Here is a 119,426-nt window from a genome sequence, read left to right on the forward strand (position 1 = left end):
TATGGGTTGTACCAATGTCAGCTTTCTGGACTGGACACTAGTATATGCAAGATGTCACCATTGGGAGAAACCCGTGAAGAGTACATAGGAACTCCCTGCACATTTTTAGTTTCTTGTGTACCTATGATTATTCAAAATGAAAATTTAAAACAAAAATGGGGGCGAATGAATTTTATACCTGAAAGAGACAGTGCATTGTAATATACATTACTTATGAATGAGTCCAGGAATGAGTAATTTAACTTCATATTAAATAAAGCCAAAATAGTCTCATGAAAAAACAATGATTTTAGGTACTGGTTCAATTCTTAGGAATTTAGTATTCTTCAATTCATTTAAGGAATTGAGCCTAATGGTTTTTACATAAAATATGAAAGAGTCAAAAGTAAACCTTTTTCCCTTTCAGAGCAATTACATTTTCCAAAATATTGTCCAGAGATTATATTACAACAAAGTGGTTATTGAAATACTGCTTCTTCTTTGTAGAGGATGACACCAACTTCCCAAATGTTGCAAAATCATCATTATGAAATATGCTGAGATTATGCGAATCTCAACAGAGGAGCTATCCTTGACTTTTTCAAATGCTGACTTTTCAGTGGACAATCATGGCATATAGGTATAAGGAAAATAAAACAGTGGATGGTTGATTCCTTCATCTAGAAAGTTAACAAAGTCTTTTTGCTATAAAAGATCTTAGAATTAAGGCATGTACAAGATAACACAACAGAGAAGTAATTTTTAAAGAATAAAACTGGAGTTGCCATCATGGCGCAGCAGAAATGAATCCACTAAGAACCATGAGGTTGCGGGTTCGATCCCTGGCCTCGCTCAGTGGGTTAAGGATCTCGCATTGCCGTGAGCTGTGGTATAGCTTGCAGACGCAGCTCAGATCTGGTGTTGCTGTGGCTGAGGCCGGCAGCTGTAGCTCTGACTGGACCCCTAGCCTGGGAACCTCCATATGCTGCGGGTGCAGTACTAAAAAGCGAAAAATAAATAAAATAAATAATGTATAAAACAAACCATTGTAAACTCTTAAATGCCAAATCGATACAAATTTAAAAACAAACGTGCTGGCAATTACCTACTTCACTATCCCTTAGATAAACAGCAAAGGAGAAGTTTGTTTAGACTGAGAACAGGGAAAGGCTAGAAAACATTATGCAGGTAGCCTATCCTCTCCTTTAATAATATATTTCCTTTTCGGCCCCAAAGGGAAGATCAGAAATGTAATACTTTTTTTTATCTCCACAGCCTCTAATACAAGATACACTCATCACAATATATCCCAGGCAAGGTTTAATATCTTTAGAATTAAAAAAAAAAAAAAAAAGAGCATTACTATATCCAGTACTTTGGAGACTATAAAAGCAAAGAATCTGCCTTTAAAGAGTTGACAGTTTAACTGGGGAGGAAGACAAGTCAGTATTCAGGAATTAGCAGCTACCCATTTTTCCAGGTCAGCGTTGTCATTTGTCATTCCAAGAAGTTTTGCCACATCCTTCAAACTTAGGTTATCTTCCTCTCAACACACTGCCCTATATTTCCCTTTTAAATAACTACTCACACTGTATCAGGATTAACTTACACAAACTCTCTATTAGACTCTAATTTCTGAAGGCAAAGACCAGTCTTTCTACCAACCTGCACCCAGCCACAAAGCCTAGAACACAGTATTTGTTGATGCAAAGATGAGGCACACTGCTGGCTATTATTAAGTGAAAAGTGAAGTTTCAAATCAACATGAACAATCCTCTTAAGTAAAAACAAAGAAATAGATAAAAGTCTTGAAGGCTAAGGCTTATACACCATTATCTACAGACTGCAGAACCTGGAGGATTTTCAGAACTATAAACTCTTAAGTTTTGTGTTACCTGAATTTTGTAATGAGAAATATTTTGGTATAAGTTAGTAAATAGTAAGGCTTATTCACTCGGGGAAAAAAACAACAGAGTTGATAAAAGATTTTCATCTGTTTTTCTCATATACGGTCTTTGTCCTTCCCAATCATTTGCTCTTTCTTCTAAACCACATCTTTTCTTTTTTTTTTTTTTTGGTCTTTTTGCCATTTCTTGGGCCGCTCCTGCGGCATATGGAGGTTCCCAGGCTAGGGGTCTAATCGGAGCTGTAGCCACCGACCTACACCAGAGCCACAGCAACGCGGGATCCGAGCCGCGTCTGCAACCTACACCACAGCTCATGGCAACGCCGGATCCTTAACCCACCGAGCAAGGCCAGGGACCAAACCCGCAACCTCATGGTTCCTAGTCGGATTCTTTAACCACTGCACCACGACGGGAACTCCTATTTTCTTGGAACTGTTTCACTAATTCTTTTTGTTTGCCAGCTAATATGCAACAATGTGGAAGTAAGCAGAAAAGCAATGCATTAGAAATAATTAGCATTATTTCCTCCAATTTAAGTTTAGATGAAGAAAGGAGTACTTTTAACCCCAGATGCAAATAATTTCTATTATAAGAAAATCTACATTGTAAAATCAACTATAACAGAAAAAATAAAAATCTTAAAAAAGAAAATCCATAATTGGAGAAAACTGAAGCTTCCTTATGAAGAGAATGAACTACCTGTTGACTGAAATATTTAATTAGTTTTCAATTATTACTACTACTAGACCACAGCAAATGCTTGTAATTTTCCAAACCTAAATTCATATTTCTCAACACCAAAAACACAAGTAAAATTTAAGAAATTTCAAAAAAGAAGTCACTTTCAGTAACAACCTGAAATATTTTAAATCAGCTTTCCAGAGTTTGCCAAGAAAACCACCTGTCATTTTACTCACCACTCTGAATACCTTATAATTTTTTTTTTTGGGGGGGGGCAATGGGCAACACCTGCGGCATATGGAGGTTCCCAGTCTAGGAGTCAAATCGGAGCTGCAGCTGCCAGCCTACGCCAGAGCCACAGCAACACCAGATCTGAGCCCCATCTGAGACCTATGCCACAGCTTGCGGCAACACCAGATCCTTAACCCACTGAGTAAGGCCAAGGATCAAACCTGCACCATTACGGATACTAGTCAGGTTCTTAACCTGCTGAGCCACAACAGGTACTCCACCTTATAAATATTTTAAGAGTTGTTAATTTTTCTTCCCAGGACAGAATTTTTTCCTTATTCTTTTTAAAACATAGCTATTTGCACATTTGTTTTTGGCAATATTCCTTCTTTAAAAATATTTTTGCATTTGATTTTTATTAAAGCTGTTCTTTGTCCAAAACCATTCAAAAGTTTGGACTTTTGAATTTCCAATATAAACTATCCATCTGGAAAACTCCAGGAAGTATTCTCTTGAAAACAAGTAGAAGTGCTTTTTGCTTCAGCATTTTAAATAAAACACCGAAATGGTTTCCCACTATACAGGTATTATCTGCTTCAAAAAAACAAATACTGGAGTTCCCATCATGGCTCAGCAGTTAACGAATCTGACTAGCATCCATGACGACGCAGGTTCGATCCCTGGCCTCACTCAAAGGGTTATAGATCCAGTGCTGTGGTGAGCTGTGGTGTAGGCTGCAGACGCAGCTTGGATTCTGTGTTGCTGTGGCTGTGGTGTAGGCCTGCAGCTACAGCTCCATTTTGACTCCTAGCCTGGGAAACTATATGCTGCAGGTGCAGCTCTAAAAAGTAAAACAAAACAAAACAAAAACTTCTTTTGTTCAGCTAACCTTAAATCTGCTCTGTTATCTTTAGTCTTTGATAGTAGATAATATACTCACATTATTAAAATTTTTCTACACACCTGCCACAGTGTCACTATGAAGAAACGTGTTATAGGTCTTTGCTTAAAGAATGGTGATGAATGAGGGTTTAATAAAGAGCAGAAGTTTCTGGGAAATGCCTGACAGAAGCAACAGCTATTAAAAACTAATCTTAGGAGTTCCCATCGTGGCTCAGTGCTAACAAACCCAACTAGTATCCACGAGGACCTGGGTTCAATCCCTGGCCCCACCCCGTGGGTTAAGAATCCAGCATTGCCGTAAGCTATAGCTCGGATTTGGCGTTGCTGTGGCTGTGGTATAGGCCAACCATTGTAGCTCCAATTTGACCCTTAGCCTGGGAACCTCCATATGCCATGGGTGTGGTCCTTAGAAAAAAAAAAGGCAAAAAAAAAAACAAAACCCCAACTAATCTTGTTCTATAATCCAATCCTGCTCTAATTCGTCACTCCATCACTTTCAAGCATCAACCTTTTCTTCCAGACAAGCCTATTTTCCTTCCTTACTGCTCTCTGAATAGGCCTGCTCCCATCTAATGACATCATTTGCCTCCCAGGTCCCCAGTCAAATACTGTCAGCCTATCTCCCTAACCGCTTTCCTAAGTATTCCCAACATCCCTACTGCTTCTACTACCTCAAATTTACCTAGACTTAGATTAGCCCTGGCTGGCTTGGTACCTCCTATCATTTCTAATTCACCCTATACACCAGTGCCAAATTAATCGTCTAACACACCTTAGCGTAGCAGGCTCATCAGAATCCAGATCACTTCCGGCCTAAACTATGCCACACATTGAGAACTGGACCATCCTTTTCTGTGTGGGGCTTAATCCCTTTGCCCACTCTTTCTGCCCTGTGAAAGCCCTGTTCCCTTCTCTACATATCCCTATTATGCATGTTCCAGTTTAAATTCCTTTAAGAAGCATTCCCGAATAGTCAATCTCTTTTTCCCAAATGTGCTCCACAACTAGGCCCCATGGAAAAGTAATCTCTCCCTTTCCTTAAATCCTCTCACTGTTCTTGATACTTTAAATAGCTACACATATACATTCTAAGCTCCCCAGCAAAGAGGAGGAGGTAAGTGTATTTACTTCACATTTTCCTCCTGGCAGTGTCTTGCAAAACAACAGGTCCTCCAATGTTGAATGAGATGTTCATTCTCAACTCCAGGCCTATTCTTCCTCCGCTCCCTCGTTTGAACTGAGCTTCTCTCTCCCTTAGCTTCTATTCAACCTAACCTACTCTTCAAGGTACAACCTAACGAATATCACAGTCCCATTTAATCTCATTTATCCAGTTAATACAGCACATATTTGGACACCTGCAGTCATACACGCTTTTCAAATGTTGCTTAATTCTCATGTTTATGTTCTAAACTCAAGACTACCATTCTCTAAAGTATACCCACTGAACCCCCCTGACCAAAATTCCATCTCTTTGAATTTGTTATTTATCATACACTATTTTTACCCATCAAAAATCCTATCAATCCTCCAAAGCCAAATTCAAATGAGATTCCCTTCAAGTCCTTCCCTAATGCCTCGTAGATTTACTCTAAGTTTCTAAGGAACCCTGAACCAGTATTCTAGTACTTAGCATATTTCAATTCAAATTTACTTCTGTTACATATCTGTGTCTTCCATAATTTAAGAATTCAAGCTGGGCTCCTGGTATTTCATTTTTTCTCTTATAAGCAACTCACAGGCATTCAAAATATAATTGATGCATTTAAATAATCCGTAGCACAAAATAGTTTGAAAAAGCATTTTCAGGAACTGAGGCATACAAAAAAAAAAAAAAATCCTGTAATACTGAAATGGGTTGAACTGTGTCCACCCAAAGATACTAAGTTCTAACTTCAAGTACCTGTGAGTGTGACTATTTAGAAATAGGGCCTTTGTAGATGTAATTAAGGATCTTGAATTTGGAGTGAGCCCTTAATCCAATGACTGCTGTCTCCATAAGAAATAGGAGAAGATTTGACATAAAGGGTAAGGATAATAAACTGAAGGCAGAAAGAGTTCCTATCGTGGCTCAGCGGTTAACAAATCTGACTAGCACTGGTGAGGACGTAGATCCGATCCCTGGCCTCGCTCAGTGGGTTAAGGATCCGGCGTTGCCATGAGCTGTGGTGTTAGGTTGCAGATGTGGCTCAGAGCCTGTGTTGCTGTAGCTGTGGCGTAGGCCAGTGGCTACAGCTCCAATTGGACCCCTAGTCTGGGAACCTCCACATGCCGAGAGTACAGCCCTAAAAAGAAAAAAACAAACAAACAAAAAAACCTGAAGGCAGAAAATGGAATGAATAGTAGTCTACAGCCAAGGAATGCCAAGGATTGCTTCCTGCTACCAGAAGCTAAGAGAAAGGCATGGACTAGATTCTCCACCAGTGGTTCCAAAAGGAGCCAACCTTGTCACCACCTAGATCTCAGACTTCTAGCCTCTAGAACAATGAGAAATACGAATTAGTGCTAATTTGCTACGGCAACCCTAGGAAACCAATACAAGTACCTCAACAGTATAGCTTCCTAAATACCTATTACAGTGAACTTTTTATCTCAAAAAATAAGAGGAATAATGAAGTTCTTAACAGATAAACAAAATTCTTTGAGTTTTATTTAACTAAAATCATATTTTACCTAAACTTATGATGAGGTAGCTCTTGCTCATAAATTACCAATGGCTTATCTTTTTTTTTTTTTTCCTTAATTTTATGGCCACAAAAAAAAAAAAAACCCACAAAGTTCTCGGGCCAAGGAATGAATCCTATGCCACAGCTGTAGCAACGCTGGACCCTTTAACCCACTGCCCTGGGCTGCGGATTGAACCTGAACCTCTGTAGCGACCTGAACCGCATCAGATTCTTTTTTTCTTTTTTATGGCCATAGCTGTGGCATATGAAGTTCCTGGGGTAGGGGTCAAAATGGAGCTGCAGCTGCAGGCCTACACCACAGCCACAGCAACACCAGATCTGAGCTGCACCTGCGACTTATACCACAGCTCATAGCAACGCAGGATCCTTAACCCCCTGAGCAAGGCAGGGATCAAACCCACTGGTTCTTAGCCCACTGAGCCACAAGGGGAAATCCTGCAATCAGATTCTTAACCCACTGCACCAAAGAGGGAACTCCAGAAGTGGCTTATTTTAAGCTGAGTTCAGGGTAACTTCTCAATATAAAATGTACTGTGTTAGAAATATACAATGATAGGGAGTTCCCATCATGGTTCAGTGGCAACAAACCCAACTAGGCTCCATGAGGAGGTGGGTTTGATTCCAGACCTCACTCAGTGGGTTAAGGATTCAGTGTTGCTGTGGTGTAGGTTGCAGAAAGGACTCAGACCCTGTGCTGTTGTGGCTGTAGCATAGGATGTCAGCTATAGCTCTAATATGACCCCTAGCCTGGGAACTTCCACATGCCACAAGTGCAGCCCTAAAAAAGCAAAAAAATAAAATTATATAATTCTAAAATATGTAAAACTGAAGTTATACCCATATATACTATAATAAAAAAATTCATGCTACTCCTAAGGACCATATTATTTTATGAAGGTGTTTTCGCTACTATATAAATCTTAATTTTTTTCTTAATGATAAAGGTTCATATTTTCAATGTAACTTGATACTAGGTATGGGTTAATATTTTGTTTTTTATTTTATTTTTTGCTTTTTAGGGCCGCAGGTGCAGCATATGCAAGTTCCCAGGCTAGAAGTCTATTTGGAGCTACAGCTGCCAACCTCCACCACAGCCACAGCAACTTGGGATCCAAGCCATGTCTGTGACCTACACTACAGCTTTTGGCAATGCCAAATCCATAACCCACTGAGTGAGGCCAGGGATCAAACCCACATCCTCATGGATACTAGTCAGATTCGTTTCCACTGGGCAACGAGGGAAATTCCTGTTTATTCTCTATTAAAAAAATTCCCATTGTGGCTCAGTGGGTTAAGAACCGACCAGTATCCATGAGGATGCAGGTTCAATCTCTGGTCTTGCTCAGTGGGCTAGGGATCTACAAGCTGTGGTGTAGGTCACAGATGAGGCTTGGACCTGGAGTTGCTGTGGCTGTGTTGTAGTCTGGCAGCTGCAGCTCAAATTTGAACCCTAGGTTCAGGAACTTCCATATGCTGCAAATGCTACTCCAAAAAGAACAACAACAAAAAAATTTTTAATGCACTACCCACTAACCCTTATGTCATATTTCTAAGTCATCCAACTTCAGCTTTAAGAGTGTGCTAAAGTAAAGTTCGGAGTTCCCGTCGTGGCGCAGTGGTTAACGAATCCGACTAAGAACCAAGAGGTTGTGGGTTCAATACCTGGCCTTGCACAGTGGGTTAAGGATTCGGCGTTGCCATGAGCTGTGCTGTAGGTCGCAGATGCAGCTCAGATGCTGCGTTGCTGTGGCTCTGGCTTAGGCCGGCGGCGGCTACAGCTCCGATTCGATCCCTAGCCTGGGAACCTCCACATGCCGCAGAAGCAGCCCTAGAAAAGGCAAAAAAAAAAAAAGACAAAAAAAAAGTGTGCTAAAGTAACACAAAAATAATTTAAATGATTCTAAAACATTAACAAAGCCCTGAAATTCCAAATATAATATAAATGTGTATTTGTCTTGCTTATCTGACACTTATATTTTCAGTTAGTAGATAAAATTTGATTATTACACGTACAACACATTTTCTCTAGAAAGTGCCCCAAAATAAATATAAATTATATTGTAAAACACGAGTCTTTATATTAAGTACTACTTTATAAGTACAAACTTAGTTTTAAAATATTTTCAGGAGTTCCTGTCATGGCTCAGCAGAAACTAATCTGACGAGCACCATGAGGACACAGGTTCGATCCCTGGCCTTGTTCAGAGGGCTAAAGGATCCGGCATTGCCATGAGCTGTGGTGTAGGTCAAAGATGCGGCTCAGGTCTAGCATTACTGTGGCTGTGGTGTAGGCCAGTGGCTACAGCTCTGATTAGACCCGTCGCTTGGGAACTTCCATATGCCATGGGTGCAGCACTAAAAAGACAAAAAATAAAAATAAAAAATAAAATATTTTCAAATTTTTGGAAATTATTTCAAAAAAATTAAGAGTTTGACCCTGCAGGGATATTTTAAATTCTACTTTCCACATAAAGGTAATAAACAGCATAGCTAACTTAATTTTATGCATTTCCCTGACTTACTTAGCCAATATTATAAAATAAACCAAATTTAGCTAATGTGCAAACATTATATGAAACTGATAAAACAACTGTTTTCATAGAAATTATGAGCTTCTGAAGCTTGACTTTTTTCTTCCTTTCTTTTTTTTTTTTTTTTTTTTTGCTTTTTAGGGCCACACCTGTGCCATTCATTTGAAAGTTCCCTGGCTAGGGGTTGAATTGGAGCTACAGCTACAGGCCTATGCCACAGCCACAGCAACGCCAGATTGGAGCCAAGTCTATGACCTACACCACAGCTCAGGGCAACACCAGATATTTAACCCACTGAGCGGGATGAGCAATCACACCCACATCCTCACAGATCAGATACTAGTCAGGCTCCTTACCGTTGAGCCACAACAGGAACTTCAGCAGCTTGACAATTTAAAGTTCAACTGCAATTGCACAATCCCAACACTTAAAGTACTAAAAAGTTAAATTACCACTTATCAATTCTTATAGTAACTTAACCTTTATCATGAGAATTAGTATCAAATTATCATTCTAGTTGAAACACCATCTCCTCTCTTTCCCTTAGACTACTCTCATGACAATTAAATACGTGCATGGTGGAGTCCCCTTGCCATGCAGCAGGCTAAATATCTGAAGCTGTCACTGAAGTTGCCTTGGTTGCTGCAGTGGCTCAGGTTCGCCTGCCTGGGAACTTTCATATGCCGTGAGCGCAGCCAAACAAAAAAAGTGCCCGCAAAAAAACAATGTCAAGTTGTTATTCTCTAAAATGGTACTACTCTTGTATGACAAGTCCAAACTAGACAGAAACTGATTTTCTCTTTCTCACAATGCGCAGATGGCATTATCCAGCTCTCCTTATTGGAAAGGAAAAGCCTACTGGCTCATCTAATACTGATGGAGGAACAGTTTTGATTCCTGCAGCCCTTTATCACCAAATCTCCTCCAGATTCCAAGAGCATATGTATAACAAGTCCATTGATTTTTTTTTTTTTTGGTATGCAGTTTTTGTCTTAAAATAATCTAAAGATCAACTGACCACAAAACAATCAACTTACTTGAGCCTACACTGCCCTCTTATTTCACTTATCCAGCTGAAAAGAATTCAAAAAAATTTCAACCATTTATATTATAAAATACGAAGAAAAATAAAAACTTGTTCATTACACAAAAGAAGGATGTTGACTGAAAAAAAGCACACAGTCTAGAAGTTAAGAATTGTTTTATTTGGTAGACTTCATAGGGACTTAAGCCCAAGATATCGGCTCTCAGGTATCTCCAAAGGACTGTTTGTTGTGCAGTCAGAGGAGCAAGACACAGAAATGGAACAGGACTAAAGTGCCAGATGAAGACAACAACTCAAGAACAATGACGCTTCCTTGACTTAAAAAGAAAAAAACTTGACAAAGTTTTCTCGCCACAGATCAAAGTTATTTTCATTACTGCCTTGGCATTTCCTCTATGTCCTAAAACTGTTTGTACTTTCAGGAGACACATGCAAAATGTCAGACTGAAATGTTCACAGATCAGTGACATTTTTGCACCAGAGAAATGGATCCAATCTGTATCAATGGCCGAACTTACTTCAATAAATGTGTTTTCTGCAGTGAAAAGCCAGAAAATAGTGGAAATTTTGAACTTAGTCACTATGATAGTTGCTGACTCCACCTCAGCTACACATTCCTGACTTTTATTGCAATTCTATTTTGCTATGGACTACAACCAATAGGAATCTTATCAATCGGGGCTTTAAATTCCTAGATACCCAAAGACTTCTACGTCACACAAAATGGAATACAAAATGTTGAAGAATTTTCCCAACTCTTATGCACCTGAAATTAAAATTTTTCTTTTCTCCACCCCTCCCGCCCCCGCTTTTTTTTTGGCCACCCTGAGGTATATGGAGTTCCCTGGCCAGGGATCAAACCTGCGTCTAAGCTCCCAATACACCACCAATTCTATTGCACCACAGTGGGAATTCCAAAGATTTTTATTTTCTATGCTCGATTATTTAATGACAGTTGAAAACTTTCTTAATTGTGTGTTTGATAAATAGAAAACCTAATTATGATCAAATATTCAATCAATAAAATGTTAAATAGTAATTGAAAAAATCTTGGAGTTCCCACTGTGGTGCAGTGAGCTAAGAATCCAACTGCAGCAGCTAAGGTCACTGTGGAGGCAAGGGTTCAACCCTCAGCAGTGTTGGCGTTGCCACAATGTGGCGTAAGTCACAGCTGCAGCTCAGATTCAATCCCCAGCTTGGGAATTTCCATACATCAAATGTGCAGCTATTAAAAAATGTTGTTTTGAGTAATGAATAATATAAAAAAACCATTTACAGAATTCCTGCTACAGCACAAAAGAATCCACCATGTCTTGGGAACCTTGGAATGCAGTTTCAATCCCCAACCGGGGATAGTGGGTTAAGGATCTGGCATTACCATAGCTGGCCCGGGAATTCCATATGCTGCAAGGCAGCCAAAAGTGGGGAGGAGTGGGGGGAGAGGAAGCCATTTACTTTTTCTCAAAGTAAATCACTCTTGAACCATTACTCAAGAATCTAAGAAAAATTGGGAGTTCCCATTGTGGCGCAGCAGAAAACGGATCCAATTAGGAACTATGAGGTTGTCAGCTTGATCCCCGGCCTTGCTGTGAGCTGTGGTGTAGGTTGCAGATGAGGCTCAGATCTGGTGTTGCTGTGACTGTGGCATAGGCTGGCAGGTATACCTCCGATTAGACCCCTACCCTGGGAACCTCCATATGCTGCAGGTGTGGCCCTAAAATGACAAAAGACAAAAATAAATAAATAAAAAATTAAAAAATAAGAATCTTAAAAAAAAAAAATCAACTGTCGATAGAAAAATTTTTTTAACTTTAAAATTTTATTTAAATGGTTACCTATTTGTTCTAGAAAAGCTCACTTGAATTCTTCCCAGTCTATGATAAATTAATAATGTTTTGTAAGCTACAAGGAAGAAAAGGAAAGGGAGAAAGCTCTTCAATACATTGTAAATAAATACGGACTCAACACATTGTAGATAAATATGGACTATTAACGTAAGTACTTCTACAGAAGAAATGCGAAAAGTAGACAAATATAAAAGCACTACCCAGCCTAAGTCATTACGAGTAAGGAGTAGAGGAGTTCCTGCTGTGGCGCAGCGGGATTGGCGGCATCTCTGCAGAGCCAGTACACGGTTCGATCCTCAGCCCCGCACAGAAGGTTAAAGGATCCAGCATTGCCACAGTGCCACAGCTGCAGTGTAAGGTGCAACTGTGGCTTGGGTCTGATCAGTGGCCAGGGAACTACAAATGCCTCAGCGTGGCAAAAAAAAAAAAAAAAAAAGACTAGATTCCCCTACCACATCTAGATCCCCAAGAGTACCACCAAATCACAGCAACACACAATCAATCAATGTCCACAACCTCTCAGCAACTACGTAAAGATTAACAGGCACTTTTAAAAACAAAGTACTTAACAACTAGGAAAATCTTCAATAAGTGTCATTTTAAATGTTTGAGGTTTTTTTTTAACCTTTAATGGTTTAAACGTTGTTTAGGAGTTCCCTCTGTGGTGCATGGGCTAAGAATCTGACTGCAATGGCTCAGTCGCTAAGGAGGTTTGATCCTGACATGGTGGGTTAAAGGGTTAAAGGGTCGGGCGTTGCCACAACTGTTACTCAGATTCAATCCCTGGCCCAGAAACTTCCTCATGGTGTGGATGTGGCCATAAAAATAACAACAACAACAATAGTTGCTTAAAGAGCTAACTATGGTCCATAAAGAGGTATGGAGAATGGGTTTCCTAGCACTTGAGAACTGAAAAAGAACGGGTTTCTAATGACATTTCTTCACTGGAAAATTTATATTCAGAGGTTTAAAAAATACATAAAGTCTAAGATGTAAGGTTATGCAAAATTCCAAAGGGGGAAAAAAAAAATCAATGGAACTGTTTGTTATAGATATGCTCTTGGGTTCTGGAATAGACTGAGTGATACAGGGTTACAGAGACAAACACTGTGGCTCTATCTTAGATGAATCAGTATGCTTTCCCTGCCAAAACCCTCCAAAAAGCTTCATTTCCTTAAACTTCCATGTCTTCTTGAAGAGGTTTAACTTCAGGGAGATCTAAGAAACCTTTACATTATTTTCAAAGGAAACCCAAATTCTCATAACATCTTGTTTTTGTCTCAAACTCTGTACAGGACAAACTTTCTTACCTTCTACTAATTCTGTATAAGAAAACCTAATCCTTCACTAAGCATGTATTATTAGTACTGGATGCTATTATTATAACTTCATTTTCAATAACTTCCAATGTCATTCATTTACTTATATAAATTGATTCTAAAGTTACATGTGCAAATTATCAATTTTATAAACAAATATAACAATAGCAATTAATTAAATATTTTAAAATCGTTCAAAAGTGGTATTTCTCTAGCAAAAGTAAAACATTTAAAAAACTTAATCTTATAAAAAAAAATTATTTTTAGGGATTCCCTGGTGGCCTAGAGGTTAAGGACCCAGTATTGTCACTGTTGTGGCTTGGGTTACCCCTGTGGCTCAGGTTCGATCCCTGGCCCAGGAACTTCAGTATGCTGCAGGCGCAGCCAAAAAAAACCTGTTTTCAGTGAGCTTACTTTGAACTTCTGCTTAGCATGAAAAAATTACTTCTAACTAGCTGCTAGATATTCATTCAGATACTGTCAACATTTTTAAATGATGGGTTAAACAACCCTGAGAACTAAATAACAAAACATAAGCTAGTTTTAATTAATTCTCCAAGCCCAGGTCACACACAAAAGCACTTAGGATCAACATCAACAACATCCACACACGGGTCAGTGTGAGCGAACAGGCATGTGCAGACCTACCTCTCACAATGTAAGTTTAAGACTGAACAATCAAAAGGACTCCAGAATATAGCTATACATTTTCCACAGTTTCAGAGCACTGATCTTCAATTCTGTGTATGTTCCATGAACTGAATGCCAGTCCTGCTCCTGTAATATTTAAGAAAACTCAAGGAAAGTAATTAAATACTAAGGAGGAAGGTTTTTGTTAGGTAGAGTTGAGCTCTGGAAGACCAAAACCATTATCTAAGATTTTTTGCATACACAACCCCCACCTCCTGCCATGAGAACAAGTGTGTACCCATTTAGGGATTATATTCCCCCCAATGGGAAAGCACGTTATAGAGCAGGGGGAGAAAAGGGATATATATACCTTTTGGTATATACAAGGAACAGAAATTAGACTAATTATTTTAAACAGGAGATATTTCTCCTTTATGCAATAGGTACATTCTACCATCAGGAAGGTTTTATTCATTTGTTTGCTGGCTTAAATCCAGTGGAAAATTTTCTTGAATGAGAAATCACATTCCTTAAAGATTGCTAAAGTGAGGACTTATTACTAGTCCTTCACTAATTATCTCCAACAAAGAGAAAATAAAAGGGTAACAAGCTGAGAGGGATTTTGTTGGATAGAAGTGAGGGAGAGGAGAAAAAAAAAAGAGCTGGTTAGCCTGCAGTCTTATTCTGATTTGTAATATAAGGATAGCGTAATATTTTGATACAAGGATAGCATAATATTTAATATAAGGATAGCATAACAGTCATTGATATCAGGACTTAAAAGTTACAAATACTATGCTTGTTCTCACCTACTTGGTATTGAGAGAATCAGTTTGCTTTCACAGTGTCTCCCACCTCCAAATTTACATCAGATAGATAGCTAGTTTCTCAACTGCTACTAATTAGAAAAGAATCCCATAAGATAAAATTTTCAATTTACATTTAACTGCCAAGATTTTATTTTCCTGAGAAAAGAACTCAACTGTTCAACGGCCACTGAAGAAACCAAAGGACACTTTTAGGAAAGTATTCAGAGAGGTACTCAAATATAATTCAAGAGGAAAACTTCCCCACACAGAGAAGGCATTTTTGGACTATTTCCCAACATTGCAGCCATCTTCCCTTGCATTATATCCTCATTCAAACTCTAGAACCAGATTATAAAAGTCTGCTAGAACTATGCAAGTCAGATCATGTTCCAGTCAAAACTTAACAGCACCTGACAGAAATTCAAAAAAACAGTGCAAAGCACAGAAGCAGGGTAGTGTTGTTCTACCCCAACGCTAATAGACAACTTCTTAATATATTAACAATACAAACCAAACATGCATTGTTGGACATACCTTGCAAAATAAAAGGAAAGAAATACCCTCAACTCACACATCAGTGAACATCCACCTCTGTTAAACATTTAGTAACAAAAAATACCCAGCAAAATCTGCCTTTCTAATTCCTATATGAGAATTTATAGATTAACTCCGATAGTTCATTTCACCCAAGGGCCTAAGAATTCATATTTATCAGTGATTATCAGGATATTTATATATTTATATTCTGTTTTGAGTAAAAACAGAATTAAAATAAAGTATTATTATTTTTACATCTTTTCTTTCAGTAGTTGAGGGGCAAAGCTTTTTAGGGGGAAAAAGGAAATCCTTTTATGTGAAGCCTGACATCTTCTGAAAAGAAATCATAGTTGAAAAGTAAGAACTTTTTTTTTGAAGTTTGGGGTCAGGGGAGATATACTATCTTTCAAGTAAAAGTGTACAAGCTAGCTAAACATGGTTTATGTCTTTAAAAGATCATTTAAGATGAACATGCAATTATGATTACTATTTAGGGGACATAAGAAAATAAAAGTTTTATAAAGATTAATTTAAGTGACCATATTTACAAGGGAACTGGAAACTCCATAGCTCCCTGGCTAAATAAAAGCAGTCATCTACTGCACCAGTGTGTATTTTCAGGCAAATACAGAAGCAAAACTCATTAGCTCTTTAAAAAATACACACATTTAATGTTGGTCTGTTTTAATTCTAAGTAAAGCAATTCCAAAAATACAAACTGAACATCAGAGCCATGTGAACCACCAAGATAAAATAAAACAGACATTCACAATAATTACGTCTAAAGACAGTTCAGCTTAATAAATCATCTTCCAGGTATGCTAAAGAAAGAATGACTAAAAATACTGCTGGTGTTCAGTTAGAATTAAAGGACTTTGGGGCAAATGAAATAATATGATACAGGTGGAGTGAATAAGGTTACACGGGATTTACATTTTCCATTACCCCTAGATATAAACAAACATTCAAAATCAACACAAACTCTGTGTGTTATTCAAAATATTGCAGCTGCAGGAAAGGCAACTTTAAATTAATAGCTAGGGGAAAATCAAGTTTTGGTGGAGGTAAACAGAAGTGACAGTTCTTAATTTGCACTTTTGTAAAGCTCATTTATACCTGGCCAACCAGGAACCAAATGCAGGACTACGAAGTTCTCTGCTTCTTTTGGCTATAATGTGACAAGAAAAGGTCATCTTTTGAAGATGTTTAAAGAAATAAAGCAACTTTCTTTATAAACAGTCAAATAAGCAATCAATGGAATAAATAAGTACTAACCCACATTTTTACTGCTCTGTAATCACTATACATATTTTTCATTTTGGCGGCAAATTCTCCAATTTTTAGGCTAAAATCCACCAATCGTTTTTAAGAGTAAAATGAACAGCCACCAAAATAAGAATATTCTTCTGTTTACTCTTTGGCTAAAAAAGAAAACAAACAAACAAAACAAAACAAAAAGAAACAGAAGACAACTCTAACACTGGTGATAAAAGAAACTTTTTTTTTTTAACATGTAAAATAAAGTTATCAATTTAAATCTTGGTACACTTTATAAAAACAAGAGGTAATGTTGTAATAAAACAGTAGTTGCCTCCGCAGGCAACACACTGTTTGTTAACCCTGTGCAATAAAATACTTTGTTCATACTACACTTAATTCAACATGACTAACAGTTACTACAGACATGTCAGGAATCTTCAGGGGACTCCTATAGACTTACTGTTAAAACTGAGAAACATTTACAATCATAATGTGCCATGAAAACTTGAAAATGTTACTTCTAGTAGGAGATAATGTTCATACTATTTGAATTTGTTTTAGGTATTGAACAGCTGAGTTACAAGGACTGAAAGTGAAAAGCATTCTAAAAGCCCATGAACACTGTTGTTCACACCCTTCTTCAGAACACACTAAACTCGTCTGACACATTTCTCTTCATACATAGCAAGCAACAGCACCCAATAAAAGCCTGAGAAGAAATGCTGCTGTGTAAATACTGCAACTATTCCTGAAAAAAGAATTATGGGATATATACTCCAAAGCTGCCCATTCCCATAATTTGTATTGCATAGGTCACATAATCAATCACACACATATATATACACATGTGTGTATATATATGCACATGCAAAGAATATATTAAGACGACAATGAAGTCTAGTCACAGAGCAATTTACAGGCTCAATATATTTTTTACACTTTGCTTGAAAGAAAATTTCAATATTTTACAGTCTTTTAGTAGGCATTATATACACTGCACTTTATGAAATCTAAAAGGTACTGAAATAAATTTTTTTCCAACATTTTGGTAACAAAACAGACAATGTTTTTCCAAATACTTGTGCTATCTATCTACATGATCTGTTTGCTCTGATAACCACTAACCACAAAAACTGACTCAATGGAATAATTAGAAAAATTATCTAACACCATGCATGGGTTTGAATCATTTTTAATACCCTATCCTAGAAACATTCTACAAATCTTAAGATTTAAAAAATTAAGTCTCTGTTCTGATTTTTAAAAGATATCTTTTTATGACAATATCCATAACATTGACAGGTACATGTTAAGGCTAATATCATCTCCTTAAGTGATTTTTTTTGACTTTTTTTTTTTTTTTTTTTTTTAAGAAAGATAGTAAAAGCCAGACTCCTTTAGGGCTTTGAACTGTACCTACAGAAAATGAGAGTGCAGTGAACATAATGTTCAGTCCTACAGTCAGGATGCAGTTGCTCCTTCCCATTCCACAAGATACTGCACCTTTCCATCAAGTGTCACCCGACGAGCCAATACTCGGTATTTTTCACCACATGCTATTCTACCTGCAGCACCAAAATAACTGGTAATGGAGTTTTTTAGATGATTGAGTTGTAACTCCTGATCTGCTAAGTTATTCAAAATCTCCGTGTTGAGGTCATCAATCTGGTAATCCTCTTTGCCTTCATCATCTTTTACAATTTCTGAGTTCTGAGTCTGGAGTGCTCTTCTTGGAAGACGACCCCTTCTCCTCCGTAAATGTGGAATTGCAGCAGGCCAAGATCTTCCTGTACGAGTTCTTTTTCTGGAGTCAGATAATCTGCAGAGCAAATCAGGCCCCAATTATCTACCCTTGCCAATACAAAAAATCAGCCAAATCAAAACAACAAATGCTACATAAATTGGATTACCACTGCCTTCATTAAATTAAATTCAATCACCTTCTTGGGTCTGACCCTTGAAGAACTTTTCTTCCTTAACTATGTACTACTAAGCTTAAAAGACTCAGAGGAAATTTTTGATTTATGAGGCCAATGATAAATTCTTACCAGGGGGCCCTATTCATAAGTTAAGTCTTGTCAATGTTTTCATCATTAAAAAGAAGACAGTTCATCATTCCTTCCCTCAATGCAATGAATACTTAATAAGCACCTATGACATACCAGACACCTTTCCGCGTGCTTAAACGGATGGCAGAGCTAGTGTAAAGTGTCCCTTGGTTACCAATGCTAGACCTACTGTTAAGTAATGTGATGAACTAGAATAAGCATAAACTAGATGCCAGGATTCCCATGGTCTAGCTCAATGTGATACTGGTCAAATTTAAATCTCTTGTCTTCTGTGCTCTCTTAAGCAAAGATATTGACTGAAGGGGCTGAACTAGATAATCTGAGTTCAGAAATTCAGTAATTTTATGATCTTAGAAAACACAGGCAAAATATAGCTTAACAGCTAAATTCAAAGACTATAATCATACTGCCCAAATTAACATCCCTGGCTCTGTACACTTGCTAATAAACATGCCATCTTGGACTTGTTACTAACACGCTCCAAAACTTAGTTTGTAAAATAGGAATAACTCCAAAAATTGCTTTTTTTAACATATATATAATGATGTTTATTTTTTTCCATTATAGTTGGTTTACAATGTTCAATTTTCTAACATACAGCATGGTAACCCAGTTACACATACATGTATACATTCTTTTTTCTCACATTATCATGCTCCATCATAACTGACCAGACGTAGTTCCCAGTGCTACACAGCAGGATCTCACTGCTAATCCATTCCAAAGGCAATAGTCTGCATCTATGAACCCCAAGCACCCCATTCATCCCACTCCCTCTCCCTCCCCCTTGGCAACCACAAGTCTATTCTCCAAGTCCCTGATTTTCTTTCCTGTGGAAAGGTTCATTTATGCCATATATTAGAGTCCAGATATAAGTGCTATCATATGGTATTTGTCTTTCTCTTTCAGACTTACTTCACTCAATATGAGAGTCTCTAGTTCCATCCATGTTGCTGCATATGACATTATTTTGTTCTTTTTTACGGCTGAGTAAAACACTGTTTTATGAATTCAGTAAGACAGTGTATGTAACCTTAACACGATGCTTGGTTAAGAGGCCAAAAAATAGCTCACATTATTATTACACATTATTATTATTCACAACTCATTTGAAAATGAGTTACATTTTAAGCCTTTAAATATTTATAATTTTATATGATTTACAAGAGCAGTTTTTGAATTGTGAACAAAAATTAAACAAGGAAAAGTATAAAACTTGCAAGCTCATAGCTCTGACCCTAAGTAAATTAAACTCTTCTTACCTGACCTATCAGACTTTAAGAAAAAATTGTCTTTCTGAAGAGTAAGGTTAAATAAAATATTAGAGGGGGAGTTTGCTAGTGATAAAAATCCTGAGTTTAAAATCCTTTTACTGTTCCCCTTGTGGCTCAGTGGGTTAAGAACCTGACATAGTGTCCCTGACAACGAGGGTTCAATCCCTGGTCTCACGCAGTGAGTAAGGATCCAGCAATGCTGCAAGCTGAGGTACAGGTCCCAGATGCAGCTCGGTTCTGGGGTCTCCTATGGATACATAGCAAAATTCCTGACAAATTTGAAAATTTTAATGTTTGTGCTCCAAAAAGCAAAAAAATTCAGATGAATATTAACAACCTAAGGAATCTTCTTATAGACTGCTTCTTAAAAGCTGAAAGACAAACTTAATGTCAACTTTGAATTGCTACAAATTATTAGTCATCACTTAATAATGAAAAGGTCTAGATGAAAATCAGTTAAGAGTAAGAACATAAAATATCTACCCATAATGCCTGGAAATGCTAGACGAGGTAGTTTCTTTTGCGCTGGAAGCACCCGTGAAATCCACATCTGAGGTATTAGATGAATGTGCAGTTCCCTCAGTTCTCCTGAGACAAGAGAATTTAAATGGTATAACGACTATATTACACAACAATAGAAATACTAATCCCCTCCCCAAAAGAAAATTCCTAGGTTAGAAGAAAATAACTTTCTATTTACCCTATAGAACAAGGTAAATCCAAAGTAGGATTCTCTGAAATTGACTCCTTATCCTAAAAAATAAAAAAACATACTGAAAGCATGGTTTGAAAGTAAGCTGAAAAGATTAGTTTCTCAGTAATTTCAAGCAGACTTTCCTCTGTGAACATATACCAATATATCCTCTTACCAAAGGTGGCTCAGCAGTTTTCTGAATCATTTTTCTTGTGTATGGGCCAGGTGGACGACCTACAGACTTTTTCTTTCCTTTTTTTTCTATGCCATTGCTTACTTCTCTGAAACAGAAAAACATTGTGTATTAATCTCTGCAAAAAGACAACAATAGACAATATATAGTTACAGCTCTACTTATGTAATAATTAGATTATACTTATAATTTTTATATTAACAATACCATAAAAACAATAAAATTAAGATGAATCTACAAGTTTAGTCAATTTCATAGATACATTCTCATTTAAATATTTAAGATATTTATTTATGAAAGGTCTAAAAAAAGTTCTCATACAATTCTGAAAAATATGTACCACCTAAAATTTTAAAAATAAAAGCAGAAACAAACAAAAACATCTACTATACTGGATGGAAGATTTCAAAACTCCTAATAGTTCAATTATTTCATTTAGGTTATTACCATACAGGTGCTAGGGGGTATTCCAAAAATTTACTACTAAAAGAAATTATGAATTTAGTAGTTAACCTCATGGAGCCAGGAAGTACCTATTTTAAAATACAGCAGCTAAAAAGAGAGGCAGCCTATGGGTTCCTGAATGACACACATCAGAAAGAGAATGATGCCCAGCGAGGGAAAACATAAAAGAGTAAGGAATCCTTTATATATTGGGCAGGGAAGTAATTCAAGGGGCAAAATTAGAAAGATCTAGAAAACCATTTTGAGACATAAGAACAAGTATCAAGCAATAGGGAGGGAAAAAAGGCAACAGGTTAAGGACATGTCTAATTTAGAAATGAAGAATGGCAAATATCAATACACAAAACATGTTTTCATCTATTCAACAAACATCTCCATATAAATGGGATACTAACAATAGAAATACAAAGATATTCCCTGGGCTAAGGGGTTTGCAGTACAGTTATAAGATGAATGTATATATAAGCAGGATAATAAAATAGGTTAAGTGTTGTTACAAAAACATTATCCAGGAAAATTCAATTAAAAAACGAGGTAAAGGAAAAATATTATAATAATAGGCTAGAGAGAACTAGAGAAAACTAGGAAAAGACTATTCCTTCACACACCAAACTAAGGTTGGGGAAAATAAGGTGGAAGTACAAGGAAGGAGCAAGTAGAGAAACTAGAGAAACGAAGAATAACAAGCACTGTAATCAAAAGTCTTAAGGATAAGATGTATGAGGTATATATACATATATTTTTGAAAGATGATCAACATAACAGTTATTGATAAAGGACCCCTGGACTAAGGAAAGTACTCTCAGATTAAAAGGACCAATTCACACATAGGGCCCAGAAGGAACTGTGAATGCCTTTTAAAAACACTGAACCATTACCTGCTGGCATCAAATGGACCTAATAACTACCACAGGTGGAGTGTCCTATCAAAATCATGATAGGAATGATTCATAATTCATAATATGGGCACTTTCTAGAAAAAGATTAATGATTAAATTTAAAAGTGACATGCATAAGTATTCTTTCCTGCAGAAAAAAAAACCAAACTCTTAAAGCAATATCTACTTTATTACCACCTCAGATGGATATAACGGTCAACCCTCTGCAGTTATTTTCTTAACTCTCTAAGATAATTATCTCGTACTTGCTCCTTAAATGTCCCTCTCAGCTATCTTTGCCACATCATCTGCTTGACAAAACAGAAGCTACCAGGCAATGACTTCAGTCACCTTCCAAATACTAAATCTAGAAGAATCAGTATCTGCACCCATATTCTCCTTTTTCACTCCATTTCAACAGAAGAGTTGTTAAGTCCTCTTACCAAAGGCCACTCCCACATTCAGGCTTTAAATCCTGTCCCTTTTGGCTTCTCAAAGACTTTACAGTATCTTCAATTACCTCCCCTCTCTACTATACCAATCTCACCTTCTCCACTGGATCATTCCAACTCACACAGAATAACAGGTCACAATTATCTTCTATCTATTGAAAAACCATCACTTGATCCAGCTTCCATTCCATTTGTCTACTTCCCTTTACAGTACAGCAAAACTACTTCTGAGATGATGACACATACCCTATTTTCTTCTTTCAGAATTCTTAAAGATTATTTGCTTTCTCCGTTTTTCCTTTAGCATCGCCATCATCATTTTGAATGTGTCCACATCCCTTAGTGTAGAAAAAGCCCAGTTGTGATATATAAATTGGGCAGTACTGAATTCATCACACTCTGACCTAGACCAATCTTTACCTCTCAAGGAGAATTGTTTTTGTCACTGTACAGAATGTTATCTTATCCAATACATCTTTCTCTCATCTTAACCCACCTCTCAGCAGCATTCAGTACTATTTAATATATCCATCTTGCTCGAAACATTCTCCTCTTGGTTTTCATAATATTGAACTTTGCTGGTTTCCCTTATTTCACTGATCATTCATTCTATTGTTCCCTCCCTTCATTTCACTTCTTGCAAATCTCTAAATGATATTAGGACATTATTCTGGGCCATATTCTCTTCTCTTCTCCCTCTCTACATCTAGAAAGATGAAGTCATCTTTCATCCATTCTCATAGCTTTATAAATCAGCTTCCAAGTTTACATCACGTGTCCTGATCTCTCCTGAGCTCCAGAATCATACACTAAGTTGCCTGTATCTAACGTCATCATCACCTAGATATTCCTCATAAGAATCTCAAACGCAATGAGTATGTAATAGAAGAATGCTTATTCACCTTGCCAAAATCTGGTAACAGACACCACTACCCACCAGTGGCTCAAGTCAGAAATTTCGGCATTGTATAACTTCATTTCTCCCTTTCATAAATGTAGTTCAAAGCCAACAAATTCCGCCTCCAATGGAGATTGTGAATCTATCTTCTATTTGACTGCTACCACCTCCACTTGCATAAGCAACCATTACCTACCTCTCAACATCTGAAAAGTCTTAAATTCTCTTGCTTCTACTCTTACCTCAACATATATCTGTTTTCCAAAGAGCGCCCCAAAAAAGTATTTTTAAAGGATAATCCAATCTGCTTACATCTTTAAATAGCTCCAAACTCCTTATGAGACCTATGAAACTCTACATGACCAAGCCCTACCCAACTTTTCCAACACCCAATGCTACTCTAGCCCTCACTAGCCTCTCATTTATACCTCAACTAGCTTCCCATGATTTCCTAGGACATATACACCTCAGAGCGTTCACACTTGTTAATTCTCCTACCTGGATGTTCTTCACGTTGTTAGGTCATTCTTATTTTTTAAATTTCAGCTTAAATACCATTAAGCCTCCTTAGAGTAGACCACTTCATCTCTATCCATCCCAGTACAGTTCCAGTACAGTCTAAATCTGTTTGCCATTTCCTAAATAGCATCAGCATGACCTGTAACTATTTTACTTGTCACCTTTCCTCCCCGCTATAATGGAAACGCCATCAGGGCAGAAAGTCTCATTTGTTATTGTTTCTCCAGCACTTAGATAGTAAGGTGCTTAATAAATGGAATGAATGAAAAACGAATGAGAAATGAACAAACAAATGAACAGGCCAGTACTTAAGCTATTTGCTAACGAAATCAATAGGGCCTATTCCTAAGAAGCCTCAGATCTAAAGTAAGTGAATAAACATCTAGCATTAACTCCTTGTACCTTGTCCAAAGAAAAAATTATAAACAAAGCAACAAATCAGGGTAACTGCCACTGGTATTTTCAAATATACTAATGAAACTAAATAACACATTTTTAGTTACAAATAAGCTAAAGAGAAAAACTAAGCCACAGATCAACTTTTACCTTGAATCAGATATAGGTTTGGATGCCTTTCTGCCTTTAATTTTAAATTCATGGGATGTTCCTTCAGGTTCTTTCTCTGCTTTGAAAGCCACATTTGGTGGCACAGGAGGAACACGAATTCGCAACCCAAACAAATGCTTCTTCTTCTTTATTTCTTTCCCAGACATAAACCTAAATTTTTGAAAAAATTAACTAAAAATTTAAAAACTGAACACATATACATGGCAGACCCTAAGTCTTAACTTTCAGATATAAAGCCTTTACACATGAAAGTCCACCCAAGACTAGAAACATTGACTCTTGCCCTCTTGCTTTTTTTTGATTCTTATCTGCCCCAGAGCCAGTCCACAGTAGAATATGATGGGGGAGCAGGGAGAAAGGAATAGTATCAGAAGGGAAAATAATACAGGTCCACTTTTCTTTTCTTTTCTTATGCCACCCTCGGTGGCACATAGAAGTTTCCAAGCCAGGGACTGAATCTGAGCTGCAGCTGCAACCTACACCACAGCTACAGCAACACCAGACCCTTAACCCACTGCACTGGGCTAGGGAATGAACCCATGCCTCAGCAGCGACCCTAGCCGCTACAGAGACAATGTTGGATCCTTAACCAGATGTGCCACAGCAGGAATTCCTCCAGGTCTATTTTTCTCTTTAAAACATAGCATCTAACTTTTTGAAGGAAGGAAGTAGAGAGCAGTGTCTTTTTAGTCCGAATATGTTTTTCCATATTTTTAGTGTCATTTGTTAAAAAAAAAATCTCAAAAATGTTTAGGAAAAGAAAAATTGTTTCAGAGTAGATCTGTGAGGAGAAAAACCCTGGTCAGAAAGTAGTAAGTGATAGCATTAGAAAAGGAAGTAGGAGACCAATTCTAGAGGCCCAGAAAATAAAATGAGTGTCTAGTATGTCAGATCTGGAACTGGAAATAACCTGGAGCAGAGAAGTGCTATTTTGGTCTGGGCTTACGTCGCTGAAAAACATGCTTCTTAACCCTTCCCCAAAGTCCTTTAGGGTTCTTATTCCAAAACACCACCCTTAGCTCTACTAGAGCCTGACTGGCCACAAGAACCACTACCAAACTTTTGGATCATTCTTTTACTTTTATAAATATTTGAGAAAGAGAAGCCCTTATTTCCACCATATCAGAAACAGATACATTTCTGGCACACTAAGTTGCATTACAGAATTCACTGCCCCTTAAAGTATTTTTATCAGCAGCATGGTAACTGCTCAGATAGTTTATGGCTTTTTAAACTGGCCTAAAGACCCAGGCACTTGTAATTTTTTTTTTCCCTTTTTCTCTGGCCACCCTCACCCCATAAGGAAGTTTCCAGGCCGGTGATTGAATCTGAGCCGGCACTGGGACCTGCGCCACAGATGCAGCAATGTTGGATCCTCCACCAACTGCATCAGGCCAGGGATCAAACTGGCGCCCCCACAGACAAGACGGATCATTAACCCACTGCACCACAGCAGGAACTTCACCACTTGTAATTACATTTCTTTTCTTTTTGACCGCACCTGTGGCATTAAAAAACTCCTAGGCCAGGGATCAAATTCACATCACAGCAGCAACCTGAGCCAAAGCAGTGACAATGCCAGATCCTTAACTGGCTGAGCCACCAGGGAACTCCATAACATTTATTAATGAAGAAATGTTGCGAAGTTCAAAAAAAGCAACTTGTTACAAACAAAAATGCTGTAATTCAATGGCTGGTTGGAACTAACGTATACATTTAAAATATTATTTCTATTGTATTTTGCAATTTTTTTAAAAAATGTAGATATGCTGGTTTTTAAAAAAAAGGAAAAGATGTCTATAAGAATAAATCAAACATTATCACTTAATTATCAAAAACTTACATCACCGATAACAATAATCTTAAAACTATAGCAGACCTCAATCATTTTAAACCCATATTCTCTACAATATATACCTTTTTAATCTATTCCTACTAGCTACCAAGATTTTATTTTACTTTCAGTGGATTAAATTATAAAAACAAGTCATTACTGAGAATGCTTTTTCAACTCAGCAGACCAAATTCCCCTGAGATACTGCTATGCCTCCCATCCACCATTCCTGGAGGACTGTTCTTCCTTCTCCAACCCCTGAGAATCACCGCTTTACTCTGACTGAAAAAGAGGACATTAAAAAGTTTTAAATGGTATGTACTAGCTCTACACAGGAATCCCACAATTCTTAAACAATGCCATTATTCCTTATACCTACTAATGTCTCCCTCATAGGGGTACATAAAATAAATCAACTTACATGGTCTTGTAATCATTTAATGCCTCCAGAACATGCTCATATCTTTCAGATTTTGGTGTGTCTGCCAGCTGTGAAGTATCAAGAAACAATTTAACGCACTACAATTTCATCAATTAATTAATACACAAGCGCTAGACAGAGGCAATGCAATGCAGAAATGTCCTGACTAGCAGTCAGAAAATCTAAATTCTAATTCCAGGTCCTCACTGACTAGCTCTGTGACCTAAATCCATTTAACATCTCAAGGCTTGTTTTCTCACCTATAGAAAAGGGAGTATAAATCCTACACTAATTACTTTACCAGTACTTGTATGGATCAAATGATATGCCTGAAAGAATTTAACTGTAAAATACAATAAAAATTGGATTTTATTATTAGTTATCATCAAATACAGTTTAATTCTATAACCTGGGAAATAATTACTTCAAAATCAAGCATAAAAGCTTTTAATAGATATTAAAAGGAAAGAGTATAAAAAAGTAATGAGAAACATGGCATTTTATCTCCCAATACTTCTACTATTAACACAAACCAATAATCTCTATGATTTTAACAAGTAAATGAAATTTGGGGATTTTACTTTCATAAAAAATACACACTTCTGTTACCTCTAAAACCCAAAATGACTCAGTAATTTTTTATCACACACCATTTTAAAACCTAAACAATTCAATTTTAGAAGACTTTCTATTTTGTTCCAAAAAGGTTTCTTTCAGAGTCATTTGTGCCTTTTCTTCAAAGTTTAAAGAAAGGGTCCCAATAGAAAAAAAAAAAATTTAAAAAAAATCTGCAATCAAAGCTACAAAAACTAAAACAAACAAAACTTCCAAAATATCACCGACTTTCAAAATTACTGCCAGTACTTTTCTTTACCAGTTGAAACTCCCAAACCTCAGAAATGTTTCAAGTAAAAAGAACAAACAAATCTGTCAAATAGAATACTGACGGTAGAAGAGACTTATAAAGGCATTTACTCCAAATCTTTTATTTTACAGATTAAACAGATATGAAGGTCACACTGCTCAAATTTTCATGGTTGGTTAGTGAGAGCTGGAAACTAAACCCAAGTGACAAGTACATTCATTCAACATTCACTGAAAGCACATTCTGTGCCTCTGTTGGCTACTTTAAAAAGGGGGGTGAGGGGAGAAAGAGCGAGACAGAAAAGGCAAGACAGCACAGGCAGTTTTGTGCTCATTCCACTCTACCACACCACACCTTCCTACTCTAATTTCTCAACTGTCCAACAATAGAGAATGTCTATTTAAGGAAGAGTAACAGGCTCAAACTTTAAAAAGTGACCCAAGATGTAATTCCAGTTTTCACTAATACTGCAATCCCTTTTACAGTTCTGACAGTCATGCAACCTTGGTTTAAGTAGTACCACTGATGAAAGTTAATGAGGCAGTCAATGAAGGAGTCCATTCCAGGGTGAACAAAACCTTCCTTCCTAAACTCTTCCATCCCCTCTTTTATAAGATGGTCCTTCAAATATGTGACAGACACTAGCTATCGTGTTTATGTTTAAGATTGGGTTAAAGTTTTTAGCAGCCTCATCACATGATTATTTCATATTAAGCTTATTCGCCAAATAATTCCACCCTTTTCCTCATCCCCACTCCCACCTAACTCTAAAATCTTAGCAGATGAACTGCTCTCAAGCCAAGAATCTATTATATACTGCTTCTTTCATATTATTGTTTGTATATTTAAACCTAAAAACAAAATTTTATAACTGCTGTTAATTTGATTTTTCTTTCTGCTCAGTGTTCGAAATGATCTTTTCTTTTGATCCTGTCATCTTTCCTGAAGTAAAGACAAAAAACCCTGGCTTTCCCTTAGTATCTCCCTGAAAGAATATTTCCAAGCCATTAACTGTTTTTGTTACTATTATTTAATTAGTTACAAATCCATTCAATTTTTATGGGGACCAGCTCACATTTCAGTATCTCATACGAAACTGAGTTGTACCAGGTCTATACCATGCGCGTTACCACTTGACATCAGTGTTGTTAATCATACCAAAACCAAACAAACAAACACAGGGTATTTAACATGACTTATTCTAATTAATTAGTGGTGTTTTTTATTGCTTTTAAAATCTTTATATGAAAACTCTGGTCTACAATTTTGCTGACATTCAACCACAAAAGTTTCTAATTTCTCATATCCACACCTTTTTCCTTTTGAAAATCACAATGAACTCTCATTTCTTTTGGTACTTATTCTCTATGGTTTCCCAGAAATTTTATCTGTAAGTACCTTCAGCACTCCAGGACTATTCAGCACAGGACTGTTTATTTCAACTCGGATAATGCAGTCCAGGGCTCCCTTTCTGTATTTTGAAAACTAAGAGTGCAAGTGTCATAATGTAAACCAAATAATCTGTATTAGAAGAACATTGTATTCTAGTTCTTCCATCTGAATATGTTTATAAAACATGTATTCTTTGAAAATAGTAATTTTTGTTCCTCCCCCTATAGACACTAATATCACACTATGTTTTCACTTTCAGGGTTGCATATTTCTGTACAAGATATACATACTATTATGTAGTTAAAACTCTTCCCTTCCATAAAAGACACCCTTCAATTACCAATACTGAATTCCATGCCACCTAGGCTTAAGTATGCCAAAGAGCTTAAGTAATTTGTCTGCCAACATATATATATACGTATGCTAATACATAACACGCAAGGGCCACAAGCATATGCTTTTAACCATATTCCTTGTAATCTGCACTTAAAAGTATTATATCACCTGTACTATACTATATTTATCTCTGGCCAAAACACTGTTTCTGGCATAGTATTTCATTTGGGTTTTATCTATGCTTTTCTCCCTGCATCCTTCAAGCGAGGTGGCACACAACACACTGCTCTTCTATCCACCTTTGGGTGCTTAAAATTTAAGACCACAGTTAACAGAAAAGTGGATGGTCCACACAGAACTAAAATTTCAAATCAAATTAGGAATCAAAGAAAATGATAATAGATAGATTTCAAAACCTACTAATATCTCATCGTAATGTCCAAGAGCAATCTAGTACAAACTCATTCTAAATACTTCTTCTATATAAAAACCTTAACTTTTATTTGGGGTGTCAAGTGTTAGATGTTTTTACTATCTCAAAAATGATTTAAAACATGGTAGTTTCTCAAATAGCTATACTTCAGTCTATATGATAATCTTTAAGGCACCAAATCTCAAAGATGTTTAAAAAGAAACAGTATGTTTAAGATGTTTAAGAAACAGTATAGGAGTTCCCGTCGTGGTGCAGTGGTTAATGAATCCGACTAGGAACCATGAGGTTTCGGGTTCAATCTCTGCCCTTGCTCAATGGGTTAAGGATCCGGCATTGCTGTGAGCTGTGGTATAGGTTGCAGATGCGGCTCGGATCCTGCGCTGTGGCTCTGGCATAGGCTGGCGGCTACAGCTCCGATTAGACCCCTAGCCTGGGAACCTCCATATGCCGCGGGAGCAACCCAAAGAAATAGCAAAAAAAAAAGACAAAAAAAAGAAAGAAAAAAAGAAACGGTATAAAGTTAGCACTATGTTCTAATATGTTCTACAAGTTTCAGCTTCTCTTCACAGCAATCCTGAAAATAATCAATTAAAAACAAAACATATGGTACATTAATGTTTCATCTTTTTGGAATGAAAGGATATATAGTTGACCCCTGAACAACAAGGGTTTGAATTACGTGAGTCCACTCATGCACAGCTCTTTTTTTCACTAAACACCTACACTACAGTAGTACACTGTGGCTGGTTGAATCTGGGGTGAAGAACTGCAGAAGGGCAGGTCAGCTCTAGTCACATAACCATTTTCAACTGCAGAGGGTTTGTGCCCCAACCCCATGTTCTTCAAGAGTCAACTGGACTCTCTCAAACACAGACTCTAAAATGTCTGTCATATAATCTATAGCATGAATTACAAGAATCAATGTTCAAATGAACTTGAGTATTCCAACTCAATCAATACAGGCATACCTCCCTTCATCGAACCTCACTTGATTGCATGTCACAGATACTGTGTTTTTTACAAACTAAAGGTTCATGGCAACCCTGCCTCAAGCGAGTCTATCAGCACCATTTTTGCAACAGCATTATATTCAAATTAAGGTATGTATATTGCTTTTTTTTTTTTGACATGATGCTATTGCACACTTAACAGACTACAGTGTAGTGCAATTGTAACTTTCATATACACCAGGAAATCAAACAATCCGTGATTCACTTTACTGTGATTTGCCTTTTTGTAGTAGCCTGGAACTAAAACCTGTTATCTCTGAGGTACGCCTATAATGTACATACAGTAACACACATGTTTTGAAAATACAGTTGGCCTTCAGTATCCATGGGTTCCAATGGTGAAAAATCAATCAGATATGAAGGGCCAACTATACCACATCATTTTATGTGAGTGACTAGAGTATTCTCAGATTTTGGTACCCAAAGGGGGTCTAGAATCGCTCTCCCATGGATATCATGGGACAACTGTAATTAATGCTACTTTTTAAGAAGATTTTGAATACAAGTATAAACAAAAAGAAATTTTTATTAACCTGATTTTGAGTTAGTGACAAAATTCAACTTGCAACTCAATTTCAATTAACCAAGATTTACTACTTTAATAATTTGGAATAATACATTTTTTGTATTATTTTTGTTTCTATTACTATAAACATTTAAAAGTAAAGTAAATAAAAATCAATGAAATATTACTAACACAAACTTTAAGTCTCTTTATCTTTAAAATCTCACTCAAAAGCCAATTACAACTACAATATTAAGATGTAAAATATTCACATAGAGAATTAAAACCTGGACTTCCATCTGTAAATAACTCTTCTGAAGATGAGATAACTAAGCTAAGAATTCTGATTTTTTTTTTAATGCAAAGAAAGCGATGAAAAGTTATTGGAAAGTCACTTGTTCTGATAATAAATTTGATGCCCACCCTCAAAATGGAAATAATCTTCAGAAAACTTTTCTGTTGTAAAGTTAGATTAATCACGTTTTTCTTAATTTTTAAATAAAAAGAGGTACACTTTTCTATTTTGACAAAGAATAAGAAACTGAAATCTCTTACTTCTAAGACATTCTCTCATTGGTTACAGAGGATAAAAATGTATCTATTGCTGAAATAAAACTTTTTCTGATATATATCAGAAGCTCAGGAGAACTGAGATACATGAAATTCATAAACTGAACTCACTTCTTTAAAAGACTAATTATGACTATTATTTTTATTTTCAGCCTCTTTAATAAACTCTAAATATTTAAGATAGCATTTTAAGCATAAAACAACTTTAGTTTTTATATATGCATGTTCCCTGACAATGTGAAGTAATCAGTGCAGAATTAAATCATGTAAAATATAAAGTATACTAACAAGAACAGAGATGATCTGCATATGAAGTGCTGAAAGAACCGTAACTAGAAAGAAAGAATTTCAAATAAATGTATGAGAACATTGAATACTAAGATGACTATATGGAGTTCCTGCCGTGGCATAGCAGAAATGAATTCAAATAGGAACCATGAGGTTGCGGGTTCTATCCCTGGCCTCACTCAGTGGGTTGAGGATCCAGCATTGCTGTGAGCTGTGACACAGTTGACTGCAGACGCGGCTCAGATCTGGTGTTGCTGTGGCTCCCGGCATAGGCTGGCAGCTACAGCTCCGATTCGACCCCTAGCCTGGGAACCGCCATATGCCGTGGGTGTGGCCCTAATAAGACAAAAAATAAAAATAAAATAAAATTAAAAAGGCTATAAAGAACACAATAGTCAGGTGCATACTTCTTTTTTCCATTACTAATCAGTTTATTAAAATTTATCAAGTGTACAAGTCATTCACTTGTTCTCAAATGTCATCTAAAAAAAAGACGCTTTTAGCAGAAAACTTAATAAGAGAATTATATTCTAATTTCTAACAGTCAAAACATCTTAGCTCAACTGATTTTAAAATCTAAATATTCCAAAGGTATTTGTTTTAATTTTATGCAAATAATCTACTACTAACTTTTAAATAAATGGGCATTATGTGCTCCCTGATGCCCCATAAAACCCCAAGACGACAAAAAAATCCTTGGTATTTTATTTGATGTAAACCTCATAAACTGCCTCATGTCTAAGAGCTACAAATTCAAAAATCCTTCCTAAATTTCACATCAGTTTACATAATATTTACCTCGAAAAGTAATACATAACTAAGAGTCACACATCTAATTCCACATATTATAAAACAAATATTTTAGTTAAACTAAGAGTAGTCAATATTTGTATTTTAATAACTCTAAATAAGTGCTAAAAAATAAGGTAAATATTAATGTTATTCTAGTTAGTTTCTTTTTTGTGCTACTCTGTAGATTCAAAACCTTCAATGAACATGCATTAACTTTTATACTCTTTAAAAAAAAAAAAATGACTCTGTAAACCAGCATAAGTGGTTACACTTCCCAAAATGAAAAGCAAAACAAGATGCCAGAATGAGAGTGGTAATCTCCAACTCAACTCAGATAGCTTCAACTCTCCAACTACTTCTTCTTCTTCTTTTTTTGTCCACACCCATACTCCCAAAAATGTGGAAGTTCCCAGGCCAGGGATCACGCCTGCACCAGAGCAGCGACCTAAGCCTCATCCTTAACCAGGATAAAGTGACAAAGCCAGATCCTTAACCAACTGTGCCACAAGGTAACCCCTTTAACTTGTTATTCTAACTCTGCTTCTGGGTCTCACTATTTCTGAAAGTCAAAGATATATATAAGGGAATACCAACAAGAGAAGAAAGAAGACTGCTGGTTACATCTCTAAATTTACAGAAAACTCAGACGAAAAGAAAGAGAAATCATAAGTAAGATACCCTCCCTTCTATTTTTTTTTCTTTTTTTTTTTTGCTTTTTAGGGCCATACCCATGGTATACGGGATCAAATCGGAGCTATAGCCACCGGCACAGCAATGCAGGATCCGAGCCACATCTGCACCCTACACCACGGCAACGCTGGATCCTTAACCCACTGAGCGAGGCAGGGGTCAAACCTGCAACCCTAAGGTTACCAGTCAGATTCATTTCTGCTGCACCACAACAGGAACTTCCCTCCCTTCTATCTTTAACTATAGTGATTTTTCACTTCAGAAAATGGAAAAATCCAGTACATTACTTCCTCCTACATTTTTTTCCCCCTCAAGTCAATAGTCAACAGGAAATGAGGGCTGATCCTGACAGCCTTACCAAAATTATTTCTCCCTAACTAAAAGTAAAACGCTACTTTGGATGTATGGCTTACATAAGTGTCTTAGTAGCTTTTAAGAAACACAAAAAAAAACAAAAAAGACATCAAGTAGCTAATGAAGTTAGCTCTAAAACTACCTACCTCTCCAGGGTGCAATCTATCCCAGTTTTCATTAATGTATGTCATAAGCTCAAGTTCAGAATCAAAGTATTTCTTCTTGTGAATAACACTTAGGTTGTAAAGGCATAGGTGTGCTATATCTACCCTGGAATCCAAAAAAAAAAAAAATCAAAATATACAAAAGCAATGTTTTTTGTTACTGTTTAAAAATTATACAGTATTTTCACAAACCCAGCAATTAAAAAAATCCAAAGTGAAGTATTCAGGCAAACAGAGGGTTAACATAAGTCATATGCACAATAAATCATTACATATGAAAAACATTAACATTTAACTTAACGTGAATACTAACTAAAAATTAAAAGATATCTGATTTCTTAAAATGCACTTAAAGAATATCTGACTTTAAGAAAAAATAACTTATAACCTAAAATTTTGTGTTCTCACTACTATATATAAGCTACAAAGTGGATCATACTTTAACAGACTTTTTTATCTGATTCAGAAGTTAAATCTTATCTTTTCCTAAAATATGTAAAACATTTAACAAAAATGTCTAAGTATGTACCATACACATTTTCAGTAAATCTCCAAAATTTTATTCATTTTACTTTCCATACCCAGCATTACTTAACTGAGGCAGAAAATTTTTTTGCATTATAAGACATTTTCTCTCTTCTACTGTATGCTATTCTGAAGACCCAAAAGGACTAGAAATTTGAGTAAGAATTTTCAAGATCTAAAAAATTTGAAAGTGACATTTTATGCCATTAGAAACTGACTGACCTTATTACTTTAGCAATAAAACTAGATATCCTTGGGGAAGACATTAGGCTTGAGGATAAATACAGGGAAAGAAAGAAAGCCAGGCATAAAAAAGGACAAATCTTTATTTAAGCCATGTAAATGTATACAGAAAGTTTCACAAAATATGGCTCTTTTTGTTCCTAATAGAAATGTCGGTACTTACCACTGTAATGGTAGACGTTTGAGGTATTCTGGTCCCGAACTGCAGACAGAGCAAATAAATGTATAAAACCTAAAGAAAAGAAAAGTACACAATGAATAATCAAGACTACATGTGAATTGGAGTTCCCGTCCTGGCTCAGCGGGAAACAAATCTGCCTAGGATCTATGAGGATGCAGATTTGATCCCTGGCCTTGCTCAGCGGGTTAAGGATCTGGCATTGCTGTGAGCTGTGGTGTAGGTCACAGATGTAGCTCGGATATGGGATTGCTGTGGCTGTGGTGTAGGCCAGCAGCTACAGCTCTGATTTGACCTCTAGCCTGGGAACCTCCATATGCTGCGAGTGCCACCTAAAAAGCAAAAAAAAAAAAAAAAAGAGTACATATAATCATTTAATTAAAATATTCAGCAAATGCGTACCCTACAATTGACATAAGGGCTGACATACAAAGTCAAAATATAATCTCAATCATGAAACTATCATTTAAAGAATTTCTTTCCCAGTAATGACAAATAATTAAATAGTTTGTATCCGGGAGGGGAAGAAGCACTATTTTTTAACCATTAAAGACTTTCAGAGTTCACACAGATTTCTGCACAGGAAGAGTTTGCTAGTGGCATGTGTGGACTAAGAACTGCAATGGCTGTTTCCTCTTTCATTGCTCAAAATAATCTGGTAAAATAAGCCCAGAGGAGAAAAACTGACCTTCCTAAGGTCAGAAAGATAATAAGTGACATAAGCTAAGATTTAAAACCCAGGGTCTGGAGTTCTCATTGTGGCTCAATGGGTTAAGAACCCAACACAGTGTCCATGAGGATGTGAGTTCCATTCCTGGCTTCACACAGTGGGTCAAGGATCCAGTATTGCTGCAAACTGGATGCAACCCAGATTTGATATTGTTGATTTGACCTCTAGCCCAGGAACTTTCATATGCAGGCATAAAAAGACAAAATAATAAAAATAAAACCCAAGGTTTTTGATGTCATATTTAGTGCTCTATCTGATAGGTTTTCTTCCTAGAACTCTATTTCACATTCTTCTAATCCAAAAAACATCAGATCAACCTCTAGAAATACTTTAGATCTAAGGTATAAATTGTGTGCATCAACATTTTGTGGCCTTTTCCAATTTTCTGTCACAGGATTCCTTTAAGATTTTTTAAGAGAAAGTACCAATGAGAATACTTCAGAGTACTGCAGGGCAGTAGGAGCAAGTATAATCACTGATCAAATACTTAAGTTTTCTGTAACAATACCCAAAAACACAAAAATTATGTTTTTTAAAAATTATGTATAATTTAAGTATATTATTCAGTACTTATTTATTTTTTTGTCTGCACTCATAGCAGGTGAAAGTTCCCAGGCCAGGAAGTGAACCCACGCCACAGCAGCAACTCAAGCCACTTGCAGTAACAACACCAGATCCTTAATCCACTGAGCCACACAGGAACTCCATACGTGTATTATTCCATATTTTACTTCTAACATGAACCAATACAAATCACTATTAAAACTTTTAGAAATGTGAAAATGCAAACATACCACAATATTTTTTTTTTGTCTTTTTGCCATTTCTTGGGCCGCTTCCGCGGCATATGGAGGTTCCCAGGCTAGGGGTCGAATTGGAGCTGTAGCTGCCAGCCTATGCCAGAGCCACAGCAACGCGGGATCCGAGCCGCGTCTGCAACCTACACCACAGCTCACAGCAATTTCGGATCCTTAACCCACTGAGCAAGGCCAGGGACCGAACCCACAACCTCACTGTTCCTAGCCGGATTCGTTAACCACTGCACCACGATGGGAACTCCTACCACAATTTTTTAAAAGCTAAAAAAAAAAAAAAAAAAAATCAATAAAGCTCAAATGCTCTTCTCACCTGTCTCCAAATAGCATTGGCTTTTGAAGACATTGCACACAAGCTTCATGAAACCACTGCTTACATTTGCAGCATTGCAGCATCTTTAAATACCAGCTAGAAGGAAAAATTTAAGATTAAAATTACTACCTTTAAGAGGTAAAGTGTTTTTTTTTTAAAAAAAAATTTGACAAAAGTGACATGCAGAATATAGTTATAATTACAGTAACACATTTCTGGTATATTTATTGTCATATTTTTTCTCCCCCAAAAGGTTATTAATATTGACCATTTCATCCCTCCTCTCTTTTATTCATGAGAATTTATAAGCTCTTGAAAGGTACATCTATTATTTCATATAGTCAACAAGTGCCTGGTTCCTACACTAGTAAAAGATCTTTGTCAAGCATGGGATTTTTTTTCACATTGATTGCCTCAGTGGTCTCTGATGTATAGAGCTATTTGTCCCATAAAACAAATGATCACAGGCAACTTTATGCCTTCACTGTGTTTCTATTATTCTTGCTCATTATAATGAAAAGGAGTATAGCAATTTAATAAATTTGGTTAACATAACTATAAATCCAATCTAAGATTCTACCAGGTATAAAGGCTTTGTGACAGACTTTCTCTTTCAGATAGTTCAAGATGCCTAAAACTGAATCTTCAGCTAAGGATATCCTATCTTTTAAGTTAGTACGTGGTTTTAGTATATTAATATCTTATTTGCCACCCCAAAAACACCTTTTATCCAAATAATTCTTTTGCTCAATAAGTGAGCCCCACATTAATTTTAAGCCATATACAGGCAAAGCCAAAACAACTACTACTAAGGTCTTTGATTCATCAAGACAACAAATACTATGTTCCAGGTACTCTGTTAGGTGCTACAGTTAAAGTGCTAGCAATATCAAATAGTTCATGTAGTTATGGTAAAGAACAATGAACAATCTGTTTCATAAAATAATGCCTATAAATTAAAATGCTAAGTATAAGTGAAAAAAGGAAAAAGATCAATATCTAGGTTCACTGTATCTTTTATAAGTGACTTAAAGAAACCAGACAGAATGCTTCTTTAATCTACAGGTGACCAAAAACTGAGAAATGCTATAGAAATGTTAAACCACAAATAAAAATTCCATAAGATCAGAGACAAGGTAGAATGAAGAACTAAAAATTCATTCATTTATATATTCATTTATTCATGTTTTCATCACTGAATACCTTATATGTCCCAGCATTCTCCTAGACAGCCCCCTGTCTTAAGAGAAGCGCGGAGTCTGATAAGGAAGATTCAAGAACCAATAACTACAATTTAAATAGAGTTAAATGTAAAGTTATTCACTAACATTTTAAAAAATGTAGTACAAATACATGATGCACAATTTGACTTAATATCAACTTGTATGAAAAAAAGAACTAAAGATTTTATTTAACCACCTACAAACCCAAAATGAGCCAAAAGAACATGATAGGATGACCAAAGAGAGGTAATACAAACTTTCTTTGCAACAAAAGCATAATATCCAGAACTCTAATAGCTTCATTATACACTGTCAGTCTACTAGAAACACTGCATTTTCTAATCATGACACTATATTTCAAAAGTAAATTTATAGGATAAACAATGAGATCCTGCTGTATAGCAACAGGAACTATGTCTAGTCACTTATGATGGATCATGATAATGCAAGAAAAAGAATGTATATATGCATGTGTGACTGGGTCACCTTGCTATTCAGTAGAAAATTGACAGCACACTGTAAACCAGCTATGATGGAAAAAATAAAAACCATTTAAAAAAAAAAAAAGAAGTTAACAATCAGTTTCTAAGGAGTTCCTGTTGCAGCACAGGAGGTTAAGAATCAGACTGCAGTGGGTTGGGTCACTGTGGAGGCGTGCATTCGATCCCCAGTCTGGCACAGTGAGTTAAAAGATCCAGCGTTGCCACTCAAATTCAATCCCTAACCCAGGAAATTCCAAATGCCATGGGTGCAGTCAAAAAAAATTTTTTTTCAAATTTTTAAAAAAAGTAAATTTCTAAACATTCTTAGAACTCTTATTTAGCAAACATTCAACGATAAAGATGAATAAAACTACAGCTTCTAATCCCTCCCATTCTCTTTATTGATACTTTCATGCATTTACAATTCACTATCACTCACCCACCACAATCAGTAACAAAAATAAAGCAGACAATGTAAGCAATTAAAAACTAATCTAAGGGCATCAAATAAGTGTATTTACTTACTCTCCAGGGCCTCCACAATAGCAGTAACATTGCTGGACATTGGTTTTATGACCTGCATCCCATTCAAGATCTGCCACACTATAGGGTAATGTCTGCTTCATGACTTGCAATGCTTTGGCATTTGGTCCTTTCTTAAGTGCACCACCCCTCTATATTAGAGGGAAAAAGTTATTTAAAAGAGTGAAGGATAAAATTTTAAATACAATTCTACAATCTTAAAACACTTCTGAAACTTATAAAGAATTTTCCACTCTAAATTTCTTACCATATCACAAACTGTTTGACCAATAATAACCTCTATTTTGTTGTCTTTTCTTTCAAACTACTGCCCCAATACCAACATCACTATCATAAAATAAGTGCAAGAATAGCTGCAAGTCACTTAAGCTTCATTAGTCAAACAATAAGCAGCACCTCTTTCTACCCAGCACTGATTGCTCATTTCACTCAAATAAACTTTCAACGTACACAATCATTACGTTGATAGTGCCTTACAAATTCCATTTAGGGCATTAGCCCAAAACACTTAAAAGATACCTTTGTTGTTGTTGCAAAAACACACTGTCGACAGAGCCATTTTTCATCTGAATCAATCACACTGGAATCAATATGAGGTGTGTGACACAACTGATGATATCCTTAATATCAAAAAAAGCATAAAGCAAATTCTATTTTATTAATAAATACTGCAACATAATTTTAAGAAGGCATTTTAATATTCTTTTCCTACATTAACATATTTACAATGATGAACAAACTTATCATGACAGCTTTAAGTTACAATGTAAAGAATTCTTAATCATTCATCTCTAACAGAGGTGTTAAGTATATAACAAAACTTTTCCACAAGATTAAAAGCAATTAACATTTACCTTGGCCACACTTATCACATATAACCATTTCATTGGGAGCTTCTGAATATTCTTCTTGACATATTGTACAGACCATTTCCCCACTTCCAGTGGCTCCTAAAATATTTTAAATATACATTAAAAAGACAGTCAACATACATTAAAAAAACAGAATTGTTCCATATAACAAAACTACTTTTTTGACTCTGTAAGCAGCCAATGCTAGCAAGTCTGTTCACTAGATCATAAGGGTATCTTCTCAAGGCAAAGTACTATATACAAAATACTATCTCTCTGCTCCCGATATGTGTTCTTCCCCCCTTTAACTTAAGATGCCTTACTATCTACGTTCGTGATTGAATCTGTTTTTTGGGAGAGGACATAATTTAAACTGCTCTCAGGCAGGATCCCCTACCACTCACTTCCAATATTCCCACTCTCCTGGGGGGTGAGCAAAGGGGATACTGGTGAACAGAACTACTCTCCAGATCACACGCACATACCCATGTACATGTATTCACTCACCCTACACCGCCTAACATCATGAGACTAAAGAAAAGAGGCAAGGAAGATCTATCAATGACTCCTTTCTCTCTCGATGCAAAACATTTCTTATTTACTAATTTTAAAAAAGGTTGAACATCAATTATTTGAACTCTTGCTTCAGAAACCTGGATATATGATGTCCAGTAACACACCCTAAACCAAATCCCACTGCAACAAAAGTTAGAGGTTCCAGTTATTAATTACATTTTTTACCTGAATAGGTTGTTTCTTCTTTAAATATTTCTATTCTAAAAACAATTTTATTCTGCAAAATTTAGAATATAATTTTATCACTCTAACACAATTATTTCCAATATTCTCTTATCAATTTTAATATTTATAGTTAAAATACTAACACACATGCTTTATTCACATATCAACAGTAAAAATTTAAATTCTGTGCTGTGAACCAAGCATTGTTAGGCTCTTGATACATATTATTTTAACTCTACAACTTATTAGATAAATATCCCGTTTATAGAGAAGAATTAAGGCTCAGAAAAATAAAAGTAACTAACCCAAGGACCCTCAGTCACAGAATATCAAGGTTAAGATTCAAATTCAGATACACCAGTATCCAGTCTCTCCATTGTGAGATGTTTCCTTCCATTAATACTATGCAATATTTCTTCCATCAAGGGAGTAACAAACCCAACTAGGATCCATGAGGATGCAGGTTCCATCCCTGTCCTCATTCAGTGGGTGAAGGATCCAGTGCTGCCATGAGCTGCGGTGTTCGTCACAGACGCGGCTCAGATCCCATGTTCACTGTGGCTGTGGTGTAGGCTAGTGGCTACAGCTCAGATTCGACCCCTAGCCTGGAACTCTCACATGCCTCAGATGTAGTCCTAAAAAGCTAAAAAGAAAGAAAAAAAAAATTTCTTCCATCAAAAGCATTTCAGGGAATTCCCGTCGTGGCGCAGTGGTTAACGAATCCGACTAGGAACCATGAGGTTGCGGGTTCGGTCCCTGCCCTTGCTCAGTGGGTTAACGATCCGGCGTTGCTGTGAGCTGTGGTGTAGGTTGCAGACGTGGCTCGGATCTCACGTTGCTGTGGCTCTGGCGTAGGCCGGTGGCTACAGCTCTGATTCAACCCCTAGCCTGGGAACCTCCATATGCCGCGGGAGCGGCCCAAGAAATAGCAACAACAACAACAACAACAACAACAAAAAGACAAAAAGACAAAAAAAAAAAAAGCATTTCACACTATAGTTTTCAAAAACTATTAACTTCTAATACCTGTATAATAGTCTATCCGGTGGAAAGAACCAAATTTGATTTATTACACCTCTATTCTTAGATATGCAGGCTACCATATTTTTTTTTCTTGTTTTTTGCATTTTTCCTTTTTTGCTTTGTTTCTTGTTCTCTCTTCTCTTCTCTCCCAGGCTTTGTTCACTTGGCTAGTTTCTCAGTTTATGGCTCCAATCAGGAGAGCAACCAGACTGAGCCTAGACCCTCTCAGTCCAAATCTCCAACATCCTAGAAAAAGGCCAATAGCCCCAAGCTGGGGTAAGTGCCTGAAGTGACTCCCACTTAAACGTATGGAATGGTGTGGGGGAAGGCAGTTCCTCAGAAAAGAGGGTGTAGAGTCAACAAACAATATGTATTCACTTCAGGAAACAATCCTGAGGAAGCAGAGAATTGCCTTTACTTATAAATCCAATATGAGTTTTTGACCATCAAGTTTAAAAAAACTTTCTTTGTAGCTTAGCAGCTTTCTATAGTCTCCCTTACTCTAAATCCAAATGACTATAAAGCCATTTCTATCTTAGATATGCCAAATTTTTTGCTGTTAAAATAAACTACAGTAAATTTTTATACATTTTATTTATGATTTATTGGAATAAACTGCTACAAATGAGTCTGCTGTATAATGAAAGCATATAAATTTTTATGCATTTAGTGCAACTGTCAAAGTAATACCTGAAATAAATATTTAAATACACTGCCACCAGCAGTGTATCATTTTCACAGAAACCATAACAGTATTAGGTATTAAGATTAAAATCTTTTTATAAATATATTTAACAGCTTTAACATGATATCTCCCTGCTGCAATGCACACTTTGTCTACTAATATGCCTATAAATTGTTGCCATTCATGTAAACTTTTAAAAAGAATCTTATTAGATGAGTGAAATTAATTAAGTTATTCTGATATGTAACTATTAGCAGGTTCCTCACAGGAAGAAAACTACTAAAACTACACCATGCACTGAAACCTGCCTCAATGCAATGTACTTGTCTGTTGTACACAAACTCCAAGTCACAAGTGTGCTATTTCCTGAGAGTTATAAAGAGTGAAATGGCCAAGGGGCTATTCTACCTAATTCTAAGGACAGTAAAAGGAGCCAGTGAGGCAAGAACAATACAGACCACTGAACTGATATACTGGATAGGACACAAGTTGGACAAGACCCCCTCACTTTCTATCTCTATGTACTACTGGCTTTCTTTTTCCTTTCTGGAAGGGAGGGAGGGAAGAAGACAGAAAAACAGACAAACCTCTATTTAACTACAGAAACCACCAAACAGTTGAAATGCTGAAAGGAACACATAGTTAACAGAAGAGGAAGAGAAGCAGTATAACATGGTTCAGCTCCACCAGAGACACATATTTACAAATTAAGGAAAAGGGATAGATCTGTGTACAGGGGAATAGATCTGTTCAATATCACTACTGCTGGAGACCTCCTATTCCTTTTCTCACAGATCCTTCAATTTGAGATTCAAAACATAAATTTAGTCCTTTAAATTGATCAGCCTCAAGAACTATAAAAACTTTTAAGACATATTACTAGAGTAACAGCTATTGAGTTCTCCACCTAATCCCTGAGTGATATGTATAAAGACGGCAATTAGAACATGCCAATTCCTTTATACCAAAACTTTTTTATTCTCTAAGAAAAATTAAGAGTGAAATCAAGAAATAGAACACAGCTATAACCTACCAAAAAGTCACATTGGGATTCGAATTAAAAACCCAACCGGGAGTTTCCGTCGCGGCTCAGTGGCTAATGAATCCCACTAGGAATCATGAGGTTTCGGGTTCACTCCCTGGCCTTGCTCAGTGGGTTAAGGATCCCGAGTTGCCATGAGCTGTGGTGTAGGTCACAGACGTGGCTCACATCCTGCGTTGCTGTGGCTCTGGCGTAGGCCAGCGGCTATAGCATCGATTCAACCCCTAGCCTGGGAACCTCCATATGCTGTGGGTATGGCCCTAGAAGAGGCAAAAAAACCAAAAATAAAAACCCCAACCGATAGATACTTTAAAGAATTTATCTCTCCTTTCTACAAGAGGAAATATAAAAACACCTTAGTGCAGGCCCATTAACCCATTAAAAGGAATACCAGGAGTTCCCGTCGTGGCGCAGTGGTTAACGAATCCGACTAGGAACCATGAGGTTGCGGGTTCGATCCCTGCCCTTGCTCAGTTGGTTAACGATCCGGCGTTGCCGTGAGCTGTGGTGTAGGTCGCAGACGCGGCTCGGATCTCACGTTGCTGTGGCTCTGGCGTAGGCTGGCAGCTACAGCTCCGATTCAACCCCTAGCCTGGGAACCTCCATATGCCGTGGGATCGGCCCTACAAATGGCAAAAAGACAAAAAAAAAAAAAAAAAGGAATACCCAAAGTGGGGTTTTTAGCATGCTGTTAAAATACTCAGATTGTGAATATTTATTAATATTCATAATTTTTAAATATATAAAGGACTCTCCATGAAAGAGATACCTGGAAAAACACTTTTATTTAGCAGATTCAAAGGGCATTCAGCAATTACAGTTTGCAAAAATAAAAAGCATTACAAGAAACATACCTAAACCAAACCAAAACATACATTCATTTTTACTTGCACCTAAATATAACCTCGTTTTCCCATCTAAACATAAAAGAGTAATTAAGCAATAATTTTAAACCACTATTATTAATGAATATTTCTAGTACTCTAAACCTATTTAATAAGTCCTAATTCCCCAAAACATCTGGCAAATAGTATGTTCTATAAACATTAGCTCCCTATACCACTTTAGACTAATAGAGGAAAGTAACAGTTAAGATGAAGTCCAAAGTGTTACTTGTTTTAGTAGCTAAAAATTTTTTTTCAAAGTTCTTAGAAAGGTCCTAACAAGAATTTATACATGTGCATCAGAATTTATACATCTGCCCTCTAATCTACCAGTAATTCTTGTTCTTATGGTTTATAATACAGATTATAACTCTTTGAAGACTATGAAGAATACTGATTTAGCCTCTCCTCAAAACTGATTCTGAGTTATCCTAATACACTGTACTAAACAGACAACACTAGAAAATGACAAGCTGAAGAAAATAAAATTTTAGTGAAAATCATGTCCAAGAGAAATAGTAGCACCTGCCTGTTTGAATGTCCTTCCAGAGAACCCAGGATTTAGAACTGTCTTCAAATATGATGAAGCAGCTCTGTTTCAATATGTTTATCTGAAAAACAGAGGAAAACTTATGAAGATTTCTTTTAAAAGCAAAAAAACTAAAATTTAAATTCAAGATTATTAAAAGTTAACTGCAAAAAAAAAAAAAAAGATACATTAAGGAACTTGCCTTTTTGATAGTTCCAAGATAAAACAAGCCATCTGACCATCTAGCTAGGACATCCTGACCCTCTTCAAATTTACATGCTGGCTTTTTGACTTTATGTCCATCCTGTAAAGACAGCTTGGTCAAGGATGCTGGGGTCTTTTGGTTTCGGCGTAAAGGAGACCGCTTGTGGACCAGTGAATTACCTGCCCCTGTAGAGTCTCTGTTTAAGAAATAAAAAGCCATATATGAGACTAATTTCCTTATAGAGGTTATTTTATATCAATAATATATTTCATGTATTAATCAAAAATTTTTCTTCATTAAAAATCTTAAATTTAGGGGAAAAAAAACAACAAGTACCTCACATCACAAAAACTCCAGAAACAAAGACGTTTAAAACAAAATGGTAGCAGTTCTCAATATTCATTCATTGTTAGCCCTAAGTGGGGTCAGGATCGAGCAACCACTGCAAGGTAATATATCCAGGGCAGCTACCACCAAAATGATACCTTTAAGTTTTAAGTGGGGAGGCCATGGTCAGGACCAAAGGATGCCTTAAATCTCACAGTTGGGTTTAAACTAAAAGAAGTTGCATGGCATAATTTCATAAGTACTTGATAAAAAATAAAAATGATTACGACAACAGATACACACCGCTATATATAAAATGGATAAACAACAAGGACCTACTGTATTGCGCAGGTAACTATATTCTATCTTGTAACAACCTATAATGGAAAAGAATCTGGAAACAAATATATATACAAATGTGTGTGTATAAAACTGAATCATTCTACTGGACATCTAAAACACAGTAAATGTGTTTTAGATGTCCACACAACTATACTTCAATAATTTTTTTTTTCTCTTTAGGGCCACACCTGCAGCATATGGAAGTTCCCAGGCTAGGGGTCAAATCAGAGCTGCAGCTACGTGCCTACACCACAGCCACAGCAATGCCAGATCCGAGCCACATCTGCAAACTACATCATAGCTCGTGGCAATGCCAGATCCTTAACCCACTGAGCGAGGCTAGGGATTGAACCCAAATTCTCATGGATACTAGTCAGTTTAGTAACCTGCTAAGCCACAGGGGAACTCCCTATACTTCAATAAAAATTTTTTTAAAAAGATTATGCCGGGGAGTTCCCATTGTGGCACAGCAGAAATGAATCCAATGATTCGAGATGCAGCTCGGATCCCGTGTTGCTGTGGCTATGGTATAGGCAGGCAGCTGTAGCTCCAATTTGACCTTTAGCCTGGGAACTCCCATATGCTGTAGTGCAGCTCTAAAGAGGAAAAAAAGAGAAAAGAAGATTGTGGCACAAGTAGTTAAAACACACCAACCAGTGACTATGGGTAACCGGGTATATTCAACTCACTGGAAGTGTTGTCGTGACCTCCTCCAGGAATCACTACTGAATTAATCCTCGTTTATTGATGGGAATATGTCACACTCCCTCAAAAATGCAGACTGGGAGTTTAAAAAAAAAAAGTTGCGAGCCACCAATTTCACAAAATCATACTCAAATGAGAAGCCAATTGTAATATCATTTACATTTTTAAGCAAATACCCCCAAAATTACATACTCCAGAATTAACTGTAACTTTCATGTTAGTTATTGCATACCACTATCAACTTCCTTAAAGGTAATAAAGCAGTATATATTTGGTTTCATTTTCTCAATTTAGATTTGTTTTACTAATTAAACATACAATAATATATAAAACTAGATAGATGAGAGTTCAAAAGCAGCATAAAAGTAAAAACAAAACAAGTGGGGGAAAATAAAAATGTTTCTAATTGGGAATACCAATTTTCAATACCTAGAAATCCACAAATTCTGGGAAATTCTGTCACAAACTACAACATGTATGAACCTGGAAGACATTATGCTAAAGCAAAATAAACCAGACAAAAAGGACAAATATTGTATAATTCCATTTACATGAGGTAATTAAAGTAGTCAAATTGATAGAGACAGAAAGTAGAATGGTGGTTGCCAGAGTCTGGAAAGAGGGAGACGTAGGAAGTTAGTGTTTAAGAGGTATAGCATTTCAGTTTGAAAGATACACTGCATTTTCAAAATATTCCAAGGAGTAATTACTAATACCTTCCCATATTTGCTAAAAGAACATCAATCTATAAATCCAAGAGGCTAAACAAACTCCAAGTAGGATAAATGCAAAGAGATCTACATCCAGATATACCACAGTGAAAAGGCTAAAGCCAAAGAGAAAATCTTGAAAGCAACGAGAAAAGTAACTCATCACATGCAAGGAAATCTCAGTAATATTAACTTCTCATCAGAAACAATGAAGGCCAAAAGGCAGTAAGATGACATATTCAAAGTGCTGAAAGAAAAAAAAAATGTCAAGAATCTTATATCCAGCAAAACGACCTCTCAAAAATGAAGGTGGAACAAAGATATTCCCAGATAAACAATGACTGAGAGAATTTGTTGCTAGCAGAGCTACTTAACAAAATATAAAGGAAGGTTGAAATCAAGTAGAAATTCAAACACACACACAGGTATACACACAATAAAAAAACAAAGAATACTGGAAAAAAGGTAATTAAGTAATTACAAAAGACAATATAAACGCTTACTTCCTCTAAGGAAGTATATGAAACAATATGTTTATGATCATATTGTCAGACCTGTTAATCTATAGGAATGTAATATATTTAACAATAGCAGGTGGTGGGAACAAAACTGTATTTAAATAATGACATCAGACAATAGCTCTAAGCCACCGAAATAAATAAAGAAAAATGGCAATACAAGTGAAGTTAATGTGTCACTTCAAGAAAATATCTACTATATTACTTATCTACCATATCACCACTGATTCAAGTAAAAACAGGGACCCATGGAAAAGCTACTAGTTCAGCATAAATGCCTTATATATACTTCCTATTTCATTACACTTAAAAACCTAAACTCAAGATTTAGTGAAAATAATGTTTCATTAATAATGTTAAGTGAAATAGTTTTCTGTGTGTGCATACATGCATGTGTGTATTTCGTTTTACCATGAGTAGTCAAAAATGAAGAATACTGGAGTTCCTCCATTGGCTCAGCAGTTAATGAACCTGACTAGCATCCACAAGGACGCAGGTTTGATCCCTGGCCTCGCTCAGTGGATTAAGGATCCAGTGTTGCTGTGGCTGTGGCACAGGCCAGCAGCTATGCAGCTCTGATTCGTCTTCCTAGCCTAGGAACCTCCAAATTCCTCGAGTGCAGCCCTAAAAAGACAAAAAAGCAAAAAAATAAAAATAAAAATAAAAACAAATAATACTAGTACAGTTTGATACCTTGTTTCATGCTAAGGCACACAGCAGTGTGACCAAACATTGTTTTTACGCCCTCATACAAATGTTAACACAGTGGAAAAAGCAAATAACACCTTAGTATTACCATGAAAAAGAGTTTTGACCTTGCAGACCCCATGAAAGGACCCTTGGATCACATTATAAAAGCCACACTCTAAATAAACAAATATAAATTGCCATGTATTATTTCCTTTCTGATTACAAAAGTAAACATGCAGGTGGTTAAACAAATAACAAAGAAATGTATATTCAAAAGTGAAAATCCCCCACCTTACATCCTCCCACAAAAGAAAACTGTTAATCTCCTGATTATTCTTATGCATATACTAATATGTAGATATAAATCAATATATATTTTAATAAAGTGGAATATTATATTTAAGGCTCTATAGCTTTCCTCACATAACAATGTATCTTAGACAATGCAATGTCCATCTGTATAAATGTAAAGAAAATCTATCAGCTGTTAAGTTACTTTCCAATTATTAACCAAGTAAGAAACATTTTAGATGTTTCCAATGTTTTACTATTACAAGCAATATAAAAAGTTCATCCTTTTACTTTTTTTTTTTTGTCTGTCTTTTTAGGGCCATTCCCAGGCTAGGGGTTGAATTGGAGCTGCAGCTTCCAGCCTACACCACAGCCACAGCAACGTGGGATCCAAACCGTATCCCTGACCTATGCTGCAGCTCACGACAATGCTGGATCCTTAACCCACTGAGCGAGGCTGTGGATAGAACCCACATTCTCATGGATACTAGCCAGGTTAGTAATCTGCTGAGCCAGACCGGGAACTCCCATCCTTTTACTTTTTTAAAAAAATTATTGCAGATGTGGCTCAGATCCATTTGACCCCTAGTCTGGGAACCTGCATATACCTGTGGCTGTGGCACATGGCATATGCAAGTTCCCAGACTAGGGGTCAAATTGGAGTTACAGTTTCTGGCTGTGCCACAGCTATAGCAACATGGGAGCTGAGCCACATCTGCAACGTACACCACAGCTTGCAGCAATGCCAGACCCTTAACCCACTGAGGCCAAGGTTCAAATCCACATCCTCATCAATCTTAGTTGGGTTCTTAACCTGCTGAGCCACACCAGAACTCTTTTTATGTTTTATTTTTAAATTGCTCCAAACACCATATAGGATAAATTAATGAAGAATAGTTATCTTATCTAATAATATGCACATTTTTCCTTTTTATTGTAGAAAATTACAAATACATACAAAAGTAGACGAAGTATGATCAACCATCAGATATTCACCAACAGTTTCAATTATCATCTCATGAAGAGTACTGTTTCATTTAAATGTTGTTTCCTCCAAACCCATACTATGTATATATTTTAATGTGATATATATTACTGTCAAGTGAACCTCAAAAATGGTAGCAATTAACACTCTGACACTATCAGAGTAGTACTTGACGGCCCACACTTTATCCACAAGGAGCATTATCCTTTTGCTGACAACACACACGCACAAATTTCTACCTATATTTCTATTATTGAGGAGATTTTTTTAATGTTTGTTAACAATTTGTACATATTCTAGAAACTGCAGTTAATGTTCTTTGCCTATTTTTTAAACCGAAATGTTAACCCTTTCCATAATGACTTTCAAGAGCGTCTTATATATTATGGGTAGTAATAGTTTGTTATTATACATGTTGGAAATATTTTCCCCACTTAATATACTGTAAAACTATCTTGATAAACAGATTATTTGACTGGGAGAATAGTACTTCTAGGTACTCAGCTGATTATGGTCAATAGCCACAAAGCTGTATCTCTCATCTTGCATCAAGGCTAGGCTACTCTCATATGTATAAGTCAAACCTGAGAAATTTAAAAGAAAACCAAGATACAATAAAGGAGTTGGCCCACCTGCCCTTTTCTTAAGCTCTGTACCTTTGCTGTTGGGTTATGAATGCTCTTCCCAACACCCATTAACCCTCCAGTCCATAACTTTTCTTTTTATAGGATATTAAGCATGTCTAGAATACTCCTACTTCTCCCAAATGGAGTTGATACAAGCTAAATTTCACAGTACTGGGTAATCTTTATCATATAAGTTCAATGCAATTCCAATTAAAACCCTAGCAGGATTTTTTGAGACCAAACACTTCAGAAAACTAACAGAATAGCTAAGTCAATTTTTGAAACAAAGAAGAGAAGTTCCCGCTGTGGCACAGTGGTTTAGGAATCTGACCACAGCAGCTTGGGTCACTGCAGAGGTGCAGGTTTGATCCTCATCCTGGTGCAGGACGTTAAAAGATGCAGGGTTGCCAAAGCTGCAGCTTGGATTCAATCCCTGGCCCAGGAACTTCCATATGCCGTGGGTATGGCCATAAAAAGAAAAAATAATAACAATAATAGGAAAAACAAACAGGGGAAGACTTGCCCTATCACATACTGTGACATATTCCAGAGAAAATTTTTTTTTTTTTGCTATTTCTTGGGCCGCTCCCGCGGCATATGGAGATTCCCAGGCTAGGGGTCCAATCGGAGCCACAGCCACCGGCCTACACCAGAGCCACAGCAACGAGGGATCCGAGCCGCATCTGCAACCTACACCACAGCTCACGGCAACGCCGGATCGTCAACCCACCGAGCAAGGGCAGGGACCAAACCCGCAACCTCATGGTTCCTAGTTGGATTCATTAACCACTGCGCCACGACGGGAACTCCCAGAGAAAAATTTTTCTGTACTCAACAGTAAGAAATAACAACACCAATGCAATAGAACAGGTATCTCTAAAACAGATCCACTTACAGGAAGTTGATAAATAACATGATATCACAAATCAGTACAGACAGGATGTATTATTTAATAAACACTGTTGGAGAAACTGGCTCACTTAAAGGGAGAAAAGGTTGTATCCTTAATTCACAATACACAAAAAGGTGACTCCAGATGGATCAAAGACATAAAGGAAAATATAAAACTTGAAATCTAACTAGAAAATGTAAAATATAGTTCTGATCCTAAAAGTAGAGCATACACTCAAAAACATGGAAGGATCCTCCAAATGTGTTGATAGAAACAGAAACAAAATTTATAACACAATTGCAAATGAAGTGATACAGAGTTACATGCTGAAAATAATTCTCCCTCAGATGATTGATGGTATTCCTTTTCTACATTCAGCATTCAGCACTGAAGAAAAATCTGATGCCACTCTGATTTTTCCTCCTTGGTAGGTTACTGCTATTTTTCCTTTATCAATGATCTTCTTTTATCATTAATGTCTTCAAAATTCATAAGGATGTGTCTACTCTTTCAATAGTACTTGTTCAGCTTTCAGTAAACCCTTTCTATTATCTACTTACACAGGAATCGTTACTTCTGTTTCTCCTGGGCTCTCCTTTCACGCAGCAGGTTTTCCTCAAGTATTCAGTGATCCTTAGTTGTCTACTTTTACTTAAGATTGAGGTTAGGAGTTCCCTGGTGGCCTAGTGGTTAAGGATTTGGTAGTGTCACTGCTGTGGCTCAGGTTTAATCCCTGGCCCAGGAACTTCTGCATGTGTGGGAGAGGCCAAAATAAGTAAATAAATAAATAAGGATTGAGATTATAAGAACTTGTATGAGAATTCTTCATATTTGACACAGGACTTAGTAATGCTCTTTGCTTTAGGCTTGTTAGTTGGAAAGGCAACACTTAAGCTGGAAACCTCTAAATGCCAAAATATGAAGGTCTTCAGAACTCCCTCCACATTCTTTATCTGAAGGGTCAGACAAGTAGGTGTGAGTGAGTAATGTTCATCTGTTTAAGATACAAACATCAACTGTACGTGTTATCCTCCCATTCCTCACCTGGCCAGGACTGCTAGGATTTGCTACTAGTGGCTCAGAATCAGTAGACACCTTAGTCCTATAGCTGTACAACACTGATAAGAAACATATTCAACGAGAGCACAAGCTTAAATTTTGAAACCATTAAAGTAGATAAAATGTATTAGGAACACTGCAAGTAAGTGACATGACAAATTACAGACAGGCTGACTTGGAATTGTACTTCCCATTTATAATGGATTACAGGCAAAATGCAGCTTTATTATAAACAACTTACTCACACACTTTGATCTCCCAAGCTGCTAATAGCTGAAAATTGGTATCTTAGAATGAATATACTTTTTAATTAACTGGATTATTTGAGCAACCAAAATAGTCTCATCCCCAAACCATTCTGAAGAAGAGGCCAATGAATGTTAAGGAAAACATTTAAATTGTATGGCTGTGGTCATTCAACAAATATTTGTTGAATGCTGCTATGTGCCAGGTAATAGGCTAGGTAGTAAGAGAGAAAAATAAGAACATATGACAAAACACCAAGGAACAGGGACTAAGTGGGGAAACAAATTATATAACGAACAGACTCAAAACACAATTTCTAATTATCCAGCAAGAAGAGAAAAGGTGAGTAAAGACTTCATCAATACTCAGCTATTAACCCGAAAGTAGTAAACTTTCAGATGAACTTAAAGAGGGCTTTGCAGGCCCAGGGAACATGTATAAGCAAAGTCCCAAGACAATACACACTTTTCTAGGAACAAAACTTCAGTATAGTTACAGCTCAAGGAGTTCCCACTGTGGCTCAGCAGAAATGAACCTGACTAGTATCCATGAGGATGTGGGTTCAATCCTTGGCCCTGCTCAGTAGGTTAAAGATCCAGCATTGCCATGAGCCGTGGTGTCAGACTGCAGAAGTGGCTCAGCTCTGGCGTTGCTGTGGCTGTGGCATAGGCTGACAGCTGCAGCTCCAATTCAACCCCTAGCCTAGGAACTTCCATATGCCATAGTTGTGGCCCTAAAAAAAAAAGTTACAGCTCAATTTATAATAAAGGAAGTAGCAAATATCTTTGGACATTGCACAAATAAAAAAGACCCAAGCTATGAAGGCTCAATCAAAGAGCTTGCCTCTCTGTCTAGTTCACTGCTATTTATTCCCCTGTATCTGGCACATAATAGGTTCTCAACATTGGCTAAATGAATAAACATACAAATAAATAAATGCTATCAAAGGAGACAAAAGATGAAAACCCTAATAAACCTGCTACACTCTATGAACAAGAAAAGAGTAACATGAATCAGGGCCGTGAAGAAGTTAGAGTAGGTTAAAAGATAAAAAAAAAAAAAAAAAGCCCCATGTAGTAGGGCTGAGTAACCTAGTTTATATACTTAACATTTTCTAAGATTTTTATTTTAATAAACATAGAATGAGTCATATTAAGAAATAATTCTAAAAGTGGAGTGAACAGGTATCAAGAATTAACTTAATTTAAAAGCAAAGGAGGAATTCAGAATAACTCCTAGGTTTTCAACTTGGGAAACTGGGAGAAGAGTATGAGGGGAAATTAGGAGGAAAACAGTATCATGATTATCTGTGTTTCATCAAAGAAAGCTATTAGACAAAGTATTTTTATGAACAATGATCATATACTGAGCCATAAAACATCTCAACAAGTTTCAAGCAATAAAATCATATCGCTTATGTTCTCTGACTGCAGTGACATAAAACTGAAAATCAGTAAGAAATATAACTTAAAAGTTTAAAAAATCAAGACAAGTACTTCTAAATAACTCAAGGGCCAAAGAAGCAATCATAATGGAAATTACCCAATATTCTGAACTGAACAATTACACCATACATTAAAACTTTTAGGATGCAACTAACACAGTACTTATGTCTTAAAATACCTACATTAGAAAAGAAAATAGACTTATTTTGTGGCCTAATGTATAAACCATCCTGGAGAATGCTCCATGTACACCTGAAACACATTATGGAAGAGAAAAATGTGTATTCCATTCCTTTCAAATCAAATGTTCTGCAGACATCTATGAAGTCCATCTGGATCATTTAAGGCCAGTGTTTCCTACATGATTTTTTGTCTGGATGATCTACTCATTGATGAAACTGAGATATTAAAATCCCTTATTATTACTGTATTGCTTTCTCCCTATAGGTCTGTTAATATTCGCTTTATATACGCAGGTGCTCATATTTGGGTGTTTCACTATTTACAAATACTACATCCTCTTGTGCTGACTCCTTTACCATTATGGAATGCCCCTCTGTGTCCCTTAGGATAGTTTTTTCCCACTGCAATGGTATAAAACTAGAAATCAATTACAAGGAAAAAAACTGGAAAATTTACAAATTATCTGGAGATTAAAAAACATGCTACTGAAAAACAAATAGTTCAAAAAAGAAAAAAACAAGAGATGTCAAAAAATGCCATAAGGAGTTCCCGTCGTGGCGCAGTGGTTAACAAATCCGACTAGGAACCATGAGGTTGCGGGTTCGGTCCCTGCCCTTGCTCCGTGGGTTATGAATCCGGCGTTGCTGTGAGCTGTGGTGTAGGTTGCAGACGCGGCTCGGATTCTGCGTTGCTGTGGCTCTGGCATAGGCTGGGAGCTACAGCTCCGATTCAACCCCTAGCCTGGGAACCTCCATATGCCGCGGAAGAGGCCCAAAGAAATAGCAAAAAGACAAAAAAAAAATACCATAAGACAAACGAAAATGGAAATACAACATACCAAAACTTACGGGATGCAGCAAAAGCAGTTCTAAGAGGAAAGGTCATACCAACACAGGTCTACAAAAACAAGAAAAATCTCTAATTAAACAGCCTAATATTACACTTCAAGAAATCAGAAAAAGAACAAAGGCCAGAGTCAGAAGAAGGAAGAAAATAACACAGATCAGAAAAAAAATAAATGAAATAGAGACTAAAAAGACAATAAATTAGATCGATGAAACTATGAACTGGTTCTTTGAAAAGATAAAATAGACAAACCCTTGGCTAGACTTAATTATAAAAAGACTCAAATAAATAAAATTAGAAATGAAAGAAATGTTACAACTGATACCACAGCAATACAAAGGATTATAAGAGACTACTATGAATAATCATATTCCAACAAGATGGACATCCTAGAAGAAACTGATAAATTTCTAGAAACATACAACCTACCAAGACTGAATCACAAGGAAGTATAAAATCTGAACAGACTGATTTCTAGTACAAAGACTAAGTAATTTTTTAAAAAATTCCTAACAAACAAAAGTCCAGGACCAGATGGCTTCACTGGTAAACTACTGAGCATTCAAAGAATTAATACCAATCCATCTCAAACGCTTCCAAAAAAAGAAGAGCAGGGAACCCTTCCAAACTCATTTGACAAGACCAGCATTTCCTGATACTAAAACCAGTCAAAGCTGTCACAAGAAAAGAAAACTATCCCGGATGGATACAGATGCAAAAACTCCTCAACAAAATATGAGCAAACTGAATGCAATAATATATTTAAAAGATCACATACCATGGTCAAGTATGATTTATTCCAGAGATGCAAGGATGATGTAACACGCACAAATCAGTCAACTTGATACACAGTATTAACAAAGAATAAAAATCATATGATCAGAGTTCCCGTCGTGGCTCAGTGGTTAACGAATCCGACTGGGAACCATGAGGTTGAGGGGTTCGATCCCTGCCCTTGCTCAGTGGGTTAATGATCTGGCGTTGCCGTGAGCTGTGGTATAGGTCGCAGACCCGGCTCGGATCCCGCGTTGCTGTGGCTTTGGCGTGGACTGGCAGCTGCAGCTCTGATTCAACCCCTAGCCTGGGAACCTCCGTATGCCGTGGGTGTGGCCCTAGAAAGACAAAAAGACAAAAAAAAAACCCATATGATCATCTCAATAGATGTAGATAAAGCATTTGACAAAATTCAAAATCCATTTATGATAAAAATTCTCAACAAAGTGGATATAGAGGGAATGCACCTCAACATAATAAAGGCCATATACAACAAGCCCACAGCTAATATCACACTCAATGACATTCCTCTAAGATCAGGAACAAGACAAGGATGCTCACTCTTGCAACTTATATTTAACATAGTATTAGAAGTCCTCGCCAGAGCAATTAGTCAGGAAATAAAAAGTATCCAAATTGGAAAAGAAGAAGTAAAACTCTATTTGCATATGACACGACACTAGAAGAGTAAAACTCTATTTGCATATGACATGAAAACTCTAAACATTCTACTACAAAACTGCTAGAACTAATAAATGAATTCAATAAAGTTATAGGATATAAAATCAACATATAGAAATCAGTTCCAGGAGTTCCCATTGTGGCTCAGTGGTAATGAACCCAACTAGGATCCATGAGGACATGGGTTTGATCCCTGGTCTCACTTAATAGGTTAAGGATCTAGTGTTGCCATGAGCTGTGGTGTAGGTCCACAGACACAGCTTGGATCCCACATTACTGTAACTGTGTCTTAGGCCAGCAGCTGCAGCTAGGATTCAACCCCTAGCCTGGGAACTTCCATATACTGCAAGTGCAGCCCTAAAAAAAAAAGCTAAATAAATAAAAACAAAAACCCGAGTTTCTATATACAAATACAGAACTAATCAGGAAGAGAAGTTTAAAAACAAAATCCCATTTACAATTAATTCAAAAAGAATAAAATACCTAGGAATAAATTTAACTAAGAAAGAGAAAGACCTGTACACTAAAACTCTAAGACACTGATGAAAGACAATGACGACACAAATATTCTTTTTTTTTCTTTAAGTCTTTTTAGGGCCACACCCATGGCATATGGAGGTTCCCAGGCTAGGGGTCGAATTGGAGCTGTAGCCACTGGCCTATGCCACAGCCACAACCACACCAGATCCAAGCAGCATCTGCAACCTACACCACAGCTCACAGCAACACCCAATTCTTAACCCACCAGCAAGGCCAGGGATCAAACCTGCATCCTCAGATTTGTTTACGCAGAGCCATGATGGAATTCCTGAAGACATAAATAAATGGAAAAATATACCATGTTCATGGATTAGAAGAGTTAGTACTGTGAAAATGTCCCTACTACCCAAAGCAATCTACAAATTCAATAAAATCCCTATCAAAATTCCAATGGCATTTTTCACAGAAATATAACAAACAATCCTAAAATGTATAAGGAACCACGAAAGACCCCAAATAGCCAAAGCAATTTTAGGAGGAAAAAACAAAGCTGGAGGAATCACACTTCCTGATTTCAAGCTGTGTTGCAATTATATCACAAAGCTATAATAATCCAAACAGTATGGTACTGGCATAAAAACAAACACATAGATCAATGGAATAAAACAGCCCAGAAATAAACCCATGTACATATGGTCACATAATTTACAACAAAGGAGCCAAGAATATATAATGGGGAAAGGATAGTCTCTTCAAAAAACAGTGTTGAAGAAAATGGACAGCCACATGCAAAAGAATGTAACTGGGCCACTATCTTATACCATACACAAAAACTAACTTAAAACGGATTAAATACCCGTAAGACCAAAAACTATAAAACTCCTAGAAGAAAACAGGGGCTGTAAGCTCCTTGATATCAGCCTTGGCAATGACTTTTTGGATTTCACACTAGGAGCATAGGCAACAAAAGCAAAAATAAACGAGTAGGACAAAAAAGCTTCTGTACAGAGAGTTCCCATTGTGGCTCAGTGGTAACATTTCCGACTAGTATCCATGAGGATGCAGGTTTGATCCCTGGCCTCACTCAGTGGGTTAAGGATCTGGCATTGCCGTGAGCTGTGGTGTAGTTCGCAGACGTGGCTCAGATCCTGTGTTGCTGTGGCCGTGGTAGAGGTTGGCATCTGTAGCTCTAATCTGACCCCTAGCCTGGAAACCTCCATATGAAATCATCAAAAGGAAAAGGCAACCTACAGAATGTGAAAAAATATTTTCAAGTTATATATCTCATAAGAGATTAACATGCAAAACATATAATCAACTCAAACAACTCAACAGAAAAACAACAAACAATCTGATTAAAAACTGACCAGAGGATCTGAATAGACATTTTTCCAAAGAAGACATACAGATGGCCAACAGGTACAAGAAAAGGAGCTCAACATCACTAATCAGCAGATAAATGTAAATCACACAATGAGATATCACCTCACACCTCTTAGAACAGCCATTATTGAAAGGGCAACAAATCATCAGTATTGAACTGCTAATACAAACGTAAATTGGGGCAGCAACTATGGAGAACAAAATGGAGGGTCTTCAAAAATTAAAAACAGAACTACCATATGACCTAGCAATTCCATTTCTGGGCATTTATCTGAAGAAAATGAAAACACTAACTCAAAAAGATGTATGTACCCCCATGTTCACTGCAGCATTATTTATAACAGTCAAGACAAGGAAGCACCCTGAGTGTCCACTGATATATGAATGGATAAAAAAAATGTGGGGGGGGGGTGTAAAATGGAATACTGTTCAGCCATATAAAAGTATAAAATCTTGACATTTGTAACAAGGATGGACCTGGAGAGCATTAGGCTAAATGAAATAAATCAGACAAAGAAAAACAAACACCATATGATCTCAATTAAATGTGGAACCTAAAACAACATCAACAACAAAAATTAAGCTCATGAATATGGAGAACAGATTAGTGGTTGCCAGCTCTGAGGAGTGGGGTTAAGGAAGGTGAGAAAATGAGTGAAGGGGATCAAAATACAAACTTCCAGTTATAAAATAAGTCACAGGAATGCCAAGTACAACACGGTGACTATAATTAATAACACTGTACGCATTTTTTTAAATTGTTGAGAGAAAATCCTAAAAGAAACAAGTGTTTATAACTATGTATGATGACAGATGTTAACTACACTTATTATGGTGATCATTTTGGAATACATATAAATACTGAATAATAATCTTGTACACCTGAAACTTGTGTGTTATATGTCAACTGTATATCAAAAAAATAAAAAAAACCCACAAAACCGAAACCAACCCAGTAGTGGATGCAGGGTCACACCAGGAATTAAAATGAGAAAAGTTCTAGTTGTCATTTTTATTTCACTAGTTGTAAGTTTTCTGCTAGTAAAAGGTGGAGCAGATCAGGGGGTGGTGGGGGGGAGACAAACTTATTAGGCATCCATCTTGTTTTGAAGTGGGCAGGGGAGGACAATAAATGCACAAAAACTAAATGAAAAAAGAACAGAATTTTTTAAAAAATTTTACTGGAGTAGAGTTGACTTACAATGTTGTATTAGTTTCAGGTGTATAGCAAAATGAATCAAGTAAACATATATCCATTTTCCCCCCATATAGGTTATTACAGACTATTGAGTAGATTTTCCTGTGCTAAACTCCCCACACCTCCCTCCCCACAAACCAGCTCCAAAACCTGTTTTAAGTCAGTGGTTCTCAAATGTAATTAAGTCCATAGATCAGTGTCAATCTGTAACAAAGTAAGAAAAGTAAGGACACTGTATTGAGTTTTAGGTTAAAATTAATCACCTTACAGACCATTCTGTTTTTTGTCTTTGTTTTTGTTTTGTTTTTTTTTTTTGGCTTTTTGCCTTTTCTAGGGCCGCTCCCGAGGCATATGGAGGTTCCCAGGCTAGGGGTGTAATCAGAGCTGCCGGCCTATGCCAGAGGCACAGTAACACAGGATCCGAGCAGTGTCTGCAACCAACACCACAGCTCATGGCAACACCAAATCCTTAACCCACTGAGGGAGGCCAGGTATCGAACCTACAGCCTGCAGCCTCATGGTTCCTAGTAGGATTCTTTTCCGCTGCGTCACAATGGGAACTCCCCATTATGTATTTTGAGAGCACATTCTTCTTACACTTCTAGAGTTGAAATCTCTCTTCTTTTATGAAATAATGGTGATACGTGGCAGTTTTTCAAAACATTTTTACTTTCCAAAATAAAAAGCTGGTAACCCTCTATCAGTACACTACCCCTAATCCACCAAGAAAAGCTAAAGGGTTGTGAAAGTCAAATCTGGGAATCCTCAGAAAACTCTTATTCAAATGTGAGCAAAAGAATCCTCCAAGGAAAGGAGTCACCACAGAAATAGAAAGATAGCCCAGAGAGAAATATTATTACTAAAAAAAAAAAAAAAAAAAAAAAAGACAGGAGTTCCCGTCGTGGTGCAGTGGTTGGCGAATCCGACTAGGAGCCATGAGGCTGCGGGTTCGATCCCTGACCTTGCTCAGTGGGTTAAGGATCCGGCATTGCTATGAGCTGTGGTGTATGTTGCAGACACGGCTCGGATCCCACATTGTTGTGGCTCTGGCGTAGGGCGGCGGCAACAGCTCCCATTCGACCCCTAGCCTGGGAACCTCCATATGCCTTGGGAGCGGCTGAAGAAATGGCAAAAAGACCAAAAAAAAAAAGACAACTAAGAAAAAAGAGAAAGGAGTATATCAGATATACCTAACAGGTTAGTTAAAATGAGTGCTAAAAACTGTTTATTGACGATTCCAAATCTAGAGTTTTATTAACAATTCCGAAGTCACCTATGATCACTGAGCTTAAATCCCTAACCACATATGGTTTAGAAGTAAAGACTAACAGGCTGAGTTTTGCTTATTCTTTCTAAAAGCTCAGCTCCTTAAGGAGGTTACAGGGTGGGGGAAATCTGAGCATTAATACAAGGTATTCGTTACAAGAATGGAAATAGTGTTGAAACTAGATTATTTACAGCAAAAATTCAGAGTCTAATAAATCTACTCTCTTACATACACTGATGATTCAGTCTGAATCTCTGGTGTAAAACATATAGTAGAATCAAGCAATTTTCTAGAAATATATGACCTTAAAACTGCAAATACATGGAATCCACATCTCAAATTACAAGTAAAAGAAAGTATTTTGCTCTCTAAAACTTTACAGTGTCTGGCACAAAGTAAGTTCTTAATAATTATCAATTGAGGAGTTCCTGTCGTGGTTCCAACTAGGAACCATGAAGTTGCGAGTTCAATACCTGGCCTTGCTCAGTGGGTTAAGGATCTGGCGTTGCCGTGAGCTGTTTGCTGTGGCTGAGGCGTGGGCCAGCAGCTGCAGCTCCGATTAGACCCCTAGCCTGGGAACCTCCATATCCAAAAAGCCAAAAAATAAAAAATAAAAATAAAAACAAAACAAACAAAAATCCTGTTTAAAAAATAATAATAATCACTTGAATAAATTAATGATAGCCTATACTTACCAATACACATACTAGTAAATAAACCCTCCACCTATCAAGTAAACATCACTATCCTATAAATACACATTCTAGTACACAAAAAGCCAAAAACGTTTTTAAAATTGCATTTAGTTTCACCTCTATTGAAGACTGAAACTAAAAGCAGAGGTAAATTATCCACCCCACCTCAAGTTTGGCCTGAGCCATCTAGAATTAGAGTTTAACCACAAAAAAGAAAAAAATATACAGCTTAACTACCCAAGAAGTAAGGCAATGATGGAGGTGTTTACAAGTTCAATGAGTGTGACTTTGGCTCTCTTCATGAAATTATAGAAAATATATTCAAATACCTTAAAATTTAGGATAAAACGTCAGTTTTATAGAACACTTCTCCAGGTTCAAGGTTTTGCAACAAGTACAAAATATTCTGTGATCACAAAAAGATTTTTATAAACTATTTTAAAAAATCAAAACTTCTTAAAAAAAAAAGAGTAGTGATACTTAAATATAATGTATCAGAAGTTCCCATTGGGGCTCAGCAGGTTAAGAGCCTGATGCTGTCTTTTTGAGGATTTGATTCAATCCCTGGCCTTGATCAGTGGGTTAAGGATCCGGAATTGCCACAAGCTGCAGTACAGGTTGCAGAAGCAGCTCAGATCCTGTGTTGCTGTGGCTGTGGCGTAGGCCTGCAGCCGCAGCTCTGATTCTACCCAAGCCCAGGAATTTCCCCATGCCACAGGTGCAGCATCAGGTCAATCAAGGTAGAATTAAGAATGGTAAATAAGTTTTCAGAATGGTAAGTAAGTATCAAACATTTAGAAATACTTTGAGATTTTAAAACTATATTAGATTTTTTAGAATGACAATTGGTTAAACCTTTTCGTCACAATATCCACAAACATTTAAACTATTTGTGCAAATAGAAGACAGAGTTTCTCCACAATGATACTTTAATATTAGTTTGCAGATCCCTGATGATATATTAGTTGTGAGATGGTTAGTTTCCTTGCATATGCAACAGACAGATTTAAAACAAAGCCAACAATGCTAATAACTTTAAAAAAAAAAAAAAACTGTCATGGCTCAGTGGAAACGAATCTGACTAGCATCCACGAGGACATAGGTTCGATCCCTGGCCTTGTTCAGTGGGTTAAGGATACGGCGTTGCCGTGAGCTGTTGGTGTAGGTCACAGACGCAGCTCGGATCCTGCGTTGCTGTGGCTATGGCGTAGGCCAAGAGCTGTAGCTCCAATCCGACCCCTAACCTGGGAAACTCCATATGCCTCGGGTGTGGCCCTAAAAAGAAAAGAAAAAAAAAATAGATAACTGTGATTTAAGATATAAGTACATTTTCATGTACCAAAGCTGGTATGGTTGATTACAGCATGTAAATGAAACTCCACTAAATACAGGCAAAAATGAACTGAATGGAAAGTTCAGAATTTTCATTGCAATCCTGTAGAATCTGGTCCTAAGACCAAACAGAAAGAACTGAGGTACCCTTGCTGCAAGCCACAGAGTTAAAAGTTCCAATTCCTAAAAGTATGAACTGGATCTTGGGTAGTAGAACAGATTTTAAAGGGCTTGAAAACACCTTCACCTTACTATACTGTTTAAATTTCTCAAGAGCATTCGCGTTTCATTTTCTCCTACTAACAATGCCATAAGAGAGGAAGAGGAGACTACTTATTATTCCCTTTAACAAATAAGAAATCTATAACTCAAAAAGTAAGATCACTTCCTTAAAGGTCTACAGAAAGTCACACTGTCTATGAAACAGACTAAGTTATTTTAGATGTGTCCCTTTGGATCCCGATTATGAACTGGAGTAACAAAATATAGTGGGAAGGCCAAGAACATTTTCAGACATAACAAGTGGTAAAATCAAGCCATTCAATGCACTAACAAGCCTCTTTAACCACAAGGCTTCTAAAAGCCTAACTTACCAGTGATGAAATGTCTTTCTGAAGATGCTTCAAATTGGACGTTAAATTCTCCGAGACAGGTATAGCTGTTCCTGATTTTGACACAAGAAAAAAGCTCAGAGACCACTGTCCCTGGGTTTACTCTCAAATCTCTGAGTGTAACAGTCTCATACAGATAAATAAATACAAAAGGACTTCATAAATAGTTTAAACTCCATCAAAACTGGGACATGAAGATATTTACTAGGCTGAAAATGCTACAAATAAAGTACCATGTTAGTTTTCTCCTCTCATGGGAGTATTACATCGTTGCATCTCAAGATCTAGCCATACAGTCCTCCTTTTAATTCTTTAAAGCTAAGATCTTTCCACCCAAGACATTCACACACATTGTACGTACTCCCCAAACTGCCCACCCCCAATCCCTCCATTGGTTGAATAGCTAATTCCTCTAGGTAATTATATCAGAATAGCTGCACTCTACAATACTCTTTATCGGAGAATTCTTGTTCTTTAAAGCGCTTATATTTCTCTTTTTCTCAATTCTTTATTTTGAAAGTTGCCAAATACAGTCAATATAATCATAGTTCACTTTTCACCTAGATTCACCAATTAATAGCTCACATTTCTCTCCCTCCCCGCTCTAACACACACTCTTTTTTGATGATCCATCTGAAAGTTACAGGCACCATGACACTTCACTAGTAAATATCAGTACATATCCTCTTAGAACAGCGATCTTTTTCTTACATACAAGACCATTGCCATACCTAGCAAATTTATTATCATCACCTGATGTACAGTCAAAATTCTCCCATTTGACACACAAAAAAATGTTTGTTAAAGCTTTTTTCAAAATCTAGGATCTAGTCAAGGTTCACACACTGCGTTTGCCACATCTCTTTTGTCTCCTTTAAGGTCAATTTTATCCTTGTTCTTGTTTTGTTCTGTTTTATATTTTTAACACTTGGACATTTTTTCACATCAGCTCTCTTGGTAGCATGCTACAACATTCTGGATCTATCTTATTGTGTCCTCATGATTAAAGTCAGGTTAAACAGTTTTAGCAAAAACACTACATAGGTGATAATGTGTGTTTACTTGTTTCCTGTGTCTCTGTCTGTGTGTGTCTCCCTCTCCACACCCTCTTCCAAAACACTGCACACTCCACAAAAGCAGTGAAAATGTCTCTGTTGTTCCATAGTGTATCTCTAGCCTCTCAGGCTATTCCACATATAAGGTCCTCAATACTATTTGCTGAATATAAGAAAATGAATTCTCCATAGCATACAGCGCTAAAGTACAGTATTTTCTTCAAGATAAGTACCCAATAGATATTTGTTGATATTAATTCATGATAAAAGGTAATGTCATTAGGATCTAAAACTATGTTATGATAAGAATATTTTTAAATTTAGTACATACGCATTTTTAGTACTCGGTTAAGTGCTCTTAACCAAAACCGCAAAAACCACTCTTCTAATAGAGAATTCATGAACTGCCAACAAAAAATCCTCAAGGAGTTCCCATTGTCGCTCAAAGGATTAAGAACCGAAAACAGCGTCCATGAGGATGTGGGTTCAATCCCTGGCCTCCCTCACTCAGTGGGTTAAGGATCAGGCATTGCCACAAGCTGAGGTGTACACTGCAGATGTGGCTTGGATCCTGTGCTGCTGTGGCTGTGGCACAGGCCTGCAGCTGCAGCTCTGATTTGATCCCTAGCCCAGGAATTTCCATATGTCACAGGTGAGGCTATAAAAAGATAAACAGTAATAATAATAATTAGGATAAGCAATGAGATCCTGCTGTATAGCACAGGGAACTATATCTAGCCACTTGTGATGGAACATTATGGAAGATAATGTGAGAAAAAGAATATATATATATAAACACACATATATACACGAGTCACTTTGCTGTACAGCAAAAATTGACAGAACATTGTAAATCAACTATAATAAAAATTTTTTTAAATAAGTAAAATTTAAAAAATAATAATTATAATCATTTCTGCTATGTACACAACTTCAGAAAGAGGTACTTGTTGGAAGGTCTGCTGGGGCACTCAATTCCTTCACTCACAAGGTAGAGTCTTATTTCAGAACAAACAGACGCTATAAACATTAAATTCTTCAACTTTCTCCCCACCCCTTTTCCCCTAAAGCGACCCACAAAATCAAGTACCTAATATGCTTCTCTAAGAAGAATAAGCCTCTTCTCTCCAGTGTTAGAGAGAGATCTCACATCAAGAAACTCACTTTATCAATATTTTACTTTATTCTATTCTATTCTAGGCCACACCCATGGCATATGGAGGTTCTGGGGCCAGAGATGAAACTGCACCTCAGCAGCAACCCAAGCCACTACAGAGCAACACTGGATCCTTAACTTGCTATGCCACAGCACTAACTCCCCCTTTCCTTTACTTTAAATCTCCAACTCTCTTTGGTGTAAAACTGCCATAACCAAAATCAACTTAAAAACAAACAAAAACAACAAAAGTCTTTACAAGTCGTATCTCCATTTTTCTCATTCTTTTCACCAATAAACTTTTATTTTTACTTTTTTGTCTTTTGTCTTTTTAGGGTCGCACCTGAGGCACATGGAGGTTCCCAGGCTAGGGGTCCAATCAGAGCTATAGCCGAGGGCCTACTCCACAGCCACAGCAACGCCAGATCCAAGCCGCATCTGCGACCTACACCACAGCTCATGGCAACACCGGATCCTTAACCCACTGAGCCAGGCCGGGGATCGAACCTGCAATCTCATGGTTCCTAGTCGGATTCATTTCCGCTTCGCCACAATAGGAACTCCCACTTTTCAACAATGAACTTTAAAAAGCACATTGTCTTATCCATAGCAAACTGACAGTCCCGATTAACAGCTGCAACAGGAGTTCCCGTAGTGGCGAAGTGGTTAACGAATCCGACTAGGAACCATGAGGTTGCGGATTCGATCCCTGCCCTTGCTCAGTGGGTTAACGATCCGGCGTTGCCGTGACCTGTGGTGTAGGTTGCAGACGCGGCTCGGATCCCGCGTTGCTGTGGCTCTGGCGTAGGCCGGTAGCTACAGCTCCGATTCGACCCCTAGCCTGGGAACCTCCATATGCCGTGGGAGCGGCCCAAAGAAACAGCAAAAAGACAAAAAAAAAAGTTGCAACAAAGACCTCTAAATGACCAAATTACAAATAATGCTCTAATTTCAATTCTCACTGTACCCAAATCATTAAAATAACTGATGATCATGACCTACTGCTTGAAATTCATTTCTCTTAGTTTCTAAGATACCCCTCACCCCTAGTATGAGAGGCTTTTCCCACCTATCTGATATTTCATATACTGACCCCTCCTCCTCTGCCAATCCACTGGTGGAGATGCCTAGGGTTTCCTCCTCTCGTTCTACATGTTCTGCTTATCCTTGGTGGTCATGTTCTCCTAATGCTTCACCTAATTTTTGTCTGTTGACAATTTCTATATCTTTTTATCTCTAGCACCATCCTATCTCAAAAGCTTCAGGCCAGGAACTATACTGAATATTTTGTAATAATCTATAAGAGAAAAGAATATGAAAAAATAGATATATATGTAAGCATAACTGAATCACTCTGCTATATACCTGAAACTAACATAACACTGTAAATGAACTATACTTCAATTTAAAAAAAAAGCTTCAGACTTCCAACTGCCCACTAGGCATCTCAATCTGCATTTCCCCAGCACCTTTAACTTAACAAAACTACATGTTCTTCAAATTCTTCCCCATTCCCAGTACTCCTCATCTCAGTCAATACCATTATTTTCTGACCATCTCTCAAGCTAGAAATTTATCCTTGATTCCCTCCCCACCCTAACTCTCCAAATAATCACCAAATCCTGCTGATTCTCTCTTAAAGACCACACTCAAGTATCTCCCATAATGATGGCCTTATTTCAGGTCATTATCAGTTCTCATCTGCACTACTATCACAGACTCCTAACTCATCTTCCCACCAACCTCAGCTTATTTAATGCACTTTCAATCTGCAGTAAGGAAAACCTGTTTTGGAGTTACCTGGTGACTCAGTTGACTAAAGATTCGGCATTGTTACCACACTGGTTCAGGTTCGATCCCTGGCCTGAGAAATTCTGCATGCCATGGACTCAGCCAAAAATAAATAAATACATAAACACACAGACTAGATGATCAATAAATGTTTTTATTTTACTCATTCCTTACTTACAAAGCTCCCATGGGCCATAAACCTAGAGCAGTCATTAACTTAAGGACATATATAATTTTCACATTTTGACTCAATGAAATGCAGATCTGTCTCACCATCTGTGTTACAATTGATAGTAACTTCTAATCACTAACTCACCAAGCAGCAGAAGCAGAGCATGCCTTGTGGCCAATGCATATGCATATACTAAGAGTATCAGCATCAAAGCACAGAAAATGGGTGTCAGGAGGTACTGGGGAGAAAATATTAGAGAAAATACTGAGGCATTTTTTTTATCCCTCCAAAAGCAAATGATTATGGGAGAATATGGGGTACACACAGTAAATGAGACATTTTCAGTTGGTTTCCCAAAGTGAGAATCAAGACCTGCTTTATTTATAAGCCTGCACTAGCGCCCGACACCAATTTTTACATAATTATTTTAATTCTTATGTAGATTAAAGAAACATCATCACCAATATTCACAGTAGCATCAAAATTGATACTATGAGATACAGTTCGTCAAAGTTGCAGAATACAAGATCAACACACAAAAGTCAAAAATCAATTTTGTTTCCATACACTGGCAACAAACAACAGAAAATGAAATTAAGAAAAAATTCTGGGAGTTCCCGTTGTGGCTCAGTAGTTAACGAATCCAACTGGGAACCATGAAGTTGTGGGTTTGACCCCTGGAGGATCCAGCAGGTTGAGAATCCAGCGTTGCCGTGAGCTATGGTGTAGGTCGCAGACACGGCTCAGATCCTGCATTGCTGTGGCTGTGGCACAGGCCGGCGGCTACAGCTCCGATTAGACCCCTGGCCTGGAAACCTCCATGTGCTGCAGGGTGCAGCCCTAGAAAAATACCAAAAAAAAGAAAAAAGAAAAAAAGAAAAAATTCCATTTGCAATAGCACCAAAAAGAACAAAACACTTGGAGGAGTTTCCTAGTGGTCTAATGGTTAGGACTTAGCGCCTTTACCACTGCAAATGGGTTCAGTCCTTGGTGTGGGAACTGAGATTCCCACATCAAGCTACTGCACACAGCAGGCAAAAGAAAAAGACAAAATACTTAGGAATAAACTTAACAAAAAAGTAGAATCCTTGTACAATGAAAACCACACATCAGAGAAAGAAATTAAATAAGACCTACATGATTAGAAAAACACCCCATGTTCACAGATGTTAATATTTCCAAAATGACCTACAGATTCAATGCAATGTCTATCAATATCCCAGGTGTCTTTTTTGCAGAAACTGACAGATCCTAAAATTCACACAAAGCAAGAAACACAGCATACACAACCTTGAAAAGGAACAACAAAACCAACGTAAGCACTTCCCAATTTCAGAACTCAAAGCAACAGTAATCAAAACATTATGATGCAGGCCTAAGGACAGAAATCGATGAAATGAAACTGAGAATCCACAAACAAACTATTACATTTATGGTCAATTGATTCTGAAAAGATTGTCAAAACAATTACATGGAGAAAGAAGAGTTTTTTTAAACAAATGGTTCTGAGAAACTAGTATTCACCTGTAAAAAATAAAGCTGGACTCCTACTTCATTCCATATATAAAAATTAACTCAAAATGGAGCACAGGAGTAAATCTTTCTGACAGTGTGTTAGGCAAGAGTTTCTTCAATATGACATCAAAAGCAACAAAAAGAAGAAAAAGGGATAAATTAAAGTTCATCAAAATTAAAAGCTTTTGTGCCTCAAAGGACACCATCGAATGAAAAGACAACCCACGGAACAGGAGAAAACAATTGTAAATCAGGTATCTGTTAAGGCACTTGTATACAAAATATGCTTACTACTCAACAGTAAAAAGAAGAATAATTCAATTTTTTTTAAACAGCCAAAGACCTGAACAAACAGTTCTTCAAAGAAAGTAAACAACAAGCCAATAGCTACAGGGACAAGATGCTCAACAACTTTAGCCATCAGGGTAATCCGTATTAAAACCATGAGATACCGCTGCACACCCAAGAGAAGGATCATAATCAAAAAGACAGGCAGTTCCCGTCGTGGCTCAGTGGTTAACAAACCTGACTAGTATCCTAAGGACACAGGATCAAGCCTCGGACTTGCTCGGTAGGTTAAGGATCTTGCGTTACTGTGGCTGTGGATTAGGCCGGCAGATACAGCTCCTATTTGACCCCTAGCCTGGGAACCTCCATATGCCTTGGGTGCAGCCATAAAAAAGACAGAGAGGAGTTCCCGTCGTGGCGCAGTGGTTAACGAATCCGACTAGGAACCATGAGGTTGCGGGTTCGGTCCCTGCCCTTGCTCAGTGGGTTAACGATCCGGCGTTGCCGTGAGCTGTGGTGTAGGTCGCAGATGCGGCTTGGATCCTGTGTTGCTGTGGCTCTGGCGTAGGCCGGTGGCTACAGCTCCGATTCAACCCCTAGCCTGGGAACCTCCATATGCCATGGGAGTGGCCCAAAGAAATAGCAAAAAAAAAGACAAAAAAAACAAAAAAGACAGAGAGACAGACAGACAGACACACACACACACACAAAAGACAGAAAACTCGCAGAGGAACTAGAATCCTCACAGTTGCTCATGAGAATATAAAGGATAAGGGATCTTAGGAAAAGGGTTTGGCAGTTCCTCAAAATGTTAAAACACAGAGGTTATCACCTGAACCAACAATTCCATTCCTAGATATGTACCCAAGAGAAATGGAAGCATGTGTCCATACAAACCCTGTACACAAATGTCCATGGTAACATTATTCTCGTCAAAAAGTAGGAAAAAACCCAATGTCTATCAACTGATGAATGAATAAACAAAATGTAGTATATTTCACACAATGAAATATATTTTAGCCATTAAAAAGGACTGATACATGCTACAACATGGATGTCCCTTGAAAACATTATGCCAGGTGAAAGAAGCCTAACACAAAAGGCCACAAAAATGTATGACTTTACTTGTATGAAACATCCAGGATAGGCAAAATATGAACACAGAAAGTCAATTAGTGGTTGCCAAGGGCTGAGGAGGTAGGGGAAATGGAGAACAAGTGGAATGAATGCTAATTGGTATGGGTTTTTGGGGGGATAATAAAATGTCCTAAAATTAAATAGTGGTGATGATTCCACACTCTGTGAATTAAAAAAAAACACTGAATTGTACTCTTTAAAGGGGTGAATTAGAATGGTATATGGAAGTATCTCAATACAACGTAATTTTTTTTAACTGATTCAAAACAAGCAAATTTTTAACAGGAAGAAGTCATAGGAATACCTTAACCGAGTACTTTATACTTTTCTATTTATGTTTACACAAGAATGACAGATAAAAAGCTCACTTTCAATCAGCCTAAAATAAAAATTCTACATGTTAAGTACCATGTTCCACCAGGACCTGCAGCATATGGAGGTTCCCAGGGTAGAGGTCGAATCAGAGCTACAGCTGCCAGCCTATACCACAGACACAGCAACACCAGATCTGAACTGTGTCTGCGACCTACACTGCAACTCACATCAATGCCAGATCCTTAACCCACTAAGCAAGGCCAGGGATCAAACCTGCATCCTCATGGGTACTAGTTGGGCTTGTTACCACTGAGCCACAATGGGACCTCCTGACTTCTTTCTTAGTGATACATCAAATAATGGCTCTAGCAAAATGAGAAAGTATCCCCAAGAAAGGAAAAAAACATGGGATGTAGCAAACAGTGTACCCAACCCAAGAGAGAAACATAGAGAAGTCCCATAATGGCAGCCATAAAAAAAAAAATCGAGACAGCAATCGGTCTGCATTAGAAAAAGAAAAAGGAAAAAAAAAAAGAGGGTTCCAAAGAAAGATATATCTGAGGAAAAAGGAGGTTTTAACAAACCAGACAGTATGAAAAATGTATAGGTAAGACAAAGGCAGAGGAAACATGAAAAGGTGTTAGAAATTTTAAGGTAAAAATTTTTACAAGAAAGGAACTGCAATTATAGTTCTATCTGACACTGCAAACAGTATTAGCCAAAATCATATAAAAGCTGCTTATTAATTTTCAACCTTTAGAATCAACCTATAAACAAAGCAGAGATAATTATGGTTAAGGAGAGAATATTAAATGTTATCAAAATTTAAAACAGAAAAGCAAAGTAAAGAGTTTCTGTCGTGGCTCAGTGGAAACGAATCTGACTAGCATCCATGAGGATGCAGGTTTGATCCCTGGATCGCTCAATGGGTTAAAAACCTGGCGTTGCTCTCAGCTGTGGTCGCAGGTGCAGCTCAGATCCCATGCTGCTGTGGCTGTGGTATAGGCCAACAGCTACAGCTCCAACTCTACCGCTAGCCTGGGAACCTCCATATGCTACATGTGCGGCCCTAAAAAGACAAAAAATAAAAAACAAAAATAAAACAGAAAAGCAAAGTAAAGATGACAAAAATTCAGAGATGGAAGGAAGAAGAGAAACAAAGAGACTTTAATAATACTTCCCTTATAAGATGGAGGAATAAAGTCTAAATTTGATGGAATATGAAAAAGGGTTTAAGTTTAAGGTTAAAGATCTAATCAAGAGAAAACCCAATAATTGAAATGAGGAAAGGAGATGCTCGGTATAAGTTAACTGCATATCATAGCGGGGAAGTCTTTATACAGCAGAATGTCTAAAGTGAATAAATTAAAAAGTATTATTTAGCATTATGGACATATGACCGGAACAAAGGAATATAATATTTAAAAATAAATTAATTCAGAGTTCCTATTGTGGCTCAGTGGGTTAAGAACCTGATAAAGTGTCCATGAGGATATGGGTTCAATCCCTGACCTTGTTCAGTGGGTTAAGGAACAGGCATTGCCACAAGCTGAGGCATAAGTAGCAGAAGCAACTTTGATCCCATGTTGCTGTGGCTGTGGCACAAGCCAGCAGCTGCAGCTTCAATTCAACCCCTAGCCCAGGAACATCCATATGCTGCAGGTATGGCCATAAAAAGAAGAAAATAAAGAAATAAATAAAGTAATCCACTTCCAAAGTAGGACTCAGGAGGCCTGAAGACTACAGCTCTTGACTTTAAATCCTTCTGTTTCTTTACTCTTTGATATTTTTTTTAACGAGATGCATTACCCCACAAAAGGAAATGTTAAAGTGTTTAACATAAATGAAAAAAATGCTTAGAAATAAGACAATAAGCTAGTTCCCATGTGGTGCAGTAGTTTAAGGATCCTGTGCTGTCACTGCAGCGGCTTGGGTTGCTGCTTTGGTGAGGATTTGATCCCTGGCCCAGAACTTCCATGTGCCACAGGCACAGCCAAAAACAAAAGAAAAAACAAGAAATAGAGCAATGAGACTAAATAAAAGCATTCTGGTAGATGTCTGGCTGATACAAAGTTTTTTTAATATTTAAATTTTCTACAATGAGTGTGTGTGTCCGTGTGTGTGTGTGTGTATGTACATCTATATTATATGTTTATTAATAAAACTCTAGGGAGTTCCAATCATGGCTCAGCGGTAACAAACCCGACTAGCATCCATGAGGACGTGGGTTCAATCCCTGGCCTCGCTCAGCGGGTTAAGGATCTGGCATTGCCAAGAACTGTGGTGTAGGCTGCATATGTGCCTTGGATCCCACATTGTGGCTGTGGTGTAGCCCGGCAGCGTCAGCTCCAATGAGACCCCTAGCCTGGGAACTTCCATATGTCACAGGTGTGGCCCCAAAGCCAAAAACAAACAAACAAAAAAAAACCCCACTTTAAATGAGAGCCAAAGTTGAAAATTTTCATAAAGAGCCTGGCTATGTAAAGGAGACAAAGCTACAAACATCTGGAAGAGGAGACAAGGTTAAAGGGCATGGCTTTCTCTGTTTTTTTGGTATGAAAAGTATTGACCATTTTTCTCACACAAAAGGAAGGTATCAAAAGATAATTGAGGGGTTCCTGTTGTGGCGCAGTGGTTAACGAATCCGACTGGGAACCATGAGGTTGCGGGTTTGATCCCTGGCCTAAGTATCCGGCGTTGCCGTGAGCTATGGTGTAGGTTGCAGACGCGGCTCGGATCCCGCGTTGCTGTGGCTCTTGTGTAGGCCGGTGGCTACAGCTCCAATTAGACCCCTAGCCAGGGAATCTCCATATGCTGCAGAAGCGGCCAAAGAAATGGCAGAAAGACAAAAAAATAAAAATAAATTAATTAAAAAAAAAAGTTCCTGAGTTAAAAAAAAAAAAGATAATTGAAAACACACATCAGAGAAATTGAATCTTTAAGGGAAAGACTAGCCTTGAATCAAAGAAGGTACATTTCTTCTCATATGAGGTTGAGTACATTTACTGTTAATTTGATATATGTGAAGAAAGGAAGCTGAAGCAGTTCATGTTTGAGAGCCTCAAATTTTCTTCCATGAAAAGACAAAAATCCGCTTAAGGGGAGGCCAGGAATGCTAAGCACCCTGCAAAGTGCAAAACAAGCCTAACTTTCTAAAGAAACGGTAAACCAGAGTAGTAGGTCTCAAGGTATATAGTTCCTGGGCATCTACAAGGTCATAGCTAGTTTCCAAAAAACATTAAGACATTATCTGCCCTTTTCATTCTCCCACAACCACAGTGGAATTTTTCCAGAGACTAAATGATATGTAATATTTTCACTCCTACGATTAAGACACATATGTATTATCATTTTTAAATTTTTAGTGTAATTTCTAGTCAGTAAATATTAATAGAGATAACCCATGTAAAATTTCTTGGATCGTCAATAATTTACAGTGTAAAGGAGTCCTGAAAGCAAAAAAATTGGGAATCACTGCACTAACGATAATATAAGAATATTCTAAATTTTTAATCTTTGCAAATAACTACTTCTGTTGGGTCCTCTCTAATGAAGAGCAATAAAACTCTTAAAACAAAATGATAACATAATTTCTGCAGCCTGTTTTGAAAAAGAAAAAACTGACAGATGGATTTAGATATAAAGTGAAGACTGAGAACTAGGAAATAATTTAAAAAGGACTTGATTTGGGGAAGGATTCTATACCCCTTAATTTGAGAAAGGAGTCTATACCCCTTGACAATTCTCTTCAACCTAATGGAAAAACAGTGCTCACTGTTTTCATTAAAATCTAGAATCTTGGGAATTCCTGCTGTGCCGAAGCGGAAACGAATCCAACTAGGAAACATGAGGTTGTGGGTTCCATCCCTGGCTTCCCTCAGTGGGTTAAGGATCTGGCGTTGCCATGAGCTGTGGTGTAGGTCATAGACATGGCTTGGATCTGGTGGTGCTGTGGCTCTGGCATAGGCCAGCACCAACCAGCACCAACAGCTCCGATTAGACCCCTAGCCTGGGAACCTCCATATGCCATGGGTGTGGCCCTAAAAAGGCAAAAGACAAAAAAAAAATCTAGAATCTTATTTTAGTTGTAGAAAGTTCCTAGGTCACTTACTTCCTAGCTAATGGGGAAAAAAAAAAAATCCCTCTTTATAATATTCTTGAATAAGATGATCATCTAGCCTCTGTTTGAACACTTCTCTGAAAGAATTCTCTATCTGGCAACACCTAAATGCAATTTTATAAAACATTTAACAGTTCACAAGATTCCCAGACTAAAAAGTTCCATTAACTACTTAATTTATTAATCACCTACTTAAAATATTTTTTGAGATGGAAATAGTACTAAAATATTTTTCTTTTTCAGGTATGAAAAAAGAGTATGCCTATTATTAGTCTTTCCTTTGTATTGTTCTTAGTAATGTTTTAATAAGAACTCCTAAGTTTCTAATCTTGACCCGAGAACAAAAATCTAGTACTTCTTAACCATGGCTGCAAAACAAAATCAAGCGGAAAAATTTTTTAAACATAAAAATATATAAAAGCCCACACCATACCTCTCAAATTAGAATCTCTAGGGTGAGTTCTAAGAAACTGGTCTTGTTTGTTTTAGTTCTCTTTTTAGGTTTTTAGCTCTATGAGTGCTTATCTAATGTCAAAGAGAAACTATCAGTGCTGGTCATCCCAAAACACCAGCGGTCAATTTGCAAACTTTAAGTAACTATGTTTTTTAAAATATTTAACATTTGGTTCAGTAACACTTCTAAATATACTCAACAGGGGACGTGGCAGTTAAATTAACATGTTTGAAGTTTTAATTTTGAATAGGGCAAAATAAATTATTCATCAGTATTAGACTTACTCATCCAGGGAAGGTTGTACAGGGTGTTTTTAGTTCATAGGCTTCATCACAGGTATACATGGTTCTCTTGTTCTATATATAACTCTTCTGGAAAAAGATTTTGGAAAATAACACTATACAATTATACTGCACCTAGAATTTATAAAGTGCTTTCTCCTTTATTTTCCTCCTTGACTCTCCTAGCAATCCTGTGAACATAGGTAAGTAACATCCTGCACCTATGTTATTTTAAAGGTAAAGAAACCATAACTGATGCAGAGCTGACAGATTAAACAAAGACCCAAATCTTCTGAGTATATATTCAATACTCCCCAATAGACAACTATGTCTTTCCACTCCACCCCCTACTACAACCTAAAAAATTGTGGGCGCTTCTTCTCCTATATAAAATTCACTAGTAAGGGTAAAGAAAAACAAAAGCTCATCGTTAGTTTGTTTTTTAGAACCTGAGTGAAAGCAAACAAATTGAACATGTTCTTGCTACGCCTGCTTTGGTCCACTTTGTTCCCCTAATTTTTATTTTTTAATCAACATTTTAGTCTGAGATAACTGTAGATTTATATGCAATTTTAAGAAATAACAGATTCCATATCAATATACCAATATTTCCATCATTACAACAATCCCTCACATTGTCCTGTTCCCCTAATTTTTAAATCTTCATCTTGGGCAACATGTGGAAGTAAATTCACATTGAGTCCCTACTCAATTTCTTCCATTCAAAACAAAAGAACTTATTTCACAAGCCATTATAAAAAAGCTTATGTAGGGTTCTTGGAGTTCCCGTCGTGGCGCAGTGGTTAACGAATCCGACTAGGAACCATGAGGTTGCGGGTTCGATCCCTGCCCTTGCTCGGTGGGTTAACGATCCGGCGTTGCCGTGAGCTGTGGTGTAGGTTGCAGATGCGGCTCGGATCCGGCGTTGCTGTGGCTCTGGCATAGGCCAATGGCTACAGCTCCGATTCGACCCCTAGCCTGGGAACCTCCATATGCCGCGGGAGCGGCCCAAAGAAATAGCAAAAAAAAAAAAAAAGAAAAAAAAAAGCTTATGTAGGGTTCTTGTTGTGGCTCAGCAGGTTAAGAACCCTACATAGTATCCATGAGGATGCAGGCTTGATCCTTGGCCTCTCTCAGCGGGTTAAGGATCTGGTGTTGCTGCAAGGTGTGGCACAGGCTGAAGATGTAGCTCAGATCCGGTGGTGCCATGGCTGTGGTGCAGGCCTGCAGCTGCAGCTCTGATTCCACGCCTAGCTGGGAACTTCCATATCCTGCAGGTACAGCCATAAAAAGAAAAAAATAAAAATAATACATAAAAAAAATAAATTTTAAAAAACTTATATTACATAAAACACTGGCTAGGATAGTGACAGCATAATGTAAGATTCTTAAGCCACTACTACAATATCTGAGGCAGAAAGGGATTTTTTGAGCTAAGACAGCAATGCTAGTTTTATGAAACAAAAATGTTAATAGATATGCATACTGCATGATTCCAGTTATATAAAGTTCTATTCAAAATTAAGGTGAACAGTAGTAGTTAGGGAAAGGAAGGACTGAGAAAGGCTACATGTAAGCTTCCTAGAAACAGTGAAGTATTCTATACCATGATAGGTGTATGAGATACGCAGTTACATCCATTTGTGAAAACTGTTCTAGAATTAGACAATGGGTTCTCAGATATATCAAAAGCAGAAGCAAAAAAGAAAAAGGGATAAGATAAACGTCACAAAATTTAAAAGCTTTTGTGCTTCAAAGGACACATCAAGTGAAAAGACAACCACAGAACAAGAGAAAAAAACTGCAAATCATACATATGATAAGGCACTTGTATCCAAAATAAGTTTTGTGATGCAGGTTGTAGATGTGGCTCAAATCTGGCATTGCAATGGCTGTGGCACAGGCTGGCAGCTGCAGCTCCAATTTGACCCCTAGCCTGGGAGTTTCCACATGCCACAGACGCAGGCTTAAAAAGAAAAGAAGAAAGAAAAAAACCGACACAGTGTTCACCAGGATGCAGGTCTATCCCTGGCCTCACTCAGTGAGTTAAGGATCTAGAGTTGCCGCAAGCTGTGGTATAGGCTGGCAGCTACAGCTCGGTTTCAACCCCCAAGCCCGGGAACTACCATATGCCACAAATGCAACCATAAAAAGAAAAGAAAATGTGTGTGTGTGTAGCTTACTACTCAACAGTAAAAAGAGGAATAATCCAATTTTTTTACATAGGCCAAAGAACTGAATAGACAGTTCTTCAAAGAAAGTAGACAACAGGCCAATAGCTACAGGGACAAGATGCTCAACAACTTTAGCCATCAGGGTAATCCATATTAAAACCATGAGATACCGCTGCACACCCAATAGAATGGTTATAATAAAAAAGACAAAGGTGCAAATAACTGGAACCCTCACAGTTGCTCATGAGAATATACAGGGTCTTTGGAAAAGGGTTTGGCAGTTCCTCAAAATGTTAAAACACAGAGGTTATCACCTGAACCAACAATTCCATTCCTAGATATGTACCCAAGAGAAATGGAAGCATGTGTCCATACAAACCCTGTACACAAATGTCCATGGTAACATTATTCTCGTCAAAAAGTAGGAAAAAACCCAATGTCTATCAACTGATGAATGAATAAACAAAATGTAGTATATTTCACACAATGAAATATATTTTAGCCATTAAAAAGGACTGATACATGCTACAACATGGATGTCCCTTGAAAACATTATGCCAGGTGAAAGAAGCCTAACACAAAAGGCCACAAAAATGTATGACTTTACTTGTATGAAACATCCAGGATAGGCAAAATATGAACACAGAAAGTCGATCAGTGATTGCCAGGGGTAGGAGTAAAGAGTAGGGAAGAATGGAGAGTGACTACTAATGGATACACTTTCACTTTGGGGTGATGAAAATGTCCTGAAATTAGATAACGGTGATATTCACACAACTCTGAATAGACTAAAAATCATTGAATTGTACCTTAAAAGGGTTACATACATGTGAATTATGTGTATATAAATAGAATACTGCACTATATCTCAATAAAACTATTTTATTAAAAATGTAGATTTAAGATTTCTGCATTTCAACATGCCAATTTTACCTCAAAAAAAAAACATAAAAAATAACATAAAAGGAGTAGGAGTAGAGATGAAACAAACATGGATATAAAACAGTTGATTATACTACCATTCACTTTGTACATGTTTAAAATTTCATGTGTAAAAATAACAAAATAATTTTTTAAAATATCAAGGTAAACTAATTCTTCTTAACATCCATTTTTGTTGCCTTCTGACAAAGGAAACAGAATCTTCTATCCTAAAAAGACCAGAGACCTTCGTTATTCTTTCCCAATGGTATGTGGCAAAAATGAAGAATATTTCATCTTAAAAATGTACAAAGAGAATTTGAATCACCTTAGTTCAAAGATCTTAGTTCAAAGATCCTTACCCTTGGGTTCCTGTGGTTTCCATGGTTGATGGGGGTGACAATTCCTAATAAATGGATGCAATAATAATGTACCGTCCAACACAACAAATACAAATGGCCATTTAAATTTTAGTTTTAGGAAAGTAAATTATAAATTCAAATTTTAGTCTCACCAGTTACATTTCCAGTGTTCAACATCCACATGAGCCTATGGCTATCATTCTAGATGGAGCAGACAGATAACTATCATCACTGCAGAAAGTTCTATTTGACAACACTACTCAAAAATATATGTAAAAAAACACCCATGGGGAAACGTCCATATTCCAACTCGGGGTTGTATTTTGCCGCAAGAAACAAATCCTGAACAACAGGGGAAACAAAATATAAAAATACCAATCAAGGAATTTCATGGAAGTTTAGACTAAAGCTGCAGTTAAATTTTACTTTCGGAACCACCAAGATACAGATGTTGGTCATGGCAACTCCTCAGAGGCCAATTTCCCCATCTGTTAAAACAGATTATCACTAGACTACCAGTTTCCTAAAGTCAGATGTAAAGATTATCTGAAATATAAGCAAGTTATCCTTTCAGTCAAAGACCTAATGAAAAGGCATATTTATAATCCACAACATCAGTTTATGACCCATAGCAAAATACGCAGAATAAAATTTCTTTCCTAACTGAGCTTTCAGGTAGTAGGCATAATTAAAAGCGTAATTAAATATTTTGTTCTATCTAGAAAAAAGTTTAACCAGATGATTTCTACACTTCCAGCTCTAAAATTGTGTGTGCATTTCATCCTGATAGGTATAGATTTCCGTTAATGCCCATTAACACGAATACGCAGTATCAGGAAACAGGTGCACTCTTAATTCAAATATTTCAGAATATTTTTAGTACTTACAAAAAAACTGAAGGTGAGCAAATTTAAAATATGAATTCAAATAGATTTTTATATTTAGGAACCTAAAAAAACAAAAACAAAAAGTTTCACTTTGTACTCCCTTTGCAAGCTGTCACTACAAACGCTTGGAGGGTGAACAACATTCCAAATCTCAAGAATAAAAAAAATTTCTCGTCTCTTTCCTTGCCAAAACTCCTGGGCACTTAAAGCTGTTAGTCAAAATGGCTCCACTTAAAGAACTTCAAACCTTTGAAAAGGTTACTCAATAATTTATGTACATTTTACTTTATTCACGTTAAATACTTTTAAGTTCACTGTCTTTGCATTCGACTACCCAAAAAAGGAATTCTCAGGAGAGAAAGAACACATGGAAATTGAAACCAGCCTGCAGGCAAGGTGTACAGAGGCTCACATGGAATCAATCTGAAGGAGAAAGTTACTACTACCGGAGCATCTGGAGTCAAATTAAATCAGGCACTATTTACATATTTCTAGTTCTATACCGACCTCACATGGTGCTTTCTGATGTCATCTACAGGCCTACCTAGGCTTTCATACTCCAATGAGTAAATGGTTCTCGCCTTAACCAAAGTTCCACGTTTTAAAGAACAGAACAGCATTCCATATCCCTTTTTCCATTGTTCGGGAACCCTCACTGTTCCTCACATCACCCCGATAATTCCATCTGTTCCCTCCAGTTGCTTCCAAAGAAAAATTCTCGCAACCAAGGACGCCAGATTGTAAAACACACACAGTTAAGAGTTCTGGCACTACTAAAACATGTTAAGAAATCTTGGCAAATTAGCTAAAAATCCCTTCAACTGTAATTACCTCAGGGATAAAAAAAAAAAAAAAAAAAATGACTACAATACAAAGCTACATCCGAGCAAGCACAGGAGTTAGATTTACTTAAAGAGAAGAATTGCCCCAGATTTTTGGTAGGCTCCTCTCCCGCATCTCTCACTTTCCCTCCCACTTCTTCCCGTGAAGCCTCAGGGCTTGCTCTCAGGCGCTACTTATCCCCATCCTTACTCCCCTTATCCCCACACTCCATCCTGCCCGTCTACTCTACCCCCGTTCTCCAATTCTGTACAATTCCATCACCCTCCGGTTCCAAGCTGCTACTTCCCTTTGCGCCTCCTAAGGTCCCAGGCAACCCCTTCGCTCTGGTCCCCACATCTCCCTCGCTCCCCGTTTCCTAACGGCTCCTCCCCTCAGTTCCCCACCCCCTCATCACCAGGTTCATCCTGCCCCTCCAACCGTCTCCCGCCCCCAGGTTCCTTCCTGCCCCTCCAAACACAGCTTCCCCGTCTCAACGTTTCATCTTGTTCCTCCAACCGACTTCCCCAACGCCCTGCTCGCTCCTTTAGTCCCTATTTTCTCCAACACCCAACTGACTACTCCTTTCCATCCATTCTTTTCAACATGTACATGCAGGCAAGGCACCCCCATACACGTACTGGAACCCCCACCCCCACCTCGAGCCTCCATCTTTCCCTTTTATACTTGCTTCCTTTCTTTCTCCTCCCCACCCCCTCCACCTCCTCCGGAAGAGCCTGGTTCCCAGGCCAAGGTCTCTCACCTCATTCGGTCACTTCAGTGGTGCCAACCGCTTCATACAGGAAAAAAGAACCAATCACGACCCCGTGGGGGCTTCCCCTGCGAGTCCGAGCACTTACTGGGCACCCGCCCCACCGGGCACCCCGCACAAACACACGCACAAACCGAGGTCCTGGGGACGAGGGTTGGGGGCAGAATGAGCGTTCTAAACCGGCCTCAAACACAGCCCACTTCGCTACAACCCTTCGCCATTTTGGTTTCCCGCGGACTGCCGGTGCATTCTGGGAGCGCGGAGCGACTCCCGGCCGAATGGCAGCTCTCCAGGGCCGCGAGGGGGCGGGGACTGCGGCGCGAGCGCGGAGGAACACCGCGCCCTGCGTCCGCGGCCGGGGCTGAACAAAGAAGGACTCTTTAACTTTGCGGTAGGGCTAAGTCCTTCCGCCGCCGGCGCTAACACAATAGTGAGGGCTGCGCTCCCGGCCGTCCGCAGCCCGGCCGCAGCGGCTGCTCCAGGGGAGCTTGTCGGGTCCAACGTGGACCGGGCAGGTTCTGTTCCTGAGAAGTGGGACGGTGCTCCCTGCGTCTTGGCCCGCTCATTTCTTTTCTGTGGAGAAAATCGTAGATTAAGCGCGTTTCTTCTCTCTTCACCCTGAGGCCTGCTGTTGGAATTTCATTCAGCGGGGAAGAGACCCTGGATGTCAGAATTATATTTTGTTCGGCCCCAAATTCCTTCCTGTCAGGAGCTGCTTTCGGACTTTTTTTCCCCTGCGGGTGAAAGGTGTCTCTGCCTGTGTGCTTTGCAGATCCTTACGAATTGTGATGAAATCTGAGAATACTCTCGTGCAAAGTGGTTTATGGTAGGAGGACAGAACTTTTTCGTACCAGGGCAGACCCTGAGCCTGCTGCCGATAGAGGTCCCAAGTGACAGATTGCAAGCGTGTCTCTGTGACTTCTACGTAGATAAAACCCAGCTCCTCTTAGTCGCCGCATGTGGTACCTTTGTTTATAACGTTGTCAGAATATTTAAAAAATCATTTTATATTTTCGTCTCATATAACAGCGCAGGGATAATTAGTACCGTGTCTTTTCTTTCTCTGAAAAAGTACCTCTTGTGGTCTAAACTCACTTTACTCCTCTTTCAAAAGGAGTTCCCCTCAGCCTATGGTCTCAGAATTTGGCAAATTCACATAGTCATTTTATTCACACCGTTTTAGTCATACCCTTCTACTCCTTTGCCTCTCCTGAAATCCTAATCAAAATTTTAGTCTGTTAAAGAAGACAGAGTGAGCTCTGTTACCTTAATTTTATTTATTTATTTATTTTACTTTTTTTTTTTGTCTTTTTGCTATTTCTTGGGCCGCTCCCGCGGCATATGGAGGTTCCCAGGCTACGGGTTGAATCGGAGCTGTAGCCACCGGCCTACGCCAGAGCCATAGCAACGCGGGATCCGAGCCGCGTCTGCAACCTACACCACAGCTCACGGCAACGCCGGATCGTTAACCCACTGAGCAAGGGCAGGGGCCGAACCCGCAACCTCATGGTTCCTAGTCGGATTCGTTAACCACTGGGCCACGACGGGAACTCCTCTGTTACCTTTAAATTTCACTTTGAATGATAACATGATGTCTCATAAATTTGTCTTCAATGCCCTTCACTTTTGGTTGAATAGAGCTTGACTTGACAAGTATAGATGCAGTCCAAAAATGGATAAATGTAGTACAAACAGGTGTACTTGTTCTGCAGCTAAGCCTAATCATGAAACATCAGTTTTAGAGGAGTTCCCGTCGTGGCACAGAGATTAACGAATTTGACGAGGAACCATGAGGTTGCGGGTTCGATCCCTGGCCTTGCTCAATGGGTTAAGGATCCGGTGTTGACATTAGCTGTGGTGTAGATCGCAGACGCGGCTCGGATCCTGTGTTGCTGTGGCTCTGGTGTAGGCTGACAGCTTCAGCTCCGATTAGACCCCTAGCCTGGGAACCTCCATATGCCGCGGGAGCGGTCCTAGAAAAGACAAAAAAAAAAAATCAGTTTTAGAGAATTATTTGGTTTAAATTCTCCTCATTTATCTTGACTGTTATATCAAGTGGTCATCAAGCCTCAATTTCAAAATCTTTGGTGGTTTGACACCTCAGAGGCAGCCAATGCAATTGCACAGATGCTAATTAGAAAATTATTCCTTGTGTAGATATATAGTCTGCCCGCCTATAATTTCCATTTATTGGTCTAACTTTTGACCTCTTTAGCCACATGAAAGTGTTCTAATCTCTTATATTTTAGAGAAGTCAATGATGCCTGCCTTTTGGAAGAGGGAAAAAAGAGGCTTGCTGTTTTCCTATGTAAACATAGAAGTACAAAAGTGTAGTCATCCAAGTTAAGGAAGCCAGGTGCTCAGGGAGTCAAGGGCACTAAGGGAGTTGCAGTAAAATGCAAAGAATGTCTGTAACTGTGTTCTTAGAAATTTCTGTTAACTAAGCAACATGCAATGGATTAGAACCTTGAGAAGAAATGTTCGTCAAGCTCCTGGAAGTGCAAAGCAAAATAACTCCAGAGTAAACTGTACCCTTTATTGTTATGTATTTCTGTTATAGTCATAAGGGTTGTTTACAAAAATTCTCATTCTCCTTTCCTCCAGACACAAAGTGAAAATGCAGTCTTTTGCACCCTTAAAGCTAGGTATGGCCATGTAACTTGCTTTTCTAAAATAGAAGGGAAAGTGAATCACTCTCTAGGAAAATCTTTAAGAGACAAAGGCACCTTCTCCTCCCACCTGCTGTAGTGATCATGGAAGCAAGTGTTGAAGTAGAACATCTATCAGTTTGGGTCCTTAAATGACAACAAGCAGTGACTAAAGAGTGCAACCATCACTGCCATCCAGTTTTAGAACATTTCTACCATCCTAAAAAAATTCATTATGCCCATTTACTCTCAAGCCCTGGTCCGACTCCCAACCCAAGGCAATCTGTTATTTGTCTCTATAGATTTGCCTTTTCCAGCCATTTTATGTAAGTGGATTCTTATAGTCTGATTTCTTTCACTCAATATGATGTTTTTGAGGTTCATCCATGTTATACCATGTGCCTTTAGTTCTTTCTTTTGTATTGCTGAATAGTAACTTCACTGTGTGAATGTACCATATTTCATTTATCCATTCACCAGTTGATGCACATCTAAATTGTTTCCAGTTTGGGACTATTATGAATAATGCTGCTATGAACATTTATGTACAAGTGTTGTGTAGATACTTGTTTTTATTTTTCTTGGATAGATTCCTAGAAGTGGAATTGCCGCATTGTATGGTAGGTTTGTGTTTAATTTTTTAAGATACTGCTGAACTGTTTTCCAAAGTGTGAGCAATGTGGGGGTTCCGATTTCTCCACATGCTCATCAATACTTGTTATTGTCTATTGTTTTTATTTTACCTCATTTTAGTGGGAGTAAGTGAAGTGGTTTCTTATTGTGGTTTCAATTTGTATTCCCCTAATGGTTAATGATGTGGAGTATCTTTGCACGTGCTTATTAGCCATTCTTTTGTCTTCTTTGGTGAAGCAGGTATTCAGATCTTTTACCCACTTTTTAACTAGGCTGTTTGTCTTCTTTTTATCAGGTTATAAGTAGTCTTTATACTTCCCTGATACAAGTTCTTTATCAGATACTTAATTAGCAAATATTTTCTTCCAGTCTATAGCTTATCCTTTCATTTTCTTAATGGTGTCTTTTGGAGCGCAAAAGTTTCTTAATTTTGATAAAGTCCAATTTATCTTTTTTTAACTGCCATATGCTTATGATGTTATATCTAAGAACCCTTTGCCTGACCCAAGATCACAAAGATATTCTATGATGTTTTCTTCTAGAAGTTTTATAAGTTTAGCTTTTACATTTAAGTCTATGATCCATTTTGAGTAAATTTTTGTGTGTACTGTGAGGTATGGACCTTTACTCATCTTTTTGCATATGGATATTTAATTAAAGGAATAAACTCTGGTTGTGTTAAGCCAATGCAATTTGGAGTTAGATATGTTAATGTATAACAGAACTCAATAACAGCATTGAACTCCGTACCATAATCAAAACCAAAAATGAAAAATATAAAAATTTGAGGAGTTCCCATTGTGGCTCAGTGGTTAACGAATCCGACTAGGAACCATGAGGTTGCAGGTTCGATCCCTGGCCTCGCTCAGTGGGTTCATGATCCAGCGTTGCCGTGAGCTATGGTGTAGGTCGCAGGCACAGCTCTGATCTGGCGTTGCTGTGGCTGTGGCGTAGGCTGGCGGCTACAGCTGTGATTAGACCCCTAGCCTAGATAACTTCCATATGCTGTGGGTGCGGCCCTAGAAAAGACAAAAAAAAAAAATATATATATATATATATATATATATATATACATAAATTTGACCAGAATATTCAAAATATTAGGTAATTCTCAAATTTTATCATCAAAAAGTCACAGGGAATGTTATAAAATACCGTTTATAAATCTGTAAGCTCCCAAGTATTAACTAGTATTCTCTGTGAAGAAAATCTGAAAGACCTTTTATGTTGTTCATTGTGCAGAGATAGAAATACAAATAATCAGAGAGATCAAAGAAAGACACTCTGTGTTCTTAGAGAGTTTGCCTTCATTGGTCTGAAAAGGGAAATAGATCTGAAACAACAACAACAAAAGAATGTTTTGGTGATAATAAAATCAAAAGGGTTTGTTTAAATCGCTTTTTTTTTAATCCAAAGCTTAAAAGTCCATATACAACATGATATTGCTTGTTAAGCCCAATAATTTGGTGTAAAAAGTATACATAGCAAATTTACACCCTTGCAAAATAAATCTTAAAAAAAATAATTGTGCCCATTATCAATTTATTCCTTCTCACTTCCAAATTCACCCTCTATTACTTGTTTGGGAATATGAATGTGGACCCTGTAAATATTTTTTTCCTCACCAGCTGGCAGAATGTAAGTTTTTTTAGAGGATAGTTCTAGGGAGACCATGCATTATAAAGCAGCTTTCCTTCCTAGTCTCAAAGTGCACTCCTGCACTGTGCACAGCTTTATCAGAGCTGGGATCCTGTGGCACAGACACCTTCCTCAGCCTTGTCAAATCCCTGTCCTCTACCCTAATCCCAGAAGGATTTACATGTGCTTCCATCAACTGATATTTGTGCTTTCTTGGCAGTCAAAAATTTAAGGTGAGTGAGAAGTGCGTGTGCAGTAGAAACAAACTACTCAATTAAGAGTCCTAAGAACTAAGTTCCAGTTCATGCTTGTGACATACCCTGCTTATGACACAAGCTTTTGAAGATTAAGTCACCAAAATCTGGGGGGAAGAGGATGAGAGAGAGAATGAATCATCCAATGGTAAGAAAAATAAACCATCTTATTTGCTTCACTCCGCTGTTCTGTCCACTTAACATTCAAATATGTGGACAAGCTAAGAGAGGAAGCATGAGGTGAATCACAGAGTAACAGAGGCAGGAACCCAGGAGGACAAAGGACTTCCATTACTGGCCAGCCTCTGTCACTTGCCCTAAGGGATCTTGGGCAAGTTTTCTAACCTCACAGCCTGAGCTTCTTATCAGCTCATTTGGGAGGATAAGAATACCAACATTAAAACTTTAGCATTTGGATTAAATTAAACAATATGTGTAAAAGTGCTTTATTTTTTTTTCTCTTACAGCAATTATTACATGCTTAACCCCCTCGATTCAGCTGTGAGCTCCTAGAGGGTAGGTGGATATTACTCTTCTTTATATCCCTATTCCTAGGAAACACATATGGACCATAGATCTGCCTTTATGTAAATAAAATTTTAGATGGATATTTATTTATTTAACAATAAATAACAGAAGAACCATGCTGTATAGTGTTCAGGACAGGGTACAAGCATTGATAATAAATATATAACCACAAAGTGGGCTGAAGGCTTAGAGTCTGAAGACAGTGACATTAGTAAGTGATTAAGATATAATACAAATGTATAGTGGTATGAAAGGGTGTGATGTATGCTAGGAGTGAGAAAAAAAATCAGTCAAGACTTTTTTTTTTTTTTTTTGGTTTTTGGTTTTTTTAGGGCCACACCCGTGGCATAGGAATTTCCCAGGCTAGGGGTTGAATCAGAGCTACAGCTGCCAACCACAGCCACAGCCACAGCAACGTGGGATCCAAGCTGTGTCTGCAACCTACACAACACCACATATCAGGGCAATGCCAGGTCCCTGGCCCACTGAGCAAGGCCAGGGACCAACCCGCATCCTCATGGATACTAGTCAGATTCGTTCCCACTGTGCCACAACGGGAACTCCAATACTTTTTTTTTATTGCAAGGGTCATGACTACAACAAGAGCAAGCCTTGGAAGGGTGCCTTGGTGTTGCCTGGAAAGAGGAACTAAAAAGATTCTAGGGCCCTTCATCTCTCTCTCTCGGTCTCTCTCTGTGTGTCTCTCCCTCTCTGTCTCTCTCCCCCTCCCTCTCTCTCATTTTTGCTCCACTCTTAATGATGTTTCATTCTCTTCAGCAGCTGGCCTTCTCTGTTTAGTGGGAAACACAGTTTTTAGGGAGGTTACATTTTACTATAGATTAAGGAAAGAGAATTTTCTCCCTCTAACTTCTTCCCCTATTCCTACTCCCACCCTTAGAGTTCCAGCTGAAAAAAATACCTGGGGAGCATTCCAATGGGCTAGGTTTGGGCCGCATGCCCAACTTGAACCAGATGTCGTAGGCAAGAAGATGAGATATTCAACAAAAAAATGGATCAATGCCCACCCTAGCCAAATAAGTGAAGTCTTTTATTAGCTGCCACCACAAGAAGCACATAGTTGGAGTGAGAAAGAAGATGTTTTCCCAAAAATGGGGTTGCTATTCTGGGCTGTCAAAATATTTTGAGGCTACTAACATGCAATGAAGTTTGAACTCCCATTATTATAAAAACAGTAATAATAATAATAATATTAAGACGTGTGAAAAAGTACTTTACGTATGTTATTTGATTTAATATTTGCACCAACCCTGTGAAGAAGATATTATTAATTCCTGTTTTACAGGTAAAGCAACTGAGGTACAGAGAAGATAAGCAAGTTGTCCAGGGTCACACAACAGTAAGTGCAGATTTGAATTCAGTTTTGTTTGACTCTGGAGACTACTTTTTTTTTTTAGTGATTTTTATTTTGTCCATTATAGTTGGTTTACAGTGTTCTGTCAATTTTCTCTATGTAGCAAAGTAACCCAGTCACTCACTCACACACTCACTCACTCACACACACACACATATACACATATACATTCTTTTTCTCACATTATCCTCCATCATGCTCCATCACAAGTGACTAGATATAGTTCCCAGTGCTATACAGCAGGATCTCATTGCTTATCCACTGGAGACTACTCTTTAACCATTAACCTATTTAGAAATAGAGAACTGGGGAGTTCCCGTCGTGGCGTAGTGGTTGACGAATCCGACTAGGAACCATGCCCTTGCTCAGTGGGTTAATGATCCGGCGTTGCCGTGAGCTGTGGTGTAGGTTGCAGACGCGGCTCAGATCCTGCGTTGCTGTGGCTCTGGCGTAGGCCAGTGGCTACAGCTCTGATTCAACCCCTAGCCTGGGAACCTCCATATGCCGCGGGAGCGGCCCAAGAAATAGCAACAACAACAACAACAAAAAGACAAAAAAAAAAAAAGAAAGAAATAGGGAACTGGGGGGTTCCCATCTTGGCTCAGTGGAAACAAATCTGACTAGCATCTGTGAGGACAAATGTTCAATCCCTGGCCTCGCTCAGTGTGTTAAGGAACTGGTATTGCTGTGAGCTGTGGTGTAGGTCACAGACACGGCTTGGATTCCATGTTGTTGTGGCTGTGGTGTAGGCCAGCAGCTGTAGCTCTGGTTCAACCCCTAGCCTGGGAAACTCCATATGCCACAGGTTCAGCCCTAAAAAGACAAAAAAAGAGAGAGAGAGAGAGAGAGAGAGAGAGAGAGAACTATCAGAGAATATAAAATAAATACACGTTTTAGAACTATCTCTCTGGTGGTAGTGTGGAAATTGGATTCAAGACAGGAAATACTGCAAAATAAAGAGGCCACTGCAACTATCCAGGTGAGTAATGGGTGAAGGCCTGAACAGAGAGGGAAAGAGACTTCAAAGACAGAAGGAGATACCAAAAAACTTGGCAATCACTGGAAAAGATAGGTGAAAGAATGAATTGATTTAAGGCTAATCTTTGAGGGTTGTGGCTTGAGTGAGATGAGAGGTGATGACTGTATTTCTTTGTTTCTTATTCCTTCTTTTTTTTTCTTTCTTGTGGTCTTCATTTTTGCAAAGATTGGGTAAGGGAGTTGATGTTCAACTTAACCAAGATGGATAATAAATAAAACATGTGGGAAAATTTGAGGGGCAAATTAATAAAATAGGTTCTGAACAAATTGAGTTTAAGGTACTCTTGGAATATTAAAATGAGATGTCCAGTATGCAGCAGGAAATGTATCTGGAGCTCAGTAAAAGAGAGGGCTGGTATTAGATGGAGAAGTACACACCTAATCAAGCTTTGGTACCCAATCCAGTTTGTTTCACTAGTATTCTTCCCTGTCTCTCCTATGCCAGGAACAAGGGCTTGGCACAAATAATGGTTAGAACTGAATCAGAATATGTTTAATTATATAATCTTATGAATTCAAATTTAGTTTCCTCATGGAGTTTTCCCGTGGCTCAGTGGGTTAAGGACCTGACATTGTCACTTCTGCAGCTTGGGTGGCTGCAGTGGCATGGGTTTGATCCCTGGCCCAGGAACTTCCACATGCCGAGGGCACAGCCAAAAAGAAAAAATTTTAATTTCCTCAAATGTGTACATGAAATTGGACCATTCAAGGATTGCTGACCAAAGAAGACAGGAATGAATAAATAGGGTCCATTTGTGGATCTTGCTTCCCCATTGTCATTAGTTAATGGTTGTCCCTATGTGGTGAGATTTTTTTCTTCTTTATGTGTCTATTTCATAGTTTTTATACCCTTGTAATATTTAAGAGGTTATTTAAAACTCATGTAGTGCAGTGGTTTAGGTTTCTGGTCCAATAAGAAATGTAGATACTCAGGTAGGAGGATTTGGAAACCCTAGCCTGTCAAAACAAGGACTCTTTGGGGAGCTCTCCAGGGTACTGGACTGCCTCTCCTGAAATTCTGATCAGTGCACCAGATCTTTAATCTTTTCTGAACTAATTTGCCTTTGGTCTACCCTGAATCCTACTCTTCTGATCAGCTGGCTGTCTCAATATGTCTTAACTGGCAACTTAGTTCTCTGGATGTGTTCCCAACAGACTTTAACTGTTAATTTTTTGCTGATGCCTTCAAAATCTGTAGAACCAATAGCTTTCTTCCCACCCAACCTATTCTGTTCCATTCCGTTACCATTAACCTTCCTTAATTTATTTAACAAAGAGTATTGAATGTAAGCAGGAATGTAAATTGCGAAACTGTAAAGCTTCCAGAAGATAGTATAATAGAAAATCCATGTGATTTGCTTTGGCAATTCATTTTTAGATGCAAAACCAAAATCATGCTCCATGAATTTAAAAATTGATAAGTTGAATTTATGAAAATTAATTTCACTCTGCAAAAGACACCACTAAGAGCATGGAAATAAAACCAAGGGTGGTGTGAAAATATTTGCAAAACACATAGCCAATAAAGGGCTTATCCAAAAAATGCAAAGAAGTTTTAAATCTCAACCATAAGAAAACAAACAACCCAATTAAAACTGGGCAGAAAGCATGAACAGACACCTTACCAAAGAAGATATACAGATAGCAAATAAAGCATATGAAAATGTGCTCAACATCATAAATCACTGGGGAATTGCAAATTAAAACAATGGACTACTACTACACATCTATCAGAATGGCTAAAATCCAAAATGCTGGTAACACTAAATGGGTATGAAGGTGTAGAGCAACAGGAACTCCCATCATTTCTGAAGAATGGAAGAGACACTTTGGAAGACAGCTTGGCAGTTTTTTACAAAACTAGATATAATCTTACTTTGTGATCTAGGCATCACAGTCTTAAGGTGTTTACCGAAAAAAAGTGTAAATATGTCCAACAAAAACTTGCCCACGTGACTGTTTATAAATGTTCGTAGCAAAATTATAAATGATCGGAGTTCTCATTGTGGCACAGTGGTTAACGAATCCAACTAGGAACCATGAGGTTGCGAGTTCGATCCCTGGCCTTGCTCAGTGGGTTAAGGATCTGGCATTGCCATGAGCTGTGGTGTGGGTTGCAGACACGGCTCGGATCCCATGTTGCTGTGGCTCTGGCATAGGCCAGTGGTTACAGCTCCGATTAGACTCCTAGCCTGGGAACCTCCATATGCTATGGGAGCGGTCCTAGAAAAGGCAAAATGAAAAAAAAATTATAAATGACCAACATTCCTGCCAACAGGTGAATGGACAAACTATCATATATCCATACAATGGAATATTATTCAATGATAAAAAGAAATGAGCTATGATGTCACGAAAGGACATGGAAGCAACCTAAGTGCATATTGCTAAGTGAAAGAAGCCAATCTGAAAAGGCTACACACTGTGTGAGTTCAACGATATGATGTTCTGGAAAAGGCAAAACAATACAGACAGTAAAAATACCAGTAGTTGCCAGTGGCTAAGGAGGAGAGGGAGAAATGAGTAGAAAGAACACAAGCTTTTTAGAGTGATGAACTATTATATTATATACTGTAATGGTAGATCATGACATTATTCAGTTTTCAAAACCCATGGAAGAGTTACTCCTGTGGCTCAGCAGGTTAAGAACCCAACATAGTATCCATGAGGGTACAGGTTCGATCCCTGGTCTCCCTCAATGTGTTAAGGAGCCAGTGTTGCTGCAAGCTGCAGTATAGGTCACAGATGCAGCTCAGATCCGGTGTTGCTGTGGCTGTGGTGTAGGCCTACAGCTGAGGCTCTGATTCACTCCCTAACCCAGGAACCTCATATGCCATGGGTGCTACTGCAAAAAGAAAAAAAAAGTCATGGAACTGTACAATAGGAAGAATGAACTCTAATGTAGACTTCAGTTAAAGCTTCATATTGGAAGTGTTGGGATATGTGAGTATAATTTTACATGTAGGAGGAACACAAATCATTAGAGGCCAAAGGATAGACCGTAATAGTTGGTTACACTGGCAGCCCCCAGGGAACCATGTCTCCTGGCATTCATGCCACTGTGCAGTCCCTCCACTTGAATCTAGGCTGGCTTTGTGACCTTTAACTAACAGAATACGGCAACAACATTCTGGGACTTCTGGGCCCAGATATTAAGAAGGCTTAGCAACTCCCACACTGTGTTCTGGGGGAAACTAGTGGTCATTAAGAAGTCTAAGTATACTGAGACTACCATGCTGTGAGAGGCCCAACCTTGCCACATGGAGAGACTATATGGGAGATAAGGAAGGCCCTTCACCAGCAATCCCAGCTTCCAGTTTATAGCACCAACTTGCCAACATGTTGGTGAGGCCACCTTGGAAGTGTATGCTCCAGCTCCAGTCAAGCCACTCTAGCTGATACCACGTGGAGCCAATGAGCTGTCCCCATCAAGCCCCAACCAAATTGCAGAATTATAAATAAATAAGTTGTTTTTTAAGTCACTAAGTTTAAGATGTTTTGTTACATAGCAATAGATAACTGAAATGGCCTCTCTAAGGCTCAGTTTCATTTACTGTAAATTAGAAATAATTGTAATGCCTTCCTTAGATCCATTGTAAGGATAAGCTAAATAATGCCTGGCATTATAAGTACTCGTATTGATATTATTATTCTGGTCATTGCCAAAAAAGTGCTTGATGGTTGATAATTTTATTGTATAATATTGATTAATCCTGTTAATATTAACAGAGCAATTGTCACCTTCTCTGACTGCCCTATACTATACTGAACCTCTCGGGCACTCTGCTCCCTTTTTTGCTTTATAGCACTTGTCACCACTTGAAAATATATTTTTATTATCTCTCTCCACACTAGAATATTAATTCCATGAGAACTGACTTTGTTTAGTTCATTGTGATAATCCTAGTGCCTAGAACAATGCCCTGTCCACGTGTGACCAATAAATATTTGCTGAATAAGTAAATGAATATTATTAATTGATGTTTATGTTAATTATTTATGATGTAGGAGAAGTATAAATCATTAGAGGCCAAAGCATAGACTGTAATAGTCGGTTACACTGGCAGCCCCTAGGGAACCATGTCTCCTGGCATTCATGCCACTGTGCAATCCCTCCACTTGAATCTAGGCTGGCTTTGTGACCTTTAACTAACAGAATATGGCAAAAACAATATTCTGGGACTTCTACAGTTGCCTACTTATATTCAGCCACTTTTTTTTTTTTTTTTTTTTGGCCACACCCGCAGCATGGGGCAGTTCCCGGGCCTGGGGACTGAACTTGATCCACAGCAAGGACAATACTGAATCCTTAACTGCTAGGCCACCAGGGATCTCAGTCAGTTTAATTCATGAAGCTTTAGGATCTAATTCTTCAGCTTTTATTCTTTGGCTTACTCTCACCTATGTCCCAGATCTTTAAGATATTCAGTGAACTTTAAACTTCAACCTTTCTATTTTCTTTTTTTTAAAGTTTATTTATTCTTTAGACTTTTTTAAAACTGTAGTTGATTTATAATGTGGTGCCAGTTTCTGCACAACAATGGGTCCTGGAAGTGACCCAGTCTTACATATATATATATACATTCTTTTTCTCCTGCCATCCCTCGTCATGTTCTACCTCATTGCCCATCCACTCTAAATGTAAGTTTTCATCTACTAACCCTAAACTCCCAGCCCATCCCATACCCTCCCTGTCCCCCTCGGCAATCACAAGTCTATTCTGCATGTTTGAGGCTTGTTTCTGTTCTGTAGATAGGTTCATTTGGACCATATTTTCGATTCCACATATAAGTGATATGATATGATATTTGCCTTTCTCTTTCTGACTTGCTTCACTTAATATGAGAATATTTAGTTGTAACACCCTTCGTTTTTCTTAGACATACCTACTCAACCATGGAATCAGCAGTTTCTTCAGCTGAGGTTTGGCCAGGATACTTTATCAAGAACACTTCTTCCTGAGCACACATAAATTTAGCTCCTAAAATGCTTCTCTTCTACTCTTCTTCTGTCAAAACTTTCTAAAGGTTACCTCTAATAGACTTGATCAGTGTGACCTGAAATCTGATCTAATTTTTTAAAAAATCTTCTCCATTCCCCTCCCCCCAACCTGTAAGGGGTTAATATCTAAAATATACAAAGAACTCATAAAACTCAACACCAAAAATTAAAAAAAAACTCAATTAAAAAATGGGCATAAGACTCAAACAGACATTTTTTCTGAAGAAGATGTACAGGTGGCCAAAGGCATGTGAAAAGATGCTTAACAGATTAGTGAATCATGAGGGAAATACAAATCAAAACAGTCAAATACCACCTCATACCTGTCAGAATGGCTGTCATCAAAAGGAGAACAAGTATTGGTGGAGAAAAGGGAGCCCTTGTGCACTATTGGTGTGACTGTAAACTAGTGCAGCCACTATGGAAAACAGTATGAAAGATACTCCAAAGTTTAAAAATAGAGCTACCATACAATCCAAGAGTCCACTGGGTGTATTTCTGAAGGAAACAAAATCACTAATTTGAAATAATATATGTTCATTGCAGCATTATTTACAATAGCCAAGATATGGAAGCAACATAGACATTGATAGACAAGTAGATAAAGAAGATGTGGTATATGTATACAATGGAATATTGCTCAGCCATGAAAAGTAATAAAATCTTGCCATTTGCGACAACATGGATGGACCTAGAAGGTATTATGTTAAGTAAGATTAATCAGACAGAGAAAAACAAATACTGTATTATTTCACTTTATGTGTAGTATCTAAAAAACAAAGCAAATGAATAAGCATAATTAAATAGAAACAGGGTCATAGATACATAAAACAAACTGGTGGTCGCCAGAGGAGGGGTGGGTAGGAGATGACAGAAATAGGTGAAGGAGATTAAGAGGTACAAAATGTCATGGGAATGAAGTGTTCAGTGTAGGGAATGTAGTAATATTTTTGTATAGCATCAGATGGGAATTAGACATATTTGATGATAATTTAAAATGTATAGAAGTATCAAATCACTGTGTTGTACACTAGGAATTAACATAGTGTTGTAGGTCAATTATACTTTTTTTTTTTTTGTCTTTCTGCCTTTTCTAGGGCCGCTCCCGCAGCATATGGAGGTTCCCTGGCTAGGGGTCGAATCAGAGTTGTAGCCATGGTTAATCAGATTCGTTAACCACTGTGCCACAACAGGAACTCCCAATTATACTTTTAAAACAAACAGACTTGGGAGTTCACGTTGTGGCATAGAGGAAACGAATCCCATGGTGGAAACAAATCCAACTAGGAACCATGAGGTTGTGGGTTTGATCCGTGGCCTCACTCAGTGGGTTAAGGATCCAGTGTTGCCATGAGCTGTGGTGTAGGTCATAGATGTGGTTCAGATCCTGCGTGGCTGTGGCGTAGGCTGGCTAGTTGTAGCTCCGATTGGACCCCTAGCCTGGGAACCTCCATATGCCGTGGGTGTGGCCCTAAAAAACAGCAACAACAAAAAACCAAACTTACAGGAAAAGAGATCAGACTTGTGATCATCGGAGGTTGGGAGTTGTGGGAAGGTGAACTGAATGAAAGTGGTCAAAAGCTACAAACTTTAAGTTATAAGATAAATGAGTCCTGGGAATGTAATATACAACATGATAAATAACACTGCTATATCGTATATATGAAAGCTATTAAGAGAGTAAATTCTAAGTGTTCTCATCACAGGGAAAATTTTTATTTCTCTTTTCTTTTGTTCTGTGTGAGATGACAGTGTTCACTAAACTTATTGTGGTAATAATCATTTTATGATGTTTGTAAGTCAAATCATTATGCTCTATACCTTAACTTATACAGCGCTATAGGTCAATTATATCTCAATAAAACTGGAGGGAAACGTAATTTTTAAAAAGAGCTTGAAAACTATAATTCTTTCAAAATTCCTTATTCACTTCTAGCATAGGACAGATATTGTATTAAACCAAGAAACATATTTAATCATGATAAAGCTTTGGATCTCCTTTGTCATGCATGATCTCATTTGATCTTTTCACAGCTTTTTTGTTCTTCTGCTTAAAACTCACAAAGGTTAGGAGTTCCTGCTGTGGCACATTGTGTTAGGAATCCCAGCTGCAGGGCTCCAGTCACTGCAGAGGCTTAGGTTTGCTCCCTAGCTGGGCACAGTGGGTTAAAGGATCTGGTGTTGCTTCAGCTGCAATGTAGGTCACAGCTACAGCTCGCACTCAATCCCTGGCCTGAGAATTTCCATATTCCACGAGTGCAGCCATTAAAAAAAAAAAATTTCACAAAGGTTAGTCATGAAACCTAAAGTCATTTTGAGCAAGGACTCTGGAGAATACCCTGAGAATAATTTGCTTGAAAATACATGAATTTACTCATAGAATCAGATTTTTTAGTCCCTGCTTGGCCTTTAAGTCTAAGTCTTTAGACTATGGAATGGCTTATGCCAAGGCCTTTGATGCTTGATTGTATTAAGAGTCCATGGTCATTCAAGAAAGAAGGTTGGATTGAAACACTGTATACCATGCTCAGATTTTTTATAATTTTTTTATTTTTTTGTCTACACCCACAACACGCCGAAGTTCCCAGCCACAGCAGTAGCAACACTGAATCCGCAACCTCTAGGCCATCAGGGAACCCCAATGCTCGGGTTTTATTTGTGCAATCTTGAGAAAATAACTCTCTGTTCCTTTATTTCCTCTTCTGTAAACCAAATAGATTGAACATCATTACTGACTTCTTAAAAAAAAATTTCAGAGTTCCCCGTCATGGCTCAGTGGAAACGAATCTGACTAGTATCCATGACAATGCAGGTTTGATCCCTGGCCTCACTTAGTGGGTTAAGGATCTGGCATTGCCATGAGCTATGGTGTAGGTCATAGATGAGGCTTGGATCTGCCGTTGCTGTGGCTGTGGTGTAGGCTGGCAGCTACAGCTCCGATTGGACCTCTAGCCTGGGAACCTCCATATGCTACAGGTGCGGCCCTGAAAAGACCAAAAAAAAAAAAAATTCTCTTAAGGTAATCTACAAATGGCCAATAAACACAACAAAAGATGTTCAATATCATTGGCCATCAGACCCCCTTACTTCGGCAGGAGACAACTCTGAAGGGTTATCCTGTCTTCAGACCTTCCCATGGGGTCAGCTAAGCCCTTGTTGTGACTATACTGCAGCCAAATTTTCCCTCTGACCAATCTTTCTTTCTTCACTTCCTCCATAGTTGTTGATTTCAAGGGATTCCATAATAAACTTCTTGCGTGCTAATTTCCGTCTCAGAATTGGCTTCCCAGAAAACCCAACCTGTGACAAACTCTGCCTTTAGCCAAAGCTCAGGTACCTAATAGGGGTGGCTGTATGAGAGGTAGATTATGGTAACGATAGGGATAAAAAGATGGCCAAACCAAGGACTGTGGCTTAGTGGATTCCTAAACTAAGCCAGTCAGGAAAGGCATGGTGCTTGTGCTTTCATTCTTCTCCTGTGCCAATGCTGGGCTGACCTTGGGAAGGGAGAGACCCAACCCTTTGGGATTTTCTGTCACCACTAGGCTAACTCTAATCTCCACCTTAATTGTAGTTACTTTAGTAATGTCTTATTTCAAAGGTCCACATATTTCCCATTAGGAGCTCATTAACGTTAGTTGGGTTTATATTCATTAAATTGACCATATTTTATCAAATGAATATTTTAGAAATTGTACTGTAAGTGTTCCCTAGTGGCCTAGCAGGTTAACTGCTGTGACTTGGGTCGCTGCTGTGGCGTGGGTTTGATACCTGGCCTTGGGAACTTCTGTGTGCCATGGGCAAGGCCAAAAAAAAAAAAGAAGAAGAAAGAAATTATACCACAAATTTCTTGTCTTCATGTGCCATCTTGTCTGTATCAAGGCCTGATTAAAATATTTTACTCCGCATAAGCAACAAGGGCTACAGACAGGGATAGATTTTGTCATTTTCATTTCTACAAGGTTTTGAAGTTGACACAGGCACTTTGACCCTAGGCTTCAACATTCAGACATTTTCCCCAATAAAGCCCAGGCCCCTGGAGTGAGAAATGAGTACGATACAATTATCGTAACCATCTTTCCCCTAAGGGATAGGAGGATGATCTAGAAGCAGGGTTGGGGTAGGAGATGGGTTGAAGAAAACAAGTGCAACAATAAGGAGCTGCTTTTCAAAGCCCAAGGAGTTAGATGGAGCCTGGCACATATCTGCATTTATATCTCAGGTCAGCGTAAATTGCCAGGGATGTCTAGATAGCAGGCGCCTGAGAGATCCCTTTGTCATCTCTGATTTCTAGCATCCGCACAGTGTCTGATGTTTGTCACATCAGTGAGTGGATAAGAGATGAGTACATTCATCCTTCTTGCCATCACACTCCACAGTCTAGATCAGCATTTCACAAAAAGTGATCTGTGCATGAAAGAATCTGTATTTTTAACTTAAAAAAAACTTCAAGCTTCAGTTTCCTTTGAACAAGTTAGTCAGTTCCATCTGGGCCTTCCTTAATTCATTATTTATTTCTAGAACTGAAGTAAGCAGACCTTTGTGTTTTTTTGTTTGTTTGTTTTTGTCTTTTTGCCATTTCTTGGGCCACTCCTATGGCATATGGAGGTTCCCAGGATAGGGGTCAAATTGGAGATGTAGCCGCTGGCCTACACCAGAGCCACAGCAACTCGGGATCCAAGCCATGTCTGCAACCTACAGCACAGCTCATGGCAACGCCGGATCCTTAACCCACTGAGCAAGGGCAGGAATTGAACCCGCAACCTCATGGTTCCTAGTCAGATTTGTTAACCATGGAGCCACGACAGGGACGCCTGAATTTTTTTTTTAATGGCTGCACTCGTGGAATATGGAAATTCTCAGGCCAGGGATTGAGTGCGAGCTGTAGCTGTGACCTACATTGCAGCTGAAGCAACACCAGATCCTTTAACCCACTGTGCCCAGCTAGGGAGCAAACCTAAGCCTCTGCAGTGACTGGAGCCCTGCAGCTGGGATTCCTAACACAATGTGCCACAGCAGGAACTCCTAACCTTTGTGAGTTTTAAGCAGAAGAACAAAAAAGCTGTGAAAAGATCAAATGAGATCATGCATGACAAAGGAGACTGCTTTATCATGATTAAATATGTTTCTTGGTTTAACACAATATCTGTCCTATGCTAGAAGTGAATAAGGAATTTTGAAAGAATTATAGTTTTCAAGCTCTTTTTTTTTTTTTAATTCAAAGCCAATTTTATTTATTTATTCATTTGTCTTTTCCAGGGCCTCACCTGAGACATATGGAGGTTCCCAGGCTAGGGGTTTACACTGAGCTGTATCTGCGACCCACACCACAGCTCAGGGCAACGCCAGATCCCCAACCCACTGAGCGAGGCCAGGGATCGAACCTGCAACCTCATGGCTCCTAGTCGGATTCGTTAACCACTGAGCCACAATGGGAACTCCTCAAGCTCTTTTTAAAAATTACGTTTCCCTCCAGTTTTATTGAGATATAATTGACCTATAGCGCTGTGTAAGTTGAAGGTATAGAGCATAATGATTTGACTTACAAACATCATGAAATAATGAAGTCAGCAGGATAGGGTAGAATAGATGTAGGTACCATTGTAGTTTGCACAAGAGTAGAACAGTGTTTCCAACTTCGTTTTACATTTAATTTTTTGGTGATGCTCAATCTTTTGTTGGAGGGTTGGCTCTAATAGGTTGAGGATTAGTATCTGACAGAAGTAGTTAATAATGATTTACCATTATCCTCTAAATATATTTTAAAGAAATGTCCCCTTATGTTCGTTCAAGCTGAAACTCACCTGACGTTTTTGCCCATCCTCACTGTTTTACCACAGCTTCCTCTAATTTATCCTCGTGCATTTGGGTTTTCATTACAAAGAAAAGCTGTCACCTACATGTCACTTTCCCCATTTAAGTCTCATTTTTCTTCATCTGTGAACTAAGATAATAACATATTACTCATAGGATTGTTGGAAATATTAAGTAAGAAACCCTTGTAAAATGCTTAGCAAGATGTCTGATAGTGACATTCAAAGAATTTAAGTTCCTCTTCCCTCTCCATGGGCTTCCTTGACATTGAGGCCCTGGACTGCTTCCATTTTTTGTTGTTGTTAGAACAGGTCAGGAATTCCCATTGCGGCTTAGCAGGTTAAGAACCTAACTAGTATCCACAAGGATGTGGGTTTGATTCCTGGCCTCGCTCAGTGGGTTAAGGATCCTCAGGCCACAGGTGCAGACAGAAAAAAGTTATAAACTGTAAAGATTTCCCCTATCCTATGCTTATGTTTTTTAGGTTGCATCTATAATCCCTAGAGGTTTTGCTTTCAAATCGTTTGGTTTTGTTTTTGAATCTTCAGTCCTTGAAAAAAATTTAACAAGTCACACTGTGCTATGATTAAAAAAAAAACAGTCAAATAGAAATGGAAAGGGAGGCCATAAATAGCAACCAACAGCGGTACTTGATAAATTTGGGGCATTCTCGGTCTATGTAACTTTCTTAAATCAAACTCTGGAGTCTCAATTGATTTCATTTAGGATTTTTGTCAAGTGGGTGATGATAATGCCTACATAGATCTCATTCTTACTTTCCCAAGCTTTTGACTGTGCAGTGAATTAAGTGTGGGGTGATGAGTATATTAGATTTCACAATAATGTGGAAATTATTGGGCTGAATTTTGTTCTAGAGCACCAACTGCTGTGGTATTTACTTCTGTTTAAATCAATTATAGTGCATAATGTCAAAACAATAACATTGGAACCAGTAGCTCTTAGGGTAAAAATGATCCATGTACAGATGGTGAAAAGAGTGATCACTTAAACTCTAGATGTATAAATACCATGTACGTATTCAGAGTTGTGAATGGAATAAGGATTCCCATAGTATTAGCCCACCTTCAACAAGCTGCACAAGCTGTTTCACTCATAAAGAGAGTGAAATGCAATCGGTTCTGTACATTTTTCACAACCTCAACTGCTGTAACATGAGAAATCTTTTCTTAAGGATAGAAACCCTCAATTGCTTTTAGACCACAAAAGTCCCTCCGTTTTCAGCTGGACTCTTCTATCCACTCAGAATATTTGCTATTCTTCTGAACAAAGTCCCACTGGTAGAGTTAATAGACTTTGTATCTTTGGGAGTAAAGTGCTTTTAAGTCATGACGTGACTTTTACTTTGGCTCTTAATTTTCCTTTTATTTCTTCTAAAAAAATAATTTTCGGAGTTCCTGTCGTGGCTCAGCAGTTAATGAATCTGACTAGTAACCATGAGGCAGGTTCAATCCCTGGCCTTGCTCAGTGGGTTAAGGATCTGGTGTTGCTATCAGCTGTGGTGTAGGTCACAGATTCAGTTGGGATCTGGTGTTGCCGTGGCTGTGGTGTAGGCTGGCGGCTACAGTTCCGATTCTACCCCTAGCCTGGAGCTTCCATATGCTCCAGTGCAGCCCTAAAAAGTCCAAAAAATAAGGTGTATCTCTAAGGTGAGGAAAATCATTGAGAAGTACAGTTTAAAAACCATGGAATTGGGAGTTCTCGTTGTGGCTCAGTGGAAACAAACCTGATGAGTATCCATGAGGATTCAGGTCCAATCCCTGGCCCTGGCATTGCCACGAGCCGTGGAGGAGCTTGCAGACGCGGCATAGATCCCTCGTTGCTGTAGCTGTGACGTAGGCTGGCTTCAGCCCCTGGCCTGGGAACTTCCATATACGACAGGAGCGGCCCTAAAAGGCCAAAAAAAAAAATTTTTTTTTTTAAATAAAACCCATGGAATTTTACAACACAAAGACTAAACCTTAGTATAAACTATGGACTTTAGTAAATGTTAATGTGTTGATACTGATTCATCAGTTTTAACAAAAACTATACCACACTAATGCAAGATGCTGGTAATGGGAGAAACTGAAGGATTAGGGGACGGAGTATATGGGCACTTTGTACTTTCTACTCAGTTTTTCTATAACCCTATAATTGCTCTAAAAATATTTTTTAAGATTAAAATAAGAAGTAAACTAAAGTAGTATGAATCTTCAAACCTCAGTACTTTTCTGATGGACTTTCTACCTGCATATTTGCTGATTCCTCTTCCTCTGCTTAGCCCTTAAATCATAACTACGACACCCCTTCCTCTGTCCTTTTCCTTTTTGTTCTGTAGTCTTCTTTTCCTACGCTTGTTTATCCACTTCCTACCTTCCAGTTACTTACCACCTATCACTTGTTTCCTCCCCTTCTACTAAAAACACCCACTATCCCCGTGTTCCTAGCTTGGCTGTACACCTACCATTTTCTGTCTGTTTTGTTTTTTCCACTTGCACTGTGTTTTCACTTACCTCTCTGCCTTTTTGCATGCCGTGCCCGCTGCCTGGAATACTCTTACCCTCTATCTCATCTTTCCATATCTTATTCATCCTTTGATGCCTCGAGCCAATGTTACTAGTTTTGTGAAGCCACTCCTGACTCAATCCTTGTATTAATTTAGCAATTGCTTGTAACTGCAGTTGGGGCTTTAAAAAAGGGAAAAAAACATGACACAGTCTGGTTTCTATTGTCTAGATGTATGGTTTTGTTGTTGTTGTTGTTGTTGTTCTTGTTCTTGTTTGGCTTTTTAGGGTCACACCCATGGCACATGGAGATTTCCAGGCTAGGGGTAGAATCAGAGCTACAGCTGCCAGCCTACACCACAGCCACAGCAACATCAGATCAGAGCCAAGTCTGTGACCTACACCACAGCTCACAGCAACGCCAGATCCTTAACCCACTGAGCGAGGCCAGGGATCGAACCCACAACCTCATGGTTCCTAGTCGGATTCCTTTCTGCTGCACCACGATGGGAACTCCTAATTGTACGTTTTGCTTATTTCCTTCACTAGATTGACTTCTTATAAGGTAGGAAGTATGCATTACTCAACTTTGTGTTGCCCCATTACCAAATATAGTATGAGAAGCATAGACGATAATAAATACTTCAATTCATGATAATCAAGCTTTGAGCAAAACTCTAACTGACTCTTCTGCTTTCATAAGGTAACTCTTGAACTAAATGGAAACTTTGATAAGGTTGGTTTCTGCAAAAAAAATCCCCAAAATATTAAATTCTACAATTTAATGTTAGTAAGCTATTAGTGTAGAGAATAATATAGTTCTTGCTAAATCATCAAGAAGCATTCAATTTAAAATATAATAAAAATTATTTATAAAATAGAGAATTATAAAAGCCTGTTGAAATGAAGAAAAACTGGTAGTATCATTTTTTAAATATCACCAAAAGAAATTGAGTCTCAAATAATCCAGAAAGAGTAAAGTTGGTAGCCATCATTTCATTGGTATTTCTCTAGAACTTTTCAAGAGAAAAGTATCTGGATAGCTCAGTGTGACTATTTCACTCGGCGTAAGAGCTATAGTCTTAGGTGAAACATCAAATATTCACAAAGAACATAAAGGAGGGATGTCATAGCATGGCTGTGTTTTTGTTTTTGTTGTTGCAAGAGCAGGAGTTTCATTACACTCTGAGTTTCTGGTCACTAACATACACACAAAACTCCGTATTGAGAGAATAGCAAAAGGAGCCCCTCCAGAATCCTCTAGAGTAGACTAGACAAGATAAATTACTCTCTTCCCACCTCTCCTCCTCTCTCTCCTTACCCTGTATTGGTTAGCTCCCAAACAGAAGTAGTCTGGAAAAATAGGGGTTCCCTGGTGGCGTGTTGAGGATCGAGCACTGTCACTGTGCGGTGCAGGTTCAGTTCCTGCCCTGGGAATTTCCACATGCGCTGGGGACCAAATAAATAAATAAATAAATAATAAAGGAGGTGCATTACTCATTGGTAAAGGGTAGCAAATTAAAGAAGACTAATTTCTGTCTGTTTCTTGATAGCAGAACCTTGTGTTCTTTTGGTATAACAAGTTTGAACCTTTTATCCACCAATGAGAAAATTACTACAAACAAAATAATTTAGTTAAATATCATGTCATAAAATAAGCATGCAAAAATCACTGGCTTTTTTGTATACAAACAAAAACCAGCTAGAAGATATAATAGATCACATTTACAAAGAAAAAAAAATACCTAGGCATGAATAAACCCAGAATTTATACATAGAAGGAAAGTCATACAATACTATTGAAAGATACAAAAATAAACTTGAACAAATGGAAAAACATACCATTTTTGAATAGTAAAACTTGACATTATAAAAATGTCAGTTCTGGGAGTTCCCTTGTACAGCAGGCTAAAGACCTGGTGTTGTCACTCCTGTGGCTTGGGTAGCTGCCATGGCTTGGGTTCAGTCCCTGGCTGGGGAACTTCCACATGCCACAAGTATGGTCAAAAAAAAAGTCGGATCTCTCTAAATGATTTAATAAATTTAATTCAATCCTTATAAAAATACCTTAGTTTTTGTTGTTTTTGTTTTTGTTTTTACTGGAACTAGATATTGTTTATCATGTTCATTTGTAAGAACAAGCAAGAATAAGCAGAAAAATCTGAAGAAAAAAAAAAAAGAAGCAGTGAAAGAGGGTGCTAGCCTTACCAGATATGAGAACGTATTACCAATCCTCCATAATTAAAACAATGTGGCATTGGCACACAAATAGGCTGACAAACAGAGCATGGCAGAAAATCCGGAAATAGACCCAAATGTATAAAGAAATTCAGTAAATGATAAAGATAGCACTTTGAATCAGTGGGCAAAATGTGGACATTTAAATAAAGGATGATAGAATAAGAAGATAATCACATGGTAAAAGACACAGTTGGACTCAAGCCTCGTATCGTATACCAGGTATACCAGATAAATTCTAATGGAATGAGAGTTTTTAATGTAAAAAGAGGAAAATACAGTGAATTTCTCTATAACCTGAGAATGGTGAAAATGTTCCTATCCGGAAAGAATAAGGAAAAAATTAAGAAATTTGATTTCATAAAATAGTTTAGAATGATGTGATAAAAGGCGCAATGAGCAAAATAAAAAAATTCCAAACTTTGAAACTTTTTGCAATATTTATCACAGATAAGGGATTAATATCACTAGCATATAAAAAGCTTCTAAAATATAAAAGACCAAGAGTCCTACAGAAAAATTGGATTAGAGATATCACAAAAAATGCTGACGTCTCTCAACCACATGAAAAGATGTTTCAATCCTGTTAATAAGAAAAACAATGCAAAACAATATTACCATGAGATATCATTTCTCACTTATAAGATTTTTGCCAGTTTTACAAAGAAAAATCCCCAAGTTTGACAACACCTTTTTTGATGACAAATAATATTTTATTTGAAAGATAAGTATAATATTATAATACAATAAATAGATTTCTTGTCATATATATATATATATATTTGTAAAATATTGACCAGATGCTTCATGATGAAATATTATTATTTTTATTATTTGAGATGTTTAATTACTGGGAACTAAATATTTGCTGGTTACTTTACCTTCTCAACAACTCTATGAAATTGGTAGAGTTATTAATATTTTATAGATGGAAAATTTATTTCAAAAGGCAAATAACTTTTTTTCATTATTTAAGCTGAAGCCTTGCTGATGACAAAGGGTGTGCTCTTTCTACTAACCTACCACATTTGAAATCTGATGATATTCACTCTTATTTTTTAATTTCTTCTTAAGATCTTTTTACCTACTTTTCATTAACTTCTCTAATAAAATATTACAATAATACTAAGAAGATAAATTAATGGTTTTCTCCTAATAAAAATGATTACTCTGAATATACTTTACTTCCAAAATGCCGCCATGTTTCTTGCAGTAAAATCCCATCTTAGTTTGACCAGTTTTGAATTTCCTAATCAGTTTTGTTTTAGGACAATCTCATACTGAACTTTATATATATATATATATTTTTTAATTCTGAAATTTTATTTTTATTTTTTACAGAATAAAATACATACATTTAAACACAGTTACATTCACACAGATTATTATATCATGGATCTTAAGAAACAGATTAAGTGACTCTCTCTGGAGAAGTGGAATGGAAAATATGCTGAGACAAATAGGAAATTTATTCTATACTTTATCCCATTTTGTATGGCTTTCATCCTTACTATTAAGTTTTATCTATTACATTTCAATTTTTCTTTAAAAATCAGCATTATATTAAAATTGTTATATTATGCAACTAAAATTTATAAAGAAGAAAGCCTTATATATCATTAAATATTTTATATAGGATAATAAAAAGAATAACTGGTAAGAATAACAAAAATAATATATGCTCTGAAAATAAGTAAAATATAAAATGCATAAATTGGTTAAAAAACAGTGTAACTATATAAACATGTCCTCACAATTTGTTACATCTTATTGATTCTTCAATATAGGCATTACACTATTCTAGGTGATGTGATAAACAAGACATTTTAGACTTTACATTGTACCATGGAGAGATGGTTATTAATAATGCAATTGTAGAACTGTATTATTTAATTATACAGTTGCATTATTTAATTATAATTATCATAAATTCTTTGATGGATAGGAAATCAGAATCAGATGTAAGAAGACTTCAGCATTCCAAGAATGATGTCAAATGACCCCCTTCGTGGTGGATTATGCACTTATTTACTATGAGATATATTTCTTCTTCAGAGATTCCTTGTTTGTGTATCAATTGTATTTTTGGTTTGCAGTTATTCTGAAGTTTTGATATGAGTCTATATGTATATGAGATTGTTTTAAGTTGGTGTTCTCTTAATTGCAAGTTCATCTCCAGTGTCCTGCATTTGTACCCACCTCTTCTCATGATTTCTGATTTGGTGGTATAATTGTACATGGATGATTTCATATCTTTACTGTATATATACCTTTACTGGTGAGCTTGTCATGTGTGTAATTTTTGTTTCCTGTTGCTGTCTTTTCTTTTCTGCCTAGAGAAGATCCTTTAGTATTTGTTGTAAGGCTGGTTTAGTGTTGCTGAATTCTCTCAGATTTTGCTTATCTGTGAAGGTTTTGATTTCTCCTTCAAATCAATGAGAGGAGTTCCCGTCGTGGCGCAGTGGTTAACGAATCCGACTAGGAACCATGAGGTTGCGGGTTTGGTCCCTGCCCTTGCTCACGTTAAGGATCCGGTGTTGCCGTGAGCTGTGGTATAGTTTGCAGACGAGGCTCGGATCCTGCGTTGCTGTGGCTCTGGTGTAGGCCAGTGGCTACAGCTCCGATTCGACCCCTAGCCTGGGAACCTCCATATGCCGCTTGAGCGGCCCAAAGAAATAGCAAAGAGACAAAAAAAAAAAAAAAATCTGAATGAGAGCCTTGCTGGGTAATCTTGGTTGGAGGTTTTTTTCCTTTCATCACATTAAGTATATCATGCCACTCCCTTCTGGCCTGCAGAGTTTCTGCTGAAAAATCTGCCAATAACCTTATTGGGGTTCCTTTGTATGTTACTTGTTTCTTTTCTCTAGCTGCTTTCAAGATTTTCTCTTTGTCTGTAATTTTGGTCAGTTTGATTAATATGTGTCTCAGTGTATTCCTCCTTGGGTTTATTTTATATGGTACTCGTTGTGCTTCCTGGATTTGAGTGAGTGATTCCTTTCCCATGTTAGGGAAGTTTTCGGCTATTATCTCTTGGAATATTTTTTCTGTCCCCTTTTCTCTCTCTTCTCCTTCTGGCACCCCTATAATATGGATGTTGGTGCGTTTCATGTTGTCCCAGAGTTCTCTGAGACTCTCTTCATTTGTTTTCAATCTTCTTTCTCTTTTCTGTTCTGCATCCATAATTTCCACTCATCTGTCCTCCACCTCACTTATTTGTTCTTCTGCCTCCTGTATTCTGCTGTTAGCTGCTTCTAGTGAATTTTTTATTTCAGTTATTGTATTTTGCATCTCTTCTTGTTTGAGTTTTATATCTCGTATCTCTTTGGTCAGTGTTTCCTGTAAGTTATCCATCTTTGTCTCCAGTTTATTTCCAATGTCTTGCAACATCTTCAGCATCAACAATCTGAAGCCTTTTTCCTGGAGGCTGAGAATCTCCTGATCACTTAGCTGATTTTCTGGGGTTTTTCCTTTCTCCCTCATCTGAGTTATAGTTCTCTGTCTTTTCATTTTTATAGATTTTTGGTGTGGTGACCTTTATAGAGATAATAGTGTTGTAGCCTCTCTTACTTCTGGTGTCTGCCCCCCTTGTGGCTAAAGTCAGTATGGGGGGCTTGCTGTAAGCTTTTTAATGGGAGGGGCTGATGCCTGCCCACTGGTAGGTGGAGCTGATTCTCAGCCCTCTGGTGGGTGGGGCTTAGTCTCTGGATGGGATTAGAGGCAGCTGTGTGCCTGAGGGGTCTTTAGGCAGCCTGTTTACTGAGGGGCAGGGCTGTGATCCCACCTGGATTGTTATTTGCCTTGGGGCTTCTCAGTGCTGACTGATGGGTGGATCCAGATGTTCCCAAAATGGCCACCTCCAGAGAAAGGCAGCTGCTGGATATTCCCGAGAGCTTTGCTTTCAATGTCCTTCCCTCACAACAAATCACATTCACCCCTGTTTTCCCAGGATGTCCTCCAAGAACTGCAGTCAGGGTTGACCCAGATTCCTGTGGAGACCTCGCTCTGCCCTGGGACCCAGTGCACGTGAAAGTCTGTGTGCACCTTTCAAGAATGGGGTCTCCATTTCCCCCAGTCCCGTGGAGCTCCTGCGCACAAGCCCCACTGGCCTTCAATGCCAGATGCTCCAGGGGCTCTTTCTCCCAGTGCCAGATCCCCGCACGTGAGGGTTTGATGTGGGGCTCAGAACTCTCACTCCTGTAGGTGAGTCTCTGTGAACCAGTTAGTTTCCAGTCTGTGCGGCTTCCCACCTGGGAGGTATGGGGTTGTTTATATTGTGAAATCGCCCCTCCTACCTCTTGATGTGGCCTCCTCTTTTTCTTCTGGAGTAGGGTATCTTTTTTAAGGTTTTCGGTCCATTTGGGTGGAGATTGCTCAGTCTTTAGTTGTGAATTTTGTTGTTTTTAGGAGAGAAGTTGAGCTCCAGTCCTTCTATTCCACCGTCTTCGACAACACTCTTTTGGTAAGGCTGCTTGGGACATGGACACTTTCATATATTGCTTGTGTGACTGTGAAACACCACAACTGCTAATGGCAGGGAATTTGGCAGTATCTGGCAAAACTAATGTGCCTTTGGGAGTTCCCATTGTGGTGCAGCAGTTAACAAACCCGACTGGCATCCATGAAGACACAGGTTCCATCCCTGGCCCCTCTCAGTGGGTTAAGGATCTGGCGTTGCTGTGAGCTGGGGCATAGGTCCCAGACACGGCTCTGATCCTGTGTTGCTGTGGCATAGGCTGATGGCAACAGCTCTGATTGGACCCCTAGCTTGGGAACGTCCATGTGGCATGGGTATGGCCCTAAAAAGACAAAAAGACAAAAAAATAAAATAAAATGTGCATTTGGCCCAGAAATCCCACTCTAGGAATCTATCCCAAACATTTACTGGCAAGAATAAGAACAAAAGTTTGCATGGGGCTATTCATAACTATATTCTTTGCATTATTGAAAGACTGTAAATAATCCAATTGTCCATTAATAAGGGAAATGTTGCATAAGTAGTGATACGTGTACACACTATAGAACTATAAAGCTATAAAAAGAAATGAGAAACATCTTTATATATTAAAATGACACAGTCATCAGGATGCATTAAGTGAAAACAAGGTGTAGCAAAGTATTTTGATATGATACCATTTATCTACTCATGGATAGAAAAAATTGATGTTGGAGTTCCTGTTGTGGGGCAGCAGCAACGAATCCGACGAGGAACCATGAGGCTACGGGTCCCTTGCTCAGTGGGTTAAGGATCCATTGTTGCCGTGAGCTGTGGTGTAGGTCGCAGACGCGGCTCGGATCCTGTGTTGCTGTGGCTGAGGCCTAGGCCGGCAGCTGTAGCTCCAATTCAATCCCTAGCCTGGGAACCTCCACACGCCATGGTTGCGGCCCTAAAAAAAAAAAAGCAAAAAAAAATTGACATATATATATATATTTGTCCATATATTTTTTTAAGTGAATGGTAAATCACACAATTTTTAAAATAGTTACCTGTGGAAGAAAGAAGGATGCTTAGGGAATAGAGAGTGAAGACAGATGTGTTTAATTGTCCCTTCTTTTAGTTTAGTCGCTGAAACAATGTAAATATTTAATATAGTTATAAAACAAAAGGAAACATTTTTTTAAATCTCAAAAAATTGAAAGCAAGAAACCAATTGAACTTAACCACATATCCAGCTGGTGGCGTAACCTCACAGGCGGGAGCTATTCCAAATGACCATAAAACACAGCACTTTGACTATAGGTTCCCATTGGGATACACCCTAAGGAAAAAAGAATTGCAAAAACAAAAGAAAACAAACGAAACCCTTAATCTGTTTTCAGTTTCAGTATTCACATTGTTGATGGAGGTGTTGGCGTTACCCTGAGATTCTTATATGTTGTGAGATAAAGCAAATTAGCAATTATACTGGCATCATTGAGAACTGGGATTTCTGTCATGGGAGAAAGGAGACATAAATGTAAAAGAGAAGAGGAAAAACCCTGAATTTGTATTGAGGATATCAATGTGATCTCAAAATAAATAGATATTTATTTTTATCTTTAAATATATAAGTAGATGTTTCCTATCTCTGCCTACCAAAATGGTTTAGAAACAATAATGAACCAGAAGTAATGAGCAACCTCAGTGCCCAGTTCGTAGGCTGTATGTAGCATTTCTCAGCAAAATAAATCAAGGATCATGTGAGAAATGGCTGATCTCGTCTAGGGCAGAAAATATAAAAGAAAAGCTTAGAATATTTCATAATATTGCAAAGCAAGAAGGCAAATCAAAGACCACTTGGGTCATTTCAAAAGGACTCAGAAGCCAACTGACTAAAGATAGGGTAATTTAAATATTAATAATTTATTAACAAAGAAAATAACTGCAATGGATTGAAAAACATAAACTTTATTTAAATTCATGAATTCATAATGATTAGAAGAAACTAATTAGTCACATTTAGAAAATTCTAGAGAACCAACCCTTTATTTTGAAAGCCAGTTTAAAAAAGGCAGAAATCAAGTCCTTATTCTATCTTTCCTATATGACTATACCAAATAACCAAATAGTGCATGAGAGAAAATTAACATTATAGAAGAGTTTCCGTTGTGGCTCAGTGGGTAATGAATCCGACTAGGAACCATGAGGTTGCGGGTTCAATCCCTGGCCTCGATCAGTGGGTTAAGGATCCCACGTTGCAGTCAGCTGTGGTGTAGGTTGCAGACTTGGCTCAGATCCCCCATCGCTATGGTTATGGAGTAGGGCAGCGGCTACAGCTCTGATTCTACCCCTAGTCTGGGAACCTCCATATGCCGAGGCCCTAGAAAAGACAAAAAAAAAAAAAGAAAGAAAAAAATTAAAGAAATATTCTAGGAGTTCCCATCATGGTGCAGTGGTTAACAAATCTGACTAGGAACCATGAAGTTGCAGGTTCGATCCCTGGCCTTGCTAGTGGGTTAAGGATCCGGTGTTGCTGTGAGCTGTGGTGTAGGTCACAGACTCAGCTCAGATCTGGTGTTGCTGTGGCTCTAGTGTAGGCCGGCAGCTACACCTCCGATTAGACCCCTAGCCTGGGAACCTCCATATGACGTGGGAGCAGCCCTAGAAAAGGCAAAAAGACAAAAAAAAAAAAAAGAAAGAAAGAAATATTCTAGCTAAAAATGCAGGACTTATGGACCTAGACTAGGATTAGATATTACCATTTTTTACAATTTCTAATGAACTATTAGATGCATTAATTACATCTGCTAACATTACAAAAAGAGAGAAAACCAGACATTGCATGCCTTTTTTTAAGTGTCTAACACCACATATGAAGTATTCTTGCCCCCCAAAAAGAATCTAACTGAAATCTAAGCAAACCTAGCTTAGCTCTAAGCTGTCAATTTATAGGAAATATAAAGGACAGAGGAATATACTAAACAACATCATTCAGAATGACTCAGCAAATCCAGACTGTAGAAACACTATAGGGCCAAAAATATGGTTTTGCCAACAAATAAATTTCAAATTAAGAGGGGCAGGGTACAGGGGACTCTATAGATTAAAAAAAGCTTAAAAGAGGTAGCAACCAATTGCAATGTATGGACATTATCAGGATCCTGATTCAAACAAATACTATAAAAAGCTTTGTGAGACAATTAAGGATATTTGAACACTGAATATTTGATGATATTAAGAAACTTTATTTTTTAGATGTGACAATAATTTTGTGATTATGTTTTTTAAAAAAATCCATATCTTATTTTATTTTTTGCTCTTTAGGGCCCACCTGCAACATATGGAGGTTCCCAGGCTAGGGGTCTAATCAGAGCTATAGCTGCTGCAGGAGCTACAGCAACATAGGATCCAAGCCACAGCTCAGAGCAACGCCGGATCCTTAACTCACTGAGCCAGGCCAGGGATCAAACCTGCAACCTCATGGTTATTAGTCAGATTTGTTTCTGCTGTGCCACAAGGGGAACTCCAAATCCATATCTTTTAGAAATACACATTGAAATATTTAAAGATGAAGCCATTTGAAGTCTGAGATTTACTCCTAAGAAATGATGAAGGCAGGGAGTTCCCTGGTGGCTTTATGGGTTAAGGGTCCAGCATTGTCACTGCTGTAGCTCAGGTTGCTGCTGTGGCCCCAGAACTTCTGTATGCCATGGGCGCAGCCAGAAAAAAAAGAAAAAAGAAGCAATGAAGGCAATAGGGAGCTAAAAGATCGAGCAAGATTGCCCATGGGTTGATAATTATTTAATCTGGTGACAGGAATTCTTTATTCTATTCTACTTGTGTAAGTATTTGAAATTTTTCATCAAAAAAGGATAAAAAGTGTAATCACCTGGTAGCAGAACTCCTCTTTGTTTGGGAAAACCTTTGATACTTTGGAAAGATGAGACCCTGTATCCTTGAAAAGGAGGTAGGTCACCAGAGGAGGGAAGGAGAATATTATTGGTACTGCAGATATTTCAACACATTTGCTGTGTAGATCAAGTTGCCATTTGAGAGTGAGAACTTGAAAATACAAGAAAGTGAGGATAGCTGACAGATCAAGGGCTTATTTTATTAATTAGTTGAGCTCACCTATTTCTCAAAGAAGTTTTAAAAATAAATTTCTTCCTTGCAAACATCTCTTTCAATATTCTGTCCTTCAAAGATCTCACATACTATTGAAATGTCAACCCTCTTAACAAATGTCTTCCAAATCAGTACCTCCAGCTCTGTCCCTTCTCTGCTTTTGAGTATTTCCCCTTGGATATCCTGTGATTTTCTCTAACTCAGCATGACCACAAACCACCTTCTCCAACTGGATACCCTTCTGACTGCTGTGCTCATGTCAGTAGGGCCACAGTTCCCAAAGTCACCAGCTGGCAAATCCTCTAAGTCCTCTTAACTCCTTCCCTGACATCCTAGACCTGATCAACACATTTTTTTTTTCCTAGGCCTCTTACTTGTCCTTTTCTTTCCACTCCCATTCCCACACCCCTATAACATTGTCTGCAGATCACTCATTCATTCCAACAAATATTTACTGAGCCAACTATGCATCAAGCACTATTCTAGATTCTGGGGATACGTTAATGAAGGAAAACACCAGAGTCACTATCTTCATGGATCTTTGCATCCTCATGGAACTCACTTTCTAGAAATTCTATAGTCAAAGAGGGTAGGTCCTTAGTTGCAATAACCCAGCAACTGGTAGAGCCCTGTCATCATCTTTGGGAATTATCTCCTCTTGATAGTTCAAGTAAAATAGAAGTTTGGCTCTTTCCTAGATAATAAAAGTTCTCTGGCTCTGACCTCCAACTGTGGTGGTTTTTTGCATGACACTGTAGAGGGAGCTGTTGTCCAGGTCCCTTCCTCTGAAAACTCCCACTGGGCAACAGAAAATGAAATTTAAGTAGCCTTTAAACATATAAAAAGGTGTTATCATAAGATAATTGCAAATTAAAACTAGCTAAAATAACATCCTGCACCTTTCAGATTGTTAAAAGCCAAGTGTGACTACATACTCTGCCGATGAGATTACAGAAATAAATAAAAAGCTGCTGGGAGTATAAAACCCATAACCTCTTGGAGAGCATTTGGAAATCATTTCAATTACATTTATGCTTTGACCCAGCAATTTCACCTCTGGCAGTTTATCCTAAAATATATTTGCATTTATACAACACAACGAAGTTACAAAGTAATTTGCTGAAGAATTGTTTGTACTGGCCAAGAATGGGAAGAGCAGGGTTTCTCAATCCCAATCCTAATGGATATTTTGGGACAGATCAACTCTTTGTGGTGGGACTGTCCTGTGCATTATGGATTGTTTAGTAGCATCCTTGGCCTCTACCCACTAGATGCCAGTAGCATTCTTCCCTCCAAAGCAAAATGACTTCAGATGTGGCAAGTGGCTCTTGGGCTGAGGGTGGGGGACACAATCTTTCCCACTCCTCTGATGAAAACCACTGATTGAGTATAGATAACTGATTAAATAAACACTGGTATATCCATAAATGGAATACTATGCAGCTGTAAGAATAGTAAGGAGCACTCAATGTACAGATATGGAAAATTGATTGGATAATTAAAAAATGGAAACAAGAGAAGAAAGGAAGTTGCTGTTTTGATTGCTACAAGGGTGCCAAGGGGAGACAGGGGAGCATGTGTCCCCATTATCCATATACTTTTTTAAAAGTTGATTTGATTTGATTTGATTTTTTCCTTTTTCAGCCACACAGCATATGGAAGTTCCTGGGCCAGGGATCAAATCCAACCCACATCTCTCTCCTACTCCATGGCTGTCACAATGCTGGATCATTAACCCATTGTGCCACAGCAGGAACTCCCAAAGAATATTTTAGATGACTTAAATTTTCAGTTCCATGAAAAGTAAGGCTAATTTTTTTTATTGTTGGTCACAGTGTGCAGTAACTTGATGTGGGATCTCAGTTCCAGACCAGGGATTGAACCCAGACTGCAGTGGTGAAAGCACCAAGTCCTAACCACTAGACCACCAGGGAACTCCACAGTAACTTTAATCAAGACTGTTCAAGATAAATAGTGAAGATGTAGAGAGGGTAAAAGTGATCATTTTAGAAGTTATAACAATATTTCTCATATAAATTTACTTATAAAAAGTGTTTCTTAAAGTATATAAAAAGTAGAGTTGTGGCTCAGTGGGTTAAGAACCTGACTAGTACCTCTGAACATGAGGGTTTGATTCCTGGCTTTGCTCAGTGGGTTAAGGATCTGGCATTGCCATGAGCTGTGGTGTAGGCTGAAGACACAGCTCAGATCCTGCTTGCTATGGCTGTGACATGGGCCAGGAGCTGCAGCTCTGATTCGACCTCTAGTCTTGGAACTTCCAAGTGCCACAGGTGCAACTCTAAAAAGAAAAAAAAAAGTATAAAAAGAGTTAGAAGACTGATTGCACTTGCTTTTAGCTTAGGATCTTGTGCTGTTATAAGGAATTGCTCATAAATTCTAGAATCAATAACTATAAACTGAAGCTATGAAGTTATATTTTTCCAATTATTTTAACTTTTTGTTTGTTTTGGCTGTGTCTGTGGCATGTGGAAGTTCTCTCAAAAGAGAACTCCTGGGAGTTCCTGTCCTGGCACAGCAGAAACTAATCCGACTAGGAACCTTGAGGTTGTGGGTTCGATCCCTGGCCTCGTTCAGTGGGTTAAGGATCTGGCATTGCTGTGAGCTGTGATGTAGGATCTCAGACAAGGCTCAGATCCCAAGTTGCTGTGCCTGTGGCATAGGCCGGCAGCTACGATTCGACTCCCTAGCCTGGGAACCTCTGAATGCTGTGGGTGCAGCCCTAAAAAGACAAAAAGACAAAAAAAAAAAAAAGAAAGAAAGAAAAAGAAGAAGAAGAAAAGAGAGAGAGGGAGAGCGAGGGAGAGCGAGAACTCCTGGATTTTAACTTTCTTTTAAAGATACTTTATTCTTTAAAGTCCTAAGCCAGAAAAGGAGCAAGCTTCTGCCTTTATGTTGCCAAGGATGTAAAACCATCCTCCAGCTGTGACTCGAAAATAGCTACCGCACAGGAGAAAAAAATATATCCTGCTGGGAGTTCCTGTCGTGGCTCGTGGTAACAAACCCGACCAGGATACCTAAGGATGTGGGTTCGATCCCTGGCCTCATTCTGTAGGTTACGGATCTGGTGTTGCCATGAGCTGTGGTGTAGGTCACAGACGTGGCTTGGATCCCACGTTGCTGTGGCTATGGTATAGGCTGGCAGCTGTTAGCTCCAATTTGACCGCTGGCCCAGGAACTTCCATTTGCTGCGGGTACAGCCCTAAAAAGCTATATATGTATAAAATGTGTATCAGTGACATTGTCCCACAAAATCCATCTCTGATTGATCTTTTAACTGACCCCTAATCTCCATGGAGATCTGTTCATTTCTCCACTCATTCAACATCATGATTGAGTGCCTGCTGTGTGCCAAGCATTATGTTCCATACTGAGAATACAGTGATAGCCATGCAGAATACATTTCTTGCTTTTGGGGAGTGAAACAATCCTTAAAAACACCATGTGTACAGAATATTATGAAATATTCAGTCCTTAAAAATGCCACGTGTACAGAATATTATGGAAGTATAGAGAAGAAGCACAGAGGAATTAGTTTATGATTTTGCCTTGTGTTATTCTTTTTTTTAATTTTTATTTTCCTGAAGCATATGGAAGTTCCTGGGCCAGGGATCTAACCCATGCCACAGTAGTAACCCAAGCTGCTGCAGCGACAACACTGGATCCTTAACTCTCTGTGCCACAAGAGAACTCTGTTTGATTCTTTATATTGCTCATATCATTCCTCGTGGCTATAGTAAGTGCCTTGCTCTTTCATTGCCTACATAAAATGTACCCTTTCTATAGAATTTAGTTTAGGTTAGGAGTTCCCATCATGGCTCAGTGGTTAACGAATCCAACTAGGAACCATGAGGTTGTGGGTTCTATCCCTGGCCTTGCTCAGTGAGTTAAGGATCCGGCGTTGCCGTGAGCTGTGGTGTAGGTCACAGATGTGGCTCGGATCTGGCATTGCTGTGGCTGTGGTGTAGACTGGCAGCTGCAGCTCCGATTCAACCCCTAGCCTGGGAACTTCCATATGCCGCAGGAGGAGCCCTAGAAAAGGCAAAAAGGCAAAAAAAAAAAAAAAGAAAGAAAGAAGAATTTAGTTTAGGTTCTACAAAGTTCCACTTCCTGTAGAAGACTTTGTAGACGTCTTCCTGGACCATCTCCAAAACATCACAGTATGATAAATGAATATTTGTTATTTATTGATCAAATACTATGTGCTAGGCCTTATACATGCAATAGTTTTATTATCTTCGCATCAATCTTTTGAGGAAGTGATTATTGTGCTTACTTTACAAGTTAGGGAAATGGAGCTTGAAAGTTTAACTTGCTCAAGTTCTCCCTGCTGCTAAATGGTTATATGAAAATTTGAAAAAGGGACAGATTCCAAAGCCTGTACTTGTAAACATTGTGCCTAATGGTCTAGTGTTATTCTCCTCTGAACTCTCATAGCATTTGTCAACTATGCTCCTTGCTCATCTATTCATCAAGCATTAAGCATCTATCATGTACCAGTCACAATAAATGACATTTGCTGCTTAGGCTATTGTTTGTCTCTTTGCTGCATTGTGCGTTGTGTGTTTGTGAGAGAGAGAGAATGTGCATGTCATTATCTTGCCTTCTCAACTTGATTGGAAACTTCTTACGGGTGAGGATTTTTATAGGCTCTACGATGTAGCTTTCGCCTTGCATTTGACCTACATCAGCTGATCCTTTTTTTTTTCTTTTTACAGCCATACCTGAGGCATATGGAAATTCCCGGGCTAGGGGTTGACTTGGAGCTATAGCTGCAGGCCTACACCACAGCCACAGCAACACCAGGTCTGAGCCGCATCTGTGACCTTCACTGCAGGTTGTGGCAAGGCCAGATCCTTAACCCACTGAGCAAGGTCAGGAATGGAACCTGCATCATCACAGACACTATGTTGTGTTCTTAACTGGATGAGCTACAGCAGGAACTCCCCTAAATCCTTTTGATTCTTCCTTGAAATACCTCTCAGATCTTTCTTTTTTCTGCTTCTCATTGCTCGAGCCTTAGCACACTCGTATCATCTCTTCCCTTGTCTCTAACTAGACCATGAGCCAACATTTTCTTCTTGCTGCAAAAATTCTTCCTCGCTTGCAGTCCAGATTTGTCAGTCTAAAATATACATCTTTTCGTATCATTTCTGTTCTTAAAACACTGCTGATTCCACAGGACAAAGGCAGTGTTCCCGAGCCCTTGGCCTGAGGTCAGACCCTCCTTTCCTGCATCTCCCCGGCACACGCCCCACTCTCCGGGCCATCAGTTCTGTCACACTCCCCAAACAGCACGTGCTCTTCCATAGCCTTGAGTCCTCGGCCAGTCTGGAATGAATTTCCTTTCCTTTTTACGTAGGGAGTTCCTCCTCATTCTTCAAAGACCAGTTCAGATGTTCTAGCTCTTAGTCCCATTAGTGCCAGAATTGAAAGCTCCTTCGGTGCTTCACTTTTTTCGTATTTCTGTGTTTCGGGTTTCACAGTATAGTTTACGTAGATATTGACTCGCTTCTTCCTTTTATTCTGAGCTCCTCGAAAAGAACGAACTGTGTGTTTTCCCTGTATGTTCTACCATAGAGCAGGCTCACCATATAAATAGCTGACAAATCAACAGTCAGATAAACAGAATTCCTTTTTTACTTCTCTTTT

At 38.1% G+C, this 119,426-nt stretch overlaps 1 protein-coding gene across 7 annotated transcripts; it reads right to left on the reverse strand.

Annotated features, from left to right (window-relative positions):
* Nucleotides 1–15,756: 15,756 nt before the first annotated feature.
* MTF2 (metal response element binding transcription factor 2) lies at nucleotides 15,757–81,826 on the reverse strand. 7 transcript variants are annotated; one of them, XM_047785285.1, is made up of 17 exons: nucleotides 81,538–81,801; nucleotides 63,310–63,380; nucleotides 45,221–45,237; nucleotides 45,039–45,140; nucleotides 44,837–44,918; nucleotides 39,936–40,031; nucleotides 39,601–39,701; nucleotides 39,064–39,212; nucleotides 36,834–36,929; nucleotides 34,961–35,029; nucleotides 34,012–34,135; nucleotides 26,631–26,698; nucleotides 24,355–24,525; nucleotides 20,579–20,684; nucleotides 20,410–20,462; nucleotides 20,193–20,297; nucleotides 15,757–18,185 (listed from the first exon to the last, which is right to left on the reverse strand). In XM_047785285.1, exons 1-17 carry the CDS (start codon nucleotides 81,540–81,542, stop codon nucleotides 17,828–17,830), a joined length of 1,773 nt encoding a protein of 590 aa, XP_047641241.1. In that variant the 5' UTR covers nucleotides 81,543–81,801; the 3' UTR covers nucleotides 15,757–17,827. The 7 variants fall into 7 exon arrangements, with proteins under 7 accessions (XP_047641241.1, XP_047641245.1, XP_047641240.1 ...); XM_047785289.1 differs by lacking the exon at nucleotides 63,310–63,380; XM_047785284.1 differs by lacking the exon at nucleotides 63,310–63,380 and having other exon boundaries at nucleotides 45,039–45,237; nucleotides 81,538–81,826.
* Between the last annotated feature and the right edge of the window lie 37,600 nt (nucleotides 81,827–119,426).

Source organism: Phacochoerus africanus, chromosome 6 (genome assembly GCF_016906955.1).
Source record: "Phacochoerus africanus isolate WHEZ1 chromosome 6, ROS_Pafr_v1, whole genome shotgun sequence".
In the NCBI taxonomy this organism is placed as follows: domain Eukaryota; kingdom Metazoa; phylum Chordata; class Mammalia; order Artiodactyla; family Suidae; genus Phacochoerus; species Phacochoerus africanus.

Bases quoted from the DNA above. Each gene is read 5' to 3' on its own strand.
- MTF2 (XM_047785284.1), bottom strand. The intron at 36,930-39,063 runs GTAAGTAAATAC...TTTTCCTTCTAG, and splicing joins TATTGTGGAGGCCCTGGAGA to CTGGTATTTAAAGATGCTGC. The intron at 35,030-36,833 runs GTGAGAAGAGCA...TCTTTTCTTTAG, and splicing joins CCAATGCTATTTGGAGACAG to GTTTTATACATTTATTTGCT.